The sequence below is a fragment of the Colius striatus genome, chromosome 2, assembly GCF_028858725.1.
Source record: "Colius striatus isolate bColStr4 chromosome 2, bColStr4.1.hap1, whole genome shotgun sequence".
NCBI lineage: Eukaryota > Metazoa > Chordata > Aves > Coliiformes > Coliidae > Colius > Colius striatus.
In genome coordinates this window covers 70,676,919-70,817,728 of record NC_084760.1, presented here as the reverse complement: position 1 = coordinate 70,817,728, position 140,810 = coordinate 70,676,919, and the positions used below count along the sequence as shown (strand labels likewise).

The 140,810-nt window shown below is 38.9% G+C and overlaps 3 protein-coding genes and 1 long non-coding RNA gene across 19 annotated transcripts; 3 read left to right on the top strand and 1 right to left on the bottom strand.

The window, feature by feature from the left end:
- The first annotated feature begins 3,540 nt into the window (after window positions 1-3,540).
- Window positions 3,541-18,003, top strand: LGALS8 (galectin 8). 5 transcript variants are annotated; one of them, XM_061991049.1, is made up of 10 exons: window positions 3,541-3,641; window positions 5,823-5,898; window positions 9,144-9,232; window positions 9,988-10,198; window positions 10,564-10,680; window positions 12,386-12,442; window positions 12,524-12,550; window positions 13,908-13,996; window positions 16,186-16,351; window positions 16,794-18,003. In XM_061991049.1, exons 2-10 carry the CDS (start codon window positions 5,857-5,859, stop codon window positions 16,941-16,943), a joined length of 948 nt encoding a protein of 315 aa, XP_061847033.1. In that variant the 5' UTR covers window positions 3,541-3,641; window positions 5,823-5,856; the 3' UTR covers window positions 16,944-18,003. The 5 variants fall into 5 exon arrangements, with proteins under 5 accessions (XP_061847033.1, XP_061847031.1, XP_061847034.1 ...); XM_061991047.1 differs by having other exon boundaries at window positions 5,768-5,898; XM_061991050.1 differs by lacking the exon at window positions 12,386-12,442 and having other exon boundaries at window positions 5,768-5,898.
- Window positions 18,004-18,173: 170 nt separating this feature from the next.
- HEATR1 (HEAT repeat containing 1) lies at window positions 18,174-57,510 on the bottom strand. Its single transcript, XM_061991046.1, has 45 exons — window positions 57,469-57,510; window positions 57,031-57,209; window positions 54,539-54,755; window positions 53,465-53,606; window positions 52,846-52,947; window positions 51,829-51,969; window positions 51,249-51,460; window positions 49,971-50,104; window positions 48,487-48,595; window positions 48,043-48,153; window positions 47,521-47,638; window positions 46,263-46,370; window positions 45,813-45,908; window positions 44,677-44,765; window positions 44,173-44,384; window positions 43,773-43,894; window positions 43,114-43,311; window positions 41,324-41,507; window positions 40,931-41,079; window positions 38,610-38,802; window positions 38,143-38,315; window positions 37,635-37,802; window positions 36,608-36,850; window positions 35,724-35,855; window positions 35,227-35,333; window positions 34,052-34,195; window positions 33,165-33,283; window positions 31,846-31,967; window positions 30,374-30,502; window positions 29,840-30,064; window positions 28,878-29,004; window positions 26,866-27,032; window positions 26,194-26,240; window positions 25,284-25,407; window positions 24,361-24,501; window positions 23,861-24,150; window positions 22,960-23,110; window positions 22,290-22,448; window positions 21,476-21,610; window positions 21,151-21,255; window positions 20,894-21,062; window positions 20,053-20,207; window positions 19,512-19,670; window positions 18,768-18,876; window positions 18,174-18,377 (listed from the first exon to the last, which is right to left on the bottom strand). The coding sequence occupies exons 2-45, from the start codon at window positions 57,170-57,172 to the stop codon at window positions 18,289-18,291; spliced, it is 6,468 nt and encodes a 2,155-aa protein (XP_061847030.1). The 5' UTR covers window positions 57,173-57,209; window positions 57,469-57,510; the 3' UTR covers window positions 18,174-18,288.
- Window positions 22,908-30,185, top strand: LOC133624985 (uncharacterized). The gene is made up of 3 exons (XR_009818262.1): window positions 22,908-22,980; window positions 28,897-29,031; window positions 30,111-30,185. It is a non-coding gene; the product is annotated as an uncharacterized LOC133624985 (long non-coding RNA).
- A 14,133-nt stretch (window positions 57,511-71,643) lies between the features above and the next one.
- ACTN2 (actinin alpha 2) lies at window positions 71,644-139,801 on the top strand. Of its 12 annotated transcripts, XM_061989788.1 has the most exons (22): window positions 71,644-71,814; window positions 96,025-96,139; window positions 97,424-97,543; window positions 103,561-103,647; window positions 104,724-104,811; window positions 106,483-106,561; window positions 110,942-111,023; window positions 113,082-113,167; window positions 115,792-115,884; window positions 116,902-117,132; window positions 118,260-118,407; window positions 119,885-120,035; window positions 124,962-125,070; window positions 125,909-126,049; window positions 126,406-126,588; window positions 127,703-127,837; window positions 128,286-128,465; window positions 128,821-128,967; window positions 134,871-134,948; window positions 136,079-136,144; window positions 137,015-137,173; window positions 138,510-139,801. In XM_061989788.1, the coding sequence occupies exons 1-22, from the start codon at window positions 71,680-71,682 to the stop codon at window positions 138,666-138,668; spliced, it is 2,772 nt and encodes a 923-aa protein (XP_061845772.1). In that variant the 5' UTR covers window positions 71,644-71,679; the 3' UTR covers window positions 138,669-139,801. The 12 variants fall into 12 exon arrangements, with proteins under 12 accessions (XP_061845772.1, XP_061845775.1, XP_061845777.1 ...); XM_061989791.1 differs by lacking the exons at window positions 106,483-106,561; window positions 134,871-134,948 and adding an exon at window positions 108,213-108,291; XM_061989793.1 differs by lacking the exons at window positions 106,483-106,561; window positions 136,079-136,144 and adding an exon at window positions 108,213-108,291.
- Window positions 139,802-140,810: the final 1,009 nt, after the last annotated feature.

The window sequence follows — 140,810 nt, the reverse complement described above, 5'->3', positions numbered from 1 at the left end:
CACCTATCACTGACAATAAGCAGGAAAGTTCCTAAAGGCTGTACTCGATATTGGTGGTGACATGCAGTACCAGCTCCTGCACTGCTGGTGTCCTGTGATTTTATTCCTCTCCCTCCTTGAGGCATTATATTCCTCTCTTCTTCTCTTTCTTGGGGCAAGAAAACCAGGTAAAATTTCTTAGAGGTAAGAGAGACCTCTCTCAAATGCTACCTTTTGGCCAAGAATAGCTGCTAAATTTGCTTCAGTTGAAATTGTCTGCCTCTGTTTTGACAAAGCACTTCTGTTTCCCCACCAAGCAAAATTCTGCTGGCACATGGGAAGTCAGACAAAATAACATGCAGTCCCAGCAGTGGTTATGTGCAAGTTAAATTGTAGTTCAAAATAAAAAGCCTTGATTAGGATTTGGACTATGGAAATAAGGGAAGATGTTATAGCATGAGAAAACCAGCAGGGAAATAAATGCCAGTCTATAAGCAGAGCAACTGCAGTGTAGTGCAAGGCTCCTCAAGCTCTGACTCATCTGACTCATTGTCAATGGTGCATTAACTTTGGGAGCTGAAACAGGAATTTTCCTGTAAAATTTATAAACTACTTATGACTCAGCCTTCAAAGAGGTGACCAGCATGCTAATCAAACAGCTGTTCTGCTTCAGTAAGGAACTAGTGTATTCCTTAAATTGCTATTTCTCCTTTGGATTGTTTCTTTGAAGAACTCTGAGCCAGAAGTAGTAGTAATGTAGTAAAACTTGATTTTCTGAGATCCTTCTGGAAACACTTCCACTTATTGCTCCTTCTTTCAACATCATCAGTTTTTCATTCCAGTCCTTCAGCATCTATTCTGTCTCTGGCATTTTACCCAAACTTTCAAACCTGCTTTGAGGTTGCTTTCTAGTACTAGGAAGTGAAGGTAATTCAGGTACTCCCATAAGTCTGATTTATTAACACTTTCTAATCTTTAAACTGGAATGGCTGGAACATTAGCTGCAAACAAAAATTAAGTGGTAGTTGAGGCTCTAGGACCACCTTTTTTTTTAATGCTCTTGTGAAAAAAAGTGGAATTTTGTAGAACAATGGAATAGCACTTTTTTGCTGTCACTCAACTACAGACAATAGTTCTTCGTCCTCTCTCAAAACCATGCATGTTTCTAAGTTATCTTTCCCCAAGCAAACTGCTTTGTTGCTCTTTAGTCTGAAAGGTTTTTCTGCTTTTGTCCTCAAAATAAATGTTTGTGAATGAATCACAGAATGGTAGGGTTGGAAGGGACCTTTAGAGATCACCTTGTCCAACGCCCCCTGCAGGTCAACCTAGATCACGTTGTACAGGAACATGTCCAGGCAGGTTTTGAAAACCTCCAGAGAAGGAGACTCCACACCCTCCCTGGGCAGCCTGTGCCAGGGCTCCATCACCCTCACAAGAAAGAAGCTTCTCCTTATGTTTAAGTGGAACTTTTTGTGTTCCAGCTTTTGTCCATTACCCCTTAGTCCTGTCCCTGGACACTACAGAAAAAAAGTGTCACCTCATCCTCTTGACATAAACTTTTAAAATACTTCTAAGTATTAATGAGTTCCCCCTCAGTCTCCTTTCATCTAGATTAAACAGCCCTTGGTCCCGCAACCTTTCCTCAAAAGGAAGATGCTCCAGTCCCCTGATCATCTTGGTGGCCCCGCGCTGGACTCCCTCCAGAAGTTCTCTGTCCCTCTTGAGCTGGGGAGCACAGAATTGGACACAGGACTCTAGATGAGGCCTCACCAGAGCAGAGTAGAGGGGCAGAACTTCCCTCAACCTGCTGGCTACCCAGGATGCCATTGGCCTTCTAGGCCACTAGGGCATGTTTAGTTTATTATCAACCACAACTCTCAGGTCTGTCTGATGTGGAGCTTTATACTGCTTTATACTGACATGTACTAATAAACTTTATACTAACTTATTGCAGTAGTATAATATTAACTGTTAAAGCTTCTTTCTCATACAGACAAAACTACCTGCTTAGAGATAAGCACATAGGAGCTGTAAAAGGGCCATGCTTATCTGCTTACACAATACCTCCGGAGTCCTCCAACTTCCTTGGAGGTAGGAAAGCAAATTAAACCCGTTCAGCGAGGGGCCGAGTGATATCTGAAGCTGGGCAAAGATCGGAGGTGAGAAAGACTCAAGACTATCAGCCTTCATCCCACAGGACAGTCATCACTAGGAGACATTGCGCAAATGAAAGGGAGACCTAATTTACATGCGAAAGCGGGGACAGGTTGTATCTTTGTATAGGCGGATAATGTAATCATCTGATTTTGTAACTCTGTAGCAAATATAAGTCAAGCAACTTGCCGAGCAGGGGCGCACGTTTGTGGTGGGGCGATCCCCAGTGCACCCTGCGCCGAATAAACACACCTTCTTTGTAACTCTTTTGTGTTACTGGGTCGCTTCCGCACATCATGTCTCCGCCCCTTCACATCTGATACAGCTAAACTGATATACCCTTTAAAACAGCTACCCTGCAACTATTAACAGTACCATAGCAAGTAGATGTGATTTGGTATGTTTTTGGTTTGGGGTGGGTTTTTTTTGTGCTGGTTAGTTGTAGAAGATTGGATATTATCTAGCTAAGATATTGAAATCTGGCAATTGTATCAAAAAATGTAACCAAGACAATACTCCAAATCGACAGTTTAGAAAGCTGACATTGGTTTATTGCAGCGCTGGGTGCATAAGGGATGTCACCTGATATTGCACACCAAGGGACAAGATCACCCTTGTTATATGTGTAAAAAATAAACAACTTTTCTAGCGAAAGACTCAGGTTAGACTCTGCAGTGAAGCACTTTCATTAAGCGTTCTTGCAAGAGCAGGTGTCCTAGCTAGTAGGCACGCCTGCTGGATACAGGGTACAAAGTTTGGCTTTTTATTCCCTGTCCCTTGTTTCCCCATTGATTAGGTACTCCAAGATTTACAACTTCCCCAGGCGTCTACAATCCCCTCGGGGGATATCTGGTTCTTGTTCACGATCTTGTCTTAGCACCCATACCCCCTTTGCCCTGTATCCCCTCTTATTTTAAAATTTAAAACTCATCAGGCATCTGGCTAGTAATACAAAGAAACAGATATCGCTATATATATCTCTCTCATATATATATATCTCATATATGTATCTTATCTATATATCATATATATATATATGATATTCTTTGTCATAATCCCCTTGGCTCCGCCCTGCAAAAACAACATTAACGTTTTCAACATATGAGTGAAGAAAACAAATATCCCCGGGCGCAGCGGCTCGGGAGCAGGCTGAGGAACGCAGTGGTCCACGCGCAGCCTTCCTCCCCTGTGCGCCCTCAGCCGGCCCCAGTCACGGGGCCCCTGCGGAGCTGGGCAAGGGCAGACGGGCCGAGCCGACTCCTGCGCCGCGGCTGCCCACACAGCTGGGCTTGGAGCTGTACCGGGCCCGGCGAGTGACAACGTCCGCCGCCGGAGCCCTGTAAGGCGTGCGAGGGCGGCCGTGCGCCGTGACGCGTGAGGCGGCCGGAAGGCGCGGGGAGGAGCCGGGGCGGAGCGGGGCAGCGAGAGCCGCGGCGGGCAGCGGGGAGCAGCGCCGGCCGGTCGTGCGTCCGTACCCCGCGGGTCTGCAGCCGCTGCTGGGCGTGGAGGTACGTTGTGCTGAGAAAAAACAAGCGTCCCGTCGGGGGGAAGCGGAAGGCGAAAGCAGTAACCACCTGTTATCTCCCCAGCGCCGCGTCTGCTTGCGGGGAATACGGGGCCGCTCCCGCGCGGGGCCGAGCGCGCCCCGCCGCAGCACCGCTCGCTCGAGCTGGAGCTTCTTCGCGGCGCAGTGAGGCTGCAGCTGCCGAGGTTTCTAGTCCCGTGTTCTCCTGCTGTGCCGCATTGTTGAGTTTACTGTTGGGGCGCGGAGATGCCGCGGCTGTTTCGTACTTGCAAATATCTGGAAAGTATCTTAAGTGTTCCCTTCGCAAAAGTCTTGTTTGCCTTGGTGTACGCCTTAGCGTTGATTAGAAACTCTCACCTGAGTTACCCTCCTGAAACACATTTTCTGTGTGTCACAGAAGGATAGTGTAATAGCTGGCAGTTGGCCTTCGGTTTTCCTGGTTTTCACGTGCTTTGCAATGCATGAGATAACAAGCATATGTGCCTTTTTCAGTTCGAGAACGACAGTCGGGAAACCTTAACTCACAGTGTTGCAAATTTAAGATTTGACGTGACACGTACTGGTGGTGATTCCTCTGACAGAAGGTTACAGAACCTTGCTATTGCCCATTTCGTGTTTGACAAAACGGAGCCGGAGTTGCGGCTTTCCCTCGATATTCTTTTCAGTAAGAAACTGATAACCAAACAAAAAAACCCCTGAACCCATCACTTTGTCATAGTGCCTCCTAGTCTGCCAAAACTGACGATCGGTTCTGTTCCAGGATCCTCTTTCATCAGGATTCAGATTGCTGTTGCATTGCTCAGGGAAGATCAGTTAGAAGGCTGCTGGACACGGGGGTGGAGGTCTGTGGGTTTGGGGTTTTTTTTGGTCTGCTACTGGACTTGCTGTTGCTAAAGGCAGAATTATTGTTCGCTTGGGTCTTGATTTCCTCTTTTTTAAAATGGGGAAAAAAGGAAATTTGCCTGCCTTTGCACATTCCTATTGTGAATTAATGATGATATCTCATGAGAAGATCAAAGGGCAAAACTTATGCAGTTCAGGCACCTGATGTTCTCTGGATTGCATTCTAGAAGTAGATCTTAAGTAGGAGCGTTAATATCCTTCTGTCTCAGATCTCCTGTGAGATAAGCTAGATGTTGTGGTGGGCTTCTCTGTTGTGGAATCATTGCAGAAATTTAACCCCCTGTGGAACAGACCTTGGTTTTTTGGTTTTGGCGTGGGGTTGTTTTGGTTTTTTGGTGTTGTTTTTGTTTGTTTTCCTTCCAATGTTGCTAGCAGTTGTCACACATTAATTATGTTTGGCTTGTTCTCTACCTGTCATCCTCACACAGATTGCATACTACCTTGTTTCTTCAAAGTCTGCAAGAAATAGTTATGTAGTAATTTCAACTGGGCCCTGAATTTTGGTCACTTCATTGGAAGATTTGCTAAAGAACTTCCTGTGTAGCTGGATATACTCACAAGCTGTTGTTTATTTTCTTCTTAATACTGTGCATTTAATGCAAGTTTTACAAACTCCTCTAGTTATTTGTGGAGTTCAGGGATTGTACGTTGGAGGAAGAAATGTAAAGTACCATTTGCTTCCCTGCTATGTCTTTGCCTAGCGTGTCTTAGCTTTATGTAAGATAAAACTGGAAAAAGCAAGTTCAGCCTCTTAGGGCTTTTCTGCCTTGGGAAATCTAGGAGTAGGACAGAAAGTGTTAAAGGAAATGGTTGATTGTTTGCCTTGGGAAAACTGCTTTTTTGCTATGTATCTTATCCCTGTGTGCAGGCATGGGTCACCTGCAAATGGAGAGCTGTTTGGGCCCAGCTCAGGGACACTGAGTTATCAGTGTTCCCCTGTACAATTATGACTTTACATGGAATTCTGTCTCAGTGTATGTAATCTCAGGAAGCAGCTAATGACATTGTGTACCTGTGGGCGCAGCCCTTTATTAGAGTGGCACCTTATTTCTTTCAGCAAGCCTTTAATCATTGTATTTCTGAACTCCAGCAAACTTCTTGGAAAGATGTTTGTAAAATTTCTTGTGCTGTTTAAAAAAAGTTAAAAGTTATTCTCACATCACATAGTGTTGCTTTGTTTCATTAAAAGTTTGGGGTTTTTTGAAGGGGTCCTTCTGTTGGTGCTGCCTAACCAGCCAGTCCTTTAAATGCATTCCGCCAGCGATCACACAGAACTGACAAAAGGAGAAGGGAAGATGATGTCCTCGGATGGACTGCGGAAGACCATCAGTAGCCCGGTAACTCCCCTGTCATGTCAACAACTTCTCCCTCGGGAAAAGAGACTTTGCTGGTTTAAGTCAATAGTGCTTGTCCTGTTTTGCACAGTGAGGGGTGTTACTGGAAATTCTTTGCATTGCTCAGTTATTTGAGAGAGAATGTCACAGATGACAACACTATGAGCTGATGGTGTTCAGGAGTTGTGCTGTAAGCAAATGGACACTTAATACACAGGATTTCCAAATCAGAAAGGAAGTTGTGTTGGCCTTGGAGGGTAATCCTTTCTCATACACAGTTTACGTGGATGTCTGGCATGTTTGCAGGACATGCTGAACCGAAAGTGAAAATTTGATAAGCAGTGCTTTGTGTTTTCACTAATTCTCTGTAAACATGGGTGGTGCCTGGCAGCTCCTGTTAAATGTTTTTTTTGGAGTTGCTTTTAACTTCAGTCTGAACAATTAAACTTGGAATCTTTTTCGATACTCTCTGTCTTACCTTACAATAAATCCTGTTTTGTAAGGAGTGCTTGAGCTAACACGATTCAGCAGCTGCAGAGACTGGTTTTGAGGGAATGTTGTTTGCCTACCTTAGAGTCTAGAGACTTCCTCTGAAAAGCTCTAATATTCTCAGGATCTGGGATAGTGGCCTGACACTGGTTTGTGACTAAAGGAGTGGGTTGGAGCTGTGGTTTTCATTGCATCTTTAAAAAGGTAGTACTCTTGCACCTTCAGGAAATAGTGTTTTTAACATTCTTTTCTAGGACTCTTAAAAAAATATCAAAGTCTGTAGAATGTACAGTATGTGGAGTGTATAGCAGCACAGATGTGCACAGAACTTCCTTATCTGTTGCAGTGTTGGACCTGATACACACCTATTCCCTCAGTGGATCTGATTGTTCAGTCCCACTATTATGTTCACTGCTTGCCAAGTGGATAGACTTAGGGGTGATGGGGGAATAGCTTCAACCCTCTTCACAAGTGTCTTCCAATCTCAGCCCTTCTGTAATTCTATCACCTGTGTAATACCAGAAGATGAACTTAATAAGAATGGAAGGGGGCAGGCTGTAAAGATTGCACTGTTTCAGTGAATTATTCAATGAGCAGCAAAACTTAAGATCCAGGTTTGAGTATGAAACTTATTTCTTCACTACTATTCTGTTCTGAATCATCCAGAAAAATCCTACTTTCCTTAGTGTGCTCTTTAGCCATCTGGCAAGAAATACATGTCATCACAGTCCTTTCCTCTGTCAGACCATAATCAATGCTCTTATTTTATGAAAACTGGCAGATATTAGAAAGAACTTAGTATTTGAGACCTCTCAAACTCAGTTGACATCAACCAGTTTGCTTCAGAGGTAATTTTTGGAGGTCTGGAAAAGAGACTGGATGCTGGTAGATTATGTGATATAGCAGAGATTACACTTTGTAAATGAACTAAAAATAGTAGAACATCTTGAGACTCAAGGAAATTACAGAAACTCCTTTTGTTATGACAAAACCTGATTAAGTTTGCGACCTGATCTAGGTGAACCTGCTTCTGCGGGGGGGGGTGGACTAGATGATCTCTAAAGGTCCCTTCCAACCCCTACCATTCTGTGATTCTAAGTCTGTAGTATTGCATCCAGGAAATGCTGTGTTATGGCTTTGCAGATTCTGTGTCTGAGCTTCTGAACAGTTGATGAGCCAACCTTCTTTTCCCTTAAATAAGTGCATCCTTTTAAATGTAAAGAAGTGTTGTTGCTATGACTTTTTTTTCAACTTTGATCCATTAGAGTGGTTAGGTCCCAGCATCCCTGGCCTGTGTCTGTATGTTTCTCTTTGGAGACTAAGCCAGTAGTTTATTACTCTGATGCATTACTCAGAACTACACCCCTCAGGAGCAGTATGTTAAAACTAAAATAAGGGAGACCTGTTTTTTCTTATTAAATGTTATTGTTCTTTGAACAAAAACAAGCCTCTTGTGTACAGCTGATATGTTAAGGAACCAAGCTATTACCAAGTAAGCAAAGGTATTTCAGTTAATTTCTGCTTTCACTTTTAGCACTTAATTTCACATTTTGGTCCTCCTCTGCTGTACCTGCTTAAGCTGATAAAAATACAAGAGACTTAGAACAGTTTGACTGTTTGTGAACTTATGCTTGAGAAAAAAAGTTCTTTAAGTTTGTTTTGCCTGATATAGAAGATGACTGCAAATTTTGTGCAATGTTTGGGTAGCTGAGAAGGGGAATGTAGAGGGGGCAGAAAAAGATGTGTATCTACTAGCAGAAATTGTCAACACTCTGGATTTTGGCAGTTTTTGCTGTCATTCTTCCTGTCCTTCTCACAAATCCACAAATCTATTTACTTCCCTTTTCAGTCAAAAACACATGTGATAAGATGCAGACTTATGGCTTACTTTCAGATCAGTCAGTCTCCTGTGAACTTCCCTACTTTTCTGTTAAGAGGCTCCCATTTCCCTGAAATGCCATAGTGCACCAGCTGATGATCAGGGCAGGGCTTCTGTCAGCATGTCTAAGTCTTTGCCAGAGGGTGTTCTAGGGCATTTGGAGCTTTTATTTTAACTGACAGTCCTCTCATATGGCTTAACAACTCCTACCATGTTGCTATTTCAGTTTAGCATAATGTGCATGTTACCTTCTCCAGCTGTTAATATGGAAGAAGTAATAGGCAGTCTTTGAGCCCGACTGCATACCACAGGTACCATAAAGACTGATGAACAAGTGCATCTTGCAGTTCTTAGCTCGTTAGGATGAGGTATTTTGTTATGTTTGTTGTGTAGATTTTACTAAGACACTCTGTGACATAGTTTCTTCTTTCCTCATCACTGTTTTCCAAAACAGAGCAAGAACAAACAGAAAGATGGTTGCTATAGTCTTGGGTCAGAAGGGTTGTGGAAGGTACTTCCTGCTACCAGCAAAGAGCTGACAATTGTCAGCCCTTGACAACGACCTAATTTGCAGTAAATCCTCTCTATACTGGCAATAAAATATTACCATCCTTCATTTGAGGGCTGGGAATGGAGGCTGATAAGAAGCTTAGTTTCTCATAGGTGAAAGACCTACTGAGTTTTCCCTTTGCATTGTGGTATTTAGTGCTTTTCTACTATTTCTTTTAAATGTGTGCTAGTTGTGTGTCTTTTAATGCGCTAGAGCACAACATGATAAAGTATTAGGATTTATCTTTAAAACTGTTGTGGGGTTTTTTTCTTCCATCACAGAATGTTATCTGAATCTTTTTTTTTTCTTTATTTTTCCTCCCTCTTCTAGGTCATGCCTTATGTTGGGACAATACTTGGTGGCCTTCTTCCTGGAGAGCTGATTGTGATACATGGGAGCATTCCTGATAATGCAGACAGGTGCTTGCCACAGGGTCACTTTTTGCAGTGTCACCATGTGAACAAGAATATAATGGATATGGTTTCCAGGGTTCCTACTTATGATGGCAGGCAAAAGCTTGATCTAGATCCTTGTGATAGCGTCTGAGTGAATACAGGCTGAAGTGGTTGATAAAAGCCTTGTGATGAAAAGGGAAGACTGAACTGATTTTTTTTTCTTTCTGTGTATTTTCTCTATTTTCACTTTGCCTGCTTTGTTGGGGTTTTTTCCTCCCTGTCATAGCCTGTGTCTGCTTGTCTAAAGAGGTTATCTGACACTAACAAAATTGCTAACTGAAAGTGGGGAATGAAGGAATTACCTTAAGCTGGGATAAGGAGATATGAACTGGTACATGTGCCCAGAATGGGGGTTCTGTTCTCTGACTTTGACCGAGGCTCATTGGGTTATTCTACTAAAGATGATGGGAGAGAAGGTGATGAACACAGTAAGTAAAGAACTTATATGATCTGAGTGATGACATTAAAGAGATAATTTAATATGTTAATACATAGCAATAATTTATGGAAGAACCTTTCACAAATGTGTAGGAATTGGATAAGTATATGTTTGGGTTTTTTTCTTATCTGAATATACTTTTTTTCTTTTTCCTTATCCAGCAACACTCCTTGTGTCTGCTTGTTCTGAGGCTCCAAAGTAAAACACAAGTGTACTGAACTTTGAGGTGATTTCTTGACAGGCTGAGCTGGATAAGATTTGTCTTTATTTTTATTATTAGGTTCCAGGTGGATTTACAGTGTGGCAGCAGCATAAATCCTCGAGCTGATGTGGCATTTCATTTCAACCCCCGCTTCAAAAGGTCTGGCTGCGTTGTTTGCAACACACTGGAGGGGGAAAAATGGGGCTATGAGGAGATCACTTATGAGATGCCCTTTCAAAAAGGGAAGTCATTTGAGATTATCATCATGATTTTAAAGGATAAATTCCAGGTAAGTCTGGGTCAATTCTTTATCTGTAGCCAGTTGCCAGGCCAATAAAGGAGGTGTTTTGTAGCCTTGGTTCACCTGTTACCTAGATATAGTCTTAACTAACACTACATTGGTAAAAGATCAGATGATAGAAACAAAAGGTGTGAAATGCAAATTTATTGTAGACAATAAATCTCCCTTGTAGTGATGGAAAAGAGAGACTGTGAATCAAGGATGTGCTGAACTTAGTTGCTCTGAAATTTTTAAGACACTCCTGCTTCTGTATCAAACCAGTGTAAATGAGAGATACACACATACAATTTGATATGTGGCTGGTGTAATATATGTTTAATACAAGTTTCTTGTTCTGTTTCCTCTCTCTTTAGGTGGCTGTGAACAAGAAACACTTGCTGCTCTACAACCACAGAATTAAACTTGAAAGAATAGATACTCTTGGAATATATGGCAATGTGCATATCAGAACTATAGAATTTGTTTCTAATGTAAGTTACATAAACAGCTGACTTGTTAATTTCCTTTTCTCTGTCTTGCTAAACTACAGAGTAAGCTTTATGGTGAAAAGGAAGCAAAGTAAACCAGCTCTGCAGTTTGACATCCATAACAAAGAAATTTTTTCCCTTCAGTTCAACATGCAAGTCTCATGTGAGGATCTCTGTTTTCCCATTTGAGTTTTGAGGTTAGGGAGAGAAGGGTGACAAAGTTTATAGCTTACAAAGTTAACAGGACAGATGGTGGAAGAATTGATTAGACAGTGGAATTAGGCATGGATTAGATATTGCAGGAGCTCCAGTCTGAACTCTCAGTATTCAGTGCTTCCAGGCAACAAGTTGCTTGGCTTCCAAATGCTAAATTCGGCCATAGCTGGAGCTGCTTGTTCATATAACCTTGTTTTTCCTGCTAAAATGACTGAATTCCTGAATGAAGTGATTAGTAGGAGTGTTTATATCTGAGGTGTGAGTAGAAGTGGTGTTTATGGATGACTTTGTGATTTGACTTGCAATTGGACCAAATTTAAAGTGAAGGCAGTGCTGCGCATACTCTCAGTTGCCTGTTCTGCTAGACAAAGTAAACCAACAGGGAGGAGTTGAAGAGTGTAGAAGGATTCTACACTGTTTCTCCCATGTAGAAGAATCTCTCCTTCTCCGGAGGGGTAAGATTTTTTTAGAGCAGAAACAGAAGGTAAAAATTCTAGGGAGATACAGAAGGTGAATGCCTTTTCCCTTTCTTCCTGCCACGCATTAAGGCAGCCTACCTGCTCCTGTGTAATGTTTTGGGGCCCTTCTGCCCCATCCACACTGCATTGTGGGCAAAGCTTGGGTCTCTTGCTGCCAAACATCAGGTTTGACTTGGGTCAGGAGATTAACAACTGTGTTGATAGAAGGTGGAGATTTGGGCCTGAACGGAACGGCATCTGTTTATACTCAATGGTTATTTGCAAAGCCTCTGCACAGACTTTTCAGAGTTCCATCCCTCGGCCTTGGGCATGTTGCCAGAATGATGTTACTCCAAAGCTGTGGGTCCTGGTCTTGGAGGACTGACTCTGAAAAGAGTTTGGGAGCAGACAGGTGCTGTAGGTTGGTTCCTATCCCAAGCACAAAACAAAACAGCTGCTTTAGGCTGTGGGTGTTGATGTTGTATCCTTTGGAGAAGAAAGGAATGAAGAAGGGCGATCGCTGCCTTTTTGTCTTTGCTTTTAATATACTATTCTGAGGAGGAAAATGGAGGCTTACATTGAAATAAACAAGCTGAAGACATCATTTGCCACAGCCAGACTGGAATTGTGTCTCTGCATGGCCATGGTGCTCATCTGTCCTTCCCACGGGAAGGGACAGGGAGGCAGGGGATGCTACTTGGAGTCCCACAGCCTGTTGCGTGGACCTACCCTGCTGGTATTCCTACCCCAGTGAGGAGAGCTCAGTGTGTACCCTCAGATACTAAGGGCTTAACAGTGCTTTGTCTGTTAGTAAAGAGGCGGTTTTCAGAAATCTCTATTTGGCTTCAGCAGTTGATCTTCATTCATTTCCCTTGGTTTGTAGGCATTCAGCTGTTTCTTTACCATAGCCCTAGTTTACCGTGTTAACAGTTCAGCCTTCAAAGCGGCACCGATCCTTATGTGGTTCTAAACCAACTCTTATGTTAAAGGTCTGTGATGTTAGCAATGACATCTACATCTCTCTCTCTCTGCAGTCTTTACAAGACTCTCAGCCATCATCTCTAGGAGTAACAAATATAAACACAGAAAATGTACGTAAGTTTAGAAAAATCTGAATGAATATCCCTGTTGTCTGATAAACTAGATAATGTGGGGTTTTTTTTCTCTTGTAGGGGAAAATGCTGGAAGATTCACAACTTGTAAGTGTCCCACATTGACTTGTGGCAAATGTGAAGAGTGAAAATTAATTAAAAAACATACACAGAGCAAGAGAGTCAAGAGTCTAGTGGGAGATCATCACCAGTGAGGTTTTGTAGAGAGTAATCCTCTGCTCTGGTGCTGGTAAAAGTGAGGCTATTTGTTAAATCATTTAGAAAACACAAAAAGTAAACACACATCTGCAGCCATAAGCAGACACGTAACAAGTGAAGTATTTGAAGTTTTAAAGGACCAAATGTCATTAAAAAGTTTTGTCTTTTCAAATAGCTTTTATAGTTTTTTCTGCCTAAGGACATACCTGTTAACCAAAAGTATTCTGCAGCCACATTACACCAAATGGCCTTACGTTGATAAGTGTATCTCAGAGCCTGACTGGCTTCATCTTCCTCTTGCTGACAGGTCCATGCTTAACCCTGTACACACTTCAGGTGGCTGGAGGCAAGTGCTGCACCTGAGAGTTGCTGCTTGCAGCCAACTAGCATGGAGCATAGACAGGGTGTCATCTTTTTTGCCAAAAAATTGTAGGGGAGGTGACAGTATCCAGAGTGGAGTAAGTACCACACTCAAACTGAAAAGGAGCTGGAAGGCAGGAATACATAGAAATGGATTTTGTGGAGAAGGTGAAGTTGGTGTGAGTGCCGTGACTTTAGTTGCCTTGTCCCTTGACAGCCTTCTTCAGTCTTCTTTTTCAAAACCAAGTAACATTTAATGTTGTCATTTGCAAGTGGTGGGCTTCAACAGAAAAATAAAGGCAAAGTACTTTATTCAGTCCTTTACCCTGATCAAAACAGCTTCTAACGCAATTGGAAAAAAAAAAGGCAAATAAAATACTTTCACTGTCTCACTATGAGCTGGTGCCAGGAGGACAGAATACTCAATGACCCTGATTCTAATACTTATGGGACTGAGGGCCTACACACCTGGCAGGAGTCTTCTTTTTTAAAGTATAAGTGGAGCTTTCAGAGAGGAGAGGTTAGGATGTCTGTACTTGATTAATTATGTTATCCAAATTTAAGTGAGTGCAAGGAGTTTTGTGCTTACTTCCCCCCCCCCCCCCCCCCCCAATTTTTGGTGGCAGAAGTAGTTATAAATAATGTTCATTTTAAACTCAAAGTGGTAGTCTGAAAAAAACCCCAGACATTAATATGTCTATCTCAGCGTAACTTTTTCACTAGAGTATTAGTATCCCAGAACATATTGGCAGGAATAACTTTTGATATAAGTGCAGATTCACAATTGTAAGCCAAATTTATTCCTGCATAGTAAAACTCAGCTTGTATATTGAAAAAAAACCCCATAAGGCACACTCAATGTTTTTGCTTGGTGGTGTACTTCCAGGAAGTTCCTTACGTTGGGAAACTTGACACTGCGCTTTGTCCAGGACGCACAATTGTCATTAAGGGAGAAGTGAAGAAAAGCCCAAAAAGGTAAGTGTTACTGAATTCTTCTGCTGTTTAACTGAGCTACTCTTGAGAATGAGTGGGCAACTCACTTGCAACTTGGTATCTGGAGGCATCAAATTCCAGTGCGGTTTTTCTCAGGAACCTGCAGGATATACTTCAGAATTGACTTGAAAAGAGCAGCTCGTTTGTGAAAAGTGAAGGTAAAACCTGAGTGTCTTGCCTACTAAATCTGCAGCATTCACAGGATCGGATGTCTGTTCAGGGTTTCCATTATGCAAAGCATGTGAGCACACATACTGCACAAAGAAGAGCTTTTATTCTAAAGAGATGAAGGAATAAGGGAACTAACAGAAGTAGATGGAAAATGAGTGACCGAGTTGCTCATGTGCTTTGATGCTGCATGTTACAACAGAATACTTATTGGCCTGCTTCCTCAGGGACTGTGTAAATGTGAGGGTGTCTACTGCACAACAGCAGAGTAATGAAAGTGAGTAGAGAGCTGTAATCTTGATAGCAAATGAGCAAAAAGGGATTGCAGAAAAGACATCTTCATAACATGATTTAAAGAGGGGGCGGAGGGGGGAAAGGAGCACAACATAAGTCAAAATAGAGCTGGGGAAACATCTGCGCTTCAGCATGCTGTCTGCCTGAAGGGTGGCTTTGGCTCTGCAGAAACATGTCTAAAAATGAAACAGTGCAGATGACAAGAAGCATGCTTTTTACACTGTGTATATGCACTGTACTTCAGCTTCCTCAGAGCATGTATCTTCCCTGCAGCTGAACAGCACTTGGTTTGTATTAATAGTGGAAGCTGAGCTGTCAAAATCTCAACAAAGTTTGAACAGACTTGAAATTGCACAGGATAATTAATACTGAGATGAGAAAACAAATCCTATTTTTCTGGCTTGAAAACTTATTAGCACATTTCAAGGGCTGGATGTACTGTCTGTACATGTGAAGAGTCTTTTGGGCAGTAGTTTGAAAGCTTTGCAGATTGTCTGTTCTTTGTGCTTTTAAATGTATAGTTTTTTATACAGTTTGTAAGTTTACCGTCTTTCACTCAATTCACACAGTTGTAGATGTTCTTTTCTTCCAGTGAAAAAGAGGCCTTCACAACTTGGAAGTGTGGCTGTTGATGTATTTTGTATCTGGGCTCTAGGCTTCTCAAAGAAGGGAAGTAACCCAGCAGCTGGAGCTAATTAGAAGGAGGGAATATTTCTTCTTCAAACACAGTGAGGTCTTTGGCACAGGTGGAAGCATTCATTTGAATTTGGATGACTCTCTTTCGGAATCCTGCCTTTTGGATATGTCTGAGATTGCCTGGGCAGAGCTACACTACCCACAAAGCAAAACTTTGTACATGTAGTGTCACAGAATCATTATGGCTGGAAAAGACCTTTAAGATCATTGAGTCCAACCACTAACCTCACACTGCCAGGCCCATCACTAAACTAAACCATATCCCTCAGCACCTCAGCTATATGTCTTTTGAATATCTCTAGGGATGGTGACTCCACCACCTCCCTGGGCAGCCCGTTCCAAAGCTTAATAACACTCTCAGTGAAAAAGTTCTTCCTAATGTCCAATCTAAACCTCTCCTGGCATAACTGGAGCCCATTTCCTTGTTTCCTATCATTCATTACGGAAGAGATTGACCCCCAATTTGCTACAACTCCATTCAGGTAATTGTAGAGAGTGATCAAGTCTACTTTCAGTCTCTTAACTAGACTAAATCCTCCCAGCTCCATAAGCTGCTCCTCATCAGACTTGTTCTCCAGACCCTTCACCAGCTTCGTTGTCCATCTCTGGACATGCTCCAGCACCTCAATGTCCTTTTGTAGAGGGGCCCAGAACTGAACACAGCATTCAAGGTGCGGCCTCACCAGTTTCATTTCTGTGAGAACATTGTTTCCTAGAGCTGTGGGGGAGCAGTGCTTGGCACACTTGGCTCAATATCTCCTTGCTGAGACAAGAACAGAAAGTTGTGAGTGATGAAGCAGATCGAGCAGGTTCATGCCCTACGTTTGCTGTGTCCAGCAAAGGTTTCTATGTGAAGGAGGCATGATAACTGCTTGTTTAGTTACCTTCAGGTGAATTGTGACCCTGGCTCCAGAACAGTTCTGAGTATGTGCTAAGGGTTTGGTAAAGAGCATGAACTGCTGCATCATATTATAAACTCTTGGTATGGTAACCTTTTAAAAAATATCTTCCAGCTTTGCAATAAATCTGAAAACAAGTGACTCAAAGGACATCGCATTACATCTGAATCCTCGCATGCAAAAGAAAGTTTTTGTAAGAAATTCATACCTTTGTGACAGCTGGGGAGAAGAGGAAAAGGAAATTGGCTACTTCCCTTTCAGTCCAGGGATGTACTTTGAGGTAAGATTAGCTGAAACATGGCATCAGACTGGCAATTCTGCCAGAAGGATTACGAGTGGTGCTTTTAATGTCATGTCACTAATAGAGATTTAAATAAAGCTGCCGTTCCTGTATTTCAATGTCTTGAGAATATTTAGGATTAAATAGGACCAGAGGAAATAGAGATTTGGTTTTAATGAGTTTTCTTTCTAAATAGTTATAAGAATTCAATGTGTGCTCAGAATGAATTTGGACTGAGTTGGAGCTGATGATCCTTCTTCCAACTTGAGTTATTCTATGATTCTATGAATTTTACTGAACTTTTACTTCAGAAATGTTTATTTTGCATGAAATATTGTTTGCAACAGAAGCAGGGCTTGCCCAAGGCTAGGCTAGATCATCAGGTAGTTTTTCACGTCCTACCTGAGCTTAAAACTTAACTGTTTCTCTTCTTGCTTTTCAGCTGATCATTTTCTGTGATGCCCACCAGTTCAACGTTGCTCTTAATGGTGTTCACATTCTGGAGTACAAGCATCGTTTTAAACAACTTGAAAAGATCACCCTGGTGGAAATCATAGGTGATGTTCAATTGTTAGGTGTGAGGAGCTGGTAGTCCTTTTCAAAGAATACTAAAAGAACCAAACCGCTTCTAATGACAAGGTCTCCTTGTCAAGTACTAAGAGCTGTTGACTGGGCATGAGCCTGCCTTCATCTTTCTGGGCGGTTGCATCTGTCTGCTTGAGTTAGGTGAGTGCCAGACCAGATATACTGCAAGACTAAACCCTCCTCTAGTTTACAGTACCCTGGCAGGCTAAATAAGTGTTTGCTCAGATAAATCTGTATTACTGAACCTAGCTGTGAAAATGGTGTGTCGTACTCTATCTCACAGCTACACTCATGTTTAAGTTAAATTACTCATCAGCATTCCCTGGTATCCTTCATTCAATATTGTAAAGTAGAAACAAAACTGAAATAGGATCTGAAGATGTGGTTATCCACCCCAAAAGGGACACTAACTTAAAACAGAATTAAGAAATATACTCTTCTGCTTCGTAGTTTGTATTAGCAACTCTAAGCTTCTTAGTGAGGCTGGCTTAAACAAACAGTTGATCTGTCAGTTCTAGCAAAAGGCAAGGAGGAATTTGATCTTACATCTTAGTCTGCTGCTGCTGTAGGAACTTATTCACAAGTGTCATAACCATGAGTGGCTTAAATCGAACATGTAGCAGCCGGAAAGCTTTTAGCTTTCGCAAATGATTGAGCTGGTTCCAGTTGCATGACATTTTAGAAGCTTGTTTGATGTGAAATGTCTCCCAAGCAAGTTGAGATTACTCAGGGACTGAAAATAGATGTTTGTGTGTTTCATTTTTTAAAATGTGAACTCAGGTACTCCAGGCAGGGTTTCAGCTGACACGAAGAATTTTCCAGTCTTGTATTAAAAGACTATCTCTGTTCCTTTCAATCAGTTTTTTGTACAAATGTCAGTCCTACTTTTTGTACTTTTAAAATTAGGTTGCTACTGGCTGTCACTACATACCTGAGGGATATTCCTATGTAACTTAACAGCTGCTGAAAGAGTGAAGCAATTTCAATAATAAGATGCACCCTAAAAGACTGCTTAATTAACACATTTCATGTATAAAAAGCATAAATAAACACATTTGTGAACTATCCTTCAAGTGTAGCTAAGTAGCTACAATCCCTTTTCTGGTCTATATTTTGTCTTGTTTCATTTATTATCTTACCCCTCTGTCGCCAAGGTGGCACAGTGATCACGACTGAACTGTTAAGAAAAGAGCAGGTAAGGAAAAGTCTGATGAAAAGTCCACAGAGCACCCAGAAATGATAAAGCCAAATTCTGACAATATTTTATTAAAAAGTTAGATCTTGGCTCTTTTACTGTAACACATGTGAAGGTAACATCAGTCAGACAAAATCTGAAAAAAAAGGAGATAAACTTAGAAGTAGCTTTGGAGTGGTTCTCCCAGAATGACTTCCAGTTGTTGAATTGTCTTCTGACACTGTTGCTCAACTTCTTCACACTCATCTAGAAACAGAAATAAAGCAGGAATTAAGAACAGTGATTACAAAGCTGCACAAGGAAGGCTTCATCACTCATCAAGGCCAGAATGGTCTTCAAACACCAAATAAGAAAGAATTTTTAAAAAAGATTTTGTCACTGTCTTAGGCAAATTGTTTCTACTGTAACACTGACCTAAAACATGCAACTGCTGAGCTGTGTACCAGGCTGTAAAACTGAAGAAACTAGTGTAACTGAATCCATTCTACTTTGCATCCTGCACAGTTTAAGCTACTGTACACCAGAGGATTTATAGGACTTGATCATCCTGTTGGAGTCTTTGAAATAAGTGGCCCTTAACGCATTTTTATCATAGGCCAGTTGTCTGCCTTCCCTAATGCCACTTTAGAACATTACCTTCCATGAGCTCAGCTAAGAATGGAATAGATTCAGGCAGCAGGACCAGATAGTTCTCCTTCAGTTTTTGTGCAACTTCCACCAAAGCAAGCAGAGCAGCAAATCGGACCTAAACCCAAAACAATGACCAGTGTGAGGAAACAAGTATTAAAAGTGGTTCCCCCTGCCTTCTTTCCACAGAAGTCTGTAAACTAGTTTTCCCTTCTGAAGGGAACTAGTTTTAAGCTAATTTAAACCTCAAACATCTGGATTAATATACTATCAAAAGAAAAAGAGAGGGCAAGAAACAGGTATTTAACAATGTCACTGTACTACTGTATCAGACAGACAGCTCAGTACCATGAAAACTGAAGTACTTCCCCTTCAATATATATGACCTGTCACATAGGAGAGTTGTGATGAAGCTCTACATAATAAACAGGTCTAAAGGTTGGTACATAACTCTCTTGCAGTTTCCCTCTGATGTGCTGCCTCCTTCACACACAAACAAGGTTAGCTCTTGTTCCAACAGCACCCAAATCTGTAAAACCCCAAACCACCCACTGTGAAAGACATCCATGTGTGGAATATTGGCTGCTTACAGGAAGTGCAGAAGACCACATTGTATACATCTGTCTAGAAATCGGGAGTAGCTTAGCACAATATCAGTATTTTAATTTAGGCTAGTAATTCCATTTTTTGGGGCACTGTTCCCATTTTCTAACCCAATAATGAGAAACAGTTCAAATTCTGAGAGCTCCCAACCTTAGGAGAGGTGTGCCTCATTTTCAGCAGGATGTGGTAGTTCAGTGGTTTCCAAAGAGAATCGTCTGCCATTGCCACTGAAAACTGAGCTATGCAGGGTATCAGGTGGGCTGTCACTCGTTCCTGGAACTTCTCATCTCCTCCAAGCATATTTTCTAGCTGTGGAAGTAAAAAGCTTGTCAAATAGATCCAGGTTCAGAGCAACCCAGCCCAAACCACTTCTAGGCTATGGCTTTTAGGGTACTCTGGAGTTACATCAAAGAGGATTAGTGGGAGTGCACTGCTCTGCAAGAGCTCAACACCAGGCACGAACCTTATGGAAAGGTTTAGAAAGAGGATTAAAAAATTAGTAATTAGACAAAATAGTAATTAAATAGAGCCTTAGGCAGTTAGTAGTCCCTAGCCCAAAGACAATGGCTTACTTCCTTTTAGTTAAGGGAAAGCATGATGGCCTGATAGGTACAAAAAAACCTCCCAACTTTTAGGCAGGACAAATAATAAACATCATCTATGCTTTGGGTTTTTTTGTGCTTGTCTGTACCTGATCGACCAGAGGTATCATCAAGGTTTCTGCTCTTTCCTTACTTAGGAACTTCTGGGTGTCAAACAGGAAGAGCTTGTGTAGACAGTCCACGGTGAACTCCAACAGTAGGCAGCTCTTTTCTGTGCTATTCTCAGAGTCAAAGAAAGCTTCATCTACATGTCAATTGAGGAGAAGAAGAAAAAAACAATAATCAAAAAGTGAAAATACAAAACTACCCTACAAGACAGAAACATTGTTACAGTTTGTGAATATAGCTAAAGGATGTACTACACAGCAATTACGTACTCATCACTCAGAACAAGGAATTGGATGTAATACATCATCTGGCTTGGAGCTTATACCCTAGTTCTGCCACTGCCAATCTCACTTAGCTGGGGATAAAAGAGAATAGCCACAGGCTACAGGAAAAGTGCTTGGCTGTCCCTGTGGATATGGAGAATTTACTCAGGTCACTACAGATGGGACAGGCAAATAGTTTCCCATATGAAAAAAACAATACTTAGTGTTTTCCGAGAAAGTAAAGGAGTCTGAATATACCAAGTAACATGCAAGAGAAGTCAATGAATGGAAAGGAAAAAAAGAAAAAAAACCCAAACAGAAGCAAGTGCCCCTTTCCACACAATTTTGTTCTCATGGAACTCACTGGGACTGACACTGAAAATTTTCATGTGGTCTCAACTTTGTACTGGCAGCCCACAGATGAAAAAATTTTTCATCATAAGAAAAAGAAGAGAGAAATGAGAGGTATGTTTTCTGAAGTAAATCCTGTAAGACTTAACCTCCAGCAATCAGAGTGAGCCTGCCAATACTTCTCTGTATTTAGTAACTGAAAACTTACCAGTTTTAGAACTGTTGACCTGGTTCAGTGTCTCAGCAAATGGCTTCACTAAATGACCAGCAAAGAGGGTGAAGAGACCCTTGAGCTTGTCTGCAATGCAGTCTGCTATTCGGTGGAATGTCAGCAGTCTGTCTTTTAGGGTTGACTCTGTTTTGGACCAATCAAAGAGCTGAAAGTGAAAGGCAGATTAGCTCTTCCATGTGTCTGTGCACTGGAAAATAGAAATATGCTGATGCAGATGAATTATAATGTCTTACCTTGAAGAAGAGTGGTCTGAAAGAAGCCTCAGAAAGTTTCATAACCATGCTTATTAGACAGTCGATAATGTAAGCCTCTGTCTTACCAACTTCCTCTAAATCATCCTAGAAAAATTGGAAAAAAAGTACACTTTAATTTTGTCTGTTTCAGACTCAATCCATAACCATAATGCCTTCTGCCCTATGAACAATTCCACAACCGAGGATTTGACATCCATCATTTCAGAGCACATGTGCAATACGAACCACTGATACTTTTTAAACAACTTATAGTATTAGCACAGAGAGGTTGATCTGCTGCTGTTGACCCCCCTGTAGAAGCCACCTGGGCATGCTCTGTTCGGAAGTCCAGGGCTCTCATGAAAAATGCCGTCAGCTCAGACTGATGGGAGATCAGATGCTCTTTCTCCATACCAACAATGTGCTCCTTCAAAAGGCTCATAAGGGCACCCAGGCAGTTCTGCCAAAACAAAAGGAAAGCCATGTAAAGGCAATCATGGTACTGTCAAAACTGAGAAACTTAATGAGGGAACTGGACTTTTGCACTTCACACGTTTACTTATTAGAACACTGACAGTAAAATAAACATATATTTTTCCTGTACCTTTGAGGGGCTTAAGTTAGTAGGATTTCTGAAATGAATTTGGTCTTCCTTCTCTGACACTGGAGATACCAGTTAAATGTGAAAGTTTTGGACATGCAAGGTGGGAGCAAAACCCACACAAAAGTTATGGCTCGTCTTCCTAGCAGACAAATCAAAGCCTTTACGAACAGGATAGCATGTTACACTGATGAATGAAGGCTTGAGAGGTTAAGGACATTAAACTGGTGCATTTCTCCCCCTGAATTGCAATGCAAAAGAAAATAGATCATATAAAGACTGTGTTAACTTTCTTCAAAGCAGCTCATATGTTTAGATCTGTGACCAAAACAATGCTGATAACACACCAGTGTTTTAGCTGTTGCTGAGCTGTGTTTGCAGAGCATTAAGACATTGTTTCACACTGTGCTGCCCCAGAGAAGAGGCTGGTGGTGGGCAAGAGGCTGAGAGGGGACAGCAGGGACAATTTCACCCAGCTTCTTTTTTTCCTTTCTTCCTTGCTTTAAGCACAATGCAAAAGAATGAAAAAAATCCTTACCTTCCTGGTACTTGCCACTGCACTATAACACTTGGTAACTGCAGGCAGGAGTATTCGGGGAGCAAGCCTCGTGGCCAAGATACTTCTCAATGATGTTACACGTAAGCTTATCTGAGAGGAAGGACCAAACTCCACCACAATCTTTTCCAAGCGGACAACCTGTGATGAAATTCAACAAAAGTCAGGCATACTTAAAACAACTCAGGAACTTTGTTTACAGTAGCTATTTCAAGTGCCAGTTGGGAATTTTCCCGTTTGCACTACTGGGTGCACCTTACGCTCACAAGTTGGCGTATAGAGCTTCACTCTCTTCAGAATACAAACTGAACAAACACAGGTGCCTGCAGCAAGGGGTCAGAATCATCCTAACTAAAGCTGCTAGATGCACACTGGATGAGATCATGGCTATTACAGAACAATCCTTAGGGATTCATCTCTCTTTCCAAGGAGGCAAACTACAACCTATCTGAGGGAGGAGTAGGAGATGCACTTATATTCTTTATCTTAGTTATCTACACAAAGTGAGTAGAAGAGTAATACACTAGGACCTTCCACAGAGTTGGCACACACTCCTACTTCAGTTTCAGAGAAAACAAAGTAACCTCTGTGGCTTCTTCTAGGAACTAGGCAGCTCCAGTCCTCCTTTCCACATCTGTAGGAGTCAGCTCACCTGCAGCAAGCAATCCAAAAGGTAAGGACTAAGGAAGTGTGGTAACGTTTCTGCAACCTTCAGCAAGGCAGTGACGGCACTCAGCAAATAAACCTCATTGGAGACCAGCTCCTTCTTATTTTTTAAAGTCTTCAACAGTGCTGGCATCAGCCTGTGGATAACCAAGCATAAACACAGAAAGGTAAAACCACTGACTATTTGGAGGCACATCTCCAATCACATAAATGCATCTGCTAAGCCTGCAGGGACAATTTTCACATTGATTTTTCCCATGTGTATGTGAGAAAACTTGATATTTTGGGCTCTTCTGCAATATTTTTTTTTTTAAAGCTAATTAAAGACATTAGGTTTAGAATCACAGAATCATAGAACAGGTTGGGTCAGAAGAGATCTTTAAAGATGTCCCATAGGCAAGGACATCTTTCACTTCTTCAGGTTGCTCAAAGCCGCATCTTTACTTCAAAGGTTTAATGAAAATAAACTTGCAATGAGGTAAAATACTCTTAAGAGAAACAAATTAAGATGCTTGAATTCTTCTTGAATAGGGAGAATGAAACAACGTGCAGGGTTTCCAACTGTACTGGTTCTCATGTTTTTAAATGCCACTTGTTCTGAAGTAAAAACAGAGAATGTGGTCTGACTTTTCTAAAGCCATATAAAATACCTCTCTGTTCCACTAGCAGGCCCCTTAAGGAACCCTACCAATGATAAAACTCTTCCAATTTCCCCACTAACTTCTTAGTTCTATGAGCAGGAAGCACCCTCAAAACCACTTACGAATACCTTTATTCTTAGCTACACAAAACATACATGTGGGCAGCCTGGCACTTCCTTCAGTATCGCATTTTAGTATAACTAAATCCTGCTGCAGTCGGTTCTGTTAAAAAGAATCTGTCAGTACCTTGGAAGCTGAGGTATTGCTTGGGCTTTCAGTGTACAGGTGACCTCAGCTATACACAGCAAAGCACTTCCCATCACATTCTTTTCTTCCTTCTCTGAAGAAATGAGATCAATGGCAGTTTTCAGAACAGGTACAAATGGCACTGGATTTTCTGTACCAAAGCCTTTGCAGAGCAGCTTGAGGCTGAACAAAGCAGTCTGCCTGTTGATGGCTTGCTCCTCCTCTTCCTCCTTTCTTTTACACTGCACAATAGTGATGAGCTCAGGAACTAGCTCTAAGAGCTGCACGATCTAGAAGGACAAGAGAACACACTCAGGAGACATACAGTGAGACATTCATAACCTGCAAGGTAACTAAAGGCAGGTAGCCTATGTCTCACTACTCCAGAACTGCCTGCCAGACTTGGCACTGGCATCTGACATCTTTACACAGGGCAAACCGTTTCTTCATCAGTCTCTCTGCAGGTACTGAAGGAAGTGGGTGTAACCACTTGGCCTCACCTGGTTCTTCTGCCACTTGGTGCGCTGCTGCACCTTGTTGTTCAAAAGGTCCATTGCCTTGCGTCTCACTGATGGGAGTTGGTTTGTCATTAGGCCCCTAATTACAGGGATGAATGTTTCTGTTGGCAATAAGGCATTGACCTACAAGAAAAAACAAACAAAACTGTACTATAAATGTTCTTCCATGCGCTGTGACACAGTAGCTTTCAAATAATATGGGCAAACTCTCTTCAACTTCCCCCATGTGTTTCAGGACACAACAGGCTAGCAACGCTGTATCTGAGGCAAGCAAAAGAACAGAGCAGTTTCCAGTGACAGTACTTATATGTTCACTGGCTGCTAATCAGATGTTATCCCCTACCTCTGACATTTCCTCAGCAATTGCTTTTGTCTACACTGGTGAGCTATCCCTCCTCACCCTAAAATACTTCTGGTGGTGCCCTGTGCGTGTACACCATGGAAACTGGAATGCGCTTCACAGGTCAAAGAAAAAAATCCAAGCTGCAAAAAGACATTTGCTCCATAGCCAGTTCAACTCTACAAATGCACTTCTGACCACAAAAAGATTAGAAAAGCCATGTAGAAATATACTGCAGTTCCATTAGCATTACTTAAATAACATTATGAGTTAACTGTGAGAAAAAAAATCTCAAAAGTCAGACAGATGGTGAAATTGCTGCTTTCAGCCCACAAAATACTAACTAGAGGAAATAAGGATTTCAGATTTTTTCTCCTGGTTGTTCTAAGCTGTTAACTGTAGTTATTAAAATTGTTAGATGAGTTTAAACAATGATGCACCAGGCTGCAGACCATCCAGTAAAGATCAGTACTAGTCTGACAGGAAATCCTACAAAAGTTATATTCATATTAATAAGCAAATGCAGAAATGTCCCACTGCTAACATGAGGGCTAATGAAACATACTTTATCCAGCATATCATAGGACTTGTTCAGCAAAACTCTCCAAAATTTGGCTGTTGGCTTGTCCACATTTCCTTCCACTGAAGACGCCACAGTGTTTATGTAATGAAGAACTTCTTCTAATAGCCTAGATGGAAAGGAAGCATGTTTTAGTAAGTAACAAGGGCACTAAAAAAGTTGACTATTACTGCAAAGCATAAAATGTCACAAAACAACAATAAAAGAAAACAAAAAACCCCACCCAACAGAAAGACTAGCAAATCACATCTGCATATTAACAAAAAGCTATGGCAATAAGGACAATCCTGTGCATATTAGAGAAGTTTACTACCTGGTGTCTCCAAATTAGAATGTTCATAAAACAGTAGTTCTACTTAAGAACTCTAAACCAAAACCAATCTGGGAAGATACAGATGTTTCAAATGAGCACTCAAGGAACACAGCATTTTAAATAAATCCTATACCCTTTTCCACTAAGAACAAACATAAAAGCTAAGCCTCTGCAAAAGAAACCCTGAACTTTGCATCATTGGCTGCTATGGCCCGATGACAACTGTGATCTGTGATTACTGGCAATTTTCTTGCACCAATAGAGGGGCAGCTGTGAATAATTTTCTTTCCTAAGAATGATGTGATACGTTTTGTTCAAAAATCTGGTGTTATTTTAGGAACTCCATCATCAATTGCATAATAGTTACGGCCAAGTATGTAAATAAACACTACCAGAAATACAGAAAAAGGGGATACTGGGTAGAACAATCTTTCAGAAATAAAATCCAAGTAACTTAAAACTAGTAAATATTCCATGTTGCCAAGGACAACATGAAAGTATTCTAACAGGACTACACTTAACAATATGCCCAGGTTGCAGTAAATGCTAGAAATAGAAGGAACGGGGAGCTTCAAAGCATACCTCTGTTCCAACTTCTGCAGCTCTTCTGTTTCTTCACATTCAACTATCTGGTTTAAAAAGGAAGAATTGAAAATGCTACATGTGAAACTTACATCCCCGCACTAATACCCCAGAATACACAAATTTGTTTGTCTGAATGAAGTGTTGGTAATTATGAGTTCCCCACATTTGCACTTAAGCCCTCATTCTAGCCTTTTCTTCTAAAAGAAAATCTGAGAATATTAGGCAATGCAGTCAAAGCAGCAAATACACTTCATGCTGGTGGATGACATCCAGTTGAAAAGCTGGGAACTACTTTTAGCTAGAACTGCAGTCTAAAATTTGTAACTTTATTTTTTTTGGTCTTTTCAGAGTTAATAACATCAATCCCACACCAAACCTGGAGTTATACACACTGTGAGTGAAATCCCAGACTCTAAAAGAGTTATTGGGACCAGAATTTCACTTTGTCACCTATTCATCAACTGCACAGAGTCTAGAAAAGCCTTATTAAAAAGAATTAACATTACTGAGAGGTTTCAAATCTGTGTCAATAAAGGTGTCAGGAAGTTACACTGGTCTTTCATCCCCTTCAAATATAAAGTCATAGTAAAAAGCAAATCAAACCTCATCTATTAGAGTATGGCACAATTACTTCATGTGATAAGTTTAAAAGCAGTCTGTCACTATTACCTTTTTCACAAAACTCTGAGAGGACAAAAGTTGTGACATGAAGGAGACTGACAAGAATTTGAAGTGTCGAAGCTGTTTGTCTGAGTGAGATTCCACGTTAAAGAGCTGCCCATCCTGATTTTTTAGATTTGTCATGCATGTTCTTGACTTTGTTGGCCCAGGATCATCTGTTGAAAACATTCACAAATCAAATTTGCGTCCAAAAGAAAAAGATGTTATTTCTGATTAAACGGACAAAGCAAAATTACAGTCAAATGCTTATCAAGGAGAGTCATTCTGCACTACTGATGTCAAAGTTGAATAAAAAGATGTTCTGAAATACCACAAGAGATAAAATTTTTCATTTCAACAGCCTCAAAAGAAGTAGTGCCATTTCCCAGCCATGCCATGGGATCATTTTTATGTGAAGAATCTTCTATTTTCTTTGTGCTAAACCTATGGTTCTCTGCTTACAAATATGAGAGATTTTGAGGCAGGACCACATACAAATATTGGGAAAACTGCTTCTAGTATCATTACCCAGTCCTTCTTGACTGACAAAAATTGATTCAAATGACAAATGTGGCAAGTCCTACGTTAAAAAGAAATAAGCAACCCTCACCCACCTTCCCCAATACTCTTGAAATAAGAAACTGGAAAATTATTAAAACATATTAATTATTGCTCCATTATATTGCAGTAGAAAGAAACGAATACTTAAAAACCCCTAGAAATCACTAGCAGTGATGGAATCTGCAAAGCCATAACACAGCATTTCCTGGATGCAATACTAGAGACTTAGAATCACAGAATCATAGAATTGTAGGGGTTGGAAGGGACCTTTAGAGATCATCTAGTCCAACCCCCCTGCAGAAGCAGGTTCACCTAGATCAGGTCGCATAGGAACATGTCCAGGCGGGTCTTGAAGACCTCCAAGGAAGGAGACTCCACAACCCCTCTGGGCAGCCTGTGCCAGGGCTCCCTCACCCTCACAGTGAAATAGTTTTTTCTTATGTTTAAGTGGAACTTTTTGTGTTCCAGCTTTATCCCATTACCCCTTGTCCTACTGCTAGCTACAATAGAAAAAAGCGATGTCCCAACCTCCTGACACCCACCATTAACATATTTGTAAATATTAATAAGATCCCCCCTCAATCTGGAGCAGACTAAACAGCCCCAGTTCCCGCAGCCTTTTCTCGTATGAAAGATGTTCCATTCCCCTGATCATCTTGGTGGCCCTGTGCTGGACTCTCTCCAGAAGTTCTCTGTCCCTCTTGAGCTGAGGAGCCCAGAACTGGACACAGGACTCCAGATGAGGCCTCGCCAGGGCAGAGTAGGGGGAGAAAAGAACCTCCCTTGACCTGCTGGCCACACTCTTCTTGATGCATCCCAAGATGCCATTGGCCTTCTTGGCCATGAGGGCACATTGCTGGCTCATGGTTAGTTTATTATCAACCAGGACTCCCAGGTCTCTCTCTGCAGAGCTGCTCTTCAGCAGTTCCACCCCCAGCCTGTAGTGGTGCGTGGGAATAACAGCTTTTTATTTCAATTACGTGGCTTCCTAAGTGAGGACCACTGTTTGATTCCAAGTGCTCAAAATAATCTATAATTGAAGGGATTACAAAAAAAAAAAATCACATATCTTAGCTATTTTATTTAAAAAAAAATCATTAGACTAATTCCGTGTCACTTGGTCTTTTGTCTAGAGGAGTAATAGAATCATAGAATTATAAAGTAGTTTGTGCTGGGAGGGACCTTTAGGGTCATCTAGTCCAACCCCTTGCAATGAGCAAGGCCACCTTCAAGTACATCACGTTGCTCAGAGCCTCATCCAGCCTGACCTTGAATGTTGCCAGGGATGGGGCATCCACAGCCTCTCTGGGCAACCTGTGCCAGTGCCTCAGCACACTCATTGTAAAAATGTCTTCCTTGCATGTAGTCTATATCTACCCTCTTTTAGTTTAAAACCATTACCACTTGTATGTTGTAACAAGAAGGTTTACATGCGTTTGCTGGCTTGGTTTTGTGGTTACCTTCTTTGTTCTCTGGCAGGTCTGTCAAGTACTGGATGATTTTCATCATGCTCTGGAACTGAGAACGTACATCAAATTCACAACAGATGGAAATCCAAAATTCAGTGTCTGCTTCCAGAACAGCATCCTGTTTATGGTTTAGAAATAAAAAAATGTGAGTAATGTTAAAAAGACAAAAAACCTCAGTGAGTTTCTGAAAATGACATGGTGAGGTGGATATGGCCAGGATTAACAGCAAGGGCAGTAAGCTCTTAGACAGAATATAGTTCCAGAGGGTGCAGAAACAGATTAAACTGCTACAGCATGGACTGCATCTTCTCACCAGTGTTCCTTTAATAATTTTTTTCATTCTTGCCATAAACTTTTCTGTCACCTAATCCAAAAGCCTGCCTACATGAAAAGATACCAGGTGTTTTATCTTGGTCTATATACAAGGACCAGTGGCATGTTTCACAAACAGTGACAGAAAAAAAACCAACCCAGAACTTCAAAAATATTGAGGCATTTCATAATTAGATTACCAGCTCTTCAGGTCAAGGATTGGTGCACAATATCATAGAATCATAGAATGGTAGAGGTTGGAAGAGACTTCCAGAGATCATCTAGTTCAACCCTCCTGCTAAAGCAGGTCCACCTAGATCAGGTCACACAGGAACACGTGCAGGCGGGTTTTGAAAACCTCCAGAGAAGGAGACTCCACAATCCCCCTGGGCAGCTTGTTCCAGTGCTCTGTCCCCTTCACAGGCTGGATCTGATCCAGGCTCCATGACAAAACAATATTACCTCTGCAACACAAATCATAGTCAACATGACCACCAGGCTCTGCTACGGCACAAGCTCAGAGCCCACTACTCATTTTAGCATAACCCAGGGGTTTGTCTTGTGCCTCCTAATGGCAAGACCATGACCAGAAAGGGGGAGATCAACCTCTTGAGGAAAAGGTTGACCCTAAGTCTTCGAACCTTGTCTGTGCTTGATGTCATAGTCACAGTTTTGGTCACATACTGCTCAAACAGCAGCACCAGGAGAACCCAGAGGAACTTGTCTCCTCCCACAGTAGTGATGAGCTGGGCCAGGATTGGCAGGCGGCGGTGCTCCGGCACATGGGGCAAGGCATCCACGAACACACGAATGATCTTGATCACCACCTCTTCCACGTTTCCTGAGGACAGGTCACTATCTTCTGCCTGTGTGCAAACAGGTACAGAACCTTAAATAGATTATGTATTGCAGGTGGGTACACATTCTTCCTTGTACATTCAGAAAACATGAGAAAGTACCACGTGCCCGATAACTGCATTTACCAAAGGCATCTCAAGGAAAAGGTAAGTGCTCCTAGCAGTTTCAAATAAAGAAAGGGAGAGGGGGTGGAGAAAAAAGGGGAGGGGGTGAGAAAACTAATTCTACCACTGGTACTTGAAACCATTTACTTTACTTCATCAATAATCTTATTATTCACTTTTTCCTACTCCTTTCCATTAAGTAGACAAATTTACCTGTATAAGAGCAGGAATAACCATCTGCACTGTCTTATTAATTACTTGGAAGGTGTAAGTATCATCCAGACGCAAGACATTTGCTCCCATGAAAGTAAAAATGGGCATAATGTTATGGAGAACTTTATCCTGCAAAAGAAGACAGATGAGATCAGTTTATTTTTTTGAACTCTGCTGCTCTGCATATTAGACCTTAAGGCATTTCTCCTTCCCACAAACACAATTAGATTTCTAGAAAAGTAAAGAAGAATCGTTAGCATCTTCCTAAATCCCCACAAAACTAATTTGAAGTGTGTTGTTTCCCTTAAAGCTACTTAATAGGTGATTATTAGAGTTCCAAATATTATTTAGAAACCAAGATATACTTCTCTTAAGTAAGTAATTCAAGCGCAGACTGATGAAATATCTTGTATTCTTCAACTCGGTGTCACAGTATTACGACAAACAAAATTGGCTATGAGGAGATTTGCAGAAGCACAAATACGAGCGTGGCACACTGATTTTCATACCTTTCCCACTCACTACTTTTGTATATATGAAACATTTGCTCTCTCTACAGTTATACAATGGAAACCAACTATGCTCATGTTAATTTTTTTGGCTTTTTTGGGGCTAGACTGTAAATCACAGTAATTAATCTTAGGAGGGCTGGGTTAGAGGTGTCACCTAGCTCAAGGGTTAGTTTCCTAGATTTTGCCAGAACTTAAAGCACGTTTCCATTCCCTTTTAGGGAACTGAAGTGGTGGTTTTGGTTTAAAAAGAGAGGTGAGAATAATACAAAATATTCCCTTGCTTTCTGACCTTAAAAATCTTCCAAGAGCCAACATTAATGTAGAATTAAATAACTTATAGTAATAGTATGAAGATGGTGATAAAAAAGAGCAACCCCACCAAAAAGCAAAATTCTCCAACACTTTGTCAAAAATATTCCAGTTTTGCATTTTGGGATAAAAGCTATCTTTCCAAATGTACTGAGAAAGTACTGAGGTAAAGATAAAGACGCAAACTGATTTTGATACATCTGGATACATTTTCAAATCTGACCAACCTGGTTTTACCATCTACTACAAATGCATTTCTCAGTGCTGTACAAGACAGCGACTTGTTAGAATACATGTGCTATTGGGCTAGATGTTTTCTCTCTTGTATATGAAAAAGCAAGGGAAAGAAGGAACAATGCATGAGAACTTTGACTACTATGGAAGGTGAGGCAGCGAGGTTGTCAGAGGGCTTTTTCCATTTCTAATGCAGTTCACTGCAAGTCACAAATGACTAGTGAACAAACTATCAAGATGGTGATATATATTCAAGTAATATGGAATAGAAAGCTCCAAAACAGTAGGAAACCTGTAAATTTTGCCTGTTGCTCCTCTCAGAAAGTTTCTCCTCATAGAAAAGCTCTATATGTTCTTCACTTTTCCCCAATATTTGGAACCCAAAGAGATGACACATACATTTCAGATACTACTTACAGGAAACATGCCAGCGACAGCACCAAGGAGAAGCAGTGCATGGTGATGTGTTTGAGGCATTTTAGATACCCTGATGCACTGAACTATCACTTCCACATTGAATTTCTCTTTGTCAAGTACATCTGCAAGTAAAACATGTTCACTGATTAACACTTTAAGAGTCAACCATGTAGGAATGAACAATACACTCTAGCACCAGTTTCAGTTTGCAGACCATACCTAAAGGATCTACAAAAAAATTATTAATAAGGTGTCCTGGTTTAGCAAGGAGCAGCTTTTGCTTGGTAACAGGGGGAGCAGGTTGCAGTGAAGACCCAGTAAAGAGTTTTTGGACTCTCCCCTGGCTCCTGGGTTCACACCCACCTCCAGCCCGGCTGGGCCAATCTGGCACCTCTGCCATCACTATTTAGGGACAGGAATTTGAAGTGCTGGCAGGAGGTGTAAGAGTGATACAAGATGGAGGCGACCACGCGGACCCTTCAGCCAGAGAAGGAGGAAGGAAGGAGGAGCACCAGACCAGAGACCCCTCTGCAAGCTGTGGTGAGAATGCAGCTGTGCCCATGCAACCCATGCAGGGCCATGGCAGGACTGAGAGCCACCAGCAGCTCCATGTGAGTGAGCCCAGACGGGCGAGGGACGGTGTGGGGAGACGGCCATGGCCCAGGCCGTGCTGGAGAGCCTGCGCGCCGCAGAGCAGCCCCACACGAGAGGCAGAGAGGAGCTGCAGCCTTTGGGATAAATGCGTGTGGGAGCAGCCCGTGCAGGGCTGCTGTGTGTGTGTTACCTCACGGACTTGCAGGGAGGACTGGTGCGGAGGCCTCCTGCCCTGAGGAGGGACAAACGGCAGAAGCCATCTGGAATAGACTGACTGAAACCCACACTCCCTGCTCCCCCTTGGGCCGTTCAGCGGGGGAGGAGATAAAAGCACCCGGATAGGGGCTCTGAGCCCGGGAAGAGGGGAGGAGAGGGGAGAAGGTGGTCTTAAAGGGCTGGTCGGACTCTTCATTGTTGTACCACTCTGTTGTTTTATTTTGGTTATGTTTTGGGGATTTATGGTTATGCTTTAGTTCATGTTGCATTACATTATTTTCTGCTTTCTTCCCCAAGGACCTTAAGTGGCAATTAAGCTCTCCCTGCCCTTTGGCAATCCTCAGGTCTTCCATACTTGAGGCTAATCGTGGTCTTTTGTTCCCTGATGGGCCTAAACCAGGACATCAGGCAAACTTGTATACCCTATAGAGGAACACATTGTTAAAGGCCATTGTTTTAATGCTGTACTGGTGGCAGAAGTATGAAGAAATGGGTCAAGCTCTTTTTACCTGCTGGGACCTTGCTACCATCTGAAGACAATTTCTGACAGATGCTTAGCAGGCAGCTGAGGATTAGCTGCTTTGTATATTCCATATTTTCTTCTTCTGACGTCATTGGTTCCAGACATCTATACATTCATGGAAAAAAAAATAGAAATTGAAAAAGGAGACAGAAAAATATGTGCCCAAACTGCATATTAAGATACAAATAAGAAACTGTAATCTTCACTCTATACAAGTTCTAAATTGAGGCTTCTAAAAATCCCTTGCTAAAAAAGTCTTCCTTTTTTTTGTTCTCAAATACATCATCTGGTCTAATAAAAGACATTTATCAGAGTTCCGTCAAGAGTATAAGATGATTCCCTGAAATATGACTTGCCTTTACATAGACTGACAGTCATAAGAAAAAAAAAGATAAACACCCAATCTGTATGTAAAACTTTCCTAGGTGCCTGGAGGTAGGGATGGAAGGAAAAGTAACAGTTTTCTCAGGTTGCACTTGATGAAGGCTGTTCCACAATGTTTTGGGAAGAATTTTAAAGCTTAGATTATTACTATAATAGTTCTGCAAAAGACAGAAGTCCTGTCAATTGTGCCTGTCTTAGTACAAGTGTCATCCTTCTTATCAATCCCAAGCCCTCCACCTGAGAAACAAAGTCACCACTTAAGAGGCTATGCATTAGGTAAAAACCTTAAAAGGCCCATCGTGTCGCTTGAAGGGCAAAAGCCGACCCCCTCGTCTGATTTATCTAAAACAAGTATAAGTAAAAATGGCAAGCTGAGCTACAAAATATGGCAACAAAGAAGAAAGAAATCTCCTATTTTAACGGTTTACAGGTTCTGCTGCAGAAGAGAAGGCTGAAAGGATCATGAGTTACAGAGGGAGGCAGCGTTACCGGCTCAGCAGGTTAAAAAGCGCAGGTACCAATGCCTGCGGACGTCTCAGCTTCTTCTTATGCTGTAGTAATTCCAGAATAAGCATAACCCTCTGCCAGCTAAAGTGGCTTGTTTCTGGTGCCAAATCTGTATCTTGAGGCTTTCTAAAAAGATAAGACAAACAATCAGGATACACATTTGCAAAGCAAAAGGAAACAAATATATGCAAATCCTTTCACATAGTAATATCTCTTACTGCTTCTCCTTGGAGAGGTGGCAACGTGTGGGCTTTTGCTTGAAACACCAACACATTTTAAACAAGTAACAAAAAATCCACCCCAAACTTGAAAAAATAAACAAGTACAGCATGCCTTCTGTGTATACAAAAATCCCACGAAGCAGACTTGTGTGGAGAAAAAGAAATCTATTACCAAATAACTGTCCAAATGCCAGTCTGCTCACTACCCAGGAAACTTGCATCTTCACAGCTGCTGGTTGTCTCACTATGCGGGCAATGGGGGTGTGTGCCAGCGTGTGTGTTTATAAAATCTAACAGGCACAGTATACAGATGGATCAACCTAATGAGTGATGACTGTTAAAAAAGCTCAAGTGAAGGAAAATAATCACAGCTACTCTAGGTCATACCAAGAAAACCAGCTCAATAGCCACTTTCAACAACAGCTGACAGCTGATGCTTAAATAGCCTAAGTACAGAGGACAAAACTGCTCCTTCCTTATGAGGACAGAGGGAAGAAACAAAATGAAGAGATCTAAAAAATAGTGATTTGTTACTGTTTTAACTGAAAGAAAATAATGGTTTTCAGTCAACTAACAGGAACACTTTGCTGAGCTTCAGACACATGTATGCAATTTGTCCATACATCTTTATTACTAACCAAGTTTAATGCCTACAAAAATCAATTATGTTCAACTGTCAACCCACATTCTGTAAGAGCAAACATCAACATTAAAACCACTGGATTTTTTTTTTCTTTAATATTGACTATAGTTTCATCAGGTCTCAAACAGCAATGTGAGTTATTTTTCCCCTGCCAAAAGTAGCTCAGAGTTATTTTACTGTGCAGGGGAAAAGAAAGAGATGCTTATGCTTTCAGTACAAATTATGCAATGTAGTAAAAGGAGTGGCATTTTCAAACAGTATAGGTAATATTTTAGGGTTTATAGTTATTTTACCTCTGTTGCTGCATTTTCTGCCTTCTAGTTTGCTGAACAGTGGCCAGACTTTTGGTTTTCTCAGGAGGCTCCAGTTCTCTGACCATCTGCTCAGCACACACCGAAATCTGAATCAAGGAACAATAACGCAAGTACCAATGAACAACATGTCGGATCACACTTCTGTGCTCTCTTTGGTTTTTTTTAAACACATTCCTTTAATGCTTATATGGGTCCACATCCACAAGTCATATCCCAAAAAATGAAAATTAGTGCAGCAGAAAGAAACGACTTCAATATAGTATAGTAAATGACTCATGCATGGCTTTTAAAGAAACACTTTCTAAAAGCAGCAATTTAACAAACTTTTCATGCCATTAACATGACTATATTATGTGACAAAAGGTTTCTGATTCTTTTCATGTTATGAATTATATAAACAACAAGTTACTGAATATAGCAACACAGAACCACAACAGGTTTGAATATAGTTCTGTATTCTGGAGTTTGGCACTTACCCCTTTAAACACACTGCTAATTGTCTGGGCACAAAGCGGGTTCTTACAGTTTAACAGTAAGTCGAACAATACTTTTAATAGCTTCTGTTGCACCATCCCATCTGACACAGCTGCAAAGAATGGTTTAGTAATCTACAAAAGAAAAGAAAGAAAAAAGAAAGGATTAAGAGAGGTTTACTGTAAGAGGGTAACAAAATCACAAGCTATGGAACTTAGGATTGGTTACGTGTGACAGACACATGCATTACTATGAATGTATAAAGTGAAAAATTGCATATTAACAATATATTTGTACATATCTGGGAATCCTTAAATGCAAAGCAGATACTTCTGAAATATTCATCAGAGATACCAATTTCTGGCATTTTTCACACATCTTGCCTGGTGATGGGAACAACCTTGCCGTTGACAGCCTTTGGTAAGCATACGCTAATACCTGGCTAGTAGAAGACCTGAATCTGTAGCTTCCTTTGAATAAGATTATTTTTCACTTACTGTATTTTCTTGACAATTTTCCCTCAGAAGAAAAACATGAAGTAAAGCATCTGCCTGACTGACAAAAACTGAGGACAGTGGAACAGTTGTATCTGCAGGCAATGATACAGGTATTCACATGCATGCAAATATAATGATTTTTCCATTTTGTACTTGTCAAAAATTAAAAGATAAGGAGAAATTTCTCCTTCTGGTAAGCTTAAGGCAGAAACTTTTGCATCCTGTTTTTGTGTTGCAAAGAGACTATGGAGTCCTTGAAAACTTGTACTAAAGTAACGACAGGTCAAAAGCTATGGGCTCCTTAATACAGAAAGAGTCCTTGTAAATCCAATCCTAAATACTGCTATTTGCTTTAAGCATAAAAACAAAGACCCTTCACAAAGCCACACCTGCCCGAGTGCTGTGATCTGAAACGGTGGAATTTCTTCATAGATTTTCTTGCCAGTGTGCAAACTTCTGAGAAATAAATCCAGACTCTGCTGATTCTTGCACAAGAGTGGTGCTGAATATTCATTAAACTTTCCAAGGATAAAGTGCAGAAGAACAGCTTCATCTTTCAACATTGCTTCAGGTTTCTTAAAGACTTTATCTAGCAAACGGTCTAGTGCAGGCAAGAGGTGAGAAAGAATCACCTGCAAACACAGGAAATTCATAACAGATGTTTTTAACCATTCTCATCTTAGCTAACTTCCAAGAGCACAGCTTCATTTTACTGCAACATTCCCTCTCTGCATGCAGCATTTTAAGAAACAGCTATTCAAGAGGAAAAATACCAGACTTCTTGTCAGATTACCACAAGTACATGCTCATCTGCTACTTAGCTACTCTCCTTTGTGAAGTGACATTTCCTATTTTTAAACTACAGAAACAAAGCAATTATTTTCACTGATTTATGATGGCTGTCTCCTACAAAACCCAAATGCAAGAGAATCCTCTATGCAGTTCACAATCCTTTCAAGACACATACAACTGAACAAAGCATAAAAATTCATAATTGAACACATTTAAGATTAAACTCATGAATCTTCCAGCATGTAGAGATTTCTGAGTATACTGAGAAGTACTGCCCAGTACGTTACAATTCTGTACAGAAAACTCTGTATTCACTGCTATCTAAGCCAGGTAATATATTTCTGGAAGAATCTTCTGAAACGGTCTCTTGCAGTTTATTCAATGTACTTTCCATTAGAATTCCAGTGACCAATTATGCAGCCCTTTCATTCCTGGATTGAGCATGAATGTGTTTTATGTTTCATTATACATTTTATCACTATTGCAAATTATTAGAGGTGTCAACTTCATGCCCGATAGCTTAACACATGCAGTTATTTAACAGCATTATTACTAAACAAAGTTTGATTTCAGCATTTCAATCAGGTGCAGCATCCGTAAAACAACTAAAAAGGAGGCACTTACCTCACCATGGACTTCATGAAGAATTTTCATTAAGTTTCTTGCAATGTATGATGGGAAAATAGGGTTTTGTACACAACTGAGTATGTTTTCCAAAGCTTCTGACAATTTTTTCCTCTGGGATTTCTGTTTTGGTTGTGTCTCAAGCTCCTCAAATAGAGTTTCCATAATCTAGTTCATTAATAAAGTGAAAATTAAGTTCTTCTCATCCAATAAAAATGTCTTAAAAACAATGTTTATTTAATGTTTTTTGTAATAATGTAATCTAGATACAAACAGAATTCTTCATCTATAAATAAACCACAAGTTATTGTATCTTTGACTGGTATTCTCAACTCTCTACATGTAATTAAATCACTTGAATATTTTTGTAGTCCTTAAAAAAACAAACAAAAAAACCCAGTCTACTGGTGAAGACTTTTTCTAGTTTGCTTGATTTCTTTTGGAAAAGATGGGACGTCCCAGCAGCGGATAAAACTTGTGTTGATATACACCTTAATAACAAAAATACCTGTCTTATGTATGTAGGGTCAGATATGATCTCTTCTGACTTCTGCTCCAAATGCTGAAGAATGGGATGAAACAGAGAGTCCTTTATCCCTCTCAACGAATGGAGGCAGTTGAGAGCAGCCCTTCGAACTTCACTCACAGGACTACCCAAGTTAATTAGCAAAGACATCACCACTGCAAAGAGTGAGGGAAAGAAAGAAGAAAAGACAACAGAATAAATTGAGTGGTCAGAATTTTACACCGTCTGTCCCTGAAGAGGGATCAACATTACTTTGGAATTAGAAGTCATCTCTTTTCCTTATAATCTATAGGCTAGTAATTGCTGCAATGAATCAGCAAGAATTGTCTGAGCCTAGTGAAGCCGAACATAACTATAGATACCCTTCATGGTATAAAATACAGTAAAATTGCACAAAGTTAAGGACTGATGAAGTCTTAAGATGAGAGACAGATAATGGTTTACTTCACCTGGAGACGATGGCAACAGCAGCTGTTTCTTTTTTTGGTGTGCCTGTGATTCAAGTAGTGCATAGCCAATATATAGAGCTTGAGTCTGTAGCATTGCACTCACTTCATAGTTCAGATGATTAGAAAGGTTGTAACTGTAAGTCCATAAAATTGAAAGGAACTTGAAGAGAACCTCTGAATCTTCCAAATGTACCTTAAATTTAACAAAAAATAAAACCAGAAAAATAAAAAAGAGAAAAGCACTTGGTTATTAACTTTATTTGGCAAATTAGTACGCACAACACCTGAAAAAACATCCAAATCAAAGTAATACACAGAAAGAGAACTAGAGAGTCAGAAACAGCGTCTTTTGGGAAGAAAAAGCTTTCAAATAGAATCTTTTGGGTAAACAGTACTTGCATGTGTGTACAAGTCCACATGTTGCTTAATAGCTGGCTCATTCAGTTTTACAGCTAACTTGTAGTCTATAGGTACGTAAATACAAGGGATCGTAACATTTGAACATCTGTATATGTCAACTGTGCAACAAAACTGTTAAATGCAAAATGAAGGACTTCTATTTCCTGTTTCATGCAGCAGTAATTTTAATATTCAGTTCTCGAACCCCTGACTTTTTCGTCAGTCAGACAAAGCCTATAAACTAATGTTTCAGAAGAGATGAGCAATTTCTTTGTACGGTACAGCTTTCTGTGAACAATATTCACAGTAAACTTTATTCCTAACATTTGTCCTATATTGGCTGTACAGGCTTTATAATAACAGATCATGGACCAAAATTAACAAACTCTGAGTCATAATAGGTCAGAGCGCCTTCTCCCCCAGCCCCTAGTAGTAATAGCTGCTCCAAAAAGACTAAATTCAGGTTTTTTTCACAAAGCTAGGTCCAATTAACTTTCTGTCAAAATTTAATGAGGACAGCTTCTGATTTTGAAGCAGTTACATTGTCTCCTAATAGTATCCCAAATAAATTTTAAGTTCTTGCATACTACATGTTTTGGCAATAGCTAGCATGCTTTCTGTCTGCAACATGCTTTCTGGAATCCTAGGAACTCTTCATTCATCAAACATGAGTGCCCACTCAACATCCCACAGCTTGCCAGCACAACTGATACAGCTTCTGACATACTCTTGTCTATTCTCTTTTCCACAAGTATACCAGGATCCAGATTCTAGTTATATTAGCTGTCTTAGAGCTGGCAAAAATAACTGCCTTGTCCCTTTCAAACTAAACACCCTCAAAAGCAGAGATCAGCAGTGCTCCACAAGTGAAAGAAGCAAATTATTACTACTTGGACATTTCTAACTCCATTCCACAACCCTTCTGCAGTCCCTCCCCCAACCTTCTTCTTCTCTTCTCTTCTCTTCTCTTCTCTTCTCTTCTCTTCTCTTCTCTTCTCTTCTCTTCTCTTCTCTTCTCTTCTCTTCTCTTCTCTTCTCTTCTCTTCTCTTCTCTTCTCTTCTCTTCTCTTCTCTTCTCTTCTCTTCTCTTCTCTGTAATATGACCGAGTTTGCTCAGTCAAAAATCCCACCAAAATCGTATCTTTTCTTCCCTGCTTCTGTCCTTTATATAGTCAAGCATTGAATCAATATCTTCAACAGCTCAGTGTCAGTACAATTTCACTACATCTTGTAATGACTGATAATTAGGACAAAGCTATATACAAGAATTAACATCAGAAACAAGTTTTGTTATGAAGTCATTACTATTCTATCCTTCCTCTGTTTGCTATGTGGTATTCTTGATGAAACAACATCAAATTCCAGTAACAACAGCTTTGTGTCAATTACTTGCTTCTCTTTTCCTCAGAATGTACAGCTATTACTCTCTGTCATCTAAAACCCATACTGACAAAACCCCTTACTCTCTTCACAAAAACATGTCACTCAATGCAAATGAGAAAACATGACAGGATGTTATAAGGAAACATGTAATGTCTTCTCAAAAGTTTTGCTTTCAATTTTTGTACTTAAAAAAACCCACATTTTACAGTGCAACTGTTTGCTTTGCTCCCAGAATGGACCAAAACTTTTAGTTAAACTTCAAGCTCCTGACCTTCTCCTACAAATCAGTGTTACATTTTCACCTTTGCCTTAACTGATCCACAGGTTTGTTTTTTTTTTTACTTTACTTTTATATTCTTACATTTAACAAGGGTTAACTAAGCAGTTGAAGCTTACACTTTCATCAGCTCACAGTACTAGCACACCATAGGCAGTGCTGCATGATCCAGTTCTCCGTTTATCTCAGTTTTCCATAAAATTATGTAATTGCATAATAGTTGATGACTAGTAATTCAGAGCAACAAATGTAAAAATAATACCTTGAGTAAAAGATTCATCAGTGCTCTGTACTGAACAGCATTGCTTCCCTCACTAGCTCCACAGACAAGTAGATCAAACAGCCTCAAAAGGAGGTGCAGGTAGTCTTGGCTATCTTGATTCAGAGATTCAGGATTCCACCAAGTTTCCTCTAAAAAATACAGATTATAAATAAGACACAGTGGATGCATATCAACACTTTCAGAAACCAAGAGAAAACAGACATCTCCAGTTAAAAAAAGACAATATATTGGCTAATTTCACATTCACAATTAAGTAATCTTACAGATTCAGTAAGGAAGGGGTTAGGGAAGTAAGAGTGTCTGAAAACAAAAATAATTATCTTCCTTTGTCACTTCACCAATATAAAGGACAATCAAAACTTTAACACCTACCTTTTGAAAAAGACAGAGGAGGTTTTAGGCCATTAATGAAGTTTTTCAATAAGAACAGGAACATAAGTGACTCCTCTGCATGAGCACTTTGATCGCTATTGAGCTTTTCTACACATGTAGTTAACAAGCCCTTAGGCACGAAATTTTCCTCTATTGTTTCAACAGACCAATTTAGGGGAGTTTCCTGTGAATGAAAATTCATTTTAATGTATGCTGTCACAACTTCATGTAACAGAAGGCAGAAATTTACTACTAAAATCCAGCAAAATCTACTTCCCAGCATCAGAGGTATGCTTATGAATTACATTTCTGATTTTACATTTAAACTTGCATCTGCAGTTTAAAACCTACACCAGCTCTTACTACCATAATTAACAGTGTACATAAGTGGAGTAACATAAAACACCAGTCTCTCTAAAATATCTCTTCAAAGAGATTAGGACTTACAGCATTTCATGGACATTCAGTTTAATCCTTACACCAATTTCTGATCCAGCAACATAATCCATTTTTTTCAGATATTTGTATATACAAAAACTCTTTAATCTAAGGTCAGAATAACTAATTATCATGTGCTGCTATGTGTGTGTGTGTGTGAGGGGGTGCACACAGAAAAACAGCCCTGCAAATGTGGGTTTATTACAAAAAAACCCACCCCAAACTGTTTCAACAAAAAATAAATCAAGAAAACCCCAATGGTAGACATATATAAAAATAAAACAAAAAAAAAAGGTATCAGAAAGATGAAGAAATACTCTTCCTAAATATTGTTCCTGACCCTCTGATGGCTCCTCCTTCCACCTCCAAGTTAGCCCCCAACAATTGCCAATAATGGAGCTACACAATAAACCAAAACCCAACAAATTCAGGAATAACACTTGCAATGTTGTTGCAACGACTTGTTTCAGGTTGCAATTCATAGAATCAGAGGATGGTTTGCGTTGGAAGGGATCTTCAAAGGTTACCTAGGCCAATCCCCCTGCCATTGGCAGGGACTTCTTTCATTAGTTCAGGCTGCTCAAAGCACTGCTGAATCTGATGGTGAGCACTTCCAGGGAAGACATGCCAGGGATGGGGCATCCTCAACTTCTCTGGGCAACAAGTTCCAGTATCGTACCACCCGCACAGTAAAGAATTTCTTCCTTATATCCAAGCTAAATATACTCTCTTTTAGTTTAAAATCATTGGCCCTTGGTCTATCACTAGTGATCCTGGCAAAAAGTCTCTCTGTAAGTACCGGAAGACTGCAATAAAGCCTCCCTGAAACCTTCTCTTTAGGCTGAACATTCCCAACGCCATCTTTTTTCAAAGGAGAGTTGTTGCAGCTCTCTGTTTTCATAGCCTTCCTCTGGAAGCCCTCTTTAGCACAAGCTGGCTTTTATAATCAACTGCATTTCTTTTTTCTCCTATTGAACAAGCCAGCAAAATCTTTTACTCAATGACTAAAATCTCTGATATTCTGAAGCCAAATGATGAATCACATGATGTCATGGTAGCTGGCAGAACACCTGAAACTTTGAACTAAGCCCACAGCACTGAAATATTGAAATCAGTTGAAGAGACACTAGCCTAAAGCTCTGGAATTCCTAATTTTGTAATTCAGGCTCACTAGAGTGGTAAAATGTAAGAGAAATTATTAATGGCAGCTTGTAGTACTGCTACCAAGTATGTGTTTTTGCTCTGAAAACGAATGAAGGGGAAATTTTCAGTCCAGGTTTCTGGACTTCTCAGATAAAAGAAATCTTCTCCATTACAAAGAAAATGTCCTCCCCAAACAATTTACATCTTACCTCTGCAGGATCACAAGCTCTAAGATTTTTTATTTTTTTATCCAAGAAGCAGAAGACTCTAATAGCCATTGAAAAATAACATTCCTTCATCTGTGTATTGCAGCAGCACTGAACAAGCACAGAACCAATTACATAAGTAGTTACTTTCTGTCTCACACTGTCGGATTCCGTTTCAGCAATGAGTATCAGATCATCAACCTTAAAAAAGGCGGTGGAGGAAAAACAACAAAAAGTCTGTTAGTGAGTGGGAATTCCCTATAACTTTACACCATTTTTCATTTGTGTGTCCAATTACACCCTCATTACCTTCTATGGTTGGCAACAAGTTAGTCTGCTGTAATGGTACTCTTTGGAACCTGGGAATAACATCTTTGTCTATGAATCACCTGCAAGTGTACTTGTTTATTCTCTACTCTAGGGTTTGTTTTTTTCACGAAACTACAAATTCCTGGAATTTAGCTACACTAATCATTTGTATTTGGATTTGGGTTTTATATATATTTATATTTATATATATGTATGTATTAATCTAGCAGCTTATTGATAGCATCCTAATGCTAAGAAGAGCACATAAGAAGTTTTTGTCCATCACATTTATTCTACTACAGTGACCACCTAAAGGAAGACCTCTTAAGGTTAGGGTAACATGGTATACATACCATTTTCAATAGTAAGGAAGGGTCCCCCGAAGCCATGTTTTTAGAAAACAGCATAATCATTTTCTTGTTGGCCACTTCAATCAGCTCTGCAGATTTGCCAAATTTGATTGCCTCTTCAAGAGCTATTCCAAAGAAAAAAGTAATAATTAGACAACCTAAGTATACAAATCACATATGAAAATACTGACAGCTCAGTAACACTTAGAACAATCAGAAACACACTAGACAATTTCTTCAGCTTTTCAGAGAGTTCTTTAAAGAACTCCATTAACACTCACAGCACGGTAGCATATGTTAATGACAGCCAGTCTCCTTCAGTAAGCGTTTAGGTTCAATGAAGATAATGTCCTAAACTGCCACAATTTTTCTTTTACCAAACTAGTTTCAATTAATGCTTTACCTTCTGGCCAACCTTTCAGTAAAGGGTGTAAAGAACAGAGATCAGACTCTGACAGACAAACAGCCATTTTCCAATCTGAAGACTTTGAATTGGCATTAGTGATGACCATAAAACGTAATAACTGTGTCACTGCTTCATCTAGTAGCTCCTTCTTTTCTTTCAAAATCTCCTGTTTGACTAAAATTTTTATTGCTCGCTCCAGTACCTTGTACCTAAAAGAGAACAAGTCACGTTGAAAAGCCATTGCTCAATCATACTAGCAACATTTCTTTGATTTGTTCTCTCATGGTAATTTTCTGAAGCCAAATAGCAATGGGAACAAAAAAGGGAATTAATGGGAAATGGTATGCATATAGTTGAACATTCCTCTTGTAACTCAGAAAATATACAGCATAACAAAAAGTATTTAAAGTGAAAATCATTTTTCTGAAGTATTCTTTAGTTACTTTTTTTAAATTTAATTTATGCAGAAAGAATGCAGACTGGCAAAAGGCACAGACATACCACTTTCCATCCTTTGAAAGATCAGCTCTCTGAAAAATGTTCAGAAGACTTGATACTACTACTTCTGGGTTGACTTGTTTCCTGAAAATCTGAAAAGTAATCATGAAAAAATAATGAACCTGTAATGAAAGTGGGTTGGACTAGATGATCTTTTGAGGTCCCTTCCAACCCTTAAGATTCTGTGATTCTGTGAAATACAGAATAATTTACTGTATTGTAATGCAAAATGCATCTGCTATACCAACTGGAAACTGGAATCAAACCACTAACTGGATTCCTATTGATCATATAATAAAAATATTACCATGGTAAACAGAAGTTTGCCCTCTTGAAATGCTAAAGTATGCAGAATGTATCGATTTCAGAAACATTTGGTAAAATTGATAAGCAGTAAACAAAGCACTGTATAATTAGGTAAAAATTGTTTTTACTTTACATAGCACCTGCATGACAAAAATATAAGGTGCATTAACAAAAGACATAAAAGTTTATAGAAGCACTCATGTGCTTCTATTCCTGGTTTTTATTGATTGAGAATGAATGAACACATGAGATCAATTATACTACTGCTAATAATACTCTCCACTACTACTGGCAGAAGCAATAGACAGACTGTTACTCTAGCTGGAAAAAATTAGTACAATGCATACCAGAGTCCTATCCAGTAAACCTGAGCTAGAGTTTAGGACTTTGCCACTATCAACTGACCAAATGACTCTCATATGGAAAAACTCAACTGAGCACTTCTCACTAGCGTAATCACTAGTGTAATGACTTGTCACTGCACCATTTTCCATCCAAAAGCATGATAACATGACTTGTGTTTTTACAGAAGAACGTACAGGATAAGCAGGAAGCACACTTCAAATAATAATCAAAGACTAAAATATGCTTCAGTAGCTACATTAAAAGAAAAATCATCAATAAATTTACAGTTAACTGCAAATAAAAAACAGTATTTGAAAAAACATTCCTAAATTTGTGCTGCTTCATCCTGTTAACAGGCTGGAAAAAAAGCAAAAGCTGTACATGAAGGACATGAGTAGGAGAAAGGTAAACACAAAGAATACATTCCAGACATATATATTCAAGACCAGCTAAAATCTCTCCTGACATATTGACAAACACAGACTTACCTCCAAAGAACTGAGAGCAGACATTACAACATCTCGGTTGTCATCCTTAAGCCGACCAAAAATTGCTTCTTCTATGAAAGGCTGATCAAAGCCTTCCTAAAAAAATATAAGGGAAAAACTCCATTTATTGGTAGCACAATTTACAGGCTTTTAATGTAATATCTGAATCCTAGTACAAGAGAAGTGTTAACATCATCTAAATTAAACCTCATAGGCAGATTAACTTTCAACAATCAAAGAAAGAAAATCATAAGTATCCATTAACTTAAACAAAAACTACATCCAGACTCCAGACTATGGAAGAATGGTGATAGAAGCCTACTGAAAAAAACCCGAACATCAGTGAGGATGACATATGAATAGTTTAACATACCACTCATCCTCAACTGCTAGATCTGGCAAACAGCCTTTTGAAGTCAGTTCTGTAAGTGAGAGATTCAGGACACAAACCTTTGATGCTTCAATAACATCTTTCAAATGCTGAAGAGCCAGGACCCGCACTGCTGGCTGAGGATGATTCAAACTAAGCAGGAGGGAGGTATCAGAATCTTCCAGAAACTGAAATATGAATTTCAGAGTGAGTCACTGCATGTTAAAAATACTTTAAGTATATATATGGATAGCTGGAGAAATTATTTCAGATTTTTTTTTGGTGCCAGAAAAAAGCTCTATAATTCAGATCCAAAAAAGCATCAATGACAGAACAATGATGTGTAACTGTTTCAAATTTGGTCTTTCACTCTGGCAGACAGTTTCTGAAATATAGCTTGAAATGTACAGCAATCCAGATACCTTTTTGTCCTAGAAAAGCACTATATTTATCTAAGGATTCTGAGAAAGCTCTAGTGACAATGTCACTGTGACAGAACACAGATAGAAACTGTTAAAAAAGGTATCTCTGCCAGTCCAGTTGCGTGTACTTATCTCAGGAACCTTAAAGGCTAGAAGAGAGTCATATGCCTTTGCTCTGCATGCCCTGTTTTTCTATTAATCCACTTGTTATTTAGTCACAGAATCTGTGCCTTCACTAAATCAGTAAAAAACTAAATTAAGCACTTCTTTATGTAGTTTATCATCCTTTCCCATGTGTTTTCAGTCTTTCAATCACTGTAAACAACAGCCACAATACTAACCATCTCCTAATAATAAATTCCTTGGACAAGTCTGTTGCACTCATTGTTATTCTGTGTTAGGCCATTTCAACTGCTCCTCAGAAATGGCACAGGAAGAACTCTATAGTCTTACTTCTTCCTTGTAACTAACTGTAAGCATTCATAAAAATCAATGCTACAAAAAGGACTGAGCTACCATCTCTCAACAGGGATAAAATTGACAAAATCTTAAAGTAAGATGAGGCCTTTCTGGGCACCACATCATCCCTATTGACCACTACAGTATATGTAGTGGATATGCTGCTAAGGAAAAAAATTACTGATAGCAATTGAAGTAGGTGGAAATGCATAAATTTTAACCTTGAAAAAAAAAGCTCACACTCATGATTGTCCATGATAAAAGTGAACTTAAAAGATCTGATAGCTTTTGATTTTATCAGTTTCAATCAAGATCCACCTCCCACAATCACATGAAGTTGTGGGCTTCTGGTGGGAATGGCAGAGATTTGGCAAAGCAGAACTCTGCCAAAGTGTCAGCTTTCTGACCAGCCTATAACCAGATATGTGCTAGGATCATGAACTGAGCTTCTACCTACCTTATATTTGCCACAGCTTAATGAAAGAGAAATGAATTGGTGAAAAAGATTCTGGTCAGTGTCATCTGTGCACCCTTCCAGATGCTTCTCCAACACAGAGTCTAAGGCTTTAGGATACCTGTCAACAGACAAAACCCCAAACACGTTCCACAGTTACAGATGAACATGTATTTACTAGAGAAATACAGAGAAATACAAGGAAGATGAATGCACATGCACTCACTTGAAACAGTTGTTTTAAGTAGCTTTGCAAAAACAATCAACCATTATCTTAACACAGATGAACAATATGCAGATCAATAGCATAAATGATGTGCAGAAGTGGTCATGCTACACAGCAAACAGTAGGTCTATGTCCATGCATTACAGTGGTAATAAAACATGTAAGGACTGAATTTATTTGGGCAATTTTACTCTATTTATTTGGGCAAGAATATTGTGCTTACTACACGTGATAAGACAAGACCATAGCTGACACCTGCTCTACAGATTACAGGTCTGTCATAGAAAAATGGAACTTACTTTCTCTCAAGAAGTCTGATAAGAGGAAGCATCTTTTCATTGAGTGCAGCCATTTTGGTGGGATTAGATTCAATCTCTGTACCACAGGAGATAAACTCTTCAAGAAACTTCCTAAAATTACAAGAAAAAGTCACCAGCTTTTAGATAGCACAGTTTTCATTAGTGATCTAAAGCACACTGCTAAACAGGTTAGGATTAATATGCACAACTTATTCCAAGTACAGATTTTCTCCTGGCCTGAAGTTTCACTTTGTCCCACAAAAACTCTCACAAGTGCTAAAAGCCTGGCTCTTCTATATCACTTTCAAAATCTAAGTTTGCAGTTCACTTACAAGGTCAAAAAACCAAGATCATATAATGCTAATGCCATTGTCAGGAATTAGTCACCATGAAGTCAGAACTGACTGTAGCACTGCAGAAGGAAAATAATGAAAGTTAACTCACAAAGCCAAGAGGTGATCTAAATCCTTTTCCAGTGGTATATTCTGAAGAATAGCTTCAAGATGTCTGAAGTAAATCTCAATTTCTGTATCCTCAGATTCCTCTTGTTCCTCTAAGGACAGCACAAAAGATGAACAGTGGTTTGAGAACAATCCTCTCATATTGACTAAAGCAAACAGCTTGTACAGGCATCATCATCTGGCAAATCAAGCACACAACCTGAAGACCACAAAATGTTCATTGATTACTAGCACTATCTGCCTGTGAGCTGCTTGTAATGCTTTATATCAATATCATTAAAATACCACAAATAAATTTAAGTTCGCTTTTAAACATTTCAGACCTGCTACCACAACCTGTGCCAGCAACTTCCTATAGCATTCCCTGATGTAAATCTGGACCTTTTCAACAGCTTTCCCAAGCATGATTGGGCAGTTACAAGCCCATAGTGCAAACAGACTTACTAGTGCAGACATAGGCTACTACTGCATGCCAGTTGGCCCTGCTATCCCAGACTGTTCACATGCACATTTAACTTATCAGGTAAACACAGAACTCCACTACTTAAAAGTACAAATGGAGTACGTGTGATCTACCTAATAATGATTTTGCAGTACTACAATGCATGTTTAAGAGCCAGAAGTTTCATACATCAAAATTAAGTTACTGCTGAAATATTGCAAACCGACATCTGAATCAAAGTGATACAGGTATAACAATGCCTAAAATACCCTCCTCTGTAGGGTCTGGAAAAGCAAAAAACAATATCCACACAAAAACTCAGCCAGATCTTCACGTGTATTGGTGGTTACACAGCTATGACATTGAATACAGCTATCTGTATCCCAGGATGCCATTGGCCTTCTTGGCCACAAGGGCACATTGCTAAATATGAGCCAGCAATGTGCCCTCATGGCCAAGAAGGCCAATGGCATCTTGGGATACATCAAGAAGAGTGTGGCCAGCAGGTCACGGGAGGTTCTTCTCCCTCTCTATTCTGCCCTGGTGAGGTCTCATTTGGAGTCCTGTGTCCAGTTCTGGGCTCCTCAGCTCAGGAGGGACAGAGAACTTTTGGAGAGAGTCCAGCTCAGGGCCACCAAGATGATCAGGGGTATGGAACACCTTTTACATGAGTGGCAGGAGGTAGGGACATCTCTTTTTTCTATAGTAGCTAGCAACAGGACAACGGGTAATGGGACGAAGCTGGAACACAGAAAGTTCCACTTAAACATAAGAAAAAACTATTTCACTGTGAGGGTGAGGGAGCCCTGGCACAGGCTGCACAGAGGGGTTGTGGAGTCTCCTTCCTTGGAGGTCTTCAAGACCCGCCTGGACATGTTCCTATGCAACCTGATCTAGATGACCCTGCTTCTGCAGGGGGGTTGGACTAGATGATCTCTAAAGGTCCCTTCCAATCCCTACCATTCTATGACTCTATCTGTCCTTAAGACTTAGTAAGTTAATTGTAAATATGTATGCTAACTTACCTGTATCACTTTTCATGACAGTTCTAACAAGGTGAGGCAACAGGTAATGCAGTAAAGGAGAGATATCGTAGTCTGCCGAAAGGCCTTGCAAAAGTGTTACCAGTTCTGGTGTTCTGCACAGGTAATTAAATGGCCTGCACAATGGAAGAGGGAGGAAAAAAAAAGGTATGTATGCTCATCTGAGTTAGCTGACTTTTAAACTGTGCATACGTCCTAAGGATTCCATTTTCAGCATCAGGTAATAGACTCATTGTAAACAAATGCTAAAAACGTTCAACTTCCTTATTGCCAGAGGTTTACTGTGCATTTCATATCCAAGAAGAAAACAGGATACTGTCAGTCATGTTGAGCACAGCTGCTGCAGTGGCACAGTGAATATAGTTCTGTTTGTGCCAACTTGATAGTGCAAGAAAAAAATACCTGTATGGATTGCATGAAGAGACATCCTCACATTGCAAGGAGTGTATCAATTGGCCATCAGCAGCAAAAGGAAGAGAGGAAAAATAGCAGCTCAATGGCAGGAGATCCTCAAAGAGAATAGAAGCAATTTCCCTCCCTGCTAAAAAAGTAGTTTATCTCATCTTGACTCCTTTTGTACCTGGAAGGTAAGCATCATATACTTATCCCAGTAAAGATATGTTCTACTGGAGTATCGATACCAACCTCCCTGCCATCAAGCAAACTCCCTGTAGCATGCAGAACTTCCACTACCGTGTTCAACTGCATGTTAATAGCACCAGCTAACTGTGCAGAGCAGACAGATCAATTGGAATAAAATACTACATGTACTTCCAGAAGAACATCCGACTTGTGGAATCAAAGAAGTGGTGTTATAGAAGCACTTAAGACTTTGAGTGCCAAGCTGTATGAACACAAAACCCCTACCATTGTAAGGGACAGACCTTTTTTCCAAGCTATGCAAATAATCTCAAATTTGCACTACCATTATTATGCTGGCTTCTCTTCCAGGATTTGCACTTTCAAGTAAACCCTGTACTGGCAGGGTTCAGTTTTTAACATTGACAGCAATCCTTTATTGTGGGAAGTGGCAGAAGAGGGACTAAAAGATGACAGACTCATACCAGGGACTACTCGGCTGTAGCGTGCATACAAATTTCCAAAGTAAGCCAAAGAAATTTCCAAGCCCTTTGAAATGTCAACTACCAAAATTTCTGATTGAAAAATATCCCTTTAATGAGGAGGAGAAACACATTCAAATTATCAAAGTACGGTTTGAGCTTTTTAATAAGTGAGAAAACTCACTTCACGCAGACTTACTTTTTCCCAAGTTTGTCTCCTTTCTGAGTTTGTAGAAGTAGGTTTAAGCACGCCAACCCCTCCCTGACTAATGAGGGCACTTTAGATAATGTCTTGCTTATCTGTAACATCAAGGAGTGCACCAAAGAAGTCTCCACTGTCACTTTTACTGTCATCTGGCAGATTATCATGTATGTTGCAGCTCTGTAATCCTGTATAGAGGATTTCAAGCCCTAGGAAAAGAAATAAAGGTGGATTTTTAAACATACTTAATTTAAGAGTACATGAACATAAAAATATTTCTCATTCTGACATCTAAGGAATCATACTACCTTCCTCTCCCTGTGCTAAAGGGATCTGTAAACTCAACTTTTAAGAAGAAAAAGCTGTCACACAGGGTGCACACATACAGCACACGTTCCTTAACTGCTGGTCTGTTTGTTAACAGATCAACAGTCTTGGAGGAAAGAGGATATTACAGCAAGCTGTCCACCCCAATTCCATGTCACATAGAATGTCCCTCTAAATGTTCTGTGCAGAAACATATCTGCAGAACACAGTACACTTCATCACACAGGAAGGAAAATGAAGCTTCTCATACCTTTTGGATGTAAGGGAGTAGCATAGAGATTATAGTGTCCGTTATCCTCTCTGCAGCTCCAAGAGCTGATACAATAGTGGAGGCGTAAAACACAAGAAGAACTCTCAACTGAGCCGAATTGCCAGGGCACTCTGAAAAGACCTAGACCACAGAAAAATCAGTTGGTCAGACATCAGAAAAAGTGGAAATGCACATATGGCTTCCTCCTAAATGAGCAAAATCTCAGAACTCCAGTATGTGAGCTCTACCAGCTCCTGCTGGCACAGGAGAAGGCATCACCTCCTCCTAGCAGTAACCTTTGCTAGAGTTCCCTGTTCTCCTTTGCAGACAAGGTAAAAGGAAACAAGTGCTATTCCTTACCTAATGTAGTTGATCATGTAAAAATAATGTAAATCACTTGTGATTTTGGTATAATGCTCAAGGCTGAGAGCTGGACAGCCAAGAAGCTGACTGGTATGCTTAACATCCTCTACTACTTCTGTGAACAAGCCATTTCATCATATGTGCTTTGCTTAGTTTGATAGTACATGCATTCTAGTTCTCTAAGTAACTGGAACTGTTGTACATCTTACCCTTCTGAGATTATAAACCAAATTTTTTATTTGACACTAACTAAAAAGACAAACAAATACACTCACCTTCTAGCATTCTAAATTTTAAGTTCTCATTAATATCTGAAGACATGCGTTTACAACACCTATGACAATCCCCAAAAAGGATAGCCAAATTCAAAGCACAATTACAGACTACCAGTAGGAATGGCTTTATAAAACAAATTCAGACAATGAGGTACATTGAAGAAACATGGTATTTTTAAGTAATACAGTATTGCCAAATTATTTTGTTAGGGCTCATTGGTTCTCAGCCACTTCCTTACATGAATTTCTGAAAGACTGTCATCTATACATCAAATTGTCATATTGTTTATTAATATAATAAATTACTCCTTTTACTGATTAATATGTAATTTGAAATATTAGTAAACAGCATACTATACAAATAGAAAGATGGGACAACCTTCACAGATTTTGCCACCAGCCTGCAGATGAAATCCATGAAATCCAGGTCTTTGTAGCAGTGTGTAATGACAGTACCCCTCGCCAGTGGCACTCCAGGTTTCTTTATATGGTGAAAAAAGCAAAATTAGAACACTCAAGAGTAAAGTGCAGCACCCAAAGTAAAAATTAATATTATCTCTAAATTATTGCTACTTATCAGTTAACACCATTTAAATTGAAATAAGTACTGGAAACCCACAAACCTCAGTGGATTTGTTTTTGTATCTACATTAAGACAGACAATAAAGAGAGTTACATATTATCTATTCCAATAAACTACACTTTAGTAATTGATCTATCTTTCTAGCAAATATTTACACCTTAAAAGCATACTTCAACTCTGTCAAAACAAAGAGTAATTACAATCAAAGCTTTTCATAACCATCTTTACATTTAAAGATAGTAGAAACAACAGGTGGGCACTCAGGCTCCACCTCTGCAATTAAATCTTCCAGTGCAGTTCCCCAACTAACCACATGAACAGGTGGATCATACCCATAAACCTAGTAGGAGAGTCAAGATATTTATTAATAAAGTCCCTCATGTTTCTCCCAACTTGCATCTGTTAAATACTTTACCCTTATTGGATCCATCCAATGCCATTTATGAGTTGGGCTTTTTATATCTAAAAGTTGAATAACTCTCACAAATAGTTTAGTCTCATGATATGGAAGAACACAACCAATCAAACTATCTTGATTGTAGAGATGAATGTGAAATCTAAGGAAAAATTACATATATATATAAAGTTGAAAATTATCTGGAAGTCCACAAAAAACACACAGACAAGTTGTTCTCAGAACACCTAGTTTACTGGATTTGAAGCAAGATGAGACACCATTGTCATTCTGACTCAGGCATACACTACACCTACAGTCCAGAATTCAAGGTGGACACTAGTCTGTATATGCAAAAGGAAAGAAATGGTGCTAGCCATTTCTTTCCTTCATCTTAATAACTTTAGGTCCCTACAGGACTTAAGATTGCTTTAGTTTCTTCTTCACAGATTTCAATATTAAAACCAGACACTAGAATAACCTAGTATGAATTTCAGTAGAATACATATATGTTTAAAATTGTGATCCAATGGCAGAATCAACAAAATTGCCCACTCTTTCACAACTTTCTGCACCTGGATAGGTTCATTTATGTAAATACATCTCATCACAAAATATTTTGTTTGTTTTTCCTTCCCACCTTCCTAAATAACCTTGAAATAAGAACAGTTTCCTTATGTTATATACAAGGGCATGCTATTTGTGGTTTACAGCTAATATTGAAAATTAGCTATTTTACACAGTCCATTTCTAAAAGTGTATTATATAATGCCTGTTTAGGGCCTCCATGAGATGGCTAGAGCTAGGCAAATTTGCTAAAAGCCAGGCAAAGAAATAATTGATTTTATATAGAATATCATGAGAAATCAAAATTCAAACAGAAATTTACCAAAAGATAAAAATCTAACTGCCAGTGAAGAACATCTGGTCCCATAAAGACTAAGTCCAGATAGATATTTTTAACATTTTAACCTGTATTTTCAGAAAAGTAAAGTAAAAGGATTCAAAATTTTTCTCACCGGGGAAAAAAACCCAAACTCTGGCACTTCTAGCAAATGCATTATCTGTTAACGTGTAGGATATTCAGTGGATTACCTGTGAATCAGCCATTCAAGGCACTTCTGGGCTGGCTTAAGCATAAAGTAAGGGGACAGGTGAATCAGGAACAATGAAATATTCTTATTTAGTTGCTGATTTACTGCTTTAGACTGAACACTGCGTTCCAAGCCTTTGGATGTGGAACTAAACAAACTGGACTGGAACACTTCAAATGAAGGATCAATGCCTATCAGCTCTTCTAAGCCAGTGCATCCTGTGAGGATTAAAAAAAACAAAAAAAATGAAGAATGCTTTAAATGCAACAGTTTTATTCACCAGTCCTACCCACCTACCTCCTCACTGGCATATCCAACTTCTTTGCTGTACTGGTATTTGTCATCCTCACTAAGCAAACCAAACAAAATAGGAAATACATCTAGGACAAAGACTTTTGATACACTTAAACTATCTGCTAACCTGGTTGCATTACTAAAAGTGTTAAAAGCAGGCTGAGGGAGGTGAACCGTCCCCTCCTTCGTAACATTGTATCTGGAGTACCAGGTACAATTTTGAGCTCATCAACAGAGAAATATTGCCATATGGGTGTGAATCCACACATACAAGAAGGAAGAACTGAGTGTGCTCAGCTTGCAGGAGAGTCAAAAGGAAATCTTGCTGATGACTGCAACTACTACTAAGTGTAGCTGCAGACAGCATCAAGTAGCGATATAGTGTAGATTATCCAGAAGGTGGAGCAGACTCTTCTCAGAGATGCACAATGGAAAGATGGGAGGCAACAGATGCAAACTGAAACATGGGAAATTGCAAGTATTGATTGATTTAATTTATGTTTTTATAACATTGCAGTGGTCAAACTTTGGATCAGAGGCCTAATATTGGACCAGATACCATAACACCTCCATCCTCAAACTCAGACAAAGGCCCGAGCAACTTGTGCTAACTAGTCCCGTGTTCAGTTGGGCTGAAACAAATGGCAAAGCAAGCAAAAGTTCTTCATTGAATAAATTAAAACACAATATTCCGTGTACACCATTGGATCAGCACTGGAATTCTTTATTTTACACAAGCTTGTAAATATTAATGGCTAAAAAAAACCAGACAACTTCAGCAGAAATAAGAGAAACCAGGTAGCTGTCTGAGATATGGAAGAAATAAAATATTACATGCAGCAATTATACACTAAGTGTTTAAGAAATTGAAAAAGCGTTGCATCAAAGACATATAGATCTACAATCTCGTTACTTAAAATCTGATACAGATCACTTTTTATAGTTTTAGACAACAGCTTTCTTATTCAGTAAGTATCAAATGTAAAGCTTTATAAAAGAAGAGGAAAGAGAGAAATACAAAGGATTTGCAATGTGCAAACATAGCAATAGCTTCTGTCACTTTATGTTACTTGTGGCCTTAATGTTACTAATGTGCAGGGTGCTTGCATATTTTCATGAAATGGCAGAATTGAGGTTGGAAGGGACCTTTAGAGATCTGTAGTCCAAGGTCCTGACTCAAAGCATTATCCAGCTGGACTTTTAAAAAAGATGAAGACCTCCCTAGACAACCTGTTCAACTCTGTGTGTGTGCTCTTGGTGAAAAAGCTTTTCCTTAGATTCAGTTTGAACCTCTCTTGTTTAAACTTTTGCCTACTGTCTCCTGCCCTTCAGCCATACATTCCTGCAGACAGTCTGACTCATCTTGACATCTCCTCATAGATAATACCAGGTTGCTATTAAATCACTCTCCTCCAGGCTGAATGAGACCAGAGATGTTCCTCCCACTAACTTTCCCTTATGAGACAAATTCTCCAGCCCTTGACCACCTTTGGACCCCTGACTCTTCCCAATCATCTTGTCCTTCATGTGCACAGACATGTGCTCCAAGACAACCTGCTCCATGATTTTCCCGTGGACTGGAGTGACGCTGACTAGCCAGTAGATTCCCGAATCATCCCCTTGGCCTTTTTTGAATATCATAGAATCACAGAATTGTAGGGGTTGGAAGGGACCTTTAGAAGTCATCTAGTCCAATCCCCCTGCAGAAGCAGGTCAACCTAGATCAGGTCACCTAGGAGCATGTCCAGGCAGGTCTTGAAGACCTCCAATGAAGGAGCCTCCACAACCCCTCTGGGCAGCCTGTGCCAGGGCTCCCTCACCTGAACAGTGAAATAGCTTTTTCCTATATTTAAATGGAACTTTTAGTGTCTCCAGCTTCATCCCATTACCCCTTGTCCTGTAGCTAGCTGCCATACAAAACAGGGATGCCCTAACCTCCTGACACCCACCATTTAGATATTTGTAAAATATTAATGAGATGCCCACTCAGTCTCCTCTTCTCCAGACTAAACAGCCCCAGTTCCCGCAGCCTTTCCTCGTACGAAAGATGTTCCAGTGCTCTGATCATCTTGGTGGCCCTGTGCTGGACTCTCTGTCCCTCGAGTTGATGACTCCAGAATATGGGTTTGTCCTTTCCACTTACCTTTCTCCAATTGGGTTTTGGGCGGAAATCAGTGGCATCTAAACAGCCAAACTCACCGATAGCAAAAAACGTGTCCCTGTCAATACTCGCAGCTTCCTTGGAACTGAACAGTAGCGATGCAACTTCACTGCGATTGAGGAGGCTGGGATCATTCTGGGGAAGCGCCAGCCGCTTCAGCTGCTCCGCGAGGGACGTCATAGCTTCGTCTTTCGAAAAAAGGAGCCTCCAAACAAACCTAACGACAGAAAAACAAAGCAGGCCTGTCAATACGGCAGCTGCATGGAGACATGCTGTCTACCTCTCCCTCCTCGCTGCCCGCTGTCCCCTCGGGGCTGCACACACGTGGGGCCGGGCCCCGCCAAGCCGGCGAAGAAGAGGGACAGCAGCGACACGAGGTCGAGTCTCAGCCCCGGGTCCCGGTCCCGGTCCCGGTCCCGGTCCCGGTCCCGGCCCCGGCCCCGGCCCCGGCCCCGGCCCCGGCCCCCTACACGTACCCGGCTCCGCGTCGCCCCGCGCCAGGCCCCACGTGCGCTGCGCGCGCCGCTCACCCGGAAGCAGAGGCGCCGGTGGCACGGGAAGCTCCCGCCCCCGGCCACCACTCACCGCCCCGGCCGCGGGGGCGCTGCGCTGTGCGTGTGCCACCTGCCGGCGCGGTGGGGCGCGTGGGCGCCGTGGCCGTGAGCGACGTGCTGGCCGTGGTGGCCATTCGCCCGTCTGCCCATCCTGACGGTGCCTCCGAGCTCAGCGTCCGTCTGGAGGCTTGGCGTTGTGGCGGGGGCCAGCCTGCCTGCGTTGGGAAAGCAGCCGGTCCAGGCCTGTGGAGGTGTGAAGGGTTGTAGTGCCGGCCGGTTGATGAGGAAGCCTCGGCGCGGTGTCTGTGATGAGGCACGCAGCTGGCCTCATGCGGAGCCCAGCGAGGCGACGGCCCGGGCTCCAGGTGCGGATCCACCAAAAACACGGTCAGCGCGTGTCCATAGTGAGGGAAAACAAACAACTGGAATTCTTCCATCTATAGTTATTTTTCTGTATCCGGAGTGAGCGGTGGTAAGGGAAGCACAAGACTCCCATGAGCAAAAGGTCTTTAAAGCTACTGTAATGTGTATGGGCCGGATCCCAGTTGCAGACGGCAGAACTGTATAGGCTGGAAGAGTCCTCTATGTGTGATTTAGCCCTGGAGCAGGGCCTGGCCAGAGTAAATTGCTCAGAGTTTTGTCCACTTGTGTTCAAAGTATCTTCAAGGATGGTAGTTCCACAACTTCATTCATCCAAGGTTTGTTTACCCTCAGATTAAAAAAAAAAAAAACTAATATTGAAATCAACACAGTTTCCCATCGTTTTGCATTCAAGGCTGCAGGATTCTGCACCTGGAAGTCAGTGCACAAAACCAGAAAGAGAACATGGCTTGTGACAAACCAGGAGAAGCCTAGGACAAAGAAGTAGTAGAACTGATTTCAGTTGATGTCAGTGAATGGGCAAAATCATGCCAAATACAATTCCAGCACTAGATCTGTAAATTATTTCCAAATATTGTTGAGAAGCTGTATAGCTGTGACAAAAATAAGTAATTTAGTTGCGTTGTAAAGCTTATTTGGTAATAATTTAGCATACAGCCAATTTTTTTAAAAAAAACACGATCATTTTGTCCATTAGGAGTATCCACTCATTTCAACAAGATTCTTTGTGTATATTGAGTTAAACCTTTGTAAGAGTGGGAGCAGAGAGAGGAAATGAAGCTGCATATGTGACTTGGTGCCTGATTATGTTTGCTGGTGCCTTACAAGGGAGCATGTATTAACTACGTAGTGTGTTATTTCTGACATGATATTATCTGGGTGCAATGACAGCAATTGCTAAGCTGCTAAGGGTCACTGCCACTGCAGTGTTAAAGTATCTGAAGGATATTACTGATTTAACAGGACTGCTACTATTTTTCTGATTGTTCTAACACTGAGATTCTCCTCATCTCACAGATGTGCTCACTAGGGTTGGTGCAAAGCAAGAGACCAATTTGTGTCACTTTTTGACATGGAAATCTAGGGCTATATTAAAGAAAAAGATAACCAAGTGCCTACAAACCAAGGAAAATTCCTGAGCATTCATTGCTGAAGCTAAATCAACATTTCTGAAAACCACCTCCTTACAGTTTGAATCTTTAACAGTCAAAGTACTGTTAAGCCCTTAGGGTCTGAGGATACACACTGAACTTTCCTCACTGGGGTAGGAATACCAGCAGGGCAGGTCCACACAGTGGGTCCTGGGATTTCACATTCCCTGTGGCTTCTGTGCATCTTTTTCCTTTATAAAGTGTCATTTTTAAGCATAGTTTAAACATGCTTAAATATACATGTTTCTTTGTCTAAAAATACAAAACAATAAAATATGTAGACTTTACAAAGACAGAAAACTGTTTCTAAGAAAGCTAGTCATCTTTTAGCAGTATGGTACATTATTTGAATGCTCTATCCATAAACTAGAAGTTATAAACGTTGAAAAGTGTTCAGGTTTTCCAGTACTCCAATCCCAGTGTATTCTGCCCCATGGAAAGCTGCAAGACAACGGTTTTGTTATCTCTGTGCTTTCTGTTCAATTCTTGTTTGGTTTCAGTGTCAAGCTTTGGAGGTTAATTGGAGGAACAGAGACACCTTCTGCAGAAGAAACATATTTTTTCTTGATTTAATTATTAAAAGATATTTTCTTGGAAAAATATAAAACCATAAAGTCTATTAGGAAATATACTTAGTTGGCTTCCCAGTAGTGAAGCTGAATATCACAGAGATTTGCTATATCGCAGGGATGTTTTTCTGAACTTAAATCCAAGTCTGTTCCCTTTAGCTTCTCAATGCCTGCACCATCACGTTGCTACTCTGTATGGGTGGAATTCTCATGACCATACTATAGCTGAGATCACCTCTACTGGTGGCTGCTATTTAACTGAGTTGGACAGATTAGATCATCTTTTGAAAGATCTCGAAGTCTAAGAATATAAATTTTCATGTACTAATTTTTATTTGGAAAAAAGTTCACCTGTTTTACATGTTTCCTATTTCTGTTTTGGTGTGTTTGAAAGGATTTTATGGGAAATACAAACACTATTAAACATTTTATGTTCCATATTCTGAGTAAATTTGTGCTACCGCTGGAACAAATATTACTGACGTCTTTCTAAAGATAAAAATCTAGTCTTTGTGTTCCTCTCCTTCCATCGTGACTCACCAGCTGTGCATAGGTAGTGTTACACCTATGTTGGGAAGTAATGCAGCCCAGTAGGAGGAAATTTGTTGAATGAAGTGGTGCTAAGGTACCCTCATCAGACGATGTGCAATTCAGAGATTTTATGCAGATCAGACCTTATTCTGCCCTGTAGACCAAATTCCCTTTAGATGCACTCAGGGAATGCATCTTCTGATTTGATTTCATGTGCAGGCAACAGTTGGGAAGGAATTTCATTTAAAGAGGAAGAGGGCACTTCTGATACAAAAGAAACAAGTGTTCAATAGCATTCAGTTGCAATACATCAAAATGAAGGTAAGGAATGTAGTACTACCTATACAATATATTATTTCTGTGGAAAGCTAGAGAGTGTTTGTGTTAAGTCCTCTTAGGTACTCTTAAAGGCTTATTAATTCACTTGCTAAGATGATCGTTCTTTTTTCTTCTTGCACCACCTCCTGTAATTTAGTGAGCTACTATGACTTTGGATTGCTAAAACAGTTCTGAAGGAGATGAAATGGACCCACCTTCTTGTGTGCTTCACTATCGCTACCTAATAATCTTGGTATGTTCCCTGACATTTCCTACCTGACATCTGAAATATGATCCGATCGCAGCATAATGAAGTAATATTAAAGTCTTTCAAGGATATGCAAAGGAGACTGGGACTTCCTTAGAGTGTATCAAGTTGTCTTACTTTTTAAGGAAAAGTAGGTGTTAACAGGTATGTGTGTTTTAACGTGGATATATATACTTTAACTGACCTATAAACAGATCTGTGTCCTGGAGCAATGGCTTGAACATCTTGTCAGGCAAACTTATTGTCAAAGGATACATTTTGTTTTGCTATATACCAAATTTTTGTAGTTTTGGAAGCAGTGCCGTTAAATCTGCTACCCCGAGCTAATCTACTCTGAGTTAATCTGTATCCTTTATTGCTTATTTTTGTACATATCTGCTCCGTGTTAGATATGTCATTTACAAGGATACACCTGTGGTCTTTGAATTGGTAGAGTTACTGTAATTATCAAGAAGAACAGTGCTTTGTGGTGTACTACTTAAGGGTGTGGTAATGTATTTTTCTCAGTTTTCGTATTTTTTTCTGCTCTCTGTGATGATGCAGTGGTCATCTTTCACCCCTGGCCATTGTGAAATGATAAGACAGTACTGTGCTGCAATGTATATACATTGATAAGGCCTTGAGGCTGTTATTCTCTGAGGTAAGTTTTTGTTAGATGCAAAGAGATTGGAGCTGTTATATCACACAGAAATGCAAATATGTAAACCAAAGAAAGTTAAGATTTGTTTTCTCTATCAACCCTTCATCCTATAAGGGCCTGGATTTTTTTATGCTTACATTAGTGAAATGCAGGAGTAATTCTGATGAGGTCAGTGAAGTTTTATGAGAGTGCAGCTGATGGAACTGGAGGCAGAAACAATCAAGCACAATTTAATGGTGGTTGAGATCGCAGAGAATTGCAGTTCTCATTGCTAGAACAGTACAAAAGGGAGAATAATTCTTTAGTTGAACTGAAAGTCTACAAGAATCTTCCTTACTAGACAGTGAGTCAAACACACCATCAACATACTGACCGCTGTGACAGGCAATACCATGTTTCCCTGGCTTTTCTTGGAAAATGTGTTGCAGCTTCCCCCAGCCATAAACTCTCTTGTGTAGCTGCATTATAGATCTAATAATAGAAGCACTCTGGATGGGCCAGTGGAAGCTATTCTTGGGATTTTACAAAATTAAAAGCCTTCTGATATAGCCATAGAAACTGAGAGGTTTTGAGTCAAAATTTTTATGAGGGAAGCATTTAAATATATATTCTAGACAAGGAGAAATAAACCCCAAATAAACAAACTAGCTTCAACTAGGCACCTCAGCTTGAAAAGGGAAGGCAAGAGTCCTCTTTGTAATTCCATTTGTATCCACTTGAGGTAGGTCTAGTTTGTCCCAAAAGCATCAAGAAGAGTAAGGAAGACAAATGGAGATGGTGAAAATTGGAAGAAAAAAAGCAGTCTTTCAGTGCTGAGCTACTTGATGAATTGTGATTTTGTTTGTTGTGTAAAATGTTAACTAGAAAGTTGGATTTTAATGACTGTACCGTTGTTGCCATGAAAAATATGAATATGTCTGTCATGAATTGTGGGATTGTGGCAGTTCTTTGTCATGATTTGATATTTATTAGGCTCCATGTGTATATTTTAGCTGTTTATTTTTATGAAAAAAGACCTGTGCCAGACAACCTACTGAGAGAGCAGGTGTCATAGATCAGCTGTGTGTGGTTGTAGAGTCACTTTGCTTAATGCTTTGGGAAAACTTGGTAACAATATGTAACAATGTGGCCATTGGAGACTTGCATTTAAAAAGCAGTAGTGTATTGTGTGCTAGACATGTCCCATCTTTTGTAGCAGGGCTGTGGACAGTAAAAGAGACAATAAACTGATGGATGGGAAAAAAGAAAGTATGATCAATAAGGAACATCCTTAACACTGTGTGCTTAAGGCAGTATACTGTCTTGCTGTTTCCTCCCTCAATTGCTTGTTCTAGTAACTGACCCGCAGTGGAATAGCATTAGGAACACTGGGAATAACTGAACATTTTTTTGACATAGAATCATCGAATGGTAGGGGTTGGAAGGGACCTTTAGAGATCATCTAGTCCAACTCCCCTGCAGAAGCAGGTCAACCTAGATCAAGTTGCATAGGAACATGTCCAGGCGGGTCTTGAAGACCTCCAAGGAAGGAGACTCCACAACCTCCCTGGGCAGCCTGTGCCAGGGCTCCATCACCCTCACAGTGAAATAGTTTTTTCTTACATTTAAATGGGTCTTTTTGTGTTCCAGCTTCATCCCATTACCATTTGTCCTGTTGCTAGCTACTATAGAAAAAAGGGATGCCCCAACCTCCTGACATCCACCATTTAGATATTTGTAAATATTAATGCCTGTAGAAAGGCATATGCTCCAAACTGTCTGTAGTTCCATTTACTCCTCCAGTGGATAGGTTTAGGATAATGAATCACAGAATCTTAAGGACTGCCAGAGCAGGACCTCCTAGAGTATGTCACACAGGAACTCATCAGGTGAATTTTGAATGTCTCCAGAGAAGGAGACTCCACAGCCCATCTGGTCAGCCCATTCCAGTACTGTCACCCTCACAGTGAAGTTTTCCCTTATGTTTCTTTGGAACCTCTTATGTTCCAGATTGTACTCATTACCCCCTGTCCTATCATTGGACATCACTGAGAAGAGCCTGGCTCCATCCTCTTGACACCAGTCCTTTACATGTTTGTAAACATGAATGAGGTCACCCCTCAGTCTCCTCCAAGCTAAAGAGCCCCAGTTCCCTCAGCCTTTCATCATAAGGGAGATGTTCCACATCATCATCTTTGTGGCCTTGCACTGAACTCTCTCCAGCAGCTCCCTGTCCTTCTTGAACTGAGGTGCCCAGAACTGGACACAATATTCCAGATGTGGTCTCATGAGGGCAGAGTAGAGGGGGATGAGAACCTCGCTAGACCTACTAACCACCCGGCATTTGTCCTGTAGATAAACTGGTTTCAAAGAGAAGAAACATGCAAATACTCCCTTCCTTTGCTTATGCTAAACTAGAATTACACAGGGAGAGAGGTGAGGCAGTTAAAAAACAACAGACTTGTCCACATTCAGAAGGGTTGAGAATATACAAGAGCCTTCAACATGAGTAGGTTACTGCTGATAGATGTCAAGAGCAATCAGTCTTGTACTGGAAAGTATGTTGTGCTAAACTGATATCCATTGCTCCTGATACAAGAATATGGCCTAAATTAGTGAGAGAGATCATAGCTGGACAAGAAACAATTGTCTTTGGAACGTAAATTGGAAAATTCAGGCCCTACTGCTTCCATGTCAGGCATGGCTGGAACATCGCCCATTTTCTCAGTGCTGATTCTTAATACAGCTGAATGCCAGATAAAATTTTGTTGGACAGGATGTGAGGACAATGTTTTAGAAATGGAAAACTTTTACTATACATGTTTCAAAAAGTACGTGTTATCCTTCCTTGGCAACAATTCATGTTGCACCTATCACAGAGATGAATTTGCCCTTTTTACTAATCTTTTTATTGCTCCTGTGGAATGAATAGTAAGCAGCTAGTATCTATTTTAACAGACTGGCAAGTCATTCAACCAGATTGCCTTCTGTGTAACTTTAATTTCATTGATGTTAGTGAAATTACATTGGCATATCTGGAAAGAGAAATGAGGGCACTGAGACTGCAACTGGTCTAAGTTCATTGAGTCAGTCTGTACAAATGCTGAGGTTAGAACACAGCCAGTGTCTGATACCCAGCGCCCCTACTGTGTGCCCATAATCTCTCCCTCATACCTCAGTGATTTAAAACCTGCCGGATCTCATGCCTGCCCCTTAGATAATTATTATGTGGAAACTCTGACTTAGTTGACAATGTTTGTTTCCATGTAAATAAAGTCATGTTGTCAATGCATTCTTCATCTCATGTATCTCTTTTTTTCTCAGTGTGACCAAAAGTATTGTGGAACAAGGTTGTGCTTTTTTAGGAAAATATTCTCAGGTAAATCAGTTATTGATCATAGGCTGACTCACTAAAGGTTTTTTGTAAATGATTGTATTAATGAAGTACAAATTGCATAGTCAGTTGCAGGCTTTCTCATTGCCCTAGACACACAGTTTCTTCCTTGCTTAGTGCCTTTGTGTGTTAAGGCTAAGCCTAGGTAAACCAGGAACAGACAGGATTCTGAGAACACATGAGGTTGTGAGGGTTTCTTCAGAACATTTTTAACAGGCCATGCTATGTCCTGAGTCCTGCCCCTTGCATTCTCATCCCTGAACCATTTTTAAAATCCTGGATCTGTCTCACCATTTTTTCCGATCTTATGCCAGCACTATTTGTGGTTTCCCCACCTGTTAGTGTGTGTATTACGTTATAACTGTCTTCATATTGCTTCACAACTTCAGCATGCTAACAGACTGCCGTGGTTTATATAAATTACCATATACATTTCCTAGCCTTTCCTCTGGTGTTACATTGAAGCTTCAGATATTATTTACTCTTGATCTAACCACTGTGAGTTGTATCTACCCAGACAAGAACCATTAAACATAAAAGACACCCCCAAGAGGCTGGCTCAGGGGATAGGGGAGTTCTTGTATTATGAGGGAATTCCTTATGAGGAAAGGCTGTGGGAGCTGGGGCTGTTTAGTCTAGAGAAGAGGAGACTGAGGGGGGATTTCATTGATATTTATAAATATATAAATGGTGGCTATCAGGAGGTTGGGACATCCCTTTTTTCTATTGTACCTAGCAACAGGACAAGGGGTAATGGGATGAAGCTGGAACACAAAAAGATCCATTTAAACATAAAAAACCCCTGTTTTACTGTGGGGGTGATGGAGCCTGCCCAGGGAGGTTGTGGAGTCTCCTTCCTTTGAGGTCTTCAAGACCCACCAGGACATGTTCCTATGTCACCTGATCTAGGTGGATCTGGTTCTGCCAGGGAGTTGGACTAGATGATCTCTAAAGGTCCCTTTCAACCCCTACAATTCTATGATTCTATGAAACATTTATTAGAAATATGTCAAAATTTGAGGTCTGAGAGTTCTTCTCATTCCGAAAATGTATCATCTTGTGTAGTGCCCTCTACTACATTACAGCTTTCAGCACTTACCTTGCAGTTTGTAGCTGTTATTATGCATCACAGTACTGCCTAGTGATAGTGTGGCAGAGAGGAGTTGAATGTTTCCTACTAACATCTGCCTTGAGTCCTCTCCGAGAACCAGGACCAGCTGCTGTGCAGGCTGCAGAGCTGCAAGTGTGGTCCTACAAACATCGGGGACACCCTGTACTGAGAATAAGCAACCCTGAATGCCAGAGAAAGGCTACACACAGACCTGAGAGACAAACACAGAGGTTAAGGGTGTACGGTAGTTAAAGCACACTGTAATCACAATTATTCTGTAGCCTCCTCAGGGCTTTTAGATAGAAAAAGCCTCTGCTCCAGAGTATTTGTATTCTAGGTGGATGTTGAGCACCAAAGGAAAGACAAAAGAGTGCAATGCAACAAACTTGTTTCTCTTCCTCTCAATCAAAGTAGTCTGATGGGCCAACACCTAGCCTTTTGGGACAATTCTGTCTGAATTGAGTTGCTTGAGGTCACATAGGGATTTAAAGCTTGTATGGATCAGCCCCATGATTTTCCTTCTGCACAAAGGTTTGACAAAAGCCAATGATCTCAGTGCAGTCAGCATTTTCTCCATACTCCTAAAGCCCAAGCTATGCTTTGGTAGTATTTGTCTGTCCTATAAATGCTTCTTGCTACACTTCATCCATGGCTAAATTTCAGAGACACAGTAAGTCGTCTCTATATTTAGCTGATGAAACACTTTGGGATCTTCTGACAATGTCAGTTGTTACTATGAAGCCAGCAAGGCATTTTTTCAGCTGTTTCTCCATTTTGTTTCCAAACCTGTAGTTTGAAATAGTACACTTAAAGAAATAAAATTTAAAAACAATAGGTATGCTAAGAGTATGCTTAGCTTCTGTGTAGTACATATCACCACACATGAGTAGCACAGGGACTTTTCAGAGTCAAAATTTGTGCCTCTTCATGCTAGATATGGGAGGTCTAATATGTTCAGTGCCCACAGTACACTTCCCAAGCTCAGATAAAATCAGAATTTTGGTTCTGAAAAGTATGCTTTCCTTCTCAACATTCTTTCTACCTCCTTCCTGTATGTGTTCATTTCAGGAATATGAAGTGAGTTTAACATTTATTCATATTATCTTTACATGTTGAATTTAATTCCTTGGGGTTCTTTTTAAACTTTCAAAATAGTATGTTTCTTAAATTGAAGAAGGCAAGTTGTATTTATTGAATGGGGGAAAAAAAAGATTATTTCTCCAAAACACTTATAAAAAATAAATACACATTTGGGAAATTTATGCATAATTTTAAACAGAATCCAACATTTTGACTCAAACTAAATTATCAATGTTTTTCTTTACATATTTCAGATTTTTGTCACTTAAGCTTTAAACTAGCAGATATTTACTACAAGCAAAAGTACATTTTAAGTGACAATTATGACATGCTTTGAAAATAAAAGGACTTTTTGATCTCTCCTTTAAGATTCTATTCACAGTTTACACAAGAGAACAATCACTTGGAATTTATTTTCTTTTGTCTTGCGTTGACTTCTTTCTTGAGAAACTGTCTTACTGCTGTTTTTCACAAAGAGACAGCTTTAGACTATGGAAAGATGATTGCTTAAAGACTCACTGACGTACTGAACTCTCTTAAGGCTCTTTATCTTCCTGTGGCCTGAGACACTTTTGGCCCATGTGAACTTTTGTGTCCCACATAAAAGTGTTACAGTTGATTGTTTCACAGGCAATTATTTAAACAGAGAAATCTGGGCAATTGCTCTTTCTAAGTCTCACTAGGTTCAAACAGAAGACTACTCTAGGAAAACATTGTCAAAGTGTCCAGGATTTTTAAAGTTTTATTAATTTTTATTAATTTTTATTTTATTAAGTTTTATTTATTTAGAGATGGGGGTATTATTCTAAGGTTTTGTGAGAGGGAAGAATATGAAACTGTTTGAAAGGACTGGAAGTCCAATGAACCGTGAAAATATAGAGGAATAAGTTCTTGGGAGAATGATGTGATGGCTTTTGGGGAGCAAATGGCTGTTACTATAAACCATGTAAAACATTTAAAATATATATATAAATGTTGACAAAATAAGTGAAAACTGTGCTCCCTTTAGTTAGAAAAGCCCCATGATTCTCAAGGACCTTCATGTATAGCACGCCGGGAGGCTTTCAAAGGTCCTTCATGTGTTGGAATTGTGATAAGAAGCAGAGCTGCTGCTTCTGTTTGGAAAGTTCTGGCCTTTTTTGGTGCAACTTGTGCAGGGGAAATGATATCTTGTTGCCATGGTGTTCTCCTGTGGTAAAGGCATTCTCCTGGGTAGGCCCTTATTAGCATTTATGTTAGTGTGAGCTACAAGTGCATGCCTTTTGCCAAAAAAAAGATATAAAAATAATTGGTAATTCATCTCTGCCATCTTCATTTCTGATGTCTCTGTGCCACCTTATTTTTAAAATGTATCTGTCATTTATGAGTACTCTTTTTGTCTTACCACTTTGTAAGCAATCTGTGTCATTTCTACCTCAAATATACCTGCTGGCTCTTGAGTATCATAGAATCATAAAATGGTAGGGGTTGGAAAGGACCTTTAGAGGTATCTTACCATGCCAGCTTAATTCAGTATCTATATGGTTCACTGTGTTTCTTCCTCTTTCTCTCTGCTTGAGACTTTTGTCCTTTCTTTCCAGCTCAGCTTCCTTATTTCTGTTTTGATTTGATTTTCTTTCTCTTTAGGCACACTTAGTTTGTAGCTGTGCAGCTCTGCCAGTAGGGATAGTCCTAACCTACCTCCTATGTGGGAATAAGGTGATTGAAACACACTTCTTTATTCATGCTACTCTGCTGGACATAGTTTTCCTTTTCTCTAGGTGAACTGGAAGAGGTAGCTTCCTTTCCACTTCAAGTTCAGCGTCAGAGTTCCATTTTGGCTCTCTTTCCACTACAGACCTCCATTCATATGCTTCTTGTTACCATCCACACGATTTGTTTATAAAATTAAATTAAAAGTAGTAAACAAAATACCAGCTACTCCTCCTAAAGCTCTGTCTATTAATATCTCCCCTGCCTACTCATGCTGTCTGGTCAAGGGGCAGTTCCATCAAGACAGGCATTTTAAAAAAATAGACTTCATTTAACTTCCTTTTTCATAGGTAAAAAGCCCAACTATTTCAAAATGCACACTGATGCTGAAGCCCCATATTTTTACATTTTCAGGATTAAAACATTAGATTTTTCATTCTGATTTTTTTTCATCCCAAATGAACTAACATAACCTACCCAAAGTAGACTTTGAAGTACTTGCCCCTAATAGAAGGACTAGCTGAGAGATACTATGCTTCTAGCTGTTGGTTACTTGGAACAATGACGACATTTTTGTTTTACTTATTTTGTTATGAAAGTACTAAGATTGCCAATATACCACATAAACATGAAGAAAATGAACAGCACTTTTGCAGCAGTGATTAGTTATGTTTTGAGCAAATCCAATTACTTTATTAAAACACTTTATAACCTTCTATCAGAATTCTAGAAAATCTGGGTAGGTTTCCCTTTGATTTCCAGAAACCTTGGCATGGATCTGGCTGCAGTCCTAATCCACAGTGTGAATGGATAATCTTTGTTACCATAATGCCTTATTTTTTATTTCGTTTCACAGGCCAACAAATAAAATGTGTTTTTTAACTTGTACCTCCCTGTATGAAGTTATCAGGACCCATAAGGCTCACCTGTATTGCACAGCGGGGAGCGGTGCAGCGCCATCTGGCTTCATCCACGTAGGACTGCAGACAAGGCCATGATGAAAGGTGCAAAGCTGATTGCAATGGCAACTTTCAATGAGGTAGTGCATGAAAGGTCACAGACCTTGTCAGTGCAGAAGAGCTCTTTGCACAGGAGACAGGTGTGGTTGGGAGCATTACAGCAGTAAACGTATACTTCTGGGACTTTTCTAACTTCTTCCTGCTTTTCCTCTAAAAACTTCTCCTGGCCTGTGTACACTGAACAAGAAGTGGTTTTACTGACTTCAGAGGCGCAAATAGTCATTTAGGTAATTGAAATTGGACATGTATCACAAATCACAGATGACTCCCCAGATTTAAAAGTAAACCACACAAATTATACCAGCATACACACGTGTACACACATTAAATATTTTGTTTTCTAATTGCTATTTTATTTTGTCTGAGAGTATCCTAAGAGTATCCTCATCTGCAATTGAAGAAAAAAGTCTAGCCATAGCATTGATCAACATTTGCTCCATTATACAGGTGGAAATGTACCAACCTTGAGGATATTTGCATTGAGCAGGTGAAAAACATGTGGTTCTGACTGTGCTGCTTAGATTTTTAGTCCCTTTATCTTACAGTGGACACACTTTGGAAGCTCAGCTTGCTTTGACTGCATGAAACCTGTTGCAATCCTCTTCTGAATTCCAATTTGCAATCTTAGTGCTGCATTTGTGTAGTTATTTTGAGCTGATGTGTAGGCATTAGTATACACACATACATGTCTTCTAAATTGCATAGACTTATGGGACAGAAGGTGAATTGACAGAAAGCAGAGCTTTAGTTAGCAATATGAGTTGCTAACTTAGCTGCCTAGCTGTTAATTATTCTGATTATTCATTTGCATTGACTTAGAGATCTATGGTTACCTTTACTGAACATAGTTCTCCATTATATCCAACTGTGTGTTTTATGGCTTCCAAAAGCTCAGCTTTGATGACCTTTTTTGTTTTCCAAGTAAGGTTTGAATTGTATCCAGTGTGGACATTGCTGGAGAGTATGACCTTGGCTGATGGTAGGTGCCAGCACTAATGACAGGCTATGTGAAGAACACAGTAAACTTTCCAATTCCCAGAAGAAACAGAGTCGCCAGGATGACTGAAAAGATATGACATGGGAAATAGGGGACATGCTTGCCAGGATGCTTGATCAAGGGCTATCTTTTCAAATCGTACCCCGTGGAAAGCACGGGTGAATGGTTCCTGTCACACATTTATAAAGCTATTGGCTTCACAGACCTTTGTATGTGCTTCTTGATGCCTATATTGGGGATGTATTGAGTGTGTTTCCCGGATGAAGTAGAGATACATTGCTTTTCTAAATGGTGTTTCAGTACTTCCTGGCTTAACTACAGATCTGATCTCTGCTGGAAATTGTCTTAGCTTTTGAACATCCGTGTCTGCGCTGCGATCTTTCCTGTGATCTTGTGATCCTTCATCTGAAAATGAAAGTGTGAAGCCATTCCAAGGTCCACACAGACTTCAGACTAACGGTGAACAGCGTCAAACTACATTAGCAAATCACAGACGGCTCTTGAGAAGCACAAATGCATGTCAGTGGGGGGGGGAGGGGGAAGAGAAAAGAATGAGAGGTATTTTACCAGAAAGGAGGGACAGGCAGACCAACCGGCGGGCAGACAGGGATTTTCGGCCGGAGCTCGTACGGGGTGGCGGCGGGCGCGGGGCTCCTGTCCCGCCCGCTCCACGTGACGACCGCCGGGGATAATAAGCGGCTGGAAGGAGCAGCGGCGGCTTCGCCGGAGGGTCGGGCGCGGGGGAGGAGGGCAGCACAGTGCAGTGCAGTGCAGTGCAGTGCAGTGCACCAGAGAGCGAGGGAAGGTCACCGCAAGTCAGAACTTACCTGACAGTTTCAGCCTCTGCTCTCAGCAAGATTCATCCATATTGACTCCCTGTCATCTGGGAGGAAAAAAAAGAAAAAAGGCACTGCTACCTGCAACCGTCAGCAAGTTAATCTTTAAACAAAAATAAATTAAACGTAGCAGAAGCCACAGCAGCTGAAGCTGATCCCCAGGTAGCATGAACAGCATGAACCAGATAGAAACAAACATGCAGTACACCTACAACTATGAAGAAGATGAGTACATGACCCAAGAAGAAGAATGGGACAGGGACCTCCTCCTGGACCCAGCATGGGAGAAACAGCAAAGGAAGGTCTGGAAATGACATGTGTCTATGTTTGTGCTCCTGTGTGGAACGATGTCCTACCTTACTGCTATGCTGCATCTGGCATTACCAGGGCTGTGCACTAAGGGGTTCTAATTCTGTAAAAGAACATAGTTTACATTGTATAAAGCTTGTATAGAATATATATTAGCTATGCCACCTTTTGAGGATGAGGTGTTCACTTGGGAGATTCTTAAGTGAAACCTCTATGTAAGACGAAACAAATTTATGAGAGTTAGCATTGGAAATATTCTGTCAGTATCTCTAGATTTATGGATGAGTATTTCCATAATTTTAAACTTAATTTCCTGGTTCTTCCTTTTGGAAAGCAGACTCTGAATTGGTGTGTGTGCCTGACTGCTTTGCAAAACCAGTAAGTTGCATTTACAAAAAGGGAGACGAATAAGGTCAAAATTGATGTGCAAAAAAAGTTTACAGTATTTCTGAGAACAGACTGAGAAATCATTTTTAAAATTGGTATCTTGTGAGTCATCTCTTATTAGTATTTACTCTTAATTCCAACTGAATGATCTGACATGGAAAATATTGACTAGAAATATATCCATTTTAGATTTGAAAAACTGTTTCATGATTAGATTCCCCCATGCCAATTCGTGTCTGGGAAAAAATGAGTCTGTTAACTCCTTGGAATTTAGCATTGTAGAGGAAATGCTTCTTGCCTTTTAGGTGTAAATGAACTATTATGCCAACAAGTACTGCTTATGCTCTTTTTTTCTCAATTTAGGCAGAAATTATAATACCATCAGCAGTCTTGTCAATGGTTTGATATTTCAGTTATATTTGCAATATCTTATTTCAGAACACCTAGTTTTAAGCAGAAAATGTAAAAGAGAAAGATAAAATATTGTAAAGGATTTGTTAGTTCCTAAGTTCCTAATGTAAAAGGTGATGTTGAAGTCACAGCTGACAGATCTGGGATTAAAAGGTTATCTGCTGGTTACAAGAATGAAAAAATAAAAGAGAAGGGATAGAGAACGGGAAGTAGTGGTCTAGACAATAAGACGCTTTTTGCTGTAGATGAAAAACTCACTTCAAAAGCTTCAGTAGAAGTTGCCAGTTTATATCTGGTGACAGAGTATGGCCCACTGATACATCCAGAGTTTCTATAAAAGCTGTCTTATAAAAGTAAGAGCTGTTAAAATTGTCGGGGTCAATGAGTTTGCTTTCCTATTAAAATTAGTAAGGCAAATATTTTCCTCTCAGTTTTTCCTTGTAGCCTTCCCCCTTCTTTGGATTTTAGCTATTTTTACACCTTTTTCTACATTCACACCTGTTCAGATCCTGCAGTGGGAGAAGTTCTGGACTAGGTTGAAGTTTAGTTACCTTAATCTGTCAACTACTGCAAGTCCGAACCTATTATTAATCTGTATTCATCAGCATTGACATTAATTTCCATTTGACCATTTTTAGATGGTGAACTATTCTTTAATGTTTTATAACGATGGTGGAAATTAGCACTTTAGTGATTTGAAACTGTTCAGCTGTAACAGGTTGTGGTTAGATCTGGTTAGGACTCAATTGTCTAGCATTTTGGAGAATGCTGTTTTCAAAATAAGGAAATAATGAGCAGGTTACTAGATAGTCAGCAGTCTAATGCAGTTTTCCTACAATGCAGAAAAATGATAGAAAATAAAGAGAATTTGCATCTCGTATGCTCTCTTCAGAGACAGCTCTTCAGCAGAAAGTTGGGTATCCACATTGATAAATAAAAGCAGACTGCGTTATTTCCATAGAGTAAAGTGATTGTGGATTTGCGAGGTACCAGGGCTTTGTTGTAATGTCAAAGTGATACCACATTTAAGTCAAATTTAGGAGAAGGGATCCCCATTCCATGGCTTGCAATGGAGTCTAGATTTATTGGTACATGAAAAATAAGTACTCACATGTTAAAGGGCCTGATAAAACTCTACTTTTCTAATTGTCACTGAGACATTTGCAGAAAGTGCTTGTATTATTTCCCTGTGTATTAGGAGAAGATTGGAGATACACGGGTACAGATCTTTGTTCTAACTGGTAATATAATATTGAGAAGTGATCTCAGTGGAGCCCTGGCAGTTGGCAGCATATATTTTCTATTAGATGGTCTTGGAACAAACCAAAAATAAATACCATTGTTTCTATTGTGGGCTGCCCTCTCCAGACTTGCCATTTCAGTGATATGCCTGGTATGAGATCTGTCAACAGATGCTGGTAACACATGATGACGTCCATCGGATTACAATGGATGTGATGCCTAATTATAAACCATGGTTAGTAGAGTATTATGGTCTGCTGTGATCCAGGCTCCCTGGTGTTTGCAGATGTCAGAATACATATGAAGTGCACTATAGGAAAGGAAGTTCTGCTGCTCTGAATGTGAACAATAATTTAAATGCTTTAGTCAGGGTAACATTTAGCCTGTGTCAAATCAAGAAATTGAGAAAATACAACCATTTGACCATTTGCTGCATTAAACACTATTGGTAAAAGCTCAAACAAGATCATATGTTTGCGAGTTTCATGCAGCAACTTTAAAGAAAGACTAAATAATAAATAAAAATTGTGCTTTTGATGGGCATCCTGTCTTCAACAGGAACTAGTTAGAGCCTTAATGTCTCAAACACGTAGATGTGAATCATTGATAGCAAGTACGCTTCCTCTGTCCATGGGCACATAAATTGCAGCTGAAAGCTATGAAAGTAGCCTCATGTTTCTTAAATCCTACACAGAAATAAAGTATTATAAATAAAAAAGTCTGGCTGCAGGGTGTAGGATTCTCTTCTTCACTCTGCTCTGTAACCTTAAGCAAGGTCAAGTCACCTCAGACCTCAACTTTCTCACTGATAAAAGAGGACAGCAGTGATAATTGTAACAATTTATATAAATGATGAGTTCTGTCGTACACCAGAATAGTGAGTAGCTGTCCTTCAGTCACTACCCTGCTGGACTTGAAGTAAAAATATACTAACTCATAGTGGAAGGCTTAAAACCTGATTTATTTCTTCAGTTTCAAAAAAAGTTCAACAAACTCCACAAATGTTTTAGCTTTCATTAATCTATAGGAACACAGGAAAATGCATTGTCATTTGGCTTCAGAAACCAAGCACAACATTGCTACTCAAAATGCAAGCATATTGAATTGTTTAATGTGTTTGAACTGCCAACACTACTTAATGGGCTGTGTTAAGTGGTGCTCTTTCTTATTTGCAACCTTTGCTTTAAATACTTTATTATAGGAGTGTGGCTTTCAAAATGTGGTTTGTTAGTTTTTCAAGCAAGTCTTAATCCTTCAGGATAAAGATCTGAAGTTTGTGAAACAGCTGTGATCCCTTCTTCAGGGCAGTTGTAAAGCACTAAACTGGCTCCTATTTCATACGTGTCCTCAGACATATCGTTCAGACATGTCTCTGACACTGTTGCACTAACACACGTAACGAAAGAACTGTAAACATACTCTTTGCCTTACCAACATGAATGATCTTACTCGAGCTTGCTGTATGGCCCTGGTACCATTGCTTTGTTATTGCCATTTCTGACTTTTGATGGGTTTTTTTACACTGATATAGAGTAAACAAGAAGACTCAGTATTTATTTGCATTGATATTGCACTCTTGGTGAATGCAAATCCTACTGATGACACTGACTGTTGTGTGTGAGTGAGGACTTTGGAGAAGATTCTTTAGGAAAAAAACTGTATCTTTCCAGTCTTCAGCAGTACATATCAGATTACATTTTCAGTGTGACCTATAAAGATTTATCTGCATTACTTCCTTTGTCTGGTAGTACAGTTTCTGTTGTCCTTATGAATAAAAAAAAATCATTTGGAAGCCACCTGGATGGCAAATTATTTGGAAGAAGCTACCAGGACTATGAATTATGGGCAACACCCTTCTTTTTCTAGTGGTGCTGCAACTTCAAAATTCAGCAGATTTGTGAGGTGTATTGCAGCCTCCAAGAGAAACTGACCTTGTGTTCATTCTGACTTCAGTCAGAGTTACAGTCAATATTCTGGATTCACTCTGAAGTTTGTGTGTTCTTCTGTGGATGAAATCTATACAAAATTGTTTTCTTATCAGAAACTTCTTCCTGGAAGAAGTCTACTGGTGAGCAAGAAGACAGATGAAGTAGTGGAAGGAAACAGATTTATCCTTCAACCAGGAGGAGGAGGAATGAAATAACCAAGCCTGAATTAATGTAAAATAAATGTAAGTCAGAAAAAATGTTGGCAAGAGAAGTCGAATGCCACCAACAGAATTCAGTATCATAGAATCATTTCTTATGGATCTACAGGCTCTGGGTTGAAATTGTTGTAATGGAGAATATAGCAATATCTACAGTATGTGCAGGGTGTTTGAGCCTAGGTCTTGCTCATCTCATGAGACTATCTGGAAATAATAAGAGTTTAAGATTTGAGTGTGAGGTTGGGGAATGGGGATTGGTATTTGGTTTGTTTGGGTTTTTGTCTTCTTTTTATTTCTTTTAAGACTGTGAAAAATTCTTTCCTTAAATAGTCATCCTTGGGGTTAAGTTCCTGTGGCACACAGAGAAACCATCCATCTCGTCCGGATTTTCAATGAGGTGACACTATTTACCCATGTGGAATACCAGAGGTATTGTTGAGAAGCTACAGGGATTCTCTTCTGCACATGAACAGTGTGATCAGGGTTTGGGTAAGAACCAGCAGTGAATGTAGGAAGTGTGCTGGAGACAAAAAGTATACTCCTTTCTAAGGGAATATCATCCTTCTCATTACTTATCCCTAGTACTTACCTGTTAACAGTTGGATATGATGAAGATGGGGTCCTGGGTTGAGTAGCTTTAGGACTAATTTCAGGATGGGCTTTCACATGTTAGGAGGAAAATCCTTCAGAGTAAAAAGCAGAATGATAGTGGAAAAATTGTGCTATACTGAGTCCTATACTGCGATTCTATGCCTCCCTTACCTCTATGTACAAAATTGGGATGATGTAGGTGTCTTGGGAATTCTGGAGGTTGAAATACAGGGTTTTCTATTACTCTTAATAGAAAAGTAAACAAGTTCACCATTTAGTCATTTTTTTTTTTCAGTATTCAGCTAGTACTGTGACTGTCTTTCACAAAAGAACAATGTCTTGCCAAACGATATATGACACTACAGATGCAGGGTGTGCCTTATGGTAACATGAAGTTCAGCATTCCAAGGCCAAATGCTTCTCCAGGTGCAACAAGAATTTAGTTTTCCAACAGCGGATGCCAAAACTTCTAATATTAGGAACATACACATAAAACATCTCTCATTTGCTTTTCAATCCTGAGCGCTTTTTAAGTGACCTTCTCAGTGGTAGATGGGCCCATATAGAGTCTGACTCAGAACTTGGTAGCCAATGGCTGGATTTTGTTATTTTCTGCCACGATGTGTCTAGATTTTTCAACATATACTATAACTGTTCTACATGTTACACAGCAATGCAACAGAAGGACGTGGAATTGCAGTTTCACATCCTACGAAGAATTGCCATGAGGGTGAAGGCACTTTATATAGAAATATGGGATGTGTTTTTGGCTTGTTCTGTATGATTGGCCTCTTAGAGATTAGTGCTTGTTAAAATAGTAACATGTTAAATTCCTCTTGCTGATGTTACTTGCATGGAATGGTGCTTGAGAGGAACATGCTGAAAGGATAGTGGAACAATCATATTTTGTCAGTGTGCTTCATATTCTGTCTTGGAAGCCATCAATAAAGCATGCAGCTAAAGAGGGCTCTGAAAGCTATTGTGAAAATCATTTGACTAGAAATGTTTATGGAGGTCATTTTTTGAATGAGAAGGTTTTGTTTGTCAATACTAAGTGTGAGTGAGAAATCAATATATTACCTGGCATTGTATTTTCTATTTAAACTCAAACAGGCCTCTCAATGTTGATCCATTTCAGGCTCTGTATACTTTTGTTAGTGTTGTCAAATGGATAATTCCTACTGTCCCAATTCAGCTGTTGATTGCCACTCATCCCCAAATATCTGCCAGCAACAGAACTGTATTTTTATGAAAAGAAATTATAAGAACCATTTTATCAATGGAAGCAATGGCTATCTCCTTCCTACACTCACAGTTACCCACCACAGCTTCCCTTGAAATTTGTATAGTAAAATGTCTGCAGATACACTGATCCAATTAGTAAGACAATAAGGATGGAAGAAAGTATGGATCTAAGTAGGTTGCCATAAGCTGCAACCAAGGTGCTTAAGAGCTAGAGAAAAACTGTGTGTTAAGCAGTGTACTATAATCTCTTGGTGGTGGGAGGTCTGCATCTCACTGTGGATCTGTGTTGGTGTCACTAGAAAGCTACAGAGAGGCATGGAAGATGTTTGCACTGAAGGTCTTCAGCCCAGAGACTGCAGTCAATAGGGAATCAACTGTCAAGCTATTTGTGGTCTTGTGCAAAATCAGGGCTCAGATATCTTCTGTAAACTAATAAATCCCAGAAAGAAATATCATGATGACATCCTCATTTTCAACATCAAACTAAGACAGTTTTGCAAGCTGAATTTTGACTGCTTTTTTCTGATGTGGTAACCCAGTTCAAAATCTTGTACAAAGCTTGCCTTTCCTCTTGTAAGACAAAAAAGATTTAATCATTATGATAGAAAAATCATATACCAAATGCTTAATATAACTTGCATACATTCTGATCCATTTGATTACGTTTAGGTAGTCATTTCTGTATTGCACCGTACAGTTCTACTGAATTAATTTTGGTGAGACTAAGCGTTAAAATTTTCTTTAGTCATGAATAGTGAATAAATATAGATATTAGTAGTATTTTAAAAGTTGTACTGCAGAGTCTGCATACAGAAGAACACATTGGATTTGCATCTGGATTGCAAGTGGGCATGATGCAGGAAGAAGCTTGTCAGGGAAATAAAAATACATAGTAATTTGTGCTACTTAGAGTTGTCTGAAGTCAAGAGATGCCCCTCCTGCATGTTATTTTATATCCTCGCAAGCAAACAAATATAAAGGTGCTTACACAGTTGGCAAAGTTGCCATGTTTTGGATGGCTTTACTGCTAAACATAATTTCTTCTGAGACCGAATTGTTGGTATAAACAATGTGTAACTGATGTAATATTCCTCTACTGTGAACAATGGGAAGTTGCTGACTCTTGAATGAGTATGTCTTTTATGGATTTACTCTATGCTGATACCAGGATAATGTATTCACATCAAGCAGTCCATTTCCTCCTGAATAAAATTACAGAATCACTGAATGGTAGAGGTTGGAAGGGACCTTTAGAGATCATCTAGTCCAACCCCCCTGTTAAAGCAAGTTCACCTTGATCAGATCATGCAGGAACATATCCAGGCAGCTCTTGAAAATCTCCAGAGAAGTTGACTCCACACCCTCCCAGGGCAGCCTGTGCCACTGCTCCCTCACCCTCACAGCAAAATAGTTTTTCCTTATGTTTAAATGGAACTTTTTGTGTTCCAGCTTCTTTCCATTACCCTTTGTCCTGTCACTTGATACAACAGAAAAAAAGTGACGCCCCAACCACCTGACATCCACCAACCCCAGTTTAAATTCCTAGTAGAGGTGATTTTAAAGTCTTCAATGTCTGAAGAACATGATTTCATGAAATGTTGTGGGCATGTGTTCTTATAATATCACTGGATTTGTTTTAAATAGGCCTTGTGTTGAGAGACTTGATACATAGAGCTAATCAGAACCATAGAGCTGCTATGCAATGCTCTTTTTCTGTCTAATAAAATTGGGCATGTATTTAAAGATAGAAGTTACCTCTTTCCACATCATTTAACCAGCAATCACAGTGTTATGACCACCCTCTAGAACTGTTTCTGTAATATTTTGTAATATCTCTTCCTGCTGGCAGTACAAGTACTTTAATACAGATCAAGGTAGCATGATTCTAGTAATCCTCAAACTATTGTTGTGAAAGGATTACAGGGCAGTGGTTCTTCCTCTGTGGGATCAGAGCATCTGCAGACCTAGAGGCAGAACACTTTGAAAGGCAATACTCTCCTTTTAGGTCAGTGTCCCACTTGAAATGGTCGTTTGTAGAAATACAATTAATTATTTAGAAGGCTTGTCCAGAGAGAAGCAGAAGCTGACAGTTGTCTGGCTAACGTTTAGTTAGTTTCTATATTTAGACCTTAAATTTACATCGTGCGCTCAGGTGAGAAAATCCTGGATTTATGTGAAAGTGCAAGAATGGGCACAGCTGCTCCAACGTCCAGTCCCAGTTATCTCTGCTTTTGAATTATAAGCAAATACCACTTCTCTATGTCTTCATCTCCAAAATAGTGCTTGTAATACCTATGTCCTGGCTTTACAGATGAAAGGCCTATTTAATGTACTTGCTCTCAGTAAGATTTTCTGTTTACTTCCAATGCTTCCACCCAACTGCTCTTAACTGCCAGATTCCCTTCAACCTGAAATCTAATCCTTGTTCTTGCTTCTCTTCAAAAACTTGTAAGCAAAATCAGGCCAGCCAGCCACTACTTGATAACTAGCAGAACTTAATTTAGAGCAGATGCCTCCTAGAAAAGCCTTGCTCACCTCCACTACCATAGCAGGAGTCTGCAGAAACTGACTACCCTAGTCTAAAATTAGCATCTGTGGCTACTCCTTAAGTGTCTAAGGAAATGCTCATATTTTTTATAGATGTTGAGCACCCAGGCATTTCCACTGACGTCAGGAGGAACTTCTGTCTATTTTGCACCCCTGCAAATCAGCCTGCTATTTTTGCACTCACAGAAAGGCTCAACCATCTAGCATTGATTTTATCTTTTTTTTAAACTCCATTAATGTTTAACCTTGGCACAGGTGTAGCTTTTCACTGCTGGAAGACTTAAGACATGAAGACTTCAGACACTCTTTAAAATGAGAAATATTGCTACCGCATCAAATACAAAATTAAAAAAAAAACAACATAAATGACTGTGTAGCTCTAGGATATTATTTTACCTAGAAGAGTTTCTTTAGGCTATGGAAAACCTCTATAGGCCAAGTTCATCTCCAGCTGTACTCTGGAGTGTAGTTCTACAATGTGCCACCTTTAGCTCATATCCATAGACTTCCAATCCACTTCATATACTGGTAGGGTAATCTTCTGTTATATAGCACATTATTGAAATTTGAAGCAACTCTGTCTGTTCTTACCACTTCTTAATCACAAGTCATTTCAGTAATGTAGTTTAAAATGTAGCCCCACAAACAGCTATGTACATGTACATATTATGCATAATGTGCTTATCAATCATCTGACATCAATATTAAAAAGACAAACAAAACATTACGTGAAAGACTGAAGCTTGCTTCCCTTCCTTACATCTATGGCCTTCATTTCTGTTCCATACCCCTGATCATCTTGGTGGCTCTGCACTGGACTCTTTCAAGAAGTTCCCTGTCCCTCTTGAGCTGAGGAGCCCAGAACTGGACACAGGACTCCAGATGAGGCCTCACCAGGGCAGAGTAGAGGGGGAACAGAACCTCCCTCGACCTGCTGGCCACACTCTTCTTGATGCATCCCAGGATGCCATTGGCCTTCTTGGCCATGAGGGCACATTTCTGGCTCATATTTAGCTTATTATCAATCAGGACTCCCAGGTCTCTCTCTGTAGAGCTGCTCTTTCAGCAGTTCGACCCCCAGCCTGTACTGCTGCATGGGGTTGTTCCTTCCCAGATGCAGGACTCTGCACTTGTCCTTGTTAAACCTCTTGAGGTTCCTCTCTGCCCAACTCTCCAGCTGGTTGAGATCCCACTGAATGGCAGCACAGCCTTCTGGGGAATCAGCCAGTCCTCCCAGTTTGGTGTCATCAGCCAACTTGCTGAGGGTGCACTCTGTACCCTCATCCAGGTCATTGATGAAGATATTGAACAAGACTGGCCCCAGAACCCATCCCTGTGGCACTCCACTGGCCACAGGCTTCTAACTCAATTCTGTGCCATTGATCAGCACCCTCTGGGCTCTGTCATTCAGCCAGCTCTCGATCCACCTCACTGTCCACTCATCCAAGCCACACTGCCTGACCTTTCTGATGAGGATGTTATGGTAGACAGTGTCAAAAGCCTTGCTGAAGTCAAGGTAGATGACATCTGCTGCTCTCCCCTCTTCTAGTCAGCTGATTATGCACTCATAGAAGGCTATCAGGTTGGTCAAACAGGATTTCCCCTTGGTGAATCCATGTTGACTCCCCCGTGTGACTCCCCATGTTCCCACATAGGAACATGTCCAGGCAGGTCTTGAAGACCTCCAAGGAAGGAGACTCCACAACTCCTCTGGGCAGCCTATGCCAGGGCTCTGTCACCTTCACAGTAAAATAGTTTTTCTTATGTTTAAGTGGAACTTTTCGTGTTCCAGCTTCACCCCATTACCTCTTGTCCTGTTGCTAGATACAATAGAAAAAAGGAATGTCCCAACCTCCTCACACTCACCCTTTAGATAATTGTAAACGTTAATAAGATCCCCCCTCAGTCACCTCTTCTCCAGACTAAACAGCCCCAGTTCCTGCAGCCTTTCCTCATATGAAAGATGTTCCAGTCCCCTGATCATTTGGTGGCCCTGTGCTGGACTCTCTCCAGAAGTTCTCTGTCCCTCTTGAGTTATAGCTATCACCTTTTTTTTCCCATCTATTCTTAGTGAAGTGCTTTAGAACGAGTTACTTAGTTAATTTTAACACTCATATATAATCAAGCCATCCAAAGATCCCAAGTAATATTTTGCTTTTTGATTTTAAAAAAAAGCTCAGTAGTTTGGGAACCTGAGCCTAACTAAAAACTGTTTAGGAACTTGAAATCATACAGAATCATAGAATGGTAGGGGTTGGAAGGGACTTCTAGAGATCATCTAGTCCAACCGCCGTATTAAAGCAGGTCCACCTAGATCAGGTTGTACAGGAAATCTTTCTGAAATTCTGTGGTATTACAGGATATTTAAAATGTTTTTGAAAATGTTACTCAGTAGCCAGTGTTTCACTTAAAAAATCAAAGCTTAAAAAAAGAGTTAACTCGATATGTTTAAGCAGTATCTTTAACAGCAGAAGTTACCCAATTCTTTAAAAACCAGATTTGTAAAACAAACATGAAATCAAAACTTTTTTTTTTTAATCATCAGTTACAATAGTAAAGAGAGTAACATGGACAGATTATATACATTGTGCATTGAGAAATATTGCACTGAGCAATTTGGCATATATGCCACAGAGGAGCTTTGTGTTGCATTATTGGGAATTAATGCATGAGGCTTTCCTTACCCTCTAAGAATCTCAACAGAAACCTTAGGTTAGATTAGATTAGAAATGTAACTAGATTTTGTGATCTTCAAATGTACTACATAACCAAGTGCAAAGACAACATTTATTGTGTAAAAATCTTTTGGTCTGACTATTGACATACTTTTCCCATCATTTATTAGTGCCAGGGTCTTAAAGATGTGTGTAGAACTGAAAAAAGCTTTCAAAGTCTGTTTTGTCTTCGTCAGTCAGAAGATATGCTTTTCTAATTATGGAAATGTTCTAAAGAATGTTGATAAATTGTGTAAGAACATACTTTTATCCCACTCTGATGGACTATACTGAACAATTTGTAATAGATTTACTTACTCACCTGGCAATGTAGTATATAATTACTGGATAAAGACAGTATGGTGAGGAAAATCAACAGGGAAAGCAAGAGAAAGACATTTGGAAATCCAGTCAACTAAATCCTGGATTAGCCTACTTTAATTAATCCTTCTATTTGCAGAGGGCATGCCTTTAGTTCCTTCCATACCATAATGTGTGGATACTTCTTTAATCTCATCCTAAATAATGTTTGATTATTTAAATATGTATCTATTGAAACAAAAGGGTTGCCAGCACTATATGTAATAATTTGGAAGCTCTTGGGAAACCAGCTGGAGGACTGTAGAGCACAGCTGGTGGAAGGATCCAAAACCAGAAAAGAGAATGAGAGATACGATATAGAAAGGTTCATTTGGCACTGATGTTCTTTGTTTAATATACTTGAGAGAAAGCTACAGGCATTATAAAGGGCATAGACTTCACCCTTAAAGCATACCTGCATGTTTTTCCCTTGCAGATCCACAACATTATTGAAGACCCTTTTTGGATTACTTTGTTTTTAACTCTCCAAAGGAAGAGGCAAATATAACAGAGATTATACTTTTGTTCTGTAATCACAAAAAAGTGACTAGCTGGAAGAGAATAAAGAGGAAAAAAACCCAGAAAAATGTCTGGTCTCAAACCTTTTATCATTGCTGAAACAGTTCCCTCCAAACCTGTTGGCATTTTTGCTTTGAATCCTTTTCTGAAGAGACTTTCTAGGTTTTTTTATACTTTCCTGAAGTAGAAATGCTGAACATGGAAGGTGATGCTCCAGAATGAACTCCTTCTGAGCCATTTAGAAACGAGTGATTTTATTTTGACCCCATAACAGTTCAACTTTTGTCTGATATTTTGGCCTCATGACATACTAAATTCCTTTTCCTATCCTTGTGTTTCTTATTTTTTTTTGGCGGTTAGATCAAAAATGTGTACCTTAAATGTAACTCTTTGTCTAATTAGCGCTTCCTGTCAGACTTCACTGGTAAATGCTGGAATGGAAATAGCTCACTATTCCATTAATTCAGTATGCCTTGAAAACTATCAGGAATTGTCTTGATTTTGTTCTCCCAAGATCTGTATCTAAAAACTTGTAGAGAGTGAGAGAGAGAGGGTGCATGCAAGAGATGTTCGAATCAATACTTTGGAGTTTCTAACAGAACCCGCACACTTTATGCTCTACAGGTTCTCTGCCCTAGGTGCCTAGTGTCCTACCTGATTGGCTGGGGAGAGCTGTCTTTTGGACAGCACTTTGAGACAGGAATCCATATTTCTGTATAAATGCAAAGATATAGCCTTTATTGCATGAGTGGTAGAGTCCATTAAAAGCTTTTGCAAAAATGTGTATGTTTCTCTGCTGCACTAGTGGCAGCATCGTGCAAATCTGTTTTAATGCTATGACAATTGACCATGAATTCGTTTAATTTCTAGGTATGCACTGTAAAATTTTGTGGCATAAAGTGATTAAGAATGCTTTGTAAGATTAGTTGCTGTAGCCATGCTACTTCAGGTTACAATGTCAGAATTACTTGTTTGTATAGGGTAAGTATTTGGTTAGAATACTCTAAAGGTAGGTTACCCCGTAAGAGCAAAATAATCCTGTACAATGCAAATAGTTGACAGTCCTCAGAGGTTCAGTCTGGATGCTGTACACTCGCAGTCACACTGTGTGGGACTACTGTGTCTCTGTCAAAAAGGCACGGGTCCTTGTGAGTGATACTTCTCTATTTCTGCAGATTTCAGCAGGAGACATTTTTAAGGACAAAATTTGGCAGTATTACATGTAAAAAAAAAACCCAAAATTACCATGAACTGTTGGTTGCTAAATTATTAAATGCTGCAAAATATATGGCCTATTGAAAGAGATCGGTATGTCAATAAACTTTTCCTTTGAGGGAAAAATGAAATGAACATCTGAAAATAAAAGAAAATAAAAGCCATTGATCAAAAATAGATTATTCAAAATTTTGTATTCATACTGTTTCATTAGTCCCTTTTTTGTTTGCTTTTGGTTTGGTTTTAAAGTGTTTCTTCCATTTAAGAGCTGTGCTCTGAATATGCTTGATTCACAGGGATTTTTCACCAATATTTTGACAAGATATTGACATACTTGTTTTACATAAAAGGTAAAGAGAGTAGAGTCCTCAAAAAGGTAGTGTGTAACTGTAAATGACCTCTTGTATATTATTATTGAAGTAGGAGGGAAGATGAAGAGATAAGATAATTGCTAACAGTAAGAGATTGCTCCCCATTACTCTATCTAGTGACAATGAATTATCCAGGGCTGCTATAAGACAGCTGGACATTGCCATTGACAAAGATTGACAAAGATTTGTTAAAGAGAATTGCCTGGATGATGTTTGGGACCACCTTTCTTTCAAGGATTTGTGCGTACAAATGAACAAAATATACTGCAAAAACAGTCATTCACATCAGAGAGAAAGCTGACTCTCAAAATCCTAACTTTTGTCACCACTTAGCAAGGGTGGTGACAATATTAATTAAAAGTCTCGATACTGCAGAGCCACTGGAGTGAAATATTCTAATAGCTCCTACACCTCAACTCAAGATGAAAGATAACCTTGTACTGAAAATGGACTTCTAAATTCTTTCTTGGGAATGCCTGGCTGAGGGGAACCTTTCACTTTTAGGTCAATGTTTTGAACTCAAGCCAGGTGAATAAGTGACAAGGTTGCTAACACATGCAGGCTGTTTGGTAATGTCTATGAGGTGAGTTGTACTCTCAGTTTAGCTCACAGTGAGACAGGTGTCCCCATCACTTAAACTGCCAGAAATGGCAGCTTCGTTGGAGGTGTCCAAAAATGACCTTATTAGTGAGAGGTAGGGACAGTGACTTTTGATCCTAGAGGTGAAAGCTAAAACAATTTCTATATGGGAAAATGCTTTCTCAGATTGCATCCATGGGGTTATTCACAGTCATTGCTATTCTTAACAGTTCCCTGAGTGACTTCTTTCTCCATGCCTAAGTAGCTGGCACATTTCATAATTCACTAAGAGTTTAAGGAGGGAAAGATGACTAGCATGCAACTAGATTTACAGTAGCAGGCAACTTGTTTATGCTAAACAGTTAGCTTTGCATTTTAAATGTAGAATTAACTTTGGATGACTGAGAACAGACTTTGAAGACATTGGTAATTGTTATGTATTGTTTTCTATCTGTTCACAGTAGATTCTGGTTTTGATTAATTTTACAGTTCTGTATTTACAAGAATAGTTTTGTCAACTTTCTAATCATTCATGCTATCATTTCTTATTGGACTTTTTTTCAGGGTACTGTTTGAGCACCTAAGAAGCAATAGTGGATTTTCCCTCACAGTAGTGCAGTGGGATATGGAGGGTTTATTATTCTCATTATCTTTGAATACAGAAGTGGGACGCTTAAAAGTACTCAGCTATGCCTAACATCTGCTCCTATTGTTAAAAGGCTTATAATCCCATCTGATGAATTGATAATAAAATGCTCAGTTAGGACAATTAACACATTTTTAAAATTCCTGGCTTAACTTAAAGGCTGTCACAAAGTTGGGGAGAAAAAACAAGTATCAAGATCTCTTTTCGAGGATCATAACAGAGACTTTGAGAAATGTATGTACCCATAAAACAGGCCATTGAATCTACTTTAACTTGGTTTATGTTTAGCTTTCCATGAACACTCTTCTGTGAATCTTTTTTGATTATTCTTTCCCTTATCTTGCTAAACTTCTTCAGGTTTGTTTCTTTATTATTTTTTGTCTTCACTCTTCTGCTTTCTTTTTCTCTGATATCCCTGTCAAATCTCCAATGTTACATTTCTTTTTGCTAAGAGAAATTAGGAGGGATCATATGAAAGTGGGAGAGGGAAATGAGGATCACCACAAATAGAACATTGACAGAAACAAAATTTACAGCAATCTGTTGCATACCAAGTGCTTTGATTCCTAAAAGGGAGATATTTTCTTTCAAATAGCTTCTTATTTTGTAGTCTTTGGATAACATATATACCTAAGTTTTAGGGCTTCTAAGTAACAGAATCTGGAAGGAAAGAGACTTCTTACCTTCCTTTTGAAGGCTGCAGTGTAGATGCCATTTAGAATGGGAATCTTTCCTGAGCATTATAGAAAGTATGGCAGAGAATCTGGGAAAGCATTTAGTCTATTCCCTCACTTTCAGGCAGAGGCATATATGCTCATGGTGTTCTCACATATGTACCTGACGTGCTTGATGATGTGCAAGATGACGGGTTTCCCATTTACCCAGCCAATCTTGTCTGGTGCTTCACTGCTTTTAGAGTTAAAAATTCATCTGAGAACTGATTTATTCTCTTCTCTGTTCTGACTGTTGTGATGACTATTATTCTCTTTTCAAGCTTCTCGTGATTAAACCCCCTCAATGGTTCTATATTTTTAATCAATCAAGTTTTTTAGAATTTTATTCTTTTAATGCTGCTTTGTGGATTCTCTTCAACTGGTCCATATTCTTGAATTTTGAGCTCCCTGAAGGAGGTATTATTACAGCTGATTACTTTCTAGCACTAACAAGACTGGAAGAAATTCTTCAGATGTTGACACACCATTCTTCTGCTTAGACATTCTAATATTGTAATTATCTTTTGTAACAGTACAATATTTTTCAATCAGGTTAGGTTGTGATCCACTATTATTCCTAAATCTTCTCCTTCAGTGCTACTACCCTGCCAGTAGTTCTATATTTCTGCAGTTATTTGTTACTGGAGGATGGCAGTACTTCAGACTTCTTGCTAATCTGCATCCATCTTTCTTCAAGTACTTTCATTAATCTGTCAGGATTAGTTTGAATTGTAGCTCTGTCATAAAACACGCTTACGGACCCATCATTTTGCCGTCATGTTCAAGTGTTACAAGCATACACTATATTTTGTCATCTAAACAAGCAAGCAAAGTATAGTACAGGAAATGATTCAGGACAGATTCTTGCAGAACTGTACTTAATAAACCCTCCTGCTTAATAATGAGCCAATACCATTAGTAGGAATAAATACTCTCACTTGCTAAACACTTGGGTTTTTTTTAATCATATGGTTTTGTGTTTAGATTTCCTCTTAGATAAATAGCTGTCTGCTGTTGCAACCAGCTTGAGTATGTAATATAGGAAATCTGCTTCTGTAGAGTCCTCGCAGAGGGGACAGTTTAAAATACTCAAGCTTCACTAGTGGAACTAGGATGAATGGCTTAGAGTTTAGAAAGGCAAAACAATGAGGGAGGGAACATGCATATATCTAAATGGAGGCTTAGAAGTGTAGTACAACATAGATTTTTGCTTGCTTGTCCTTGGATGTTTATTTTTTTAACTATAACATTGGGTTCAGCAAAAGTTGATGCTATGTGTGCCTAGCAAAGCTTCCCACTTCTGTGTAAATAAAATATCCTAAACCATCTATCACCTGCAGTATTGTGCTTCTCCCTTTATGTTAAATTTACCATATGTAAATTTACTGCAGACCGCTCTGGTCTGCTTAATGATAGGAATGTGTTATTAAAACATTCAGAATTAAAACAACATCTGAGAAGCAGACAGTCAGGATTTTTTTTCCTGCCAATTCCTATGTTTTTCTATTTCCATCACCTTAATAAACTGAGTAGGTGGCAGTTATATTGTAAAAATAAGAATGGGTAAAGATGTCTTCCAATTTTTCAATGCAAGGTAAAACCGTGCCTGTGTCTTTACTAAATATTTCCATTGAATTCTTGCCTCCTTTAATTCTGCATTATTTTTCTGAATGGGATTCTCTTGTTTGAGTGATTCTTAAAATTCCATAAAAGAAAACTAGATTTAGGACAGAATTGTCCTACAATTTCAAATGGGATTTTAAACCTTGCATGCGCTCCCATTTCTGTAAGATGGATATTTCTGATTGAAAATACATTTAAAATAGGCAGAGTTATTTTGAAGTGATGGAAATACACAAGCAGACAATCTTACGACACTACATGCATGTTGAGAAGTCGCAAATTTGAATCCTTCAGATGTATGCTGCTGTAAAGCTTTCATAAATGGGTGTCATCAACAATAATGAAAAAGGAAGGAGCTTCAGGGAGTAGAACTATTGTAGGATTATACCAGTGGTCCATCAAAGTCCTTAATTATCTGAAGATTTACCTAGATTTTCATGCTTGAAACTCATCCTTCTCTATCACACGTCAAGATGGGCCTATGTGTCTGAAAATTTCTGTTTTTTCCAGATATCTCAAGTCATCCAATAAAGATATTATCTGCCTGCTTCTAATAAATCTTGTGATTATTTTAACTGTTTTAGCCCCTCCAAAGACCTTCTGAAACCTCTTATGTTCCTTCCTCTTTGTCCTCTTCTTCCTTTAAGAAGAAAAGGCTGCTGTGAAGACAGTCATGCAGTGATGCATATGAATTTCACATTCTTCTTTCTGACTCCTGAGTTTTCTTCCATTTTAGACATGGGACCAACATAACTTTTGTCTGTTTTTTCCACAGAAAGAATAAACTAATGTCACTCACTTGGTAATAAAAGACTCAGTAATATTATTGACATTTCTCAGAGTTCAACTTTGCCAAATCTTTCTTGCAGAGATATCCACATGCTTTTTTTTTAATTGTTAGTAGTGAACACTGTAAAACAGATGTGCAGTCATCCAGTGCTGGGGAGGGGACTGCATGTTTTACAGGAAACCCTAGACTCACATAGGATTAGACCACCTGCTTTGTAAGGACTGAGGTCTCCCTCTTCCGTGCAAGCAAAATGCAGAATCTCAGCAAGATGTGTGAGATCTCCAGTATGATGAAGGCATTGCTTTGAGAGTGCTCCTGTGAATGATAAAATTAAGGAACTGAGGTGAAGTTCCCTTAGTTACTAGAACAAATCTGCTGACAATGCAGAGTATGCTAGTATACCATCTCTGACACGGCATGTTCACCTATATGGTGGACATGCTGGAGCAGGGATGGCTTTCCTCAACTTTGGATCTGGGGACCTTGTAATGGAGCTTCTACTAACTTCTTTTGTGAAACAGGTCTATGCTATCCTGTCTGTTGTTCCCAGGAGTTTGACTTTGACATACTCCCTATGATTTGAGAACATGATAAACACTTCCCCTACCTTAACATTTATAGCATCCTTCACTATGTTTTCACTATGATTCATGTGAGTTCTTGCTGTGCTCTGGTGTGTTCATTCTTAAAATCTCACTTCACCTACAAAGGGTTTTGTCATAATTGAGTTGTGCTGGTTAATATCTCTCCTGTTACAGTTACTTTAGTTATTTTACTAACATGCTAATAGATTTAGGCTTCTGCTACAAGGGTAGATGAGAGCAAGGAGGCAGTTAATAAAAATTCAAACCAACATGTAAGGTGTCAAATTTTATTTATTTCCAACTCAAACATACCTCATGCACCTAATGTACTAAAAGTATAACTGATATAAATGTCCTAGGAACATATAATAATGCCATGTGTATTCATTGGTTCACGTCAAGCTCGTTTGTAAAGGTGCAATTTTCTGCTGTGTTTCATCTTCATGCCCATTTCTTTAGGAGCTGAATTCAATAGTTAAGAATATGAGGGACAGTGCATACTATATCCCAAGCTCAGAGAGAATCCCTGATCCTGTAGAACACCGTGTGGACACAGGAGCTAGGAGATCATGTTGCAGCTTCACAACTTATATTTTAAAACATGGATAACAGACAGATGGGAAATTCTTCAAGGGGAAACCTCAGTCTGGCCTAGCGGGAATGTTCTGGCAGAGCTCGTCCTGTAGCATCCTGGCCATGCACTCAGAGCCCAGTAATGTTCCATATAACTACAGAGTGAATCACTGTATCCTATTTAGCCCAGAGTAATGAAGACCCACAGAGAACAGAAGTAGAGAGGAAAAATACGTTAGAAGAAGGACTATAAAGCAGAGTTTTAAGAAACAACTCAGACTGAGATAATTAAGGTTAACACATGGATACAAACAAATGTGTTCAATGTTTATATTTAAAGTTAATTTTCTTCAGGTATGTTCTCCCCCGATAATAGAATTTAAGCTCTACTTAAGAAAAGTTGTGTTTCTGCTTTAATAACAGATACAGGAAGTATTAAGTTTCCTATTAATGCAATGTTTTTCATAACTCAGAGGTTAAAATTGGATTTTGTCTGTATTTTCTTATGGAAATGTTACAGAAAGTCCAGAAATCTTTCATGTGGGCCAGTAGCCTTTTGGGTAGGGGTACAGACAATCAGACACATGCCTTTTACAATCAGGATTAATTTAAAAAACTTGTAAATAATACAGCAGACTGAAATTTATTTGATTTGGAGTGAAAGGAAGTATTAACATTTGTTATTATATATATGTACTAAATAGGATATATGTGACCAATCCTTTCCTGGGCTGGATCCAATTCTCAAATTCAGTTCTGTATGCAAGTGAATAAATCTTCCTCAACTTGTGTTATGTATCCTCAGTACATGTCCCTGTGCAAGTTATGCTGCTGTTTTGATGATGTGCATTTTGGACTTAACTGTCAGTGCCAAACTAGAAATTTACCCAGTATCTTCAGCAGATGAAAAAAGTTGTCTTGTGACGCACCAATGGATAACAGTAGTGGAGAGAGTAGTACCTAGTGATCTCTTGATTATCCATGCACACATAAAACTTGTTATTATTTTCTGGCTTCAAAGCACTATAAAAAGTAAGTTATCACTATACTCTCATAAAAAGGATGTGTGGGCTTTTCAGGAGTGCAAGACAATTCAGGTGTTGGAGATGCCACTTTTTCCTTCATTGTTCACATCTAAAAAATCTTTCAACAGAGCAGGCATACCCCATTATTATTTGATGTTAGCTGTAGCTGATAATTGATTAGGGATATCTCCTTTTTCTGCCCATTGGTTGGAGTTCTACTTGTCAAGGAGTTGTAAAATTAAGTGGTCTGAATAAATTGCCAGGTAAGGGATTTTTTTTTCCTCAGGTATACTCTTTACCATCACAGATCTATGAATCCAAATTATGGAGAACATGCTATGGGCAGTCTGCACAATGAAACTAAGTGGACATAGAACATAGAGCTGCACTCTTTATTCTAGAGTTAGCTTTTCCAAAACAAACCATGACAGCAGAAAACTACAGTGTGTTAAGAGAACATTTACCCATGGAACTGAAAATTGTTTGGCTTCCTGCCCTGCATCCCCTCTTCTGTGGTCTCTCTAAGGATGCCAGCAAAGTTTCTTTTGCAGTAACAACTTTGGAAAGGAGAAAAAATATAATTTGTAGAGCCACCAATGGTAAATATATTATAAAAAGAAATGCCTAGCTTTCTAGGCACTTATTGTTATCCTTCCTGGTATTCAGCTTGGTGCCTTCATTCCTCCCTTGTTTCTCTTAGCAATCTGATACTCTGAAATGTGCTCAACAGCTCAGTAGAAAAAGGAATTTGCTTTGTCTAAGTCATTTAATAGCTTTTAAATCCCAGTGGATTACAAATTTACAGGGTACTATATGCTGGCTGTATCTTGATCTCCAGGACTTGAACGTGCTTTGAATTTTTTCTTAATGACTATGAATAGAACTGTTAGTTATAGTCAAAGCAGTGAGAACAAGTGGTATCACAATGCGAATAGAAGCATGAGGGTTAAATAGAATGTTGTTATTGGAAACTATTAAAATTGCAAGTTAATTTTTGTAGTAGCTTTAATACAGTTACTTATGAATTGCATCACTGAAACACTTTCTTAAGTAGCATTACTATAACCATCTTTAGTCCTAGGAAAATAAACCAATTTGGGAGGCACCAGACTGTGAAGCCATGTGCAGGGAGTCTGCTGTAATGTACTACAGTGACAGTTTCCATGAGGTGCAAGCCAAACGTCATAAAGGGATAGCAACATTTCATGACCTGGTGCACTGGTAAACCAGAAAGCTCTGAGAAACTGTAGTTTAGGTAAAAGATCTAAATCTCTTATAGTAGATATAGAAGATAATTGAAACTATCTAGTCTAAATAAACAGTCTATAACAGTGGAGTGCTTCAGCAAAGCTTATTATCAAATGAATTTAAAGATAATTCCAAGCTTATCTTTCAGATACAATATCAGTGACAAAACCCAGTACTACTGGAAAAAATCTTAAGTAACCCACAAATATAAAAAGGCAACCCATAAAACCATTCATTGGCAGTAATAGCATCTTTTCCTTATTTATGTCATAGCAAAATTAGTGGCTTATTGTCCTCATAAAATGAACAAATTTTGAGAAGAGTGTTTGTCTCACAACAAATTCAATGCTATAAAAATGTTTCTTTCCAAGAGAAACTGTTTAAATTCTTTGAAAACTTTGGGCTCTTTGGATAAAACATATTTGATGTCTATCAATGTGGCTGCGGTAGAAGTAGAGGACCACAGTGGATTAGAGGTGCCCAAAATTAGAATTTATGTGTGTATATACATATATATATATTTAAATATGTATATATGATCTAAGAAGTGCCAGCTTTCATCTCTTATAAAGAAACTAAGTGAGAAGTAGCATTCTTCATAGCTGGAATCAGATTTGTGTTTTAAGAATGCTTGACTCATGAGGTCACTGTCATTAAACACTTAAATGAAAAATGGGAAAAACTCATTTACTTGAGTTGCACAAAGTCAGAAAGTTCACCATAAATATAAGAAGGAATAGGTGAAAGTGGCTGAGGTTTTTCTCCAAATTCCTCTCTGAGTTTAGTACAGTGTGCTTGCAACAATTCCACATATTGCAATAGCATCTGCAGATAAAAACATCATTTAAGTTTCTCTCATGAAAGACTCATTCAGTTACATGCTTTTTAATATTTATTGCCAAACTGTCATGCGAGGTTCATGTGCATTTACTCTGGAATGTTTTCAGCTGTTTTTTTCTGTATTACCATAATACTGTTCCTTCTCCTTGTTAGAATTATTAGTATCTGCAAATGACTTAATGTGGTGCTAACCCTTTTTAGATACATAGCACTCAAATAAGATACTGCTTGAGGCAGGAAAATTAGTCTTATAAACTAGATCATAACTCTATAATCACCCAAACCAAATACCATCCTAAGACTTTATCATGTCAAGCCCTAAGGGTAGAGATGTCTAGTATATTCGTTGTAATGCTAGACAAACTCTGGTCTCAGGTCTCTCATGAGCTCAGTAAAGCTATTTACCTCAAAATGAGAAATGTTCTGCCTTCCTAAATGATTGCTTTTCAAGTTAACATCCTTTTATGAAGATAGATGTATTTGCAAAGATGCTTCTGCTGCAGTCATCTTCATCTGCACACAGAACAATTTTCTTATGCCTCTGTCTGCAACTCATCCTCTGCAGGTCAACAGGACCTCTGCCCAGTACCACTTCCCATACTGTCTTCTTTCTCCTCCTTTATCTGGGTTATCTAAAATTGGGGATTTCACTGCAAGAAGAAGAGCGATTCCAAATATCTGACAATTTTAAGTAGCTGAAGTCTAACTTACCAAAATGTACACCCTTGTTGTATACCTACAGTTAAATATGTGGTGAAATACCTAGTAAATACAAATTTTTTTAATGTATATCTTAACAGACACAGAAAAGCAAGGAGAATTAAATGTCAGAAAGCTGAGAAGTAATGGATATTTGAAAACAGACAAATTTTAACGATTAAGTTTTATTGTAGCCCATGTTTTGATTTTGCTCATACAAAGATGTGTCTATGACCTCTGTAGTTCAATGAAATTAGTTTTACTTTTCATCTCTTCAAGTGAGAGCAAATTTTGTTATTCTCCATGGAGAGAGAAATGCTTATGGTTGCTTTTGTGACCATTTTTACCCTGCAATCTTGAGTATCTGCATTTGTGTAATCCATGAAGTTGTGGTAGTTTTCTGAAAGGTACAGAATACTGTTTTAAAATAAAACCCATGCCAAATCTACAGGGTCTGAATGGGAAACTTCTGCATTTGAATTATTGTAAACTTTTAAAATCCACTCCAATCATCCAAAAGGCATTCTGTTTCTCACTGTTGTTAGAAGTAAAAGCAAATGCAATTTTGCTGGTATCCTTGAGGTATAAAGTCTCTCTTCAGTTACTTGAGTGTTCTTGCAGTTTCCTGCCTGTGAGAAATGTTACCTAACCCTAGCATAGATAATCTATATATGAATGGTTTATCATTACATGAGTTCAAGTAGTATAAGTTTTTACTTCTGTGCTTGTTACCTACATTTTACTGTAACACATCTTCCCTTAGACTATATTAATCTTTCTTTTTAGGAAGAATGTATAACACATAAGTCTCAATTTAAAATTATGTACTCGAAAAATGTTGTGTAGTGACAACTGTTAAACAAATTTTGCTTTTATGTGGAGTTCTTTTTTTTGGAACACGTTTGCAAACAAAATCTGTCTCAATATTGCTTCCAATCAAGCAACCCTTGGCATCTTCATGAATATCTGGGATAAGAATTTTGAACTCAGTAACATGTATAAGATGAATAGCAGTTAAAAAAACAGATTTCTAAGACAGCAGTCAAAATCTCAGATGCAATGTTTACTCACATGGCTTAGCAATTGTTTTGGAAAGTGCCTTGTTAATAAGTAATTTTAAAAATTATTATTACAGACATTTACAGCCTGGTGCAACTCCCATCTCAGGAAAGCAGGCACGCAGATTGAGAACATCGAGGAAGACTTCAGAAATGGACTCAAACTGATGCTTCTCTTGGAAGTTATCTCAGGTTGGTTAAAATAAAGTTTGCTATGTGCTTACATCGTGCTGACTAGAACACTCTTAAAATAACAAAAAATGTAAACAATTCAAAGCCATGAACACAAGCTCTTAAGAAGGCTGAAAAATGAGAGATGAAACACATTGTAAAACAAAAGGGAGAAAAAAAAGAAACCATACTCTTTCCTTATCTCCAAAATTTGTGCTTGTGTTCCAGGATACCACAGTGCATCAAGGCAACATTCACATTAGAGTGTTGATGGAAAAGTCACAAACATTGAGGACCCAGCCTTGACCTCTAACAATTAAAATGCCTTTACACTTAGGTTACAAATTCACTTTATTCCACTTTTGGTTTAAAAGTTTGACTTTGTTTTTAATGACTTTATTGGATGAACCAAGGCTTTCAAAAGCGAGGGCCTAAAGTAAAGCTAGATCAATACTTAGTCACAAGTAAAAGGTCTTGTTTTTTCAGAAGGCTGGAACATCAAAGAACTCCTTTGGTTAACTCATGTAGGCTACGTTACCCATTTTATGCATTATTCAGAAGGGCAGTCACCAGAGTATACGCAGAATGCATCCAGAATGGGAAGTGAATAGCTCAAGTTACAGACATAGGATAAAAGGCAAGAAGTTCTTCAAGACTTTTTTGTGGAAAAGACAATATACATTTTTGCTGGAGATTTCAGTGGAGAAGGAGAATCTTCAAATGATCAGTCTTCATGAAATAGAAAGTCATAGTTTCAGAAATTACTCTTCCTTATGAACATTTGAAAAGATAAGCTCATTCAAATACATCAGCTGAAATCAGCTGCTCTGCTGTACTGGTTGAAGGTGCTAAAAGCCATTGTTCTTTGTCAGATGTGGAAGGATGCTATGGCTTAATCCTGCATAGAGACCAGCCTCTCTTTATAGTCAGGTAGGTAAGAGTGATGAGGTCTGAGAGCATCATGCTTTCTTCGTATTCAGCTACGCTAACATAGTAGTAATTAGGCAGAAATTGAGTAGCAAGAAGCACTCACATATCTCCCAGATGTTATGGGTAAACATAAAGATTTTGCTCTGCTTTTACTGCGGTATCAGAAAGATCTAAGTCATATGTTTCAGCATTTGAATTTTCTTTTCAGGGATTTGTTCAAAGCCATTTGACATTCTTTCAGAAAAATCTCTGTTAAAATAACTGCTAACTTTTAGACAGTGCTCAGGACTGTCATTCACTCTTATGTTCTAATTACTTGGGTGTCTGTAGCCATATGTATGCAACAATAAACACGGTACATTTTTCATTCTGCAGGGGAGAGACTACCAAAACCAGATAGAGGGAAGATGCGCTTCCATAAAATTGCTAATGTCAACAAAGCTCTGGATTATATTGCCAGCAAAGGAGTGAAACTTGTGTCAATTGGTGCAGAAGGTATGTGACAGACCTTGACAATGCACTTTACTTAGATCCCAGGTATTCACAACGCAAATAAATCTGACAGAGACCCTGGCCAAATTGCAAGGACTGTTCCCTATATATGGGTGCCTCAAAAATCCTTTAATATTGATTGCTGACTTATATTTGTGAAAGGACAAGTAGAAATTTCTAGAAACCTGGAGGAGGGATAGGCATATAAATGGACACTCAGATTAGTTTATCTCAAAGGTTAAATCTGTATTCTGTTGGGTGTTTGCTTGGTTTCTTCTTTCAGAGCATTAAGTTTTACCTATACGTTATTAAAAATAAGGAACTTCTCTAGAAATCAGGTTAGATTCTAGGGTGTGCTTTATCCAATCCGGGATCTTTTATTATCTCTAGGAGGTATTACTCAGACAAGACCAAGGCTGACATCACTACCAAGTGTCTGGGAATTACTCCCTTTTTGTTATGAGACTGTCTGTCAATGCCAGCTGTGTTTCTAAAAATTCAAATGTAGAGTTGAGGGAGTGATCAAAAGAAATTGTGGTAGTTGGGGAGAGATTGAACATATGAAGAAAGTAGGGCAGGATGTTACTTACTGCAGTTATTACCTTGTTATTGGTCTGTTGTTGAGGTAGTTAAAATATGCAGTTGGCTAGCTGAATGCTGATAGATGTAAACTCTGAGCAAAAGAAGGCAGATTTTTGCTGAATTGAACCTTTGCCTCCTATGAGATTCAGTTAATTGTTTAAAAGGGACAAAGATCTGTCTAGCTGCTCCATGGAGGTATTTGCATAACACCTTGCATAGCCATTGTCATATGTGGGAGTAATATGGCTAGCATGATATGCAACTACTTTTGATTTCATAACCTCAATGATGTGTTGTCTATTCTGAGGGCAGCTTCTAGCATGTCCTTAAAGCAAAACTCTTGTTGTAACCTCATGTTGAGAGTAATCTATTCACACTGCTAGACCTTTTTAAATTGATTTATGAGCCTTCTCTTCCTGTTTTCTGATTTCTTCACACTTATACGTGTCCTTATGCTGGCTTCAAAACCTTGATCTTGGGGAACTTTCTGTATTTGTGGCTGGAGCAGGAAAATTCATTAGGTGGGACAGGGGTAGAAGTAATGGAGATATCTATCATCATTCGTTGATTCTGCAATGGTTTGTCCTAGCCTTCTTGATTCCTCAAATGCTGTTCACCAAATGTGTTCAGTTTCTAGATCTAGAACTTAAAAATCCTGAAAAATTGATGTTCTCTGGGCAGAACATTTGTTTGAACTCACCCTTTATACATTTGATACTGAACTGGGTGAGCCATCTAAGTCCAAATCCATACCATCTATCTTTAGGCACATAACAGAGACCTTTTTTTTCAGGAATGTATCATTTGTGGGGGAAAAAGGGCAATTCCCAAAGGCGCTTCAGATCTCAGAAGTACTCGACTGCATTTCAGAGGTGTCTGCTCTTTCCATCAGTTGTACAGGCAGTCAGGGGTAGGTGGCCCCTCTGCTCAATTGAGTACATTTAATTAAATGAAGTGGGATGGAAGAATATGCCACTACTATAAACCTCTGCTGTTAACAATATTCTGAGAATGATGTGGCATTGAACAGACAGCAGAGGGTACCGAAGAGACAATTTATGTGTGGAAATGAAAATTGAAATGAAATGAAATACAGAAGCCTGTTTGATAGCTGGTACAAAAATACTGGAGCAAATGAATGGTAGTTTATGCTGTGACTCTGAGGCTTCCTGATTGAAAACAAGAGTGCAGCAAAAAGAACATCTTGTTGGGCAGGGGAGTTGGACTAGATGATCTTTTGAGGTCCCTTCCAGCCCTTGAGATTCTGTGATTCCGTGACAGAGTGGTCATTCTCTCTGATCACAGTTTGCACAATGTACTAATGTTTTCACATCTCGGTTCTTCAAGCAAGGCTGGAGCATTTAAACTCAGCCTTAGCTCTTATCTGGAGCAGGCCAGCCCTGTACATTCCTATCTCCCTCATTTTTCCCTGTTTATTGCTGTCAGGGTGTTCAGACTAGGGAGGAGTGCTTGAGCACTGTCTACATCACCTGAACGCAAATGATTTGGGATAGCTCAGATCAGCCATTAAAATAATTTAAACTAGCCCTTCTGTTCTCCTTGGCAGAAACTGGCATGAGTTTAGATGTTCTGTGATAACAGAGAATTCCTTCTGGGAGGAAGTCAGGAACAAGAAGCAGTAACCTCTTCCAGCTTCTCAGCCAGTTGCTGCAAGGTGGTGTCTGTCCATGTGTTCAACATTTCTTCCTGCATGTAACAGCAGGCCATAGTAAGCCAGGAGATTAAGGTGTTCTTGGATGTGCCATAGGCTTTTGTTGCCTGTTTCTGGAATTCTCAGTCTGTAAAATGAAGGGATTAGAAGTAAAAATGCATTCATTAGCATTAGGAGCCCATTTTAATTTCTTGGATGGAAGCACAGGAGAAAAATCCACTGCTACTGTCATAGCTTAGATGCAGAGAGGAACCTGTCATTGTAAGACATTGCACTATGTCAAGTATGGTTACTAACACACATTAGATTACATCCATGTGGGCATGAGCAGATTTGTGTGTCTTCCCCTCCTACTCTAAACAGCCTGAACACAAAGCCAGCTCTGGCCCAGACGTGCTTAGTGCCGTGTTAAGTTTACCACGTCCCCTCTACTAAATCTGCTCTCTAAAGCGTAGTGCTGTACTGATGGAGCAATGCGGAATCATATCTGACTGGCTACAGTTTCACAGTGTGGGACTTCTGGCACCAGTATGTGTTTAGAGTCCCTCTACCCCCTTGTCCTTCATACTTGCTCCCACACTTCGCCAGCCCTACCCATCACTCGGGCTGACAACTGTTTCTGTAGCTGTGCTGGAGACTGGAACAGCAATCTGATCTGGTGTTGAAACATACTTAACCTCATTTTTTTTCCTTTTATTGCATTTTTTAGCATTGTTGACTGGGCAATCATTAGAGTACGAAAATGCCAGCAAGGAGGCAGAGCATAGGCTCCTTAAGCTTGTACTGTTATCAGAGTGCTTAACTCCTTAATTCAGAGCCCCTATGTGTGAGCATTGAGCCTATGGGCCTGTCTGCACCCATCTGTTTTGGCATTCTCTGAATGATATGGATGCTTGTAATACTTTTTAATTTCCAAAGCATGAGTTTTGTATCTATATCTGCTGAGGATCATGTTTTATTATCTGACATGCTGAGTGGTGAAGTGCATGTGGGCCCAAGAGGACCATCTGGCTTTTAAAATGGGGCCTCAAAACCAAGTTTAAACTGTGATTCCTGTGGGAAATCAGTACAAAGTTCAATTTAGTATTTTAAGGGGCCAAGGGTATTCTTTAAAGCCATCAATACTGTTCTGAGGCAAATTTTCTTGGACTGTCTGTGGAATGGAAAGAGAAGAGGTGATCACTTTTAACTTTGATTCTGAGCAGAAGCTCAATTTAGCTACATTGATCTGTCTTGTGGAAAACTCTTTCTCTCCATTGGTGATGAAATGAGAATAGAGTCTCAAGAAGCTAAAGCAAAAGCTGTGGAAGTAATCCTTATGAGCCATTCACAGTCCAGGAGTTAGAAGTTTTACCTTAAATTTTGAAAAAGTGCAATAACTCCATTTGGAAGGTAATTGCATCCTGATTGTAATGAACTGAGACATGGAGAACTATAGTTATCTTATCTTCTTAATAGGACATACTTCTGTATTGTTTTCTGGGGAACAGGAGAAATGCTGAAGACCAAACGGTCTGTGAATCTACTAAAAAGAAGATTACATAAAAAAATAAAAAGGTAGAATAAAAACACAAAAACTAAAACCTTTGACAACTTGCCATACTGCTCTGCTTAGCTTATTCCCTAGGCAGTTTTTATTCTTTCACCTTCCCATTCCCTTCCCTTCTCTCCTGCCTCATAGATCAGCAAGACTTTTTTTTGCAGAAAGCTATAGCTTTGTGTATGTAAATTGTAGGAACTGTATTCCTCCCAGAGTAAGCAGTGTGAATAAAATAAGTTTTCTATTGATCTGTAGAGGAAAATGGCAGAAATGAATAAGTGTTTTTTTTTTTGCCACTGATACTTTTCATTATTTAGTAACTTTCTTTTCCTTCTATTTAAGCTTTTTTTTTTTTTTTTTTGCTAGCAGAAGATAATGAGAAATCAAAGTTGGCAAATCATTTGAAAGTTCTCCTGAGGCACAACATAGAAAATTCCCTCTCTTGCTCTTTCATTTTGTCTGAGTGTAAAAATGGATATGTAAATCAAATTAGTGATGTAGCGATTATTCAAATCCATGAATTAATTGCCTGAAAATCAGCAATGCCTTCTGAGTATTTAAACTCATTTATTTTATATTTGAAGAAATTCTTCTTTACTGTATATACTTATCAGACATCTGATCAAAATGTAGTTAAATACTTGACAGAGGAGGTTGGAGGAGAGAGAATTAGCCACATGCCCTACTTGCCATTTGGTTTTGAGATTTGAAGATACTTGAGGTCCAATAAAATAATAGTAATGCCTGAATGGCAGGCAAAATGAGGTAAGAATTCTGAAAAATTGGTCTAGAACCCAAAGCAGAAAGGGGAAAAATAGCCATTTGTATATAAACTTAGATTATCACACTAACAAAGTAAGTAGAGAGTAGTGATAGGTGACATATCTCCTACCACGTTTGTTAATTCCATGGGTTCAAATGACAGCTTATCTCACATACTGCTGCAATTTAACTTGTATCTGAAGTCTTGGAGCTAGCAGCTGCTTTGTTCTGTAAAAGTTACCCCTGGATTCATGCAACTTTTAAGTAACAGAGCAACTGAATTTTCTGCTGGTACTTTATTGTCATTTGATGTTAAATTGAGGAAATTCCTTGTGCTATGAGTTCCTCCTGTCCCTTCCCTGGAACACCATTGGGCCCCCAGGCAGCCACAGCTGCTCCACTTTTTGAGAAAGGCTGGAAATGACTTTCAAGTAGGAGAGCAGCTGGTGCCTTCTCTGCTCTACTGCTCTTTTGGAGTAAGCTGACTGGAAAAGCAGTCTTCAGTTCTCTCTCATTGTTCCACCTCTTCCCCTTCCAGTGCTGTACCCTTCTTATCTTATTATGTTGTTGTGAGTCTCTTGCCATACTTTTAAGATTGGTCTAACATTATTACCACACTTCAATGGTCTGGAAATACATTTTTTGGGGTTGAGAAATTGAAGTAGTATAATTGTCCAAATTACAATGTGGAGCACTGGGTTCTGACTTGGTGTGTGAAAGGGGCTCCCATGTACGTGTGAGAACAGTTGGAGAAAGCACCTTCCTACTATCTGTATTGTAGGTAGACTCAAGCAGTATTGAAACAGTAGATAAGTTACAATAAATGAGAAACAATACATAAATGAGCATAGGTGTCAGACCTGTAAGACATTAGAATCTTATAGCTGTGTTTCAGAAATGCTTGGCAGGAAACTATATAGCTTAGTCTCAGAAGGTGCAGTCTTTGAGCTATTCTTAAGATCTAGTGTGTGCTGGTATGACAGGTGAAATTTTCAGAAAGTATAGGGGAACTTCTGAGTACTGTTTTATTAAAAAATAATACTGCTAATGTCCTGTGGTTTCTCAAAATTCAGAGTAGGACTATATTTTCTTCAGTTCCTTTGCATTTGAAAACAGTAAGGCTGATATTATTCAAACTTCAGTATTTCCCCTCAATCTCTCTCTAAAAAAAGTCAGCCTAAAAGGTAAAGATTTGAGACAGTTATAACTACCTGGAGGGCTTATATATCATGGAAGAGCTGAAGCGAACTTAACCTCAGTAATTTTCATCCCTATTGCCAGAGTAGCTCCAGCATGAGTTTGTGGAAAAATCAACCCAGATGAACTTTATGTAGATAAAGAATTATAGTAGAAATAAATCATATTTATTAGATACAATATCTTGTTTATAGAAATATATTATTAAAATAAGAGAAAACGGAAAACACATTCTAAATATTACTGCTATCTTTTTTTTCACCTTAGAAATTGTTGATGGCAATGTGAAAATGACACTGGGTATGATCTGGACAATCATCCTCCGCTTTGCTATCCAGGATATTTCAGTGGAAGGTATAGTAGTGCAACTATGTTAAATAATTATGAAATATAAAGACATTTTTATCTGAATTGTGCACAAGTGAGGTGAGTGTTTTCAAAATGAATGATTTTTTTTTCAAAGGAAATCATATTGCAATTTTCTTACCTGGTAACAAAATTGATTTCTCCTAACCTTGAGAGAGATCTCAAGCCAGCTTTCTAAATGCAGAAGCTCTGGGCATGTTTCTCAGTTACAGAGATAGAAGCATAACTCTGTTGATGAGCTTTGGTGCCCTCAGACTATGCTGTACCCTGTATGATAGTCCTATTTCCAAAGTACTTTTTTAGTCCTGTCTATTTCTCATATTTTTTGTAAATACTATCTGACTATATCCTCCTTCTTTCTATCTCTTTTTTTTTTTTTTTTCACCCTATGGCTTCAAGTTTGGTTTTTTTCTTAACTTTCACTTAGTAACTGACTCCAAAGGTGTGTTTGTAGTTACAATACCCTGTAAGTCAAGTCTATGCTGTGAAAAATCTAGAATTCTAGAAACTGATATTAATTTTCAACAAAAGTGGAGTAAATTAAAACTCTGCATACTGTCCTGCCCATAATTTGTGGGACATGAAGTATGGACCTAACAGTCTATTTGATTTTTTCTGTCCTTTACTAATGCATTCAGGTGCACACAGGGTTCAGATAATGAAGGTATTTCATCAGCACTTACACCTCCTGATAAGTAAGTGGACTGAGAGACTGCAAGCATATTTCATGTAGGCACCAAAACAATCTTTTATGCCTAGTTCTATTATATTTGTATGTGTATTTTTCCTCAAATATACATTCTGCTGTCCAACCAGTATAATTTCTTAAACTTCTAATATCCTGGAGTTATTGTGCAGGCAGAGATGGTAGTCTGAGATGTTTCAGTTGAGCTGAATGAGGCAAGGCAAGGCAAGGTCCACTTATATCTCTTAGGATTAAATGTTAGCTTATGCAAACCAGCCTCAGATGGCTAACCACATCTTGTTTAAGATGACAAGAAATTAATTACTTGAGCACTTTATACATTTTTTACTTTTTTTTAACTCCCTGGTGTCTTCTACAGAGACCTCTGCCAAAGAAGGGCTGCTGTTGTGGTGTCAAAGAAAAACTGCTCCTTACAGAAACGTGAACATTCAGAACTTCCATCTTAGGTAAGCTTTAACTATTTCAAGGGATAGAAGCAGTCTAAAATGTTTTAGCTCAAATTTTTTCCACAATTGTGTAGATATGTATTTCACTCTTCACTGCTAACTAGACTTTCTCGTGTTCTGTCTTCTTATTTTGATTAGCCTGTGGCATCTTCTATTTTTCATAGCTACATTTAAAAAAAAAAAAGATCCCTACTGCATACAGAATGACCATAATATTAAGTGTTCTTGATATATGGGAATATCTGAGTACTGCAGTATAGGGACTTTGCAAATGACTGCTTTCAAATGACAGTCACTGTAGATATAGACCGTTCCTAGCAAAAATGTGTGCAGATATCCCATTATGATGAATCAGTCTTTATTTTTTGTAACTTACCTATAAATTATGAGTAAAAAATGCACACAATACACAATAGCAGCACTTTAAACAAATTTGTTTTCAGAAGGTATGGTTCTCACATGCATCCACAGATGAATTTGTTTGATTTACAGTCCCTGATTTGCCTTTAAGATATCTGAAATTTGTAGCGTGTTATTTTCATTGAATATATAGAGGTATGGATGCAGAGTCTACTGTAAGTTACAGAATGAGAATCTTAGTATGTGTACATATATCTTGAATGAAAGTACTTTGATTAATGTTTAGGTTGACTGGCTCTTACAGAATGACTTTACAAAGGGCTGTCCAGGCCATTTTAGGCTATACTTTTTGGGAAAAAAAAAAAGCTTTTTGTTAGTTTAGTGCTCATTTTGATTCAATTTTATCTTCTGGATTATTTTATATCATACAATGTATGTATATTCTGCTTAATTGTATTACTTTGTTATTGGAGATGGTTTTGTTACTTGAAGGATCTACTCAGACATCTCAGTGGCAGGAATTTTAACCATTTAACATGTTTATTATTAAACAGTTGCTGCACAGAATGAGACCTCAAACCTAGTCCTAGTAACTTCATAAAGTGTTTACATGAAGAGTTTTTCAGAGTAACTGCTCCTGGCTGAAGGGAACTTCTCATAATCTTTCCCAAATAGATGTTGTCTGTAGCTCTGTTCATTGCTTATTCTTGCCTCAAAAGATAGTGAGCCTGAAGTCACACTGAAGTGTAAGAGCTCAGATCAAAGCCATATGATCAAAGTCATATGTGTAAAGTGTTTTAAATAAACTAAGCTGATTTATTACTTACTTCTATGAGCACAACATGGTTGTGCCATTAAAATTGTCTGAAATAACTGACACAGAAAACAACGATTACTTCAGCGAATTCAAGTGATTGCAGGTTAGCTCACCTTTTATTTTTTTCACAAACATGCTGTTTAATAGTTAACAGTGTGATGGGAGGTTATGCACTTTAATTGATGAATATGTACTCTAAGCTATCCGGGAACACTGCACAAATTGAAAGTTGAAATCAGTGACTGTTTCACATAATGTACACTGCCTAGAGAGTATTAGGGAGTCCTTAGGAAATATGGACTACTGAGCAAGATATTTATTACAGGAAAAAGTTTACAGTAACAGAAAAGCTCAAAGGGATGAAAGTTGACAAAACATTGTGTCAGGATTTCACAAGAGAATTCATATTTGATTTTGAGCTTTGATCAAGGATCAAACTGTATAATGCCATGACTTTATTAACTATTTTTTCCATTCTATTTTTTGTTGTAAAGCTGGAAAGATGGCCTTGGATTATGTGCACTTATCCATAGACACCGACCTGATCTTATTGACTACTCCAAGCTAAATAAGGTCATATGTCTGGGTGGTACAGCATGCTGTCCTGTAGTGATTTGGCTCACTTCTGGTTTGCTGAGCGTGTGTTCTAAAAGACAAGCTGAGGAGTGCATACTAATGCAGAACGGCTTTCTAAGCTTCCTTCAAAAAACCCAGTGACAGGTAGGAAAGGACCTTGTGACTGCCCTTGTGTCCTTTCCTTCCCATTAAAATGTTGTCATTATTTAATTGCAAATAATCTGCTTCTCAGCTGCCAGGCAGTTGATGACATCTTTTATGCTGCCCAATATGAATGTTAAATCAAATACATTGGAATTCTCCATTCACCTCTGGTAATATTGCAGAGTCCATCCTGATTTGTATCTGATGTACATGACTGTAGATTGCAGAGCAGTAAACAATGAGATGATGAGAAATCCTAAGATTCCTTAGAGCAAACACTGTCCTTGGTAATAAAGAGTACACAATAAGTTACTAGTCTTATATTGAAAATATTCACCAATTCTCAGGTTGTACTTCTACCTCTACTTCCAGTCAGCAGAAGCAAACCTGATATCCTAACTTCCTTAGGGAGTAACTCATGGAGATTACAGAAGTATTTCACTGTAGTGTGCTACCCACAGCGAAATGCATATTTTCTAAAAGATATCAGCCACTTTGGCTCGAGAGAGAGGAATGAGGAGCAAGTAATAATGTCAGAATTTCTAGATATCTTTACTGAAGAGTAAAACCTAGAAAGAAAGTGGAATGTTGTCGTTTCACGTTAGCTCTCAATACATACATGCCATTTTCTGCTCTCTGGAAGGAATGCATCTTGAGGTCTCATGTAAACACCAATAAAACAGAAAACTTAGACTTGGTTTTAACATACTAAGTGCAACTTTTCATTGATAAGAGAGATTGATAAATCATAGACTATCTTTTTGGTTCCATGCCTTTCCATTACAAATAGATTTTACCAGTGGAATCAACTGTTGTTAGAAAGCCTTTGATGAGAGAAAAAATAAATGAATGAAATTAAATTATTTGAAAACTTAGTCTGCTTTATATATGTTAAATTTATGCCGGGATCCCCAAGATCTGCAGTGACGAATATTAAATGAACATATTCCTAAACACAAAAGCTTTTAATTTAGACAGTTGTTAAGACAACTGCCAATCTGAAACAAAGGACAAAATATTAGCCATCAACACCAACATGTTCTCTAAATCTACATGCAATCTCTCCTATGAATATACAGATTCGTGAAATGACTAAGCTACCCGCCTCTGTATACACGTACACAAACATGACACAAACAGAAATTAGTTTAATGAAGTTTGTACTTTGAAAAGAGTACTAGAGTTTTGCAGTATAACCAACCTATATATGAGTGCTGAGAAAAGGGAGTAGAATTTAAGTCGATCTGCTTCAGCATTACTATTTCCCTCTTAGGGGTTTCCAAAATAAGAACAGGTCAGATTTCAAACTGAGGCTGAGCCGTGGCACGTAAAGCACATGCAGAAAAATCCTAAAATAGAACTTGCTTTTCTGACCTGGCTGTGTTTGATTGACTGCTCATTTTGGTAATATTAACAGCTGTCTTGGTGTCTTGTTTCTTGGTTTCTTATCTCCTGCATGCTGTCCTTTCTTTTCCTCACCAATGCGTTTTGTGTGAACTTGTAGCTGGAAAGATGGCCTTGCTTTCAACGCCCTTATCCATAGACACAGGCCTGATCTTCTTGACTATGACAAGTTAGATGAGGTATTTCTTTAGCTGTAGCAGATGTTGTGGCTTGTAGTTTTATTTAAAAGGATGAGTGATGGAGATCTCCAATTATTCAGAAGTTGTTAACAAATATGAAGTGCTCATCATTCATTCGTGTTTTATCCTAGTCAATAGGTCTCACTTAGAGTATACTCAGATTTAGAGTATTTAGTATACTCTAAATCTTAGAGTGTACTCTAAATCTCACTTAGAGTATTTTTGTCCCATTTAATTTCAGTACATTTTTGTTTACACGTTTAGTAGTTGTGTTACACACACAGTCCTGTGTAATAGCAAAAATATGTTCATGGGTTTTTTTTCGTCAATGATGCATAAAACTGCTAAATGATGATAGAGTGAGAACTTGGTTAGAGACATCATTTTCTATTATACATATATTATTAAATATCAAAATTTAAACTGTTCTTTATAATATATTTTATTGTATGTAGCTTTTAAAGGAAAGGCTATCTAATACAATATGTTTGTAGAAAGAGATGTCATGGGCATTACTACTTAAGATTGTGGTGGTTCAGCCAGGTGTCCACCAAGTCATAATATCACTCCCCCTCCTAAATTGGACAGGAGAGAGAGAGAAATATAACGAGCAGTTTGCAAGTCAAGATAAAGACACATTGATCACTCAGCAATTAGCATCACAGGCAAAACAGACTCAACTTGGAGAGAAAAAGGTTTGATTTATTAAAGGAAAAAGAAGATCAAGGACATGAGAAATAAAACTTAATCTTAAAACACATCCCCCCACCCCTCCCTCTTCCCACGACCCTCCTTCCTTCCTCACCAGCAGCATAGTGGATGGAGTATGGGGGTTGTGGTCAGTTCATTACAGATGGACTTTGCCTCTGCTTCTTCTCACACTTCCCACTGCTACAGTGTGGGGTTCCTCTCCATGGGAGACAGTCTCACGAACTTCTCCAGTGTGGATCCTTCCCATAGGCTACACTTCCTCACAAACTGCTCTGGCATGGGGCCTCCCACCGGTGCAGCTCCTCACACACTGCCCCAACATGGGTCATCCCACTTGAGAACAGTCCTTCAGGCACCTACTGCTCCAGTCTGAGTCCCTCACAGGATCACAAATCCTGACAGCAAATCTGCTCTGGTGTAGGCTTCTCTCTCCACACAGACTACCAGGTCCTGCCAGGAACTCACTCCAGGGTGAGCTTCCCGCAGAGTCACAGCCTCCTTCAGGCATCCACCGGCTCTGGTGTGGGGTCCTCCACGGGCTGTAAGTAGATCTCTGCTTCCTGGTGGCCTCCATGGACTGCAGGGGCACAGCTGCCTCACCATGGGCTGCATCACAGGTCACGGAGGAGTCTTTCTTCCAGGGCTTATGCACTCTCCTCCTGCTCTCCACTGATCTTTGTTTAAAGAAGCCACCCCTGCAGCTCCTTCTGCTACCAAAAATCTTGGCCTAGGCAAAACTACTACAGTGATATATGTATATACATGAGGAACAGACTTCTGAGAAATGTATATATTGCTGTGATTCTGTAGTAAGTAATTTTACTAAGTTAATTTCAAAGTAAGAAAAGAAACACGACTGAGACTAGATGTCTTTCTATAAAGGGTTTGTATTCAAATGGAAGCCCTGGAAATTCCCTTCAGAAAACCTGTTAACCTGTTTCTTCAATGCCCTCCAGTGTAACTTTGCTTTTCTGTGTCGTATTTTCTCAACTCCTCCCTGTGACAATGGTATTTTTCAAAGTGGCTATGATCATTTAGCAGTTTGTGAATATGTGAAAATAATAACAGCATTCATGGTATGAATCTCCATTTCACATAGGATGTTTTCTCTCCAAGGTGATAGGAGAAAGCTGTCTTAAAAACAGTCCTGATTTGACATGCTATTCCACTGTCAGCAATAGCTGTCTGTAGCATGTCTGTAAGACATGAAATGTGTGCTGTTTATCTGAATTGTGCTTACTGCTTCCTTTCTCTTTCCTTTGAAAACCAAAATAAAATACTCAATATCAGAAGTTCTTGAATTCTGACATGTCTAAAATTTTATTTATAGAGGCACTACAGATTTATCTGTCCAACCCAAAAGTGTGAAGTTTTGCTCCTTCTGGAGAAGTGTTCTTCTGTCTGTATTTGCTTCTTCTCAGGCATGCACTTGACTAACAGAGAACTTGGTAGAATTCATATCTCTGTAATATAACATATTGTAGGTATGAAGCATGCAGGATTAACTTTATGATGGATGGTCTAGTATAGCCTACTAGACCAATGGCCTTGTGACTGTGTGTATTACTGCTGTACTTCATTCAGAATTAGCTCAGAATTACAAGCATACACTTACAATATAGATATATAATAGATATAATAATATATAACATATCACAAATAACATTGTAGCAAAGATACATTATCTATGTTACCCTACAGAACACGTTTGTAGCAGAGTCCTAGTGGTACATAATAGCTTATTAAAGTTTTCTTTTTGAAAGTATAGCAGTAGGTAGATGAAAACTTCATATACCTAGACCCTGCTTTTTGAAGAGCAATAGTTGTGATTCCAGTTTACAGCTTGGATAAACAAAAAAAGTTTTAGTGTACCTACTGTAGTCTTCCTTCAAGGAGAAAATTCTATCTTTGATCAGTTGTACTTACTTCTTTAATGCAGGATGACCCCATAGGAAATATCAACCTTGCCATGGAAATTGCTGAAAAGCATTTGGATATCCCTAAGATGTTGGATGCAGAAGGTGAGTTATATCTTACTGCAGTTACTCACAAGCAGGAGACATTAAGACATCTTTTGTTTTGTATGCAGCATGTTGTTGACACTCCTTCCACATGAATCATAATGATGCAACTAGCTTTGCCTTTAAAAATGTTTTCCTTCTTGTTCCTATGTATTGGATAATTTATTTTACTTTACTTTTTGCTTCATTCCTTATTGTTTGTATTTATTATGGTACTTTGGTCCCTAACTTCTGCCCCACTGTTATAATTGAGATAAAATGCGGGATCAAAATATAATCCTTGCCTTTAAGAAATTAAAATGTAAGTCTAATAAAGGGAAATAGAACTATGAGCAGTTTAAAGCATATTCACTTTTTAAAATATTTAAGTGAGAAAGCCAGAAATAGAAATAGAAGTACAGAACTTTCAAAATATGCTAACATGCCTCCTATGAAGCTACGTTGAGGGAAGATTTTTGGGTTTTTTTTTAACTGTAAACCTTTTGCAATTATAGTTTTAACAAACAGTTTCATGTTTGGCTTCTCCAATAACATTTATAGTTTTTTGACAAATAACAAATAAATATTTGTTAAAGTTTCCTGAATTTCTTCAAGATAACCAAACTTTTATACTCCAGGCAAAAAAATGATGCCAAAATACTGGAATTTACCTACACTACTTCAAAGCATTCTTCTCTAAGTGTGCAGACTCTGCACTAGTGGCATGTCAGCAGTGATAACACAGCAAATATCCAGAGAACTCAAACTGACTGTATCTGGTCCTCTTGAAGTCTTTGGTGGAAAAGTTGGGCCAATACAGAATGACTTAGAAAACATAGGTTATAAACTCTTCATTGAAGAGGTTCTTTGTTTCACCTTCATGCTTCAAAACTGTTTTGATCTTTTGAATTGCAGTTCACCTTTCAGGCACCAAATCATTTTACCCTGAAATACTCAGCAAGGAATAAACAGAAGTACTATCTCCTTACCATTGAACACTTTCTTTTGTCGTTCTCCTTTCATCATTTTTTTCCTCTTCACAAATGATGTAAAAGTCCTTTTTTCCCTCATCACATTTTCTGCATGTTCTAGCCCTTAACTTACTATTCTCCTTCTTAACGGGAGGTGAGAGGAGGAAAAGAAATCACACTTCTTTTAATACCTTCCAAGTATTCACCTTCACTTTTTACTCTACTTCCACTGTGTTCTGAGCATAAACATTTTGTTCACAACTATGTGAAGTAAATACAAAATCAGTAAAAATGTTGGTCCTGAACTTAGAAATCTCTGTTAATCTTGGAAATTGTCATCTCTTTCCTGGGTCTTTCCACACCAGTGTCTTCCCACTCCTTACACTGGCAGGAATCCTTGCAGCTTTCGCTGGCATTATTCATTACTTAGTCATAACTGGTATAAAATCACTTTTTTCTACCTTTCTTTGTTAGGTATTGAAGAGGTCCATTTTTACCAGTATGCCCATATCTTGATTGCACTCTATGCCTTTACTGTTTCTTTCCGTAACAGGGACAAAGCCACACAAGCCAAACTCTCCTGTGATTTATGCTGTAAACTAAAAAGACAGACTGGCACAGGAATTGGAGAACTGTTGCTATCCAAGCTTTTCTTAGCATAACATGTATTCATGGAGTGCAGGTTTCCAGTATATACCAATGCCCTGTCAGCCACAGGGCCTCTGTGCTAATATATGCTGTATGCATTGTTGTTGATGGCTCTGGAATGCTAGTGATTTAGAAAAAGTTGCTTTGGAGTGACATTGAACCCAGTAGATCTACCAGCCATGCCATCTGGTTGGAAGTTTCCACAAACAGAAGGTAGTAATACCCTTCTCTACAGTCTCAGCATTCAGATGTTTTTCCATTTCAGGGAGAGTTGTATCTTTCCCGTGTATGGCTTCCTAAAGTGTAGGTAGTTTTTCACCGACTTTAGTAAACAAATGCAATCTGAATAATGGTGTATTTATTTTGAATCCTTACAGCACTGAGGTAGCATCATCCGCATAATCTGGCAAAAGTATCTTGTGAGAATTTCTGAGCAGTTAACCCTCTTCTCTCTACACAGATGTAGTAAACACTGCCAGGCCTGATGACAGAGCCATTATGACTTATGTTTCCTGTTACTACCATGCATTTGCTGGTGCTCAGAAGGTGAGATTGTACAAGATCGATCAGATCTCATCCTTCACCTTCTGTCTAGTTTCATTCTGCAGTTTTTCCTCTTCTGATCTTTTCCTCACTAGTTACTAGTTACCTTAGAGCTGAGATCATTTCCTGTGGGCTGATTTTCTTTGTGAGCCATTGTCCCAGTAGAGCTAGTACTAGGCTATCCATTTGTTCCATAGAAACAAACCTTCCTGTCTCCTCTTTCTGTATGTTTACTAATAATATCCAGTAGGTTTTTGACAGCTGGTTACTAAATCAGTTAGAAAATGTTATTGTCTTTAATTGAACTTACCTGCATTCATTTGAAGCACCTTTAAAAAATACAAAGTGAAAATAAGCTCATAGTGAAGAAAACAATTTCAATAGAAGAATGCCATCTTTTTTCTCCCTGCTGGATATTATTCCTGCTACAGGTGCCAATATTATCTCATACCAGATGCTCAGAAAATAAACCCTTCTCTTACACTTTCAGGATTGTTTTTAAAATGTTAGATGCTCAATGGTAAGTACATAAAAGGTTGCTACTATGCAAAATATACACAGCAACGTACATGAACACGTCAGAAGAGCTCTGGAATCACATCATAATGAAGAGTAGGAAAATTTTAAAAAGCAAAGCAGTCAGAGTTGGACATATTACAAATATTAGTAATATAAAGAATACTGATTATATAAAGCTAAGGTTATAACTAATCCACATGCAACTTCCGGAGAACATTTCCCCTAATCCAAATATCATCTGTCTTTCCTATATGTTAGTGAAAAATACCCCGTATTCTAAGTCATCAGACCTGTGTGTGCCACTTCTTAAGCCGATAGTCCTGGTAAAATTAAGGTAACTCCTCCAGTGACAATACTGCAGGATCAAGCTTAATAAAAAAATCCATTGCATCGTAAGAGTTTATATTGCATTTCTAATGTGTGGGTTTTTTTGTCAACATCAATCAATCTGACACTAAATTTATAACAGCTTTGTAGAGTTTCTAGAGTACAGAACAATGGGCAAGAAAACAATCATCATGAAAATATGTTGTGCTTTCATTTATTCATCCTGTTTTCTACTATTCTTTTGTTGTTGTTGTTGTTGTTTTCATTTCTCCCCGGCTCTTGTAGATATTGTGAACACTCCCAAACCTGATGAGAGAGCTATCATGACATATGTGTCCTGCTTCTACCATGCTTTTGCTGGAGCAGAGCAGGTATTAATCAGGTTGCTGTGTTTTTCATTGGTTATTTCACATTTCCACTAGTTTGTTAAAAATCACTAATTTAGTAATTTGTGATTTTGATTCACTATTGCAAGTATTACTTGAGCACTAATACTTGTTTTTAACCAACACTTGAACCTGTTTTGGTTAAATGTTGTGTAGCAAGTTGAACTTATTTAATTCCAAAGGAGATTTCTGTTTCTCATTTTCGGTCTTTATTTGGTGATTATAAAGACTATTTTAGAAAAACTGTATTTGAAGATACTATGAACTGGACTTGTTTGTTGCTACATCAACATCTTAAGCATTTGCTGCATAGATGAATGTAAGATGCAGAAAGGCAGAGAAGACATCCAACACAATATTTGTTCCAGATTCCCACCGAAGCCAGTAGGATTATTTCTGGATCAAAATACTAGTATAAGAGGCAACAACAGCAGCAGCAGATCTGTTACACAGGATGGAACTCTGAACTTACAAATGTGGCATTTCCTATTGTTCTACTTCATATATTTCTAGCCTATAAATGACCATAATACAATTTTTCAGGGGGAAAAAAAGAACTCCTAAAGTAGTTGATACTTTTTCCTTCATCCTTAGGATTTAATTTTCCTTCCTGTCTAGTAGGCCCCCTACACCTTATCACAGCACAGAAATGCTATTGTGTCCTCTTTCTTCTGGGTATGAAGAGTTTGCCACCCATGTAAAAAGGTAGATTCCACATACTTTATAACACAGGAGTCTGTAGAGGTATTTATTTGATTGAATTTACTACAGACTCACATTTGGCAGATCTGTGTAGATGTATGATGTCAAACTATTAAAGTAATTTTCAAATATGGCAGAGCTAGGTAGTGCCATCACAAATAAATTTGTCAGGAGTCAGGAAAAGGTTTTCTATCAGCAGTTGAGCTGCATATATTCTCCAGGAGGTGTGTGTGTATAAATATAAATATATATGATATGCAGATATAGAATGGTCTGGGGCTCCTAAATTACATGGGATGTCTTTCCACCGTGACTAACCAATCTAATATTTTTTTGTGTGTGATTTAAAAAAAACCCAAACAAACCTAATAAAATAACTTTAAGAATTACCTAAGTCATCTTTGAAAACAAAAGATTTATTAGACAGCTGTAATGACAGTATGAAATTCCCCCTTGTATTCCCTTCGTTGTACAACCAGGTGACTTCTGTGCTGATCTGTGGCTTATTTGGGCCTCTAGGATCTGTGACTACAGTAGAGTTAATATATATATATAAGTAACATGGGAGCACAAATCAACAGCTATAAAACAATGTGATTTTTATTTGCAGCAGCAACATTCTATTTCTCCAAGCTTATACCTTTCTCAGAAGGTGTTTATGAGTATGTCCTGTTTATTTGTTTTGTTTTACAGGCTGAGACTGCAGCTAACCGGATCTGTAAGGTGCTTGCTGTGAATCAGGAAAATGAGAGGTTGATGGAGGAGTATGAGAGACTAGCAAGTGAGGTAAAGATAGCTGTATTTCTAACACGGTGATAATTATATTCATTAAATACTGAAAGCTGAAAAATTCACGCACTGTCTGCAAGATATCAGGGTGAAGACACTAGGAGGGTAAACCTCACAGTGTTAGGGTACAAAGCTCAGTTTCCCAAGATATCAAGGTTCTGATGACTCCTTTGCCACAGACTTTGTATGTGACCTCCAGCAAGTTTCTCAGTCTTGTTAATGCACCAGAAAGAGTATTTTGGGGGCTGCCATCAGTCTGCCCCAAGACCAGGCTTGCTGTCTTCATAATTTCCATAGATAGCCATACTTCACAACATGTGAAACATACAGGATCCTGTCATTCCAAGCAAGCCAGTTGGCTTTGTATACTACAAAGCGTACCTGGATAGAGTGCTCACAATGCATCTGTGAACTCAGACAGCAATTAAAGGAAGAAGGGAGCACATTGTGCTCCTCCTGTCCTTTCTTGCTAAATAGAAAATTTTTTGAGTCAAGGCTACAGATGGGTAGTGCACAAGTGAGAGCTCCTTTGTCTTTAATGCATAACCAGCAAAAACATACTGAGATCATAGACACAATAGTGGAAAATAGTGGTACCTTGGTACTAACAGATTTCTGAGTGAAAATTTTTACATGACCTGAACTACTTGGCTGATGTGTGATCTCAGAACTATGACCACTTGAAACAGCAAGACCAATACATTTGAAAGTGGCAAGTGATTTGGGGTAACTCAGGTTTAGAGTAATTAGCTAGAGACACTGTACATGTGTGTTCATCTTTCTGAAAATCAGAATACTTGTAGAAATATCTAGACTATCTGGGCAGATAATATTTTTCAGCTTTGAAAATCTTTCAGCTTTGAAAATCTTATGCTTACTTGCTGTTAAAGTACTGATACCAAATGAAGCCAATAATATTAAAACGGAGCAAACTTAATCAGGATTTGTGTGTTCTGTATGATTTTGACTGCTTTTCCATTGCCTTTATTTCAACTGTTTGTGTTGATTTGAAAGCTTTTAGAATGGATTCGCCGGACAATTCCTTGGCTGGAAAACAGGACTCCAGAAAAAACAATGCAGGCTATGCAAAAGAAATTAGAGGACTTCCGGGACTACCGCCGCAAACACAAACCTCCCAAAGTCCAAGAGAAATGTCAACTGGAGATCAATTTCAACACTCTGCAGACAAAACTGAGAATCAGCAATCGTCCAGCTTTTATGCCATCAGAGGGAAAAATGGTTTCAGTAAGTGAAGGAAGCATCAATATTCTGTTCTCTTTTTTGATCAAGGTTCTCACAAAAATTTCAATGTGAAGGATTAAAATGCCATTTTAAGTCATCCTCAGAAACTTCGGTTTGTTGTACTTTATCAACATCTAGTCACTCATTTTACATGGTCCATTTCATTCTAGAATCTTTCTTTCTTTTAAGCATGCTGCTGCCTCTTTGAAGGCTTTCCCCAAGAGCAAACTGTCTCAAGATATGAGATAATTATAAAACTTCCTTTGAGAGTGTTATCAATACTTCTCTGTCAATGAGGCCAAATATTATTTATTTGAGCAAAACTCTCAGTGGTTTCACTAACATTTTGTTCATCAGACTTACAGACACAGACGTTGCTCTATATATGTTTCTGCTTTTAAAATGAAATTTTGTTTTCTTTTATCTGTGGAGAACAGTCAGTACCAAGAATTCTCATTTGCTGATAAGTATTGTGAGTTGAATGTGAATAAAAAAATTCCCTGTGGAATATAGCAAACCTGTTTCTGTACTCTGTTCTATCATTGTGTTTTGGTTGCTCAAATTTGATAAACAGACTATTGCACTATTTGAAAAGGGCCATTGTCCATTCCTCATACGCAGAAAATAAGTGGCCTGTTGCTTTAATTCCCTACTCATGTCTTTAAGTTTCCAAGGAAGCTCACAACACTGTGCACCACAGAAAGTGACATAAGTTAGTATTCCAGATAAATATGCACCAAATCCTCTTCACACTAATAATTTTGCTATTATCAACTTCCATGAGCAAAGCACTTTTATTTTGATAAAAGACAGACATGTCAGAACGTGCACCTTGTAAAATGGGAGGTAAAAGCAACATATCATGAAGACACTGAACTTCCGCTATGCTTGGAAGCTGTTTATGTAGGAGCTCCTTTCATGAACCTGCAATAGGTCATGTTACTAGAAGCAGATGTCCGAACTACAAGACTTTTGAGCTCCCTAACAACATTTTCTGTGATTCTGTGGTTTTACAAAACCTGGACATAAAACTCCTCTTCTTGAAGAAAAATTGTGAATGAATCAGAAATCTACAAATTTAGAAAGGGATTATAGTTTCATCCGCTCTCTCCTGTGTATTCTATTTACAGGATATTGCTGGCGCTTGGCAGAGACTTGAACAAGCTGAGAAAGGCTATGAAGAGTGGCTGTTGAATGAGATACGAAGGCTGGAAAGACTTGAGCACTTGGCTGAGAAATTCAGGCAGAAGGCTTCCACTCATGAACAGTGGGCATATGGTGAGCAGAGATGGCTTTAATGTTTTAGTATTGAGGGTTGAGCTACCAGTGCTGAATGCTTGCCATCCACCTAAAATAATACAAATAAAATTGCAGTGTTTGATGACTATGGTCATTATCCTAACTTGCAGGCATATTGCTAAAGAAATGTAACTGTAAAAATCATACACTTGAGGTAATGAGTTAAACTTAATGGGAATATTCAGCATTTGAATAGAGTCGGTTACTGCTAACGCATTCCTGTGTATTTGTACACCAGCCGCCCAACCAGGAGTGAAGTGACACCAATGGTTAAGTGTGAAATTGTTAACAGAGTTGTTCTGAGTTGATTAACATTTGATCATAATGGTGTTTTGAATAGTCCACATAAGTTATATGATAATGGACTCATTCCTGCTTTGCTCCATACCCTGAATTACACCCCATGGCCAGTTCTGATTTTTAATGGTAACCTTTAATGTGTAGTTGTAATAGCTATAGGACCATAGATTCACATAAATTTTTTTTGAGATCGTTAAACATGGATCTGCTCTATCATCCTCTTGTTTGCCTGATACCAGTCTTCCTGTTTCTATCATGCTTCTGGCTTTTCCCAGCTACAACATTTTCACACTGTGAAAGTAAACCACAGTGCATCCCATAACACACCTGCTGGAAGCATATAAGGCTGTAAATGGCTGCCAAGCATACACTAGAAAGCAAACAACAGTATTTGTCAGCCCTGAGAAAGCTCTCTTTCTGAGCATAAGCTACTCTCAGTGACATATTATGGCTATTATGCCAGCAAAACTTCACACAAGCTGGTACTCAGCAAGTGAAACAAAAGTCCTTTCTGTGTGTAGAATTCACAAAGCTGTGTAATGTCATGTGGTGAGCTGCAGTTGTAGGGGCTGTCTCTATAGATTCAGTTGTCCTATACAGCAGCTACCTAGGAATAATATTTCATTTTCTAATTTACTCTATGTTTCTTTAGCCTTTTGTAAATGGGTTGGCATTTTCCTCTTAAAATTCAGTGTTTGGTACAAAGGGCAGCCATACATCTCAATTTTTTTTTTTTTTGGAAGTACTGAAATAAATAATGGATCTAAGGCAGAAGATGAAAAAGAATAACAGATCATTAGTAAAAGTGAAGCTGAGTGTAGCAGTGTGATTTCTGGTTTCGTAAGTTGACTTACAAAAGACCTCACAACAGTTGAGAGCCCCTGTTTTTGCCTATGTACCATTTTTATGCCAGTTTCTCAAGCAATGTAATACTCCCTATTTTAGGCCTAGACAAAAATCAAAGAATTACTGAGAGATCTTTAAAAATATCTATTTCTAATTAACACTGTTGTGCTGACAGTTTGTTACCGATTTCAGTGGAGGGAAATACACTTGATTTTCACCATCTCCCAGTTTAAAAAAGTTGACTAGATTTGTAATTGTTCTAATCAATAAATTAGTAAAAAACTGACTATATTTTAAATTCCACTTTCAGGCAAAGAGCAGATCTTACTTCAGAAGGATTATGAATCTGCTTCTCTGACAGAAGTCCGCGCCATGTTAAGGAAACATGAAGCTTTCGAGAGCGATTTGGCTGCTCACCAGGACAGGGTGGAACAGATCGCTGCCATTGCCCAGGAGCTGAAGTATGTTCCATTTAAAGGCTTGCAGCTGCTGACATTTAACTTTGTGATAAACTCTTTCCAATGAATTTGATAGTGTCATAGGTACCGACGTAAGAATTCCAGAGATAGCTTCATAACTATATTATCTGAGCTGGTTACTGAGACCTTTCCCTCATCTTCCCCTTACCTTCAACCAAATATAGATATTAACAGACCAAAATTATTTTTAAAACCCCATTTTTTTAGCATTGAGTCTACTGATGAGTCCATTACATGTTGACGGGAATCATGGAGATGTTTATTTCTCAATTCATATGGTCTGCTGCGAGGTACTGGTTATGAGTTGTTAACTTTGAAAATAACTTCACTCAGACAAGTATATTAATCCTTTCAACAGGCTTCATATTCCTAAATCAACTCTATAGTGACTAATGCACTGACTTCTGAAGATTTTGTTGTCTTGAACTGTCCAGTTACTCTGGCTAAACTCTGTTTTTATTGAAGGACCTTGATTTTGTTTGTGGGAAGATTGTTAATTCATCTGTGAAGCAGTTTTGTCAGCAAAGCTCTGCCCAGACTGACAGGACTGATGTCCCTATTCTGGTAATCTGTGTGTGTACATCAAGCTAAGCACATTTGATTTTTTTAATCTTATGCAGTTAATTGCAGGGGTTTTGTACTCTAAATCAGTGGTGCTACTCCTGATCTTAGCAGTTTGGCACATACTTAAATTCATTGCTCACCCGAGGTATAAATCTGTAAAGATAACAGGAATACATCTGTGGTAGTAGTTGAAACAAGAGCCAAGATCAAAACTCTCTAATTCCAGCCCTTGGCTTCATTTCTCCAAGTTTCAGTTTCTCACATTCTTGAATAAGCAAAACAGTTACTACTCAAAAACCAAGTGTTAGAAACATGCCCTGTTTTAATTTGTGAAGGACGATGACTCATAAACAGCTCCATGTTCATAAAAAATTTAAAAATCAGAGAGTTGTCTAAAAATGTAGTTTGTACTTTACAGCAGCAGCAGTTGCAGTAATTGTATGATTCAAATGCATTTAGAAGAAAAATCCTATTTTTAAGATTATTTAAAGGAGGAAAAGTAAAGCATAATGGACAGAGTAACTACTGATTTTTAGTGTGAAAGAAGTCTGAAAAACAGAGAATGGAGATTTCACTGAGTACATGATCTTATGAAACACCTTCTGGCACACCTTGATGTCTGTTGTGGATTAATTTGTTTCCTCTTTATACTAAAGAAACTTTCTGAAACACCTAATTATTGTTAATTCGGCTTTGGTTTTACAAGTGATGAGAAACTTTGAGAATGTGGTATACATAGCACAGCATCTGTTTACCAACATTTTGAACTCTTGTGTCCTTTACCTCTGGTGGGGCCAGTGAACACTGTATCCTGTCTATTTTAGGATTGTCTCTTCTCAATTGTTTCAGTAATTTGCTGTATGAAATGAAAAAAGCTATCTGTGGCCTGGGCTGCAAAGTTGCTGAAAATCCATTGGCTTTAGAGATGCTGTACCTTGACTTCTCTGCTGCTCTATATAATGAGGCTCTCAATGCCTCGTTTTCACCAAGACTCTATAGCTCAATTATGCCCTTAGAGCACACTGAATGAGAGGTTATAAAGGTCCAGTTTTATTACTAGCTGCAAACAAAATAGGCAGCTTCTATTTAAACACTGAATTTAATTATTCAGACATAATTCATCACACAATGAAATTATGAAGGAAAACACTATATCCTTTCTCCATTCCTATTTATTGAAGTCAAGGTGGGTATTTTTTTTCTTGGGTTTTGATCACTGGATCAAGCCCTTACAGAAATCAGCATCATCTGTATCTAAGTTCCAATTCAGTACGCCAGGTTTTGTTTCAGCTCCCTAATGGTGTCATTTCAAAGCAGAACTTTGAAACCTTGAACTCTACCAGTTGTAGTATTCTGTATGTCCTGATATTTTCTGCTGCAGCAGCTCAATCCACTGTGTGCTTAAGGTTAAACTTGCTATGAGCTCTCTGATTGGTACTATTTAGATAAAGGATTTATCTTATGCATGTGTGCAAGCAGATGATCCCAGTCATAACGTTGCTATGAAATTGTGGTGTTCCTTGGAAATGTGGCATGACAAAGCTTAGATAGGGCTATACACAAAGCTAGAGAAGTCAGGCATTACTTAAAAGGAGATTTACCATTTATGACATTGCAAATGCTCAATAGAACCTGAGTGAGCTGTACTATGAAATGCCATGTTAATTAATGATATTGAGTGCTCATTTAAATATTTTCAATCATTCAGATAAAACTTTTGGAACGCAGCTTCCTGCATACTCGGCATTCCACATATAGCAACTTATTTTAAGCCAAGAAGACCACTATCTGTAAAACTGATTTGGCAAACTCTTTTGCTTCTGAAAACCTGGTCTCAAATTGTGCTTACATGCATGATTCACATGAGCCTGGTCCTGAAGCAGTGCTAAAGCATATTGCTCAGCAGGTTATTTTTATGACACTATCACTGTTCATAAAATGAGCTCATAGTTCATTGCTTCTCTGGACCAGGACAAATTTTAACTAAATTTTTAGTTCTTTACAGATTAGATTGAAATACTTGTAAGATCAATAGAAATAGCTTAATAATTTTTGAATTCCAAAGGCTGTAGATTTCAGATAACCAAATAAATAGAAATGACTGTTCTCTTATGAGATCTGTAACACACATGTAGCAGTACTTTGTGCATGCATAGGCAAAACTTTTTCCAGAAAGTGAAATCTAGCTTCTTCACAGTTCAATGTTGAAAATGAATTTAAACCTTTATTTCCAAGTAAATAATCTCCTATGAGTTGTTATTTCTTTGTCTCCTCCTGCTTTGAAGAGAAAACGGTTTCTGACACATATAATACACTTATTTGAAGTAAACTACAGAAGGCCCTGAAAGGCTGTGGATCTCCACTGCTTAATGCTGCTTGGTAGTCTCATTTACAATTTTTGACCCACCGACATCCTTTTAAAACATTGTTTTCATCATACTATTCTCCTACCTGCAGCACATATCTCTGGAGGAAAGAGTAGCAGAGATGGGGAATGACTGAACCTCCCTGGCAGAGCTGGTGTTGCATGTTACATTCCAGGACTTTGACCAGAGGTGGTACAATCAGTCTCTCACCTTGATGGAAGGATACTTGCCCTTACCCTAGTTGACCAAAGAAGAGAAGTGGTCCATTGAAGCAAAAAAAACCAAACCAATTTGCAGTACTGTGAGGGATGTGGTCTGGAGTATCTGGAAAAACACCTACTCCATAATCTGTATTTGGTATGCTAAGAGACCAGGATACAACTCTCCACGTTCTGTCCACTTAGTGAGCTCACAGCTCACATGGGAACATTGTCTAATAATCTCAGCATGCTGTAATAAAAAAACCTCAGCTTCCAGCCAAAAACTCACAGGAGCAAAATGTACCTCTGCATGTTTCATCCAAACCTCTGTTCTTCTGACTTAAATTTCTTAACAGATAGATGGATTTTTTTTGCTTTCCTTGAAGGCTAAGAAGGCTTTTTTCCAAAGGAGGAAGTAAGTTTTCAAGTAAAGGAGCCCTTGCATAGGATGACTTGCCAGCAGCTTTCTCCTTGCATGTAACAGTTCAAGTTTTGGTTTTGTTATTTGTTTAAATTGTTATGGCATTTTATTTTTACTCACTTTATCACTCTTCACTTTCAGCAGTCATTGATTGTGTATCATTGAGCTTAGAGAAGGAAACATGGGCACTGCTGCTGGCCTACAGTGTAACTTTACAGAGGAAAGCTACCTCAGTTCTCATTTTGTCCTCTGTGATCCTCTAAGTTACTGTCAGAGTGATCTGTACATTCCCTTTGTCAATAGCATAGAGAAGAATGCTCAAAAGAAGGGAGTAAATTCTATCTGCACTTAATGTCTTTTTCAAGCCTTAAAGTAAAATCTCAGCTTCATATTGCCATGCTGTCACGTAATCACAGTCTCTGCAATGTTTAGTACTGGGCAAAGTGTCCTCAAGGAGCAGCCAAGAGCTAAATTCAGTGGATGATGATACACCAATAAAAGTGAGCTTCCAAAGTGCCAAACACACATATTTTATTATGGTCATGATGGCTGCAGCAGAACCAAAGGGATTATCTGCTACTGAGATCAAACTTCAATTTGAGACAGACTCAGTGCAGAAACTCAAGATGGAGCCTTAAAAAGTTATTCCAGTCTTGGGCAGAATAGTAAGTTGATTTTATCAGGACAATGTAAGCCTGTTAAGCAGGTGAGAAAGCAATGCTAACTGCTACATCCTTTATGTGCACACTGATTCATACTGGTGGCGTACATGGTCTGGAGATCCCAGTTCCTAAAGAGGAAGAAGGAAATTGTTCTCTGTGCCCTAGATCTGGGCAGCCCCTATTAGTGTTGCCAGGCCTGTGAGTGAGAGATTATGCTTTGAATGTAACCTGAGGTCCGTTTCTCAGTTAAATAATTGCAGAGCATACGAGGCTGGAAAGTATTATTGGATTATTTAAAACACAAATGTGTGTTTCAAGTCAATTAATTTAAAACTCTACCAACCTTCAGAAACTTGATAAAGCCACAGACTAAAATATTCTGGTCTTCAGAAGGTCAAATTGCTTGTGCCATAAGAACAGCTGAGACAAAGATAGTTAGACACCTTATTTGTCTTTAACACCTGGATGTCATAGATGGATACTTGATTTTTCTCACATCTGAGGATGTTCATCCTGTTCCTATGCTATGCTTCTTGAAATGCTGATGAGTAGGTCACACATGTCTACACTACAACACTTTCTTACCCAAGAAGGAGAAATATTGCAAAAAACAGGGTCTGTGGAAGAGTGTGAACAATGCAACTGCTCCGGTCTTTCAAAAAATCACACGAATTTTTATCTTCACTCTTTCTTAGCGAACTGGACTACCATGATGCTGCAAGTGTCAATGATAGATGTCAAAAGATATGTGACCAATGGGACAGCCTGGGAACACTTACTCAGAAAAGGAGAGAGGCACTGGAGGTAAACTATGTAACAATGATCAGTAGCTCAGTTGAGGCAGGAACCAGGGAATAAACCATTTGCTTCACATTTGGAAACAGTGTCATTGAGCATCCACTTCAGAATCCAAATGGCAATACACCCTTTTCTCAGATCTCCATTTTATTTTGGTGTGGTTTCATTTGCAAACAGATTGAATTGCTCAGAGCAGACTTGACAGTACTCAGCTGCCAAGGACAGCTGTAAAGCAGCAAAAAATGCCATGCAGTTTATAGCACCACTCTTTGGGAATTTGATGTCCAGCAAGGATAGCATAAGTCATTTGGTACTTACCTTTTCATACTTGTCCAAGCTTAATCAGGTAAGGTACAGGATAATGGCCAGCATTGGCTTACTTTTTTTTGGTAGTGAGTATTGCAAAGTGCAAAGACATTTTCCAAAACCTTGTCCCTTAGGAAGAGGGGAAGTCACACACACATATGTCAAGGTGGAAAACTTATGTCTAACTCTTCCTTTTTATACTTGAAAGAAATTACTAAAGCAAGATTAACAGATTTTAATTGATTTGCAGATAGATCACAATAACAAAAATACTTAAAATATCAGGACTGAAAAAGTGTTTTCACCTGTTAGCCTGCAAAGGCATACACCCCTTTTAACATGCTGGATAGGACAATATCTTTACTGCAATTAGTCCTATTGTCTTGAGTGAGAATTCTTAAAGCAGGTGGTGAAATCAGTCAACAATACAATCAATTGCACTTGAAAAGATGAGGCTTGACTGTTTATGGGTGGATATATGTGTGCAGTTAAGTCTTGTCCTGGTAACAAAGGAATATACATTTCCCAATCTCTACAGAGGACAGAGAAATTGCTGGAAACAATTGATCAGCTTCACCTGGAGTTTGCCAAAAGAGCTGCCCCTTTCAACAACTGGATGGAAGGTGCTATGGAAGACCTACAGGACATGTTTATTGTTCATAGCATAGAAGAAATTCAGGTAAATTGACTGTTTTTTTTGGTTTACGGTCATAGGGAAAACAAGAAAGGAAGCCTTTCTTGGAGAGTAGAACATGTGTAAGAAAGAACCCAAACACATCTGTCTTGACATGCTCTTTGTCATAGGCAATTTCTGCTTTATTATAAACAGGGTTCTTCATTGGTATGAAAGCATATTCTGGAGAACATAGAAGAAGCGATGGTCCTGATTAAGAGCTGTTTCATGAACACGTCTACATCTATCATTTCCTGTATCTACAGACACATGTAGACAGAGTGTTTGAGATGCTTATTTATAGCAGGTGCTGGAAGAAACATTAAAGTTTTCACGCTTTCCCTCTCTGTTTCTGATTTTAGAGTTTAATCTCTGCACACGATCAATTTAAAGCTACTTTGCCAGAGGCAGATGGTGAAAGACAGGCTATACTGTCGATCCAGAATGAAGTTGAAAAAGTGATTCAGAGTTACAGTATGAGAATAAGCGCAAGCAATCCTTACAGCACTGTTACTGTGGAAGAGATTCGTAGTAAGTGGGAAAAGGTAATGCATGCTAAATACATAAAGTACATTGTAACACAGTATTCTTTGTTTAGGAATACAGAGACTACTCAGAGAAGTGTACAATAAATCTGTAAATTATTCTACATCACCAGATGCCAGAATGAACTTTCTACAGCATCTTAAGCTCCCACTTATGTTTGCTAGGCTTGCTTCATGATATCATTTGCTCCCATCGATCAATATTACTGGTGCCACTTTTGGCAGGGCAGGACATGAATGTGTTGGGACTAGTGCAGAACTGGTGGCTGGCCAGTGGCTGGATGCCATCCAAAGAACAGGAAATTATTGCGTTCTTTCTTTCACCATAAACAATAGTTTCTGTATCCTTTCTACGCAGCTGCTTTTCAGAAATGTAAAAATTTAGCGTCTTTGGGGCCATTAATGTTCTGTCCAATTAGATTGCAATTGGCAATTACCCTAAAAAATTACTGGGAAGAGATTAGAGAGGATCCTAGAGCAGTTACAGAAGTTTTGTTTCATTAGATAAGACAGATAATATGCTGAAGGTAAAATGATTGTGTAGGATGTATGGATTTACCAAATATGTAAACTTACATGGACAAGAACACTCTCTCAATGGGTAATAAAAAACAAGCAATAATGACTAAATTCAGCATCTCCCAAGGAAATCCAGAAGGGTAAACAAAAAAAGCACATTTGCAATGTGTTAGAGACCTTCAGATATACATGATGGGCAGAATGTATCTCATACTATTGTAAAGGCTGTGCTTGAATAAAATGTTTTGCCCTGACTATTCTTAGAACTATCACTTAGAGATTGAAAAATCACCCATTTTCAAAAGCACAAAGTAACTGCTCTAATAGTAGTTCAAGTGAAATAATCGTATTGAACTTAAATCCAGACAGAGGTGAGAATTTCTTTTCTCTCTGTGTCAGTCTGTCTGGTTTGGCTGCCCAGGACCACATTAGTAATTTCTTACACTATCTTAAAACTGGTAGATGAGAGCGATCATGTTTCTGGCTTGTCCTTCTGATAACCTTTAGACCAATAAAAAAATTAACTCATTTGTTCCATTTGTTTTAAACTAATCAGTTGTGCCTACTCACACTCAGTGCTCCTCCACTTTAACAGGTGAAGCAGCTGGTGCCTCAGAGGGATCAATCCTTGCAGGAGGAACTAGCCCGCCAGCATGCCAACGAGCGCCTGCGTCGCCAGTTTGCTGCTCAGGCCAATGTCATTGGGCCATGGATCCAGACCAAGATGGAGGTGAGACACAGAAGCTGACAAAGTGGTTTATCATTTTTTATCTCTGCATTAAATACAGGACAACAGCAATTGTTGTAATAGTTCACAAACTGTTTGATGCTGAAGTATTTAGCATCTGGTAAGATGATTTTTTAAACTGTGGAAGCTTGTACAAGTAGTACCTTGATGATGAGCATAAGGTGTAGCTTTGAAAAATCAATTATTTAGTTTCTGCCTTCTGTAAAGGAAGATACCAGGATCACTGGGATCTCAGTATTAATTCCAGAAATAGATGTGCCACATTTCTTTTTAAATGTATTTTCTACAGTAAAATTTTTAATTTCCACTGTTTGAAGATTTTATTACTAGTGCTTCTTAGCATAAAAATATTGCATATTTTTATGAACACTGGTCAAATTATCAAATATGAAGCTTAAATTTTGTGGGGCACCTTTGTTTCTTTTGACAGGAAATTGCCCGTAGCTCTATTGAAATGACAGGGCCTTTGGAGGACCAGATGAATCAGCTGAAGCAATATGAGCACAATATCATCAATTATAAACACAACATTGACAAACTGGAAGGAGATCATCAGCTTATACAAGAAGCCCTCGTGTTTGACAACAAGCACACCAACTATACTATGGAGGTAGCCATTTACTCCCTTTCATACTGCACTCTTCTGCCATGTGACTACCTTCCTTGATCTGAGGAGCTCTCAACAGAGGATCAACTTTGTCTGACTTTCTGATAATCTCATAAGAGGGTTTTTTTTAATTTTCACTTATTTTTACTTGTAGTAAAGAAGTATCCCTTTGGAAACCAGTTCCGTATTTTTCTGACGGCCTTTTTTATTTTTAGTGATTCTTGGTCATAATAAAGAGTTAGTGATATGGAAAAGGTGTCACATAAATATTTAGAGATGATATTTTCATACTGTACTTTTTATACTTTCATAAGAGTCTGTTTGATTCTTTAATAAATCAGTACTTTCTCTCTCTTAGCACATCCGTGTCGGATGGGAACTCCTACTTACCACCATTGCTCGAACTATCAATGAGGTTGAGACGCAGATCCTCACAAGAGATGCCAAGGGTATCACCCAGGAACAAATGAATGACTTCAGAGCATCATTCAATCATTTTGACAGGGTACAGTACTCCTGCTTCTTCTCAATTAGCAATATGTATTGTTCCCAAAAGCAAGTTGCTTTCGCTCCAACTGCAAGTCTTTTTAAAAATGGGCTCTTTTAAAAGCAGCACAAATGATCAGTTAGCAAAGAATCTACAGCCTAACGAAATCATAGTATTGTACAGAGGCACTAAAGATTAATTTTTACTCTTTGAATGTAACACAAAATTATAGTTCTGAAATAAGGTTGAGTATTTGTTCAAATTTTTATAGGCAAAAAATGGAAAATAATCTGCTCCTTTATTTTAAGGCAGTGCAGTATATTCTGTATGCTTGACAGTGGCCATCTCCTTAGCTTTAGCTGTTATCTGTATTACAAATTTTTTGAATCTGTATTACAAATTTTTTGAGGGGTTTTTGTTTTTTTTTTTTTTATCTGAATGACAACTTTTCCCCCTAGAAACAGATTTGTGGGGAATATAGTGGGGCAGTGATAGCTGTCAAGTAAAATCTTGGTTTTTTCTGATTGTATGTGGGAAATAAGAGACTGTTTTGGCGTTTTTTTTAGTTATTTACTCATGGATAAATAAAAAAGTAGGAATGAAAACATTATTGCAAAAAAACCTTACTCCTTCTGTGAGTTATGCAGTATTCATGGACAGAGGGTTAAGAAGATATTTATTAATAGACACAATAGCAGATTACATGCAGACTGGGATCTGACGTTCCCAGTTAAAAAACAATTTGTACGTCAGTTAGCTTTGCTGGTGCTGTGCTCACATGAACCCACCTTCAAAACGAAGTTCACATTTCAAATATTGAAAAAAGTACCATAATGCAGCATTAGGCAGTCCTTTGCCCAGTGCAGATTCCTGTAGTTAGCAGACTGCTTAACCCCTGCCTTACGTTATCTCCTTCAAGTTACGTTGGCTCCTTCAAGTCAGTTTGGGCTATAGCAAAATGCCACTTTGTTTTCACTGACATCCTGTTTGTCCAGCTCTGCTCAAAATGTTTACCTAGACTTGGATTTGATGTGCATTGGGTGCTGACAGTCATAGTTTGATAAATATTCTTCAGAATACCCTTAATTGTTTAGAAAGAAAAGCAGAATTATAAATTGTACATTTATTAGAATTATCAAGTTCTGCTTTCCAAGGAAACACACAAGCATAGGAAAAGTCAGCTACACAGGAATCAGGAACAGATTTAATGGAAAATCCTAATGTGACTCTAGCGCAGCAGAATTCCTTTTTGTGTTTTCTAAGGAAGCAGAAGATAACATCACAGAAGCAGAGACAAATTACGTGGGGTGGAAGGAAGTAGCATTCTAAATGGGTTTCCCAGTGCATTGGAGCAGAAAATTATTCAGAATACCAGGACTGGATAATTATATATATGCCAGTATTTGAGAGACCCTACTAAGGGAAATTAGAGACTTTGCACAAAGATTTGACATCTCCCTAAAGATAAGGATGCAAGGTGATTGAATCCCAGTATACCTCTACACTAGATGGTCATTTCTAGCATCCCTGTATCTTTGTAATTCATAGATGTACTTTGCCACACTCGTGGCAAGCCTTCAGTGGCTGAGGAGGTGTTACAGGCATCTCTTGGTACCTCAGAAGGTCTTGAAGGGAGAAGCTAAATCCTTCACCAACCAGTCCTATTGTTATAGATCTTTAGGCTTTGCAGGTACAGTAAGATGCACCAAAGAATACAATCAAGCAAGGCCCTAGGACAGGTTGTATGGCCTGGAAGAGACTCTCACACAGCTGCAGGCAGGTTGGTGATGAGCTACGGACAATAATGTGCAACAAAGAAGTGCTTTCCATCTCCTAGATCCCTGTCTGTCTCTTTTCTTCAAGCTACAATGAGTCATAGCTGCAGGCAGTGTCCCTTCTGCCCTTGCTTTTGTTGCAGGAAACCTGAGTGGCTGAGTCAAAAGCAGAAAGAAATAGATGCTTCATCAGTTTCCATGGCCTCAACAGCCTGGGCCTGAACTGCAAGTTTAGCTGCAGAACTTACCATCCCCCCACAACAGATACAATCCAAAGACCTGGAAAGATCATTTTAAGGGAAGCACAATTTTGCATATGCCTCCTTTAGCATATTCCTTCCCTTAGCGTCAGACATAAGAAATTGGTCTAGAAAGGCTTTTACACTGACACAGTAAAACAATTATTTCTTAGTAGGGTAATGCAAGTTGAAGAAAGGAATAAAGTAAGATCTAAAACCACTCAGTCATCAAGCCAGCCTTTCTGTAGTGGACAGATGATAGAAACACTGGTAAAAGAGAAGGTTACAGTGGATAAATGACACTGTAATTTAATGGGCAGATATGACTCAATCTACACAAACTAGAAGGAGACATTGAATAAGCATGTTTGAGAGAGGCAACCTTGTTTTTAATTTATACATCCTTCCTAGGTCCTTGCACACTCAAGTGTTTAGTATTGGTGAAGAAAGGAAACCCAGTGTGCTTCAGAGGTACTTTGGGCTACACAAAATAATGAAGACTCCAAGCTTGGAATTTAGATACAGAGGGTAGTAATGGATTATTTTATGGTCTCAATTACATTAAATAGTAATGAAGATAAAACTGGGTTATCTGAAAGTAGGCACTGACATGGAAAACACTGTATTTTCCATGTCAGATGGAATTCACAGTATATGTAGGATTTTATTGTGCTTGGCAGGCTTTCTGAATGCCTGACATATTTAAAAAAATACACTGAGAGAAATGGACTGTTGTTCACCATAATGAATAGCAAGAAAAGATTGCTAAAATTAATTCTATCCCTGACACATAGACTTTAAATATCTAAGCACAACAGACTCTAGCTCTGACTTCTGTGGCATTTCTCTAATTTAAGACATATCTTAATGTCTGACTCTTAGTGTGTGTTGAGCACTAATTTGCAAAGTAGCTCCTTTCTCCATTTTATAAAATGTATTTTGGTATACATAAACCTATCAATTTTTTATAGAGTGCTTCTAGAAATAACTTCCTTAGCTTATAAACCTGAGGAACCCCTGTCTTCCCCCCCAGAAAGAATAGATAAAAAAATTAAAATCCTATAGTTCATGATCTACTATGGAGCTTAATTCTGCACTTGTCAACCCTGTGAAAGATAAATAGCTAAATAATTGGATGAATTGTTTTAAATGGCTTTTACATCTTGAATATTTGAAAGAAAACTATTTGGTATTTTACAAGGATTTTTTTGGGGAGGCACATGCCTCTCAGACTGCAGTGTCTAATTGGGCACTAATTTACAAGGGCAGGAAGAACTGTGTTTGTTTCAGTGCCTCCACCAGCAGAGATGTGCTAACACAGAAACCATTGCGAGTCATCCTTGTTAAAGGCAAATGCTAAATGCTGTCTCCTTCGGGGCAAGGGGGCCCTCTAGGCTCTTGTGTTCCCAACAGACATGCAGACATGCTGGTACCCCTGAGGTTATTCCTGAGGAGGGAGGATGCTTACCCACTACTTCTGGCTGGAGGCTGTGCCTGAAGGCACAATCTAGCTGTAGGTATAAATATAAATCTTTAGGAACATTGATATATTTTCTTCCTTAATGTGACTGCATAGAGGGAAAAAAAAAAGGAAAAAATTGAGACACTGTCTGAATCACAGAAGCAGCTTAGAGTGTTCAGAATGGTGCATAGCTGAATGATGATATGCAGAAAAATTGGGACATTGACACAGCTGCGTTGTCAGTCGCTGGTTTTTAAGTCTTTTTATGCAGGGATGCCTTTTTCAGATTTAGTGTATTTAACAAATTCCAAACAAGATTGTGAAGTATGTGATAAAATACCTACAGCTGCTCTGCATGTGATATTCTAATGGATGCTAACATATTCTACCACTGATTTCTGTGCAAACTACCGATTTTAAATAGGAGCTCTGCACACTGCACAGTAGCATCATATCACTCTATATTTTGCTAACAGAAAAACAACAGCTCCTTATTAAAGGAACCACAAGGTGGGGCTAATGCAGGTCAATTAGCATGGAGGAGACTGAAGGATATGTTTAAGAATGGATTGCTTTGACTCGGAAGCTCACTTGTTTTATAAGACTACTTACAAATCACAATGGAAAAGTGAAAGATTTCTGGGGACCAATGATGAAACATGGAGGAGGAATTTCAGTGTTTATACTGGCAAGAAAAGATGAATAAGGCAAAGCTATTTACAGGCTTAAAAAACCTAATTCCAGTGCTTAATGTTGGTCTGCAAACAATAAAAATAAAGAACCATGTCCCAGTGAGAAAGCCCTTGCATGGGCTTGATCTGTGCATGAATTGCAAAATGCCATTGCATCCCTTGAAACTGATACACTGTAAAGGCAGTGATGCCTTTTTAGGCCATATATCATGCAGATGTTCACAGTGAAAATGTGAATATGTGTGCTGTAGCACGTTGCACAACTGCTTGGAGCCTCACTTACGGGTTCCCACTTAACCGGATGATGGTTGTGAGCTCCAGCACAACCATTGCACTTGCTTGAAAGAAAATGGTTTCTTGGTAGATGTGCTGGCCTCTCTTACTCCCAATTGCACTTCACTTCCTGTTATATGACTGTCATTGTCATGTCTGCCTGGCTAGGGAGCTCATACACATACTGACCTGGCCCCTGGTCCCCCTCCCCAATGTAGCTACTTCCTAATAGTCTTTTGCTAACACTCACTAGAGGAGGTGAAGGGATGGGATTTGGTTCTTGGCACACATTTCAATATAATTTTGTTTGCAGTCACATAGTAATATCTTCAGCTTTAGAAATAAGGTAAAATGAGCTGACTTTACTCCAAGTCTGACCTGCTATGACCTGTCCGCAGGACAGTTTCAAGCGAGTCTACGTAACATTTTCAGAATGATAAAGTAGCAGGGATTATCCTATACAATGTTGATATTAAAGGAGAAAACCTTCAGGGTGATTCTGGCTTTTAACTAAGCACTGCCTCTTATATGCAGCTTTTCTTAATCTCTTGCCATTGACTTCCCACTTATTTTTTATCTTCTGTTTTTGGAGCTTGTGGAGGTTGATGCAGAGAGAGTCAATATCATAACAGCATGATATGTCAGAGATGCATGGTGTTATGAACTTAAAAGCATCACTGTATCCTATTAATATAGTAAATAAACCCAGTGCATTTGTTAAAACTCCTATCATTTTAGTTATGCATAACTATAGAGAAATTTTTAAAAGTAAGTTATCCATCCAGCAGGCAAATAGGTAGTACAAAGAAAGCTTGGGATCTTCTCCAAACTGCCAGTGTGTAAAATTAATAAGAAAAACAATAGAGCATTTCTTTAGTTGTATTCATATTAATTCAATTTGAAGTATGCCTCTTATAGGGCACATTTTGTATGAACAAGAAGAAAAAGAAGAGCTTTTAAGTCAATTTTCAATGTAAAACCTTACTGTAGAGATTATTAAAGGAGACAGATAGCTGAAAATAAGTTATGTTAATTATGATTTTTTTAAATTCTAGGCAAGAAATCAATTGTTCTGTATTTCAACTTTCTTTTAAGATACTTGTATTTAGTTGTTCAGTAATATTTTCAGATCAAAGTAAAAGTGAAGCAACAGTAATTGAGTGGAGAAAAAAGGTTTTTCCCAGGTTCAATGACTTTTTGACTGCATTTTACATACACTATATGACAGTAGAAAATAAGGGAAGCAAATGGCAGTTCAATAGAATAAAAACTGCCACATCAACAAAAATGTTAATAAAGCACCTGTAGAGGAAGCACAGTTTTAACTGTAATTGAAGTAAGAACCCTCTTCCACTAAGAAAAAACCTAAAGCATGAAAATGCAAAATTCTTATGTTCTTTACTAACCAACTAACCTGATCTGTGATTTTTCTTTCTTTCCATTCACCTTCCCAAATGCATGGCCTGTGACGAGATGCTAGGATGAATCTGGCAATCTACAATCTGATGAATTTAAAGCCTGCCTCATCAGTCTAGGACAGGTTGGAAATGACTTGCAGGTAGAGGAAATTGATTTTGTTCTGTATTCAGATAGGCCAATATAAAATAGCCAAAATTCTGGGTTTAAACTCCAATGTATTGGTCATAATGCTTTCAAAACATCCCGTTTCGGGGAAGGCAAATTGATTAGATGGGCTATCAGCATCACTTGGAGCCATACTTTTCCATGCATTTTCCAAAGATTTTGTTTGGTTTGAGATGTTTTATTTAGACTCTACTAGGTAAGTATGAGCAGCTCCTGTGATTCTTGCAGTCAGACTTCAGCTAATTTTCCTTTCCTTGGACTCAATACAAGCTCTCTGCTGCTCTCTCTTGCTTTAGGGTGACACAATTCTCTCCAAACCACTACATTATATCACAACACAGACAAAAGATCTATTTGCCTGTTTATTGTTATGCCATTTAATGTTTACTCAGCTTTGAGTCAGGAATACCACAAGTATGTTATTGCCTAGAAAACAAGCAATATCTTTTCATACAAAGTCATCAACTGATCTCCTTCTAAGTCTTGCAAATCTTATCCTTTAAGCCAGTATGAACAACACTGTTGTAGTCTGAGTCTTGATAACCAGATGTCAGAAGGAAAATCCCTGTGCTTATTTCTCATATGTCAAGAGACAGCTCTCACAGTGTACCTGCCTTATCCTTGGAGTGGAGTATTTGAAATAGTTAGTGATATGCTATTTTCAGACTATTTTTAACTATACTTTGAGTCACTACAGAATCCCATGCAGAACCTTTCAGAGACATTTCATGTCAGGGAGGCAGCTTGAGCATCTCCTGAATTTGACTAGTTTAGTAACAAACTTTTCTCCTTGTCCTTCTCTTTGGTCATCTTCTCTGTCTTCTTGTCTCATTCGCCTCCTCTTCTCTCTTATCTCTCCCCTGACCTTTCCTGATGTTGCTTCTTGTGGTGAAAATGTCGTGTTTCCTGTGTGTAATATGTTAGTTACTTCTTCCTCCTTTAAAACTGATGATGTTCCTGGCGACGTGCTTGGGCAATATCTATGACTACTGTTGATACGCTGGATCCAATATACCGATGGTGTAAACTTGTCATCTCCCTGGAAATTACCTTGGATTCTTCAAACCTATCCTTCTATATTCATTGTATTGCTTTGATCAATAGAGGAAGAATGGACTGATGGACCACGATGATTTCAGAGCTTGCTTAATTTCAATGGGTTATGATTTGGTATGAATTTTAAGAATCAATGGCAACTGATTCTGCTTATAGCTTATAAGACTAACCACAGCAATGCTAAAGTTTATTTAAATTTGCAGAATACTAACATCATTTACACCTGAGATACGACTTCATTGTTTCTTTGCTTTTTCTCTCTTTTCTAATGGTTAAAAAGGAAGTTAAAAGTAAAAATAGACACTTGAAAACCCTATTCCATGGTTGACTACGTTGCTCTTTCAATTAAGGAAACTTTAAAAGCTGATGTTAACTGGTATAACTTTTTTTTTTCTTTATCCTTTTTTATCTGCATGAGGATAAATCAGTTTGATACTGCTTAATTCTTATAAATTGACTTTGTGGATTGCATTTTCTTTACTTCACTTATTTATTCTAAATCTTTCCCCCCAAAATTCACCCTTTACAAGGATTAACCTTAGTTCAGCTGTCCTCTATTTGGCAATTTTCGGAATTGTTTCCCTTACTACTTGCTTCAGTGGCTTTGCAAGCACATTGCTTCTTGGACTATTGTTTCACCTCCCCGTGCAGTACCTAAATTACAATGGATTTAGGATGAGGTGGAAAATTAAGTGTTAAGTGAGAACAAATTAGATAGGCATTGAAGGAGTGTGGGAGGGGGAAGAAGTTGCAGAAAGTTAATGGAAAGGTACATACTATGTATTTAGGACAAAGAAACCCTTTTTTTCTAAAGCACAGAGTCCTTTTTACAAATTAACATCCCAAATTTTATTGACTCTGACATTCATGTTCCTAAGTCAGGGTGCTTTAGAGGCCACTTGTATGGATCATAAGAGACACCGGCTGTTAGCGATTGATATTATGGTGACCATTTTGTTTTGTTTTGTTTGGATGCTGTGAAAGGGTGAAGCCGAGTTTGCCAGAATCATGTCTCTGGTTGACCCCAATGGTCAAGGAACCGTCACTTTCCAGTCCTTCATTGACTTCATGACCAGAGAAACGGCAGACACAGACACAGCCGAGCAAGTGATAGCTTCCTTCAGAATCCTGGCTTCAGATAAGGTCAGTCATTGTGCTGCTTGCTGTAAGGATTCAGTAGCTCTCCTATTTAGCCATTATTTGCTGAAATTCTTTTACAAGCCTTTTAGTAATAGTTGAAGCTTTCTTTTCAGTTTGTAAGACTTCAGAGAAAGCACTTGCCTTTTCTTGTTTGGAACCAAGACTGAAATGGGTGCAGAATTAAAGGTTTGGTCTGCATGCCCTTGTATTAAAAGAGCTAACATAAAATTAGACATCTTAAGACTTAGATAGTTTGTCTATACAATAGATATATTGTACACGAGGATTTTTCCACACAACAGTTTTTATTGGAGGGAAACTCATTTTTCCTTTCATGCTATTGTCTGTATGTTTTAGTGTAGATTTTGGCCTTTTGGCCTGTATCAGTTGCACAAGACTACACCTAATTGTGAGCCATGTTGTGAGCTGACAGGTCATTCAACAGGGCAATGTTTTGGCATGTACTCCTATCCTACAGGAGAAGGTGGCCTCCTCTAGTTACTGGGCTCGTGGAGGAAGCTCATGGATTTGGCATACTTTCTACAGCCACATCCACCGGTGAGCGAGCGATGTATGGAGATGAAAGGGAGGATAGTGGCAACACAAGAGCTTCTGGAGGAGTTTGGGCCATAAACAGTGCTGCCAGAGAACCAATCCTGTGCTACGAAAAAAGGAGAGATCACAGCAGCACATGTCTATTTGCTCTAACTCATTCTATTGGTTTCCTCATTCTGTCTGTATTGATTTTGTAATCTCAGTTACTGTGGACCACATTTTGAATTCCAGACATGTCCTCAGTCAGAATTCATGCGAAAGATGAAATCCAGGATATCAGGAAAAAATGGTTTCTTTACATTGCTACTTTAAACAATGCCAAGTCTGTCAACAGAGGGTATCCTTCATACTATATCCTATTCATACTATAAATGCAAATCATTAAGAGCAATAATTACAAATATATTAGGTCCTTGAAGCTAACAGGATCTAAACTGAAAATGTGTCTTATCGCTGCAGAATGGGTAGTAGTGCACTTCAGAAGTACTGGCTAGCTACCCATGGATGAGCTGTATCAGTAGCCAACTAGCTGCACAGTGCTCAGCAGCTGGCATACACACTCACATATCCTGAGAGCGGATTTTGACCTAATCAGTTTGTTGGTGTGACTATCCCCTTCAACGCATCATTACCAATGGAATGTACTGGGGAAAATATGTACTGAATGTACTGTCTCAGACAAACAGGGAGGATGGCCAAGTTTAGCCACAGATACAGAAAATACATATGTTTTGTGTCTTTGAAGAGTACACACTGAATTTGTCAATCCTTTCTCCCCTCCCAGCCTTATATCTTGGCAGATGAGTTACGTCGAGAGCTGCCTCCAGAGCAGGCTCAGTACTGCATCAAGAGAATGCCTCCCTACACTGGCCCAGGTTCTGTGCCCGGGGCTCTGGATTACACCTCTTTTTCATCAGCCCTGTACGGAGAGAGCGACCTCTGATCCTGCAATTGCCTGTATTCATGGTAGACACTAAAAATACCCACTTTATTGCCCAGATTGTTTCTCAAAAGCTTTGACAAGATGATTTAAAAGAGAGTTTTACAAATACTGTAGGTACTGTCAGTGTAAAATGCTAGTAACTAAAGTAACTAGTGTACACTAAAGTGTACAGGCACGCTAGATTTCTGCATCATTGGGTTTAGGTTGTCTGTCTTATACATTGTTAGAAAAGATATTTCGTGAAATTGCAAGATATTAACTCTGGAAATATCCATTCAGAAAACAGAATGCAAAATTTAAGAACACTGAAACTCACAAAATATTTCTCCATTTTCAAAGTGTTTCAATGTCGTATGTGCTTCTTTTACAATGTTAATAAAACTGTGTTAGAAGTCATGCTTTTTTCTCTTGCAGAGCAATATTCTTGTAGAGCAATATTCCTGATTTTTTATGCTTCCACTGGTGGAATTTAATAAAGTATTAAAATGCAGTTTTTCAGGGACGAAGTATATCAACTGAAAATAATCCATAATACTATGCTTTTGTCTCTTAAAGCTGGTTTTATCTAATCACAAAGAGTAGTAAAATAGGGCAGAAGAGCTGAAAAGCTGATGATTTGCAGTTTTAGAGTTGTGTAAGCAGTAATTTTCTTTTAGGCCTTTAACTTTTACAGAGCAGGGAATACAACTTTTATAATCAGAAATAATAAGGAAGCTAATTTCATGTGAGTCATTCTGTTTCAAAATGCTCATTCTTGTCTGTGTTGGGCAGTCTTTGTTTCTCAGTATAAGAAGCCAATCCCTTGTTGTATTAGTGGGCAACATTCATCTCTGGCCTGATGCAAAATCCCATCTGAGCAAATGTGTGGTTGTCTTGCAGCTTTAACTGTTCAGTGAGCAAAATTCAGTTTGTCCTGAATTCTACTAGATCACAGGCAATTCTGTCGACATTATGCTCCTGTGCACTAGTTGTTTACTGTGTTTTTTCTTTTCCATCTTGAGAAATGATAGAGAAGTAAGAGCTGTAACTTTTTTACTTGAATCCTATCGACAATGAGGAAATGCAATGTAATCAAAGAAAACCATTAACAAATGGTGAAGCGAGCTGTGCAGCCCAGTGCTATTAAAGCAATGATGTGCCTATTAAATAAAGTCTGCTTTTCAAAACCTTATGAGACTGTCATTAACAATCATCTAATGATTCCCTGTAACAATTGGAAACATTTCTGAACACTGAAGGAGGTTTCAGTCTGCTAAATGTGCAAGTTCAAAAAAGTATGTCATGTATTTCTATACACTGTGTTTGCGTGAACAACAATCACTACGTGCTGGAGAGACAGATGTGGTTTCATGAAGTTAGATGGAGCTCAGAATGAGCAGGACAGAGTTTCCGTTTAAGTCACCTGAGCACAGATGTTCATAGCTTGTTAGACCCCTGGCTTAGATTGATTTCAGTGAGACTTAGACACTGATACTTTTGAAGTTGTTGGCCTTTTCTGTATCTCTCTTCTTCCTCATGTGCAAATAAGCAGATGTTAATTGTGCAATGATGTTTTTACTGGGCTTTGCTTTGAAATCTAGAAACAGGAATCATTAAAATCTGTGTGTGATTTCACTCTTCTAAAGCAGGCATCCTGCAGGTAAGGTGCATGGGGTGGGAGCAATTTCAAAACAATCCCAGAGGAGACAGGCAATGACTAAATATCTCTTCCTCTTCTACCTCATGTACAATGGCCAGCAAAGGATTTAGAGAAATACCAGGGCTAGAATCATGTCTCCAATAGTGCATGTGCAGCCTTACACACAGCCAGAAGCTGCTTCTGCTGATACTGACATGGTGCAGTGCCAGCTCTTTTTGTGATGACAGTGCCCATATAAACTAAGACAGGAGGCTCCACCTTAAAGTGATGGCATTTCCAGCTAAATGACTGCTGTGCAGGCTGAATCATATTAAAAAAGAAATCTGTATATCTCTCATTTTCACGGTTTAATGCAATTGGAAGAATAATACATGGCACAAAAGCAAAATCTCAGTGTCACAGACAGGATGATGCTAAAATTGTCACAGAGATTGTTTATATCTGACATCTCTATCTGGCATCATTGACATTCTCTATACTGCGATAGCCTTCCTATTTTTAAT

Excerpts from the sequence above, each read along its gene's own strand:
- LGALS8 (XM_061991047.1), top strand. The coding sequence starts at position 5,809 with ATGCATTCCGCCAGCGATCACACAGAACTGACAAAAGGAGAAGGGAAG. Across the intron at positions 5,899-9,143 it reads GGAAGACCATCAGTAGCCCG|GTCATGCCTTATGTTGGGAC; the intron begins GTAACTCCCCTG and ends TCCCTCTTCTAG. Across the intron at positions 12,443-12,523 it reads CAAATATAAACACAGAAAAT|GGGAAAATGCTGGAAGATTC; the intron begins GTACGTAAGTTT and ends TTTCTCTTGTAG.
- HEATR1 (XM_061991046.1), bottom strand. The coding sequence starts at position 57,172 with ATGACGTCCCTCGCGGAGCAGCTGAAGCGGCTGGCGCTTCCCCAGAAT. Across the intron at positions 52,948-53,464 it reads ATTGGATGGATCCAATAAGG|AAACCTGGAGTGCCACTGGC; the intron begins GTAAAGTATTTA and ends CACCATATAAAG. Across the intron at positions 25,408-26,193 it reads CTGCAGAAGTTGGAACAGAG|GCTATTAGAAGAAGTTCTTC; the intron begins GTATGCTTTGAA and ends CTTTCCATCTAG.
- ACTN2 (XM_061989788.1), top strand. The coding sequence starts at position 71,680 with ATGAACAGCATGAACCAGATAGAAACAAACATGCAGTACACCTACAAC. Across the intron at positions 96,140-97,423 it reads TCTCTTGGAAGTTATCTCAG|GGGAGAGACTACCAAAACCA; the intron begins GTTGGTTAAAAT and ends TTCATTCTGCAG. Across the intron at positions 134,949-136,078 it reads AGGTTGGAAATGACTTGCAG|AGGAAGAATGGACTGATGGA; the intron begins GTAGAGGAAATT and ends TTTGATCAATAG.